This window comes from Vulpes lagopus, chromosome 8 (genome assembly GCF_018345385.1).
Source record: "Vulpes lagopus strain Blue_001 chromosome 8, ASM1834538v1, whole genome shotgun sequence".
NCBI lineage: Eukaryota > Metazoa > Chordata > Mammalia > Carnivora > Canidae > Vulpes > Vulpes lagopus.
In genome coordinates, this window is record NC_054831.1 from 67,123,757 (window position 1) to 67,242,521 (window position 118,765).

The window sequence follows — 118,765 nt, forward strand, 5'->3', positions numbered from 1 at the left end:
TGCAGGGACACATGGGTGGCTCAGTGGTTGAGCACCTGCCTTTGGCTCAGGGCATGATCCCCAAGTTACAGGATCAATTCCCACATTGGGCTTCTTGCACAGAGCCTGCTTCTCCCTCTTGCCTATGTCTCTGCCTCTTCTCTCTCTGCCTATGTCATGTGTCTATCATGAATAAATAAATAAAATCTTTAAAAAATATATTAATTTGCTGTCTCCCAACTAGAAAGTACCATCCAGGAGAGCAGGGAATTGTTTTCTCCATAACTATTTCCATTGTCCCTAGATGAGTAGGTGTTTAATAGTTTTTCATTAAGGGATGCCTGGGTGGCTACGCAGTTGAGTGTCTGCCTTGGGACCAGGCCATGATCCTGCGACGAGTCCCACATCAGGCTCCCTGCATGGAGCCTGCTTCTTCCTCTGCCTAGGTCTCTGCCTCTCTCTCTCTCTTTCTCTGTCTCTCATGAATAAATAAAACACTTAAAAAATTTTTTATTCATTAAATGTTTGAACTATCTTAATTTACCTACTTTGTGCCTCGCACATGTCTTTGTCTTCTCCACCCCCTTCCCCACACATGAGCCCTAAAAGACACAGCTGTATAGGGGAAGAGGAGCTGGGTCCAACCACATTTACAAACCCTGTTTTTAACTTCTATATTTTCAGATCTCCCCTCCCTATCCGGTTACTTCCAGTCAGGACTGCGCTGTTACAAATCATGCGGCCAAGAATGGGCGTGGGTACATATGCAAGCTCGGCGTCACCACTCGTATCACCCTAATACATTCCTAGAAGTGGGATTTCTGGATCCAAGGATAAGTGCACATGTGAGCGGAGTAGCTGTTGCTGAGTCCGCCTCCGCGGGGACCTAGGATTCTTGGGTTTCCACCCGCAGCAATGTGCGCCAGAGAGTGCCTGTATCTTCACGGCCTCGCCGGCCAACTCACGTCCTTAAGCTTCAGGCGGGTTTGCCAATCCGACAGTTGAGAAATGGCCTGAACCGAGCGCGCCCTTCCCCACCCGATCGCTGACCTCGGACCGCACCCAGCCCCGCGCCCGCCGGCGGACAGCGGCGCCGCGTCACCCGGGCCGGAGCGCTCCCCGCGGCCCCGCGAGCCAGCCGGCTGCGCGCATGCGCGGGGTCCGCGCTCGGCACGCGGGCGCCGAGGCCGCCACGGGTGGGCTGCGCTCGGCGGGGCTCCGGCTTTGCTCAACCCTCGCGAAAGAGGAAGCGAGCGCGGAAGGGCTTGAGGTAAACACTGGGGCCGACCGTTGCAACAGAGCCCAGGGCGTCGGGCTTCTGCGGAGCCGTCATGTGGCCCCACGTCGAGTGACAAAGCAGGATCGCTGAGCGAGGGACGCTCCTGAGAGGAGGGGCGCGCGGAGGGGACGGCTCAGACGGGAGGGCGCAACTCCTCCCAGAACGTAGAAAGCCAGAAACTTTCTTTCCCCCGTCTCTCAAGGGGTGGCGTGGAGCGGGAGGGCCGGGGGACAGGAGGCTCGGCGCCGAGCCGCTGGGAAAGCAGCCGCCGCGGCGCAGGAGCCCTCCTCCGCACGGCCGCCCGCGGGGGCGCCACACGCCGGCCGCCGCGCGGGGAGGGCAGGGCCCACACCACTTCCTCCCGCGCGGCCGACCTGAGCCGGCGCCGCCCAGTGTGCGCTTCGCCTGCCCCGCGGCTGCCGCGCCGCGCCCGCCCGCCCCAGCCGAGCCCCGGGAGCCGTCAAGGTAAGCGGCCCGGCCGGGCCCCCCAGGGCCCGTGTGTCGCCCCGGGTCCGACCCAGCTCCCGGCCGTGGCCCGGAGGACTCGCGCCCCGCCCCCCGCCCGGCCCTCGGGGGGACGCGCGGCCCCGGGATGCCCACTGCGCCCAAAGCTGCTTCGGAGGTGGATGGACAAGTGGCCGAACCCTCGCCTGTCTGGCGGCCCAGGAGCCCCGACTGACCCCTCCGGAGGAATTCCGGGGGGCGCTCTAGGGCACTGTACATCCAGGGCCAGCCGTGTGAGGATTTGAGATCGACGATCGCAGTCTGGCGATCTTAGGGTGTTTCCTGAGTTTAAAACTTTTGGACAACCGAATCTTCTTTTTCTTTAAAAAAAAAAAAAGTCTTTACTAGTGATACTCCTTTTCGTTTTAAAATAAGATAGAGGGGGAGGACGCCTGGGTGGCTCAGTGGTTGAGCATCTGTCTGCCTTTGGCTCAGGTGGTGACCCCGGGGTCCTGGCATCGAGTCCCCCATCGGGCTCCCTGCAGGGAGCCTGCTTCTCCCTCTGCCTGTGTCTGCCTCTCTCTGTGTGTCTTGAATGAATGAATGAATGAATGAATGAACCTTAAAAAAAATAATAAGATAGAAGAACGATTTGGACACCAGGAGTTAGTCTCCTAATTTGGCTTGGAGTGAATGGCCAGAGTGCCATTTTGTAGCACGAAAGAAACTAACGAGGATGTCCTGATATCCAGGAGTCGCCCTGAACCCTTGACCCCCTGCACCTCTTACTTTTCTTCTGGGAAGGTATTTCTTGTACATACCCTTGTGGAACGCTAAACGTGTAGTTTCCTGGAGGCGTTCTAAATTCTCGGCCTCTGAACAGAAATTTCAGAAAAGAGAGCTTTTGTCCCTTGGAATAAACCGCCACTGACAATTTTCCCTCTGGCCTCACTGAAATAGTCTTATCGTTAAGACTAGCTGACAAAATTCACAGAAAATGTGCTAAGAAATCTTCCATAACCTCTTCCGGGTAGTATTTCCTGTCTGTTCAGTATGTTGTGAAAGGTCTAAGAAATATAATGTCATCTTTGGGTTATTAGTACTTAATAATTTTCACAGTGATACTAATATTTGTGTTTTTTCTTGGTATTTGGGATATTTGGATCTGTTGAAAAGCTGAGATGGGGCATTGATGTGCCCAGGCTTGGGCAGATCAACATTAGATTTCAAAATTCTTCAATTATTATCTCTCAAGAAATATATCTTTATAATATGGATTATATTATGATTTAGTTACTTTAAATCTTAAACATGATACTCATTAGGCTATACAGTGTCCATTAATTTTTTATATTTTTATATCCTAGGGATGAATACCAAATACCTAATTTTTTAATGTTTATTAACTTATTGTAGAAAAGTTCTAGATATTTTCATATTATTATTAGAATGAATCACTTATAAAATTTATTGCCATAAATGTCTATGTTTGATATGCCGCTCTGACTTTCTTTTTTTTTTTTTTTTTTTTCGCTCTGACTTTCTTTAAACCATACTACTTTCTTCTTTTTTTTTCTTTTTTTTTTTTTTTTTTGAGAGAGAGAGAGACAGAAATAGAGCAGGAGCAGGGAGGAGAGGGAGAAGCACATTCCCTGCTGAGCAGGGAGCCTGACATGGGGCTTGATCCCAGAACCCTGGGGTCAGGACCTGAGCCAAAGGCAGACACTTAGCTGACTGAGCCACCAAGGCAGCCATAAGCCATACTACTTTCAAAAGCATTATTATTTTTATTTACTTTTAATTAAAATATTGTTTTAATTATTTTTATATCCAAAACCTTGTAGTGAGTCCACAGATCTTATAATAAATTAAGTTGGCATATCATAGCTTGCCACACCAAAATATTTTCCATTTTAAAGACCTCATGAGGGGATCCCTGGGTGGCGCAGCGGTTTGGTGCCTACCTTTGGCCCAGGGCGCGATCCTGGAGACCCGGGATCGAATCCCACATCGGGCTCCCGGTGCATGGAGCCTGCTTCTCCCTCTGCCTGTGTCTCTGCCTCTCTCTCTCTCTCTCTGTGACTATCATAAATAAATAAATAAATAATTTTAAAAAATAAAAATAAAAAATAAAGACCTCATGAGTTTATTTTATAGGCCATAGAATGATCTTAGTAATTCTCACCTCAAAATAGAACAATTCTTATTAACATATTTTTAGTATGTAAATATGTCTATCTTTTAAAGATTTTATTTATTTATTCATGAGAGACACACAGAGAGAGGCAGAGACATAGGCAGAGGGAGAAGCAGGCTCCCTGCAGGGACCCCCATGTGGGAGTCCATCCCAGGACCCCAGGATCATGACCTGAGCTGAAGGGAGACACTCAACCACTGAGCCACCCAGGTGTCTCAATATGTCTATGTTTTATGTCAGTTCTGTCATTCTATGTGACAAGTAGCTTAAAGTTTAAGCAATTATTATAAATTTAAGTAATTCATTATGAATTCAATAAATGCCAGGATTTGAGGTATTAGATTGGTACACTGGTTGTGTAGTCATGTTTATCTGTATTACAGTTATAATTGTCGTGAGAAACATGATTTGTAGGGGAAACTGCTATATATTTGGAAAAGTTAACAGATGTCTCTTGAGAAGCAACAATAGCAGCACTAAGGAATAGCATTGAATAAGCTATATTCTATTAAAGGGGCTAGATTATAGGTGCAGCATGACAAGGCGGGGCCTGTGGATAGGGACCAGAGATGTGACCTATCACCACCACGTCTCCATTATCTTGCCAAATTCCTGGCACCATAGTTAGGACTCAAAAAATATTTTCTAAGTGTCCGGATACATCAGTTCCACTTCTGGGTTGTACCATCAAAATGTCACAAGCCCCTGACCCAGGCAGCCCTGTTGGTCCTAACCCTGAGGCATGAACAGGCAGAGATGTAGCCCCACTCCAAGGAACCACACCTTCTCAGCATGCACTCTGAAGCTTGAATTCATGACACAGTTTCCATACATTTCCTGAAGATTGACTAGGCACTTGATTCTTGAAAAATCATATTGTAAGAACTATTCTCTCTCAACTCGGTTTCTTCTTCATCACCAAATGGTGATCGTAAATAATTATTCTATTGACTTAGCTTAGATTTTGGACCAGACTCTTGTGCTAATTAATATAGATGTGTCATTGCATTAATTCTCACATCCTGGGCTTATGCCATGATTATTATCTTTGAAGAAATGAAAGCACAGAGAGGTTAAGAAGGTTACACAGAGAGTAAGAAGAGCTGACCTTTGAACTGAGCTAGTCTCATACCAACACCCTAGCAGCTGTACTGGGGACAGGGCTCAAATGGTGAAAAAACATGGAGCCTTTCTTCAGTGAACTTGTAGTCTGTTTGCGGCGAGGTGGTGGTGGAGGGGGGAGGGAAAGGGGACATAAATGGGCAGTGAACAGTTCTACACATGACCAGAATTGTGTGCTGTAGAAGTAAATATCAAATCCCTGTACTACAGTGGGGTCAGGGAAGGGAGGATGAAATAAAGGTAACCAAGGAACTTGCCTTGCTGTAGTGGGAAGATAAGGTATTATAATCAATTGTGAAGTTATTATCTTTATATATGTCTTTTGAAAAAATAATCTGCTTTGGCAGCCATCACATGTTTTCATTTTTATATTTATTCTCATCCCTCTTGATAGCTTCTAGGTTGACTAAATCAATAAAGCCATGAGTATCATATTCTTTTTATTTCTGTTGGGGATCTTTTCTGATTTCATCTCACATCACAGACTCATCAGTGAGATGGTTGTGGGCTGGGAGAAGGTATAAATGCTAAATCAACAAACGTTAGTTTCCACACACTGGCTAGAAGATTTATGTCCAGAGAGGTATATCAAACTAGAAGGAAAATAAAGAGTGGTAGTAGAACAAGTAAATACTAGTCTAGATTTATTTTTGTCCTTCCTTTTTTATTATGAAATGTTTCATATACAAAAGATGGTGTATAATGTATATGTAAATTATAATGAATAATAATAAAGCCAACATCTGGATACCTATACCCAAACTGAAGAAGTAAAATATTACCAATATATCTTCTGACTTCCTCCCAATAGCATTCCCCTTTTTTCTCAACAGACGTCATCACTATTGCGAATGTGCTGATTTTTTTGAAAGCGTGTAGAAAGCATGTACATGCATTTGCAAAGACGTCAAACTAAGAGAGTACACCGGCACTTGGGAAACAGATTAGAATCTCCACCAACTGTAGGCATGATTGTAAAGTGAAGTGTTCACTGTTAAGTGAAGACAACTTATTTTAAACAGCATAAAAGCAAAGTGGGCTATAAATGATTAAGAGTAAGTACCATGGAAATAGTTAGAGGTATCTTACTCATTACTGAAGTGACCAAGATTCACCAGTGGATAACCATAACTTTTAAGGGTAATAAAAAATATATAACTTAGGAACTGCTCATTTTTTTATGTTACTTAAATTTCTACTTTACATACGACTCAGCCATTTAAAAAATATTTGCTGAGCACTATTCCAGGTGCTTGAGACATGATGGCAAACAGGAGAGGCAAAGATCTCTGCATTTATGGAGTTTATATTCTAATGGGGAGATACAGATAATAGTCAATAAAAATAATAAGTAAATAATTTCAGTAGTAATAAGTGAAAAGTGTCATTAAAAAAAAAGACAAAGTTGAGCAAAGTAAAGTTGTAATACTTAATAAGGTGGTCAGGCTTGGCCTCACTGGGTAGGATAGGATCTGAGCAAAGTTTTGAAGGAATTAACTAAGAGACTATCTGAGGGAAGGGTGTTCCCAGAAGAGGGAACAGCCAGGGCCAAAGCTGTAAGGCAGGGATCTGCCTGGTATATTCAAGAAACAAGAAGACCCACGTGGGTAGAAAGTATATGACCAGGAAGAGAGTAGCAGGAGATGTGGTTGGAGAGGAGCATGAAGAGGTGGAAGATCATGTAGGGTCTCATAGGCCATTGTAAGAATTTTTGCTTTTATTGAGTGAAATCGAGGGGCAGTTGTGGGATTATGAGGAAAGGAGTATCATGATCTGACTTATATTTGAAAGGTTTGCCCTCACTGCTTGAGAATAAACTGAACAGAGTAAGAATGAAAGCTAGGAGCCCAGGGCAGTCCGGGGGGCTCAGCAGTTTAGCACCACCTTCAGCCCAGGGTGTGATCCTGGAGACCTGGGATTGAGTCCCACGTCAGGCTCCCTGCATGGAGCCTGCTTCTCCCTCTTCCTGTGTCTCTGCCTCTCTTTCTCTTTGTGTCTCTCATGAATAAATAAATAAAATCTTAAAAAAAAAAAAAGCTAGGAGCCCATTAGGAAGCTTTGGGAATCACCATGCATTTTGAAGGTAGGGCCAACAGAATGTGGGGTTTGATGACTCCAAAGTCCTGGCCTGAACAACTTGGAAGATGGAACTGCCATCAATTGACAGGGGGAGGTTGGAGAGGAGGTGGTCAGAAGTTCAGCTTTGGATGTGAATATGAAGTATCAAGTGGTAAATATGTGCTTATTATATATAAGGGTAAGGTCCTTCAAGCTAAGTAACTTTTTGGGTAGATACTATTATTCTCATTTTACAAACTTAGAAATGATAGTTTGAGAGTTAAAGAAATGGAAAATAAAACCAGATCTTTTATATCCTATGGTTTTAAACATTCTTTCAAAATTTGTTGAAAGGAAAAAAAAAAAAACCCTCTCTGAAAGGGTTGTTGACCTGTACTCTTTATTATACAGATAAAAATTAAGAATATAGTCAAACCCTCAGTAATATTCCACCTCCATGAGACTCTAGACAATGAAAATTATTTTTAATGAGTGGAAAGACAAGAAATACTAAAGATACACTAAGTGCTAACCAGTGACATGGGCATTCTGCAATACAAGATTTCCGTGATTGTGTTTAATAATGGATTCTGAGGGATGGAGAACAAAGGCCTTTTCCCCAAAGGAGATTTTTTTATCTCAACCAGAGGTTAAGATACTTATATTTACAAAATCTAGGACCAGATTTGGAAGAGAGGGGAGCTTCATTTTGGCACTGCTGGATATCCAGATAGATGCAAGTGTTTGAACAGGGCTAAAGGGCCACTAACAGCTGTTGGAGAATGTTAGATGACACTGTTACAGTATTTGGAAAGCTGAAAGTACTTTCTACTTCATTAGGAAGTATACTGAAATGGTGATAATTGATATTTCACTTGTTCTGGTTACTATAGGCATCAAAACAGCATAGTTATGGAATGGTAGTATTTAGTGGAATGCTGCTTAAGTGGTTGATTACCATTTAATAGATTGTGTTTTTCACCAGGCAAAACTCCAGTCTTTAATTAAGTACATTTTCAAAATCTGGAAGCATGTATTTAATAAAGAAATAGTTTCAATTGAATGCTTTAAGAGTTCATCTCAAAAATAAAAGAATTAGGGGAGGGAGGGAAATACCATGAAATCTTTTGCAGGAGATTTACAACATATTAATTACATTACTAATTAAGTAAATTTATCTTAAGGCTACTCTATTTATAGTAACAACATTAACGAACTCATTCATGTCTGCTAATAATGTAAAATTCACAACTGACAGGTCAGTGAACTGAGTAGCTTCTGGATATAGTATTGGTTTGTTTGTTTTGTTCTTTTAAGAGGAAGGTTTCCTTCTGGTTAAATTCCATAAATGATATGGCTTAGCAAATGAAGACTATTCCTTAACATGCTTACTAATTCAGTATATTTACCCTATTGTAAGCAACAAGCAGAAATGAAGTCGCTTGGGCCATGAATGTGAGCAAACGCAGTGCAACGCTATGCTGTAAACACGTGGCTCATAAGACCACTACTGAATAGAGAAGTTGAAACCCCCAAGATAGTCACCCCACTGTCAGAACAGAGAAGCATCCCTCAAAGTGAGACTTACGGAGGGAGTATGGTTCTTATATGTATGCTTGAGTTGCATGAAACTGCTAAACATGCTGTAATCAGAACTATTTTTTTTCAGTTTCAGCACATCTGTAGAAGGCCAACCATGTGCCCAATGTGGAAGGTGTAAAGTAGAATAAGATATAAGATATAGCTCCTAACCTAAAGAAGCTTCTAGTTGAATGGGAAAGACAGGCCTGTAAATAAACACATTCAAGTGTGTGATATTCAATGATAGGTGTGGAAATAATATGGTGAACAGAGTGACTATAGGGAAGACCTTCTATGAGGGTGACCAAGAGGCACTTTGAAGGATAAAAGTATTTCCAGGTGGCCACTGGAAGGCCACCCCAGGTACCACATATATGAAAGAGTTTGTCAGTTCTACTGGAGGATAAAGTACAGTGGGAAAGGAAATGGGGCAATTCTAATTTAACTCTTGATGACTCATATTCAAATTACATTCATATGTTACAGTTACCACCATCTATCACCTTTGAGTCAACGTTTAGGCACTTGTAATAATGGAACTGTAGTACTCTAAACCAGCCCTGTTCAATAGAAATATAAAGCAAACCATATATATAACTTCAAATTTTCAAGAAGCCACTTGAAACACAGTAAAATAGTGAATATAAATATAAAAATAATATAAAATATTAATAAAATAAATAAATATACATATAAATGTATATATAAATAAAATATATAAAACATATAAAATAATGCTAGTTTTAGTAATACATTAAATTTCATTTATGTCCCGAATGGTCATTTAATTACTTAATAGTAATTATACTAAATAGCATTAAGTTTAAGTAATATTAAAATTATTGGTGAAATCTTTAATTCTTTTTTTTCATACCAAATCTTTTAAAACAAGCATTTTTACCCTTATAGCACACCTCTATTTGGACTAGCCACATTTGAAGTCCTCATGAACTAGTGGCTACCCAACTGAACAGCGCAACTCTAGATAATGGCAAAATTATTGTGTCCTAACTATACGCTGACTCTTCAGGTGCATGGAGGATATTGGATGAATTATGAAGTAAGGTAAAGGGAAAAAGCAGGGAATAGCATTCCTATAAGTATAAGGTCTGTCCCTGGAACTTGATTTTAATTCATACTTAAATCTGCTCTCAATACTTTCTTAGTCCTCTAGCAACAAAAACAAACAAACTCAAATTATCATTGCTTACCTGCCTTTTTATTCTTTCTCTTCCCTTCCCACTTTAATTTTTGGATTCTGCCTAATAGTAACAGAAACTGAAAAAAAAAAAAAAAAAAGAAAGAAAGAAATGGTGGAGCAGTGTGCCCTACACCCGCCCACATCCGGCAAAATGTGAACTGTTGGTCTAGGCAACAGTGGTTGCCACCTCTCTCTCTGTGTCTGTCTCTGTCACTCTTTCTCTCTCTGATTACACCTACTAGTCATATGCATCAACAACAGCTCTCTTTACTGTGGTTCTCAACTCCAGAAATATACTTCCTTTGTGGAGGTAGAGACAGTAGTGATAGGATTTGGAAGATGGAGTTGTTTTGATTCATGGGTTTGGTTTGAAAAAGCCTCAGGGGTGTTCTGATGTCCTGTCTTATTCAGAATGGCTAAGAATCTCTGTCAAAGAAACAATATTTATAGATGTCCTTCCCAGTGGCTTGGTCTTTTTAAAATGCCTGGTCTACAAAAGTGGCAGTCCAGCTCAGTTTCTAGGTACACAGAAATGCAACAAAGAAAAGTACCCATCCAGCTGTAAACATGGGAATGTGTGTATGAATATGTGACTGAAGTTTGTCTCCACGACTGGTTTTAGATGGAGAGTATAGTAATAAAAATGATGATAATAAAAAAAAAAAATGATGATAATAATAGCTGATATTAGTATCACTAATACCCCTTTATATGTGCCTGTCACTTTACTAAGCACTTTATAAACACCATTTCACCCCCATGAGAGAGGGACTGTTTTGTTTTATTTTGTTTTGTTTTGTTTTGAGGGACTGTTTTCATTGCCATCTTTTAGCTGAAGAAACTAAGCCAACAGGGAGGTTAAGTAACTTGCCCAAGATTACCCAGCCGCTGAGTATATTTACTAAGTAAATGGTATATGTCAACACTTAATGAAAATACAGCGTTCCATATCTGAACTCATAATTGAGTATGAAAGACATATAAACACTGTAACAGAGGTATGAGCAAAGCAGTTGCCAATTTTCACCTCTTAACAATCACAGTCTTTCCTTTTGGAAAGCAGCATGACATGCTGATTTTGAACATGAACTTTTGAGTTAGACCCAGGTACAGTCCAGTTCACCACTCGCTGGCTGCATGAGCACACACAAATCATTTAATTTCTCTAGGCTTGATTTTTATAGCCTATAAAATTAGAATAATGTCACCACATCAGGGAATTGTTTTGAAAATTAAACTAGACACTCTAGGTGTATGACCTATAGTGACTGCTCCACATTTATAACTCCTCCTATCATTATTTTAAAGTCAGTGTTAAAAACAAAAAAAAAGTCGGTGACTTATATGAATGTGAGCTAGCTTATACTGAGTTCTAAGTACCAGCCATGGCACTATGCCAGGTCCCAACAAAGTTAATGTGTAAATTTTGCCTCTGCAACATAGTTGAGAAGATAACAATACATACCTTAAGGGAACTGATGAACTATCAAATTAGTGATCCTCACAACTGCTGCTACAGGATATAAGATGAGGGTAGATCACCAGGATCCAGCAGTGAGCCATGAGCTGGCCTTGCATGGTGGGTAAGGATGAATAAAAGAGAAAAAGAGGAGGAACAGCACAGAGGTATAGTGTGTATGGAAGAAGAGAAATAAACTACTTTTACTGTAAGCAGAGGTTTAATGGAAGATGTTGATGAGTTTGGAGTGATGTATTTGATGGATTGTTGATGAGCTCATCCTAGAAGGTGTTTTCTCTGATCAGCTTTTCCAGCTCCCTGGAAACATGCAAGGATGGCCTGCACACAGGCAGCAAGGAGGGCTGTAGACCAACCATCTAGTCTCTGCTTCCTGACTAAAAGCACTGGCTTCTCTGCCACCTGCTCCTTCAACCTTCTGTTTGTCTTTCTCTGATTGACATGGACTTTCCAGATTTGGTCTTTGTACCTTTTGGGACAAGAGTGCTCAGATAGCCTACTGATTTAATCTTGGAGACTGCTGCAGTACAAACCCTGATCACTCCTGGGAAGGGCATTGGGGGAGTTGCCCCTGGTGCATATTGACAGAGGAGGGCGTTGAATGACCCTCCACAATTTGACATAAAGGGATGAGAGAATAATTTCATTTTTGACAGGTTATCTCTGCTGCAGAACTAGATTTGTGTTACTCAGGACCCTGCTGGGACAATGAGCCAAATGGTATAAGGAGTTCAGACTTTTTACCAAGAGGCAAATAAATGATAGAGATGCCCCCCAAAAAACAATACATTGCTTAGCTAGTTGAAATATAAATGTGAGCCATGAATTAAGGACTGGGAATATCATTTAAAAAAGTGTTTAAGGATTTGTAGTCTGACATAAGAAAGTTCCATGGTAACTGTTAGGTGAAACAAATCTAAAATACATAGGCTTTTAGAAGTTGAATTTCACTCCATATCTGCTAATTCAGATGTTTGAGGTTCTTGAGGTCTTGAGGTATTTTGTTTTGTTTTGCTGGTATCTATGTATTTTAAAACAAGGATTAATTTCTATGCCAGGTTATTCAGTAATCTTTCTGTGGTTGGACTCAATTTAAGCCAGTGTTGCTGGAGTCTGGTTCTTTGCAGGAGCAATCAGAAATTTACCCTAAATCCATTTGGATTGGTCCTGGATTATAGCAGTATAGTGCTTGCTGTTATAGTTCCCTTTTATTTTTATCACAGTGGCTGGTTCACTGCTGCCTACATTTCACAAATGACTCAATGAGTATGTTCTGATTGAATGTGCAAAGAACTGTAAGTTATTAAATCACAGAAAGAGAAAAAGACCTTTCTGGGAGGTCTTTAAGGTATTAAAAAACATTCTGCTCTCAGTAGCATCTATTTAAAAATAATGACTCACACTACACACAAAAATTAACTCAAAATGGATCATAGACCTAAATGAAAAACTCCTGGGAAAAACATAAGATTAGATCTTTATAAACTTGGGTGAAGTAATAGTTTCTTAGATATAACACCAAACACACACACACACACACACACACACAAATAGATAAATTGTACTACTTCCAGATTTAAAACTTTTGTGCTGCAAACAGTGCCATCAAGAAAGTACAAAGACAATGCACAGAATAGAAGAAAATATTTTGTTTGCAAGTGATATACAAAGAGTCCCCAGCTTATGATGGCTCAACTTAGAAGTTTTTGACTTATCATGATGTGAAAGCATTGCTCATTCAGTAGAAACTACACTTTTAGAATTTTGGATGTGGATCTTTTCCCAGGCTAGCAATATATGGTACAATACTCCCTCATAATGCTGAGCAGCAGCCCCCAGCCTTAACCCTGTCAGCCACAGGATCACAAGGCTCAACAAGTAATATGCCTATAACCATTCTGCACCGGCATAGCCATTGTGTTTTTCACTTTCAGTGCAATACTCAATAAATTACGTAAGATACTCAACACTTTATTATAAAATAGGCTTTGTGTTAGATGATTTTGCCCAACAGTAGGCTAATGTAAGTATTCTGAGCATGTTTAAATTTGGCTAGGCAAAAGCTATGCTGTCTAGGTGTATTAAATGCATTTTTTACTTAGGATATTTTCACCTTACAATGAGTTTATTGAAACATAACCCATCTGTATCTATTAAGGGACTTATATCTAGAATATTTATAGAAGTCTTATGACAACATAATAATATATATAAAATCCATTTTAATACTAGAAAGAAGATCTGAGTAGACTTTTCTCCAAAGAAGATATAGAAATGACCAGGTAGTTAACACATGAAAACTGCTCAGCATCATTAGACATATGGGAAATGCAAATCAAAACTGCAATGAGAACTTTATACTCACTAGGAGGGCTATAATCAAAATGACAGATACATGTATTGATGAGGATGTGGAGAAATTCAAACCTTCATACATTGCCAGTGGAATGTAAAATCACACCACAGATTTGGAAAAAGGGTTCAGCAGTTCCTCAAAAAGTTAAAGTTATCATATAACCCAGCAGTTTCATTCCTCGGAATCCTAAGAGAAATGAAAACATATTTTATGCAAAATCTTACATACAAATATTCATAGCAACATAATTAATAATAGCTGAAAAGTGGAAACAACCCAAATTTTCATTAACTAATGAATGGATAATCAAAATATGGTGTTTTAATATGATGAAATATTCAGCAATAAAAAGAAACAGTGCTGATATGCATTACAATGTGGCTAAACTTTGAAAACATTATCCTAAGTGAAAGCAGCCAAACACAAAAGAATACATTAAAAAAATTTATTTATTTATTTATTTATTTATTTATTTATTGCTTTCAAAGTACATTTTATTTATTTTTTTTAATTGGAGTTCAATTTGCCAACATATAGCATATCACCCAGTGCTCATCCCGTCAAGTGCCCCCCACAGTGTAAAAAAATTTTTTTTAATTTAAATTTTGCTTAGTTAACAGTGAAATATTGGTTTCTGGAGTAGAATTCAGTGATCTGTCACTTACATACAACACCCAGTGCTCATCACAAGTACCCTCTTTGATACCCATCACCTATCCAGCCTTTTCCCCACTCACCTCCCTCCATCAGCCCTCAGTTTGTTCTCTATCATTAAGCATCTCCTATGGTTTGTTTTGTTTCCCTCTCTCCTTCCCCCCCCCCCGACTTCCCATATGTCCATCAAAGTGAAATCATATGGTATTTGTCTTGCTCTGACCAATTTATTTCACTTAGCATAATATACTCTAGTTCCAACCACATCATTGCAAATGGCAAGATCTCATTCTTTTTAATGGCTGATATATAGAGAGCCTATAGGCTCTCTCCATAGTTCAGCTATTTTGATAATTCTACTGTACGCATCAGGGTGCATGTACACCTTTAGATCTGTATTTTTGTATCCTTTGAGTAAACATCTAGTACTGCAATGGCTGGGTTGTAGGATAGTTCTGTTTTTAACTTTTTGAGGAACCTCCGTACTGTTCTTCATAGCGGCTGCACCAACTTGCATTCCCATTAACAATGTGTAAGAGGGTTCCCCTTTCTCCACATCCTGCCAATACCTGTTGTTTCTTATGTTGTTAATTTGAGCCATTTTGACAGGTATAGAGTAGTATTTCATCACGGTTTTTTTTTTAATTTTATTTTATTTATTTATGATAGGCACACAGTGAGAGAGAGAGAAAGGCAGAGACACAGGCAGAGGGAGAAGCAGGCTCCATGCACCGGGAGCCTGATGTGGGATTCGATCCCGAGTCTCCAGGATCGCGCCTTGGGCCAAAGGCAGGCGCCAAACTGCTGCGCCACCCAGGGATCCCTTCATCACGGTTTTGATATGTATTTCCCTGATAATGAGTGTCGTTCAGCATCTTTTCAGGTGTCTATTAGTCATCTGGATGTCTTTGGGAAAATGTCTATTCATGTCTTCTGCCCATTTCTTAATGGGGTTATATGTCTTTTGGGTGTCAAGTTTGAAAGTTCTATAGATTTTGGAGGGGGATCCCTGGGTGGCTCAGTGGTTTAGCGCCTGCCTTCAGCCCAGGGTGTGATCCTAGAGTCCTAGGATCAAGTCCCACATCAGGCTCCCTGCATGGAGCCTGCTTCTCCCTCTACCTGTGTCTCTGCCTCTCTCTCTCTCTCTCTCTCTCTCTCTCTCTCTCTCTCTCAAATAAATAAATAAAAATCTTTTTAAAAAAGATTTTGAATATTAATCCTTTCAGATATGTTGTTTTCAAATATCTTCTCCATTTCATAGTTTCATTGATTGTTTCATTTTAGTTTCATTGATTGTTTCCTTCACTGTACAGAAGTTTTTTATCTTGATGAAATCCCAATAGTTCATTTTTACTTTCTGTTTCCCTTGCCTCCAGCAATGTGTCTCGTAAGCAGTTGCTACAACCAAGGTCAAAGAGGTTTTTTGCCTGTGTTCTCCTCTTGGATTTTGATGGTTTCCATCTCATATTTACATCTTTCAGTCATTTTGAATTTATTTTTGTGTACAGTGTAAGAAAGCGATCCAATTTCATTCTTGGGCGCATGTTGCTGTCCAGTTTTTCCAACACCATTTGTTGAAGAGACTCTTTTTTCCACTGGATATTCTTTCCTGTTTTGTTGATGATCAGTTGACCATATAGTTGTGGATCCAATTCTGGGGTCTCTATTCTGTTCCATTAATCAGTGGGTCTGTTTTTGTGCCAGCACCATACTGTCTGGATGATTACCGCTTTGTAATATAGTTTGAAATACAGAATCATGATGCCTCCAGTTTTGTTTTTCTTTTTTAGGATTGCTTTGGCTATTTGGAGTCTTTTGTGGTTCCATACAAATTTTAGGATTGTCTCTTCTAGCCCTGTGAAAAATTCTGGTGGTATTTTGATAAGGATGCATTAAATGTGCAGATTGCTTTGGGTAATATAGACATTTTAACAATGTTTGTTTTTCCAATCCATGGGCATGGAATGCTTTTCCATTTCTTTGTGTCCTCTTCAATTTCTTTTGAGTATAGTTTTCAGAGTACAGATCTCTTTTTTTATTAGGGGGTGGAGGAGGGGCAAAGAGAGAGAGACAGAGAATCTTAAGCAGGCTCCACATTTAGCACAGAGCCCAACACAGCTCTAACTCACAACCCTAAGATCATGACCTAAGCCAAAATCAAGACTCAGATGCTTAACTAGCCTGGGTGCCCCATAGTATAGATCTTTTATCTCTTTAATTAGGTTTATTCCTAGATATCTTATTGTTTTTGGTGCAGTTGCAAATAAGATAAATTCCTTGATTCTTTTTTCTGCTGCTTCATTATCGGTCTATAGAAATGCAACAGATTTCTAGATACTGATTTTATATCCTACAACTTTACTGAATTCATATGTTAGTTCTATCAGTTTTTTGGTGGAGTCTTTTGGGTTTTCTACATAGAGTATCATGTCAAAAAGAGCACGTATAGTATGGCTTCATTTCAATGAAATGCTCCCAATAGATAAATTTATATAGAGAGAGACTAGATTGGTGATTGCTTAGGGTGGAGGAGGGGGAGAGAAATGGTGACTGCTAATGGCTATGGAGTTTCTTTTAGGAGAGAAGAAAATATTCTAAAATCATATTTTAGTGATGGTTGCACAACTCTGTGGAAATACCAAAAACTATTGAATTATAAACTTTAAATGTTATGTGAATTATATCTTAATAAAACTATTTTCAAAATATGGAGTTCAGGGCCTGTGTTCAAGGCTGCTCTAACTACTGGGAAGATGAATAGATGCATTAGAAGCAATCTGTGCTTTGACTCCAGTACATTAAATAAAGTATCTGGCATGCCAGGGATTATAAAGAAAACAGTACTTATAGCAGTAGAGGAGATTTATGGGAAGAACACAATGATATCTGGAAGGTGAAGTTGGAGAAGTTGATGGGAGTTGGATTGTGAAAGAATATAAAACCCACATTAAAGAATATAAATTATATCCTGCAGACAGGAGAGAACCACTGAAGTTTTGCTAACTGAAAGGATATGAAGAAAACTGGGGGGCAGCCCAGGTGGCTCAGCGGTTTAGCGCTGCCTTCAGTCCAGGGCCTGATCCTGGGGACCCAGGATCAAGTCCCATGTCGGGCTCCCTGCGTGGGGCCTGCTTCTCCCTCTGCCTGTGTCTCTGCCTCTCTCTCTCTCTCTCTCTCTCTCTCTCTCTTTCTCTCTGTGTCTCTCATGAATAAATAAGTAAAATAATTTTTTTAAAAAAGAAAACTGGGTTTTGATAAGAAAGCCCTAGTGGCATTTTAGAGACTGGATTAAAGGAGAAACTAGAGGTAGGGAGATAAATAGTAAGCAGATGGCAGAGTCCCGGTAAGACCTGTTGAGGAGCTGAACTAGGGTGGTAGTTGTAGAAAAAATGGGACAAATTCAAGGGCATTAGGAAGGGTTCATTGATCGGACACACTGGCTGTTCCAGTTGGGGGCCTCAGGAACAGGAAGCTAACAAGATGCTCCTGAAGTTCTTGAGAATGGCTAAGGGGAGATAATTGAATTATAGGTAAAGACAAATGTAGACTCGTTTTTGGCGTGGGAGGGAGTAAGGGTTTGGGAGTATAATGTGGACAGAGGCCTAGTCATGTCTAGATGGCTCCTTTTAGCCACGAGTCTGAATCTGGTCGTCGCAAACACCAGTAGCTATTAGGTTAGCCCAACCTATACTTCTTCGCTGAGCCTGCTCTTGCCTTTGTCTCATCTGCTGTTCCACTTCCTAACGTTCCTGTTTCAGTTCCACAATTCTTGTGACTCCCACATTTGACTTGGGTGTCTTCTGCCCAGACATCCAGTCTCAGCCTTACTTCACTGCACTGATCTTCCCTGGGATCTGATTTGCACTCAGAGCTATGCTGACTTTCTCCCAGGTCCCATAATAACCTCTAACTTGGATCTTGCTGCACCATGACCTATGTTGGCAAGCCAGGGGGTATTGAGGGGCAGAGTGGAGCAAAGAGGCAGCTGGAAGGGGCCATGTGGTGGTCTAACCACTACCCTCTGTAGAAATGCCTTGTGGACAATAAAAGTATAAATGCAGGGCTCAGTGTGAGGAGAAAATGGTGACTTGGATAAGTAAGCTGTTTTTGTGTCACTCAGCAGTATATCTACAGAGAATAGATAATAGAGGTGAAGATAATAGAAAACAAAGATGAGGGAGCATCTACCCCAAAGATAGTCCTGATTCACAGCTAAAATGACTAAATCATTTTTCTGAAGTGGTAACTTTGTTGCCACCTTTGCTTCAAAAAGTAGTTACGGCTGCATCTTTATTCATATTTATGAAATCTGGATATTTTTATAGTCATACCTTTGCCAAGACAGGTGCCTAGGCAACAGGAAGATGAGTGGAATGGAAAGTGTGAGGACATGATGTGTGGTTTCTTGGAAATTTTACTGAGACCTCTATCTGGGAAAGTCCATGAAACACCCAATCAAAGACTAACCAACACAGTATCCCATTTTTCTTTTAGTGTCCATAACAAAATGAACCTAAATTATCTCTTAATATATTATGTTCTTTATATCAGGACATCACTGGACTGTTGCAATGTTCTAAAACAAGTTATTAGAGGTAAAGTTGGTGCAAAATAAAGACTATAGTATGCAATCCAAAAATATTAAGACCGTATTTCATTGTATGTTTCCCATTCTGGTAAGATTATAAAGCAGTGAATTCTTTAATATACTTTGGTATATTTTTATGTTCCATTATGTTCCATCATTGTCTATTTTATTCTTACAATATTATTGTTCTGCTTTAATTAATAACTGTCATTTTGAAAGTCTTTCGTTCTTTTTTTTTTTTTTTTCCTCTAAATTTGACCCTGGTTAAATTGAGTATGTGTGTGTATACTTTTTCCTATGGCTATTTTCTTTGTAGTTTGAAATTGTCCTTTTGAAATTTTCTCCTCTGATCCATAGTTGTTAAAGAAAATACTTTTTTCTTAAGGATTTCTTTTATTTACTTAATATTTTATTAGTAGTTTCTGTTTTATTATATTTAATCAGAAAATACAGCCTGTACAAATTCTCCTTTGGGGAATTTATTGAGATTTTCTGGTATATGACTAGTTTTCAATAAATATTATAAACTAAGCCTAATTTTTTTAAAGCAAAGTCTGATTTTTACTCAAATCTGTTCTAGTAGCTTTTTTTTTTCCATTAATCAGTCATAAATAGAGAAGAAATGTGTTCCATTGTTAAGGTCATGGTTTTATAAGCCAAATCTTTAGTATTATTTCTATATAACAATGATATAGTTTTCAAAATAATTTGAATATGTAAACGGATATATTTTTGGCTGGAAAGCTTAGTAATGATTCAGTTCTGAACCTGGACAAGTAATGCTAAAATCTTAATTGCAGTTGTTGCTCCTGAGAAATAATGAAAATAATTAGATTCTGATAAGAAAAACACTTCTTCAAAAGTTACTAAGCATAGTGACAATAAGTAAATAAAATATCTTTTATAAAAATAATCATAAAATTCACCAACCAGAAACAACACCAGAAAGATACATTTTCGTTTGAATTTTCTTTTCCCTAAGACTCTAGGCCAGGAAGACAAGGAAGTATTTTTTTTTTAAGATTTTATTTATTTATTCATGAGAGACACACAGAGAGGCAGAGACACAGGCAGAGGGAGAAGCAGGCTCCCTGTGAGGAGGGACTCAATCCCAGGGCCCCAGGATACCTGCCTTAGCCAAAGTCAGACACCCAACCACTGAGCCACCCGGGTGCCCCAAGACAAGGAACTTGCAGTACACGTTCCAACTCAAATTGATCCTGGCAGTATTTTAGAGAGGAAAGTCACAATCATATGAGGTAGAGAAGAGTCTCTTTTCCCTTTTTTGTGAGCAGCTTTCACAGTGGAATTTAATGAAAAGGCAGCCTATGGAATGGAATAAATTATTTGCAAACTGTGTATCAGATAAGAAGTTAACATCAGAAATATGTAAAGAACTGATACAATTCCATATAGCAACAACAAGACAAACAACCCAGTTATAAAAAAATAAGCAGAGGACTTAAATAGACATTTTTCCAAAAAAGGCATACAAATGGCCAGTGGGTACTTGAATAAGTGCTTAACATCTCTGATCATCAGGGGTGCAAATCAGAACCCCAATGAGGTATCATCTCACACCTGTCAGAATGGCTGTAATCAAGAAGACAGGAGATAACAAGTGTTGGCAGAGATGTGGAGAAGAGGGAACCCCTTATACATTGTTGGGAATGTAAATTGGTTCAGGAACTGTGGAAAACAATATTGAAGTTCCTCAAAATATTAAAAGTAGAACTGTCTTATGGTTCAGCAATCTCTCTTCTGAGTATATATCCAAAGGGAATGAAGACAGGATCTCAAAAGGATACCTGCACTCTCACGCCTATTGCAGCATTATTTACAATAGCCAAGATATGGAAACAACATAAGTGTCCATCAGTAGATGAATGGATAAAGAAGATGTGTATATATACAAAATGGAATATTATTCAGTCTTCAGAAAGAAGGAAATCCTGCCATTTGTAACAACATGGATGACCTTGAGAGTGCTGTGCTAAGTGAGATAAGTCAGACAGAAAAAGACAAATACTATATTATCTCACTTACATGTAGACTCTAAAAAAACAAGCTCATAAAAACAGTAGAATGCTGGCTTCCAGGAGCTGGAGGATGGGAGAACTGGGGAGATGCTGAAGGGTATAAACTCGCAACTAGTGGATAAATGGAGGTCTGATCCACAGCATGATGATTATACTCAGCAAAGCTGTATTATAAACTTCAGAGTTGCTAAGGACTAGATCTTAATTGTTTAACCAAAAAAAGAAATGATAATCATGTGACATTATAGAAATGTTAGCTAACATGTGGTGATCATGCTGCAGTATATAAATGTATCAAATCAACACAGTGCACACCTTAAATATATATAATGTTATATTTTCAACTATGTCTCAGTTTAAAAATAAAAGCTTGAAAAAGATAAGATAAAACAAAAGGGACAGGACAGATGCCTCTAGAAGATTGTCCACATGTGGCTTTCAGTTATGTTGCTCATTTCCACCTAGCAGATCTCATGTCATTGTGAATCCTTGACTTGATCACAGGTAGAATTCTAACTGCAAAGGAGTCTGGGAAACATCATTTTTAGATTTCCAGCTTCAGTGTTACAGCAGCACATCATACAGGGCACTAGGAGAGAGTGTTTCAGAAAGCCAGTTAGTAGTATCTGCCATAGAATTATGAAGAAGGAAAAGGAGGGAGGTGGAGAGGAAGGGGAGAAAGAAAAACTTTTTTTTTCTACGACTCTTATAGTTTTGCTGTTACACTTAGATTCTTGACCCAATTTGAATTTATTATGTGTATAGTCATGGAATAGGGATCTGATCTTATTTTTTTCCAAGTGGATAGCAATTTATCAAATTTCTTATTTCTGCTGATTATTAATTGCCAACTTATTCATATATCAAATTTAAGTTCTGTGATCTCTCTGTTCTTTTCTATTGACTTATTTGTGTAAATTTTAAAGTACCAAATTTTTTTCTTTAAATTACATTTTTTGTATTCCTAACCATATTAAAATAATCTTTTATATCTTAATTAAAGTTAATAATACAAAAAAAAAATAAAGTTAATAATACGTTTGTCAGCTTTTATTTATTTCTTTTAATCCATCTGGAGGTTTAATTGAAATTGCAAAAAGTTTTATACTCATTTAGGAAAAATGATATCTTTACCATATTGACTGTTCCTTTCTAGTAACATGTTCTGTCCATTTGGTCAAGTCTTCTTTTATATCATATAGATTTCTCTGTCTAGAATTGGGAAATTGCTTGTTACTTATTTCTGTATTTTTCATAGCTTTTGTTGCTGTTATAAATTTGATATTTTATCATAGCATTTTCTAACATTTATTGCTAAAAATGTTGTTTTGTATGTATTTACATCACATCCACTATCTAATTAATTGTACTTTTTGCTTGTATTCCTGTGTAGACAATCATGTCACCTATGTATTATACCAACTTCATCTTTTCCCTGTTGCCTCTTTGACAAATCTATTTTGGGGTTTTTGTAAATAAAGTTTGAGATTAGAGATCATGGCAGAGTAGGAGGACCCTAGGCTCTTCTTGTTGCGTGAACACAACTCGACAACCATCATATTATCCTAAATACCCCTAAAAACTGGCCTGAAGACTGACAGAACCAACTCCACAGCTAAAGGTAGAGAAGAGGCCACATTGAAGAAGATGTGAAGTTTGTCCCAAATGAAAGTACAAGGTAAGGCCACAGCCAGAGTTCTTGGTGAAACAGATATAAGTAACATGCCTGATGGAGAATTTAAAGCAACAATCATAAGTTGCTTTAAGATATTCACTGGCTTGAGAAAAGAATAGAAGACATCAGTGAGACCCTTACTACAGAGATAAGAATTAAAAAAAAAAAAAAGAATTAGTGATGAAGAATACCATAAACAAGTTGGCAACAGGCTTGATTAAATGAACAGCAGGGTGAAGAAACAGGAATAAATTAGTGACCTAGAATATAAAATAATGGGCAATAATTAAAATGAAGAAAAGAGGGCAGCCCCGGTGGCGCAGCGGTTTAGCGCCACCTGCAGCCTGGGGCATGGTCCTGGAGACCCGGGATCGAGTCCCACGTCAGGCTCTCTGTGTGGTGCCTGCTTCTCCCTCTGCCTGTGTCTCTGCCTCTCTCTCTCTCTCTGTCTCTAAGAATAAATAAAATAAAATCTTTTAAAAAAATAAAATAAAATGAAGAAAAGAAAGAAAGAAAACAATATGCAATATGAGAATAGACTTAGGGAACGCAGTGACTCCCATCAAGTATAATAACATTTATACTATAGGAGACCCAGGAGAAGAAGGAGAAGAAGAGAGGAAAAAGAGGACAGAAAATTTATCTCAAGAAATAATAACTGCTCTAATATGGAGAAGGAAACAGATATCCAGATCTAGGAAGCACATAGAGAACACCCATCCAAATCAACAAAAGCAGGCCAACATCAAGACATATTGTAATTAAATTTGCAAAATACAGTGAGTGATAAAAGAAAAATCTTTTAAGGCAACAAGACGAAGGAAGTCCTTGACCTCCAAGGAAAAACCCTATGGCTAGCTGGAGATTTCTCAACAGAAACTTGACAAGCCAGAAGCATGATCTATTCAAAGTACTGAAAATCTGCAGCCAAGAATGCTGTATCCAATAAGGCTATCTCATTCAGAATAGTAGAAATAAGAGTTTCCCAGATAAAAGCTAAAGGAGTTTGTGACTACTAAACCGGCCCTACAAGAAATATTAAAGGGGACTCTTTGAATGCAAAGGAGAGACCAATAGTGACAAAGACAAGATCAGAGAAAATCTCCAGAAACAATAACAAAACAAGTAATAAAATGGCAATAAATACATATCTATCAATAATTTCTTTGAATGTAAATGGAAGAAATGCTCCAATCAAAAGACATGGGGTGTCAAATTGTGTTTAAAAAAAAACAAACAAAAAAACAAAAAACAAAAGACCAAGACCCATCTATGCTGCCTACAAGAGACTCATTTGAGACGTAAAGACTTCTACAGATTGAAAGTGAGGGGTTAGAGAAACATCACACAAATAGATGTCAAAAGAAAGTTAAGAGTAGCAATACTTACATCAGACAAACTAGATAAACTTTGTTGTTCCTGTCTTGTTGTTATCCTTCTGGTAGCAGGGTAGTACTGGACTCATGGAATGATTTTGAATGTGTTCCCTCTATTCCATTATTTGTAAGATTTTTATAATGATTGTCATTAATTATTTTCTTAAATGTTTGATAGAATTCACCAATGAAACCATGTGGTCTTGGGCTTTTCTGTGCGGGGAGATTTTGATTCCTGATTCAACTTTCATTCTTGTTATTGGTCTAAGAAAATTTCTTCTATTTCTTGGATTCAAGATTTATGATTCAATCATAATAACTTGCATATTTTTAGGATTTGTCTGGGTTTTTTTCTAAGTTATCTGACTTGTTAGTATAAAATTGTTTATAGTAATCTGTTACCACACTGTATTTCTGTGGTTTTCTGTTGTATGTTTTCTCTTACATTTCTCATTTTGGTTTTTGAATATTCTCTTTTTTTTTCTTAGTTATAAACCAAGACTTAGTTTTTTCAAAAAAGTGGCCATTACTTTCAATGTTATGTTACTGTTTATTCTGGTCTCTATTTTAATTTATTTCTGATTTTTCTTTGTTATTTCCTTCCTCTACTATGTTTGAGCTATAGTTTCTTCTTTTTCTAGTTCCTTGTGGTGTAGTGTTGTTTGAACTTTTTTTCTTAATATAAGTGTTTATAGTAAATTTCATTCTAACCTCTTCTTTTGCTATATCCCATAGGCTTTGGAATATTGTGTTTTTTCTTTTGTTTTGAGCCATATTTTGACGTACTGTTTGATTCCTTATTTGGCCCATTGCTTGTATAGTAGTGTGTTGTTTAATATTTATATATTAAATATTTAATATTTTAAGTAAATAAAGTTTTATTACCACTAGCCATGGCTTGTCATCTACAGCACCTTTTTCCCTTTGACAGCAGACTTGAGTAGTTATGACAGAGACCATATGACCTGCAAAACCTCAAATATTTACTGTCTGACCCTTTATAGAAAAAGTTTGCAGATCCTGCCATAAAAGATCTATAAATTTGAAACCTTTGTTCTATTGTTTCAGACCACCAGAACAAACAAGTAGTAGCAATAATGATGATACTCTTTGACTTGTATCTGGCTTTAACAGAAGCAATTTCTGTTTTTTACAATTAGAATCATGGTTACCAGGAGCACTGAGTGGTTCAGTTGGTAAAGCTTCTTGATCTCAGCTCAGGTCTTGATCTCAGGCTCATGAGTGCAAGCCCCACATTGGGCTCCATACTGGCCATGGAGCCTACCTTAAAAAAAGAAAAAAGAAAAGAAGAGAAGAGAGAAAAGAGAAAAGAAAAAAAGAAAAAGAAAAGAAAGATTAATGGTTGCTATTGGTTTCTGGTAGATACCCTTATCAAGTTAAGGAAAGTACCAACTATTTCAGCCTTACTAAGAGGTTTTAATTCGATTTTTATTGAACTACCTATTCACCATGCATTAAGATGATCATATGGTCTATCATTTAATATTTAAGTTAGTGAATTACTGCAATGTATTTCCTACTGGTGACCTCTTCTTGCGTTCCTGGTTATTATGTATTATTCTTTTAATATATTCCTGGAATCATTTTTTAAATTTTATTTGGGATGCATTTTTCTCTTTTAATTTCTTTTCCATTTCTCTCATCGACTCTGTCTCCTCAGGGGTCAATGTTCTGGTCTTTAGTCTTGAGGCTTTCATGTCTTGCTTATCCTCAAATATTTTATAACCCTTAGTTATTGATTTATAATTTTAATGAAAGGGCTCAAATAATATAGGAAAATGGCATGAATTTACTTGGCAACTGTTACAACCCTCTTTTTCGGCTAGAAAGCTCCTGTAGGTTTCTTTCAAAAATGAATGTGGGGATTAATAGGCAGCTTTCCCCTTTGGTTTGTCTTATAACAATAAGACATGTAAGTTTCAGCCCTCTTTAAATGCTATTTACCAAGGCCAGCAAAGCTTTGTGCTGGAGGTGGAGCACATGAGAGTTTTTAGTGCTTTTTACTGAATGTGAATCTTTCTCTTCCCACTCCCTTCTGATTGATTGGTTGATTGAATTGTTAGCTGGGGGATGCCTGGGTGGCTCAGTGGTTGAGCATCTGCCTTTGGCTCAGGGTATGATCCTGGGGTCCTGGGATTGAGTCCCACATCAGGCTTCCCTGTCTCTGCCTCTCTCTTTGTGTCTCTCATGAATAAATAAATACACCTTATATTAAAAAAAAAAAAAAGAATTGTTAGCTGGTTGGATTGGAAACTGCCTATGTGTCAGGCAACCCCAACTTTCAAGGCACTGCTCCAGTGGTTTTGGGAGACTTAATACTCAGCTTAGGAACCAATGAGACACTTTTCCCATCTTACTTAAGGCAAAGATGCTTGCTGATTTTAGACTGGGGCAATTGTGACAGCTCATTTTTCCCTGTGACACGGAAATTCAATGGCCTAAAGCACTCAGTCCTTTAAATAATTACTTTTCCAGTTGGGAGTCTCCGGATTCCCTCTGCTGACCCTGAGTGTGGGTGTTTTCCTTGGCTCTATCTTAAGCAGCCCTCTTCTAGCTTCATATTGAACTGCTCTTTCCTTAGCTTTTGTTGTTTAGTCCATACAGTCCTTTCTCTTTAACATCTTCCAGAAATTCCTCAAAATTTTTGGTATAATGATGCTATTCTTCCTTGCTTTCCAGACTAAATTTCCTTAGAATTTTAGTAGAGTGTGTATTCACTGTCCAATATTTGGAACTAGAAGTTGTTTTTTGTTTTGTTTATTTTATTTTATATAAACCTGAGTTTAAGGGATGGATATGATAAATATCTTTATCCCTTGTGCCCCTTTGCACTTAATCCTTTCCCTCCAACTCCTGGCTCCAACAACCTGCTTTCAGACATTATAGCTATTCCTTTTCTATAATTTAATATAAATGGAATTATACACTATACAGTATTTATGTTTGACTTCTTTCAGCCTAGTATCTTTGAGATTCATCCATATTATTCTGTGCATTACTGTTTCTTCCTTTTTTATTGATAGTAGCATTCTGTGAAGTGAGTATACCACAATTTGTTTATTCACTCATCAGTTTTTGGTTTTTATGAATAATACTATCATGAACATTTAAACATATTTCTGAGTGAGCATGCATTTTCACTTTGCTTGGGCCTTAAAGTGGAATTGCTGAGTGGTGAATGTGTGTTTAATTTTATATGGTACCTCTATATTGTTTTTCAAAGTGGCTATACCATTTTGCATTTCCACTAGCAAGGTATGAGATTTCCTGTTGCTCTACAACCTCATCAACACATGGCATTTTTTTTGAGATATAACTGACATACAGCTTTATATTAGTTTCAGGTGTACAGCATAATTATTCCATATTTATTTATATTGTGAAATGATCAACACAGTTCTAGTTAACATCTGTCATCATGCATAGTTTATAAAATTTTTTTCTTATGATGAGAACTTTTAAGATCTATTCTCTTAGCTTTTAAGTATACAATACAGTATTGTTAATTATAGTTACCATGCTGGTCATTACACACCTGCAACTTATATATCTTATAACTGGATATTTCTACCTTTTGACCTCTTCACCCATTTCACTCAGCCCCCAACCCCTGCCTCTGGCAACTACCAATCTGTTCTCTGTATCTATGAGCTTGGGGTTTTGTTGTGTTTTTTTAATTCTACATATAACTGAGATCATACAGTATTTGTCTTTCTCTGTCAGTGCATTTTAAATTTACCTACCTACATACAAGCACCACTGTGTGCCAGTTACTGTGCCAGGGCCTTGACTATGCTAATTTAACTCTCAAAGTAATTTGATGAATTAGGTTTTTTTACTCCCATTTTACAGATGAAAAACCTGGAATTCACCAATTAAGTTGCTCAAAGTCACGCGGTAGTTAGGATTGAATTCAGGTTTGACTCACGTTCACACCTAATAAATTTTCTGATGATAGAACAAGCCCCCCCAATATATGCCATTTGAACGATGATCAAGGGTAATTCCAAGTTCCATATTCACTGTGTTTTTTTTTTTCTTGATACATGAATTAAATAGAGAACTGGCTTAGTAGTCTAACCAAAACTGACAGAGAACTCTGGAGCATTCTGTGTTTTCAAGTACATTATTTTCATTTTCCATTTGTGCTTTCTCACAACTGTAAGAGAAAACTTTAAATGCTGTTGTTATAGAGTGGGTGTGATACCATGTAGACTGTATAGAGAAAAATATAATTAAATTAAAAGGCTCTCATTTGCCATATGTAAAAATAACACCAGTAGGAAATTATATGTAAATAGCCTTCACAAATTGAAAAAACTCACATAGAGCCATTAAATATTCTCATATATCCACAACACTGGTAGGTGTCCTGCTTTCTTTATAAATGTGCTCAGATCTTAACTAGTTTGCTATTTGTGATGCTCTGTAGTTGGGTTAATTTCTATCTAGTTGGCTCATTCAGGGACACACATTGCTGTATTTTTCATGACAAACATATCATAATTATGGCAAAATAAATTATTAATGCTGACATTGTTATGTTGTAATGATATAATTACTAATTGTAATTAATACTAAGTTAATGATCTTTGTACCTCACAATGACTAGGTACAATGATTAAATTCTCGAAAGAAAAAGCATTAATTTTTAAAAGTTTTTTTAACAAAATAATTGTATTATTATCAATATTTAATTTGCCATTTCCTAGTTAACATCTTTAGGTGGCTGCAGACTAGCATTTTGGTATTTCTGTGCATTGAATTTTGACATAAACTAGTTATTTACCAGATGTCTGCCCCTGCATATTTCTGAGCTTCCATTCCTTCACTTGCAAATGGGGATAATGTATTTTGCAGAGAAAAATAATATATATATTATATATGTTATATATATATAAGTATATATAAATAAGTAAATAAAGTATATATTATAAAATACATATATATTTATATACATTTAGACATAAATGTATATAACTTTATATATAAAATATATATAATTTATAAACATTTATATAGATATATAAATATATAGATATAATTTATAAATATATATTTATAATAAATTTTATTTATCATAATAAATGACATACTGCATAACATATTGCTACATAACAAACCACTGCAAACTTTGTGCTGTAAAATATACAGTTTTATTATGGTTATGGATTCTGTGAGTCAGAAATTCAGACAAGTCACAGCAGGGCTAGCTTCTCAGCTCTATGAGATCTGTGACCTCAGCTGGGAAGCCCTGAACATCTGGGGGTGACTCAAACATCGGGACACTGTGCTCATCTGGAGGGTTTTTCACTCACCTGCTTAGCCTGGGATTGGTGATTAGAGTCCTTCAGTAGGCCCCTCCAGGTGGCCCACACTTCTCACAGTGTAGCAGTTGGACTTCTAGAAAGAATGTCTAGAGGGAGTCCTGAGAGGCCCAGGGAGGTGGCTTTTATCCTGCATTTATCAAAGCAGTGATAAGCCTGCTCAGATTGAGGGGAAGGAGACATAGATTCCACATCTCAATGGAAGATGTCTCTACATCCACACCTCATCGGCTTTTCCTGGCTAATTGCTGGAGTCCTGGGCATGGCTCCTGTGAGCTCTTGGACATAACTATCCTGTGCCTGGGAATACAGTCATTTCTGCAGGGCTGTCTTTGCAGGCTACATATTCTTCCTATGATGGCTTTCCCCCTTCTTTTGACCACTGTGCAATTAGTGTGGCCTTAGCTCTTAGTCTGGGCAGTTCCAGCATACTCCACAAAACAGAGACCTGTGTTCTGAGTTCCCACTAAGGTCTCATAAGACACAGTCTTTTCATTTTTTCAACTCTCTCCCTCTTTCAGTTCATGACCTCTCCTCCCCCACCAGCTACAACCAAGAACATCCCTAGGCCAAGTCGTTTTCTCTGATGGGAAAGGATGGGACAAAAGGGAGGACCCTGGTCTGGAGACAGTTGACCCTAACAATATGCCATGCCCCCATCATCCTCCTCTCCAAAATCATGATCAGAGTGTCTGACCGCAGCCTGTGCCCTTGCACATCGGCCTTCCAGGCTTCTGGGAGATTCTGATTACTTAATAGCATGAGGATGTCCACTTCCTGAACAATTCCATCCAAGCTAGGCCTATTCTATGCACTTTAGATGTACTAATTTATAGAATTCTCACTTTGACCCTGGGAGGTAGTTTTTTTTCACATCTTTTTCAAAGATAAAACTAACACATTGAGATGTTAAGTAACTTGCCAAGGTTACACAGCAGTAAGTGGTTCAAGACTCTAGTCTTATTCCTGGGGAAAAGGTCTTGTCTGCTCCCTGTTGTTCTGTGGACCCCCCAGACTGAGGCCCACCTAGGTGGGCCCACATATCATGGTGGGGGAGATAAATGCACACAAAACAGAAGCCCACACACACTGAACCCTAGCTGCCTATAGAAGATGGTTTAGGAGAACAATATTAGATGGGTTTTGTTTTATTTAAGGGACGAATCACCTTAAATGTGGAGGAGTAAAGATTCAGTTCCTTTCTTTAAAATAGAGTGAAAGTATTGTCAGTAGCATCTTTGAAGAAGAAGAAAGAAATTTTACTAAGAGACCCAGGAAAAGAATGAAAACTGGGCTGTCACTGAAAAATCTCAGATGTACCTTAGATTTTTCTGATGTAATTTTTTTTCCATGGCATGTATCACCATAATAGGTTTTGCACATACCAGCAGTCACAGAAAGGGCTGCAAATAGTTCCAAACAGAGAGAAATAAACAGCACAGTGGGACACACAGTGCTTGAGCTCATTAATGCAAGTGTTTACAACACTTGACCCTCATTGTTACCAAGAGCCCCAATCTTTGGGGGTTTCTAGGGACAGGCACAGAATATTGACCAACGTACAGAAACAGAAAACTCTTCACCCCACAGAAAGTCAAGAATTGGTTGATATTTCCAGTGTTATCCTTAAGTGCATATAATTTTTTTTTGCATATAATTAATTTTTTTGCAAATGCAAACATCTGGCTCTTGGCATCATATCTTGAAAAGAAGAGCAAACCATAAATTTCCAACAATAGAGACTTGATTAGATGATGGTGCAGCACATCCACACGAAAGATGCTTGGAGCCATGAAAGTGACTTTGGAAGAATTCTAAGAAAGAAAGCACGTAAAATTGCCGTGGCCCCGGAGAAGTTGTCTGTGTTGTTATCTTGGTTTCCCACTCACTTCTGAAAGCCCTGTGTTGACTCCCACCCTCAATGCTCCAGAGATAATCAGTGACTTTTGTGCAGTTAAGTCAAAGGTCATTTTTCAGTTCTCATCTTGAGAACATTGTATGTTACTATAATATTTCATTGAATAATTCATTAGTATTTTCTTTTTTGGAGGTGGGAGAATGCTGCATTAAATAGAAAGATTTTAAGACCTAAGAGCACAAAGTGATTCCTAGAATTACATACCATTTCTTGTTAGTATTTACAAATAAAACAGAGTTTTCACAAATTGAGAATCTAAAGACATTCATTAAGACATGCAAAGCATGCCAGGACACCCAGCCATTCGTTGCCCAAGGCCATAAAGTCTTGTTCCTTAAAACCTCTACAGTTCACAGTATAATTTTTAGGCTTATCAAAGAAAGTTGTGAATTTTTCTATGCTTCTTACTTGTTTAAATACAAAGTTTTATTTTTCTTTATTCTCTTAAGTACTCTTGGAAGTTAAATAACCTCTCTTGAATTCTAATAGAAGCTTTTGATAGGCATTTGGTATCTAAAAGGCAGTCCTTCATGATGCAGAATCTGCCATTTCAATTTCTTTTCACTTTGAAAATGGCAATCTGAGAGCTTTGGCAATTAATTGTATAAATAGCTCATCCTAACAATAATATGAAAATTATTGGGATTCTAGAACGCTTTATTTGTAAGTCAAAGGTAAAAAATAGTAGTGGGTGATTGTTACACATTCTTAGGATATAAAATACAAAACTTTACAGACCCTATATAACCTAGTAAGTATTGTGTTTAACCTGTAAGGTAACTGACTCACAAAGTAATCCTCATTACAGACTTCTATTTCTCTGTGTGCGTTTGGGTGTCATCTCTAGGCAGATGCCTCGTGTGACTCCGAGTGTATTTTCCATCTGTGCTTCTGTGTGATCATGGGGCCATCACTCAAACTCTGGAGCACATGCTCCTCATCTGTGAAAATGGGAGAAATATTCATCCCCACATGGTTTTTGTGAGAGTCAGATGATAGAACATATCAGTAGGTCACAAGATAGATGTTTTGTTTTGTTTTTTTCAAAGATTTTATTTATTTATTCATGACAGAGAGAGGCAGAGACACAGGCAGAGGGAGAAGCAGGCCCCATGCAGGGAGCCCGAGGTGGGACTCAATCCCAGGTCCCCAGGATCATGCCCTGGGCTAAGGTGGCCCTAAACCGCTGCCCCCAATCCCCCGCCCCTGGGCTGCCCAGGATAGATGTTTTTTCTCTAACATTGTCTTTGCCTGCCTCTACTTCTTATTCTGCCCGTTCCTCTTTCTTTTTTTTGTTTTATTTTGTTTTACCTTGCTTTTTTAAACTCAGGTCTGTCTGGCTCAAAAGATTGATTCTTTTTTCCCCCAGCTTTTCATTTTGAAAAGCTTCAAAACTTCAACAACAACAAAAGCAAAAGTAGTGCAATGGACATTCATTTTCCCTTCATTCATATTCACTAATTATTTACGTTTTTTTGTATGTCCTCTATTTTTTCACTATCTCTTAAGAACAAAAACCTCTTATACAATCATGCTATCACACTCAGGAAATTTAATTGATTTAATGCATTGTCTGGTAGATAGTCCATATTCAAATTTTCCAAATTATGCCTATAATATCTTTTTTTTTTATTTGAAGAGTCCAAAACAGTTACTTTGTTGTTTTGCAGAACATGCCTCAATTTGGATTTGTCTGATTGATTCCTCTTGACTAGACTCAGGTTAAACATTTTGGCTGCAGCATTGTAATGGTGACATATGTCCTCAGTGCATCACATGAGGGACAGTGGTGTCAGGTTGTCCCATCAATGATGATCCTAAATTTGATCATTTGGTTAAAGTTGGACACCCCCCCCCCCCCCGGTTTCTACATTTAAAAGTATAGCCTTTGAAATAGTTAACTAACATCTGTGTTCCTTACTATCTTGCTTCCGAGTTGAGCATTTGGGGATCTTACTCAGGCATCTCACCTAGCCTGGAGCTTGACTTAACAGAGTAGAGAGTTACTCTGAGTCAATATTGTTTCTCAGTCATCTTTCATCCATTGGTGTCAACATCCACCATTTATTCTTACTATTCACTAGAGAGGTTGTAGAATCATTTTCCTTTTTTTAATCTGTCTTTCCCTAGCTTCATTTCTCCTCATTCATTTATTTAGCAAATATTTTTGAAGGTCTTCCATGACAAAGGCAAGCACTAGAAATATAAAGGTGAACTCTACCCTCATGAAGCCTAAAGGAATATATTACATTTTAATTTTTTAAAGCTTATTATTATTCATCCACTCACTGAACAGATATTCACTGTCATGTATCTACATTGCCCTACTTACTGGAATCTAACAGTAAGCAAAAACAATCGAATCTGTGGCCTCATGTAGCTTAAGTTCTAGTTGGTAAGTGGAGAGAGAATATAAGCAGGGAAAATGGATGCTGTGGGAAAGACTTGAATTTGAAATAGGTCAGGGAAGGCCTCAGCAATGAGGGAACATTCAAGCAAAGACCTAATGGCAGTAGAGAGCAAGCCTCTTAAGTAAGTGGGGAACAGGTGTTCCAGACAGAGAAAAGCATGTGCAAATGCTTGCTCACAGTGTTCAAGGAACTGCGTGAGCGGAGAGTTAAAGGAGATAAAATCAGAGAAGTGGGGGCGGGGGGGCTGTGCTAAGTACTGGTTGAATGTGTGAAATAAGAGAGAAATTTGGGTTGGAGATACACTTTGAGAATTGGCAGCATGTATGTGGTATTTAAAGCCTAAGGCGGCATGATGTCTCTAGGGAATGGGTGTAGATAGAGGCAGGAGGAAAACTAGATCAGGGAAAAGAGCAGGAACCAGTGGAGGAGGCTCTAATGAGAAGCCAGTAAGGTAGGCAGGGATGGTTCCAGGATCTCTGGGGATCTAAATATTATATACAATTTGGGGGAGACTTTCTTTTTATTTTATTTTTTTAAGATTTTATTTATTCATGAGAGACACAGAGAGAGGCAGAGACATAGGCAGAGGGAGAGGCAGGCTCCCTGCGGGGAACCTGACATGGGACTTGATTCTAGGACCCCAGGATTATGACCTGAGCTGAAGGCAGATGCTCAACCATGGGCTACCCAGGTATCCCAGGGAGACTCTCTTTAAAAACAGAATACAAGATTATGAATTTAAAAATTAAGAACAGAAGAAAATATTTATTTAGAGAAAGGAAATCTCAACAAATTACCAACTTTTTAAAAACACATGCCACAAACATCACAAAATACAAAATGTAACACTTTTATTATTACTAATTACTTGCCTGATGTATTTTTCCTCTACATTTTGGTTGCATATTCTTCTATCACTTCTCTTTATGAGGACGAATTTGAAATACAGTTTTCTATAGAGGTAATAGATAACTTAGTCTTTCCTCCAGCATGGTTGCTCAAAATTAATTTTATTATCGATAGTTTAAAAAAAGTTTATTTCAGCTCTCCGTGGTAAGGCCTCATCTGTAACTTCCTCTGTGGTTTCTTTACTCTGGCAGTGTGTCTTGCCAGGAGAGAGACCTCAGAAAACTGAGGTATTTTTTCTCACTAGTTGTGGCATGGCAGTCCATGGCTACCAATGGCCCAGGAAGTAGCTGGTCCCACTCAGCCAGGACCATATAGATATCAGTTTTTGCTACATCCCGACAGCTAGGCTGGTTCTGGGGACAATTTAAGGTGACCATGAAGTCTCCTCAGTCAGGGTGAACCCATGCAAGGAGCAGAGCAGAACAATGTCTCCATCAGATCTTCTCCTTGGAATAGAAGGTGGATTGCACAGTCCATGAGATCTACTGGGGATCCAGCTCTTGCTAGAGTCCAGGTGAAGTGGAGGTAGTGCTAGCACCCCACTGGTCCCACTCTAAGCCCTGGAACCACCACCAGGATCATCTCCCAACATGAGAACTTTGTTCCACACTGCTGCTCGGTTGCTAGAAGAGACATGCAGTCTCAGAGAAGACTTAGAAATGAGGAGCCTAGAAGCTGAAGCTTTATTAGCTTCAAGTCAGTTGGCCTCTGTCAGGAGGCAAAGCAGAAAGGAAAATTTTGATGGAGGCCAAGTTAAAAAAAGTATTTCCAATAGAGAGTGATCAATGAGTGGTGATAAATGTTGTTTAAGATGCTAAGTATTAATCATTGGATTTGGCAACATCCAAGTCATTGGCAGTATTGACACAGTTTGGTAACATGGGGGAACTAGAGTCCAATTGGGGTATGTCTTAGTCTGGGCTGCTATAACAAAAGTAGCAACTGGATGGCTGATATAACAACCATTTGTTTCTCACAGTTCTAGAAACTGGGAAGTTCAGGATAAAGGCATGAGCAGATCTGGAGTTTGGGGAGAGCCCTCTTTCTGGTTTGCTCATGGCCATCTTGTATCCTCACATGGCAGAGAGCAGAGAGAGGAATCAGCTCTCTTGTGTCTTTTCTTATAAGGGTCGCTAATCCCACTTTCATGACCTAATTACCTCCCCAAATCCTCACCTCCAAGTATTATCACTGGGGATTATATTTCAACATATAAATTTTGGGAGGACACAAACATTCAGCCATGGCAGGATAGGATGAGGGAAAAATAGAGATGGGTAGGTAGGAGATGGTGAATATAGACAGATATTCATAAGAGTTTTCTGAATAATTAATGTCCATAGGGGATCCCTGGGTGGCGCAGCAGTTTAGCGCCTGCCTTTAGCCCAGGGCGCGATCCTGGAGACCCGGGATCGAATCCCACGTCGGGCTTCCGGTGCATGGAGCCTGCTTCTCCCTCCGCCTGTGTCACTGCCTCTCTCTCTCTCTCTGTGACTATCATAAATAAATAATTAAAAAAAATGTCCATAGTTTCTTTTTACAAATGAGTGAACAATATATTTTCTGTTTTTGTCTCTTAAAAAAAAACCCTAAATTATGTTGTCATTTTAGTTCAATGTCACAGTGGATCCCAAACACAAAAGCAACCCCCCAATTCCTGATACGGATGCTCAAATTAAATTTAAAAGGCAACTTGAGGAAATCTCAAGATTTAAAAATTCTCTCCTCTATGCATATCCAAAGGAAAATAGTCTACAGCTTGTCTCCCCAAGATACAGAAAGCCATCTGGACAGATGGAAGTGAGAATATTGAGTTCATGTGAGTTCGTTTCCCTGTGTCACATGCTTGTGTGCTTCTTTATCCTGTTGAACATTTCTGGGTCTTTCAGCCATCACTTTTCACTACCCTGGGACTTGATCTAGCATAATGATGCACTCAGCCCTACTCCACCCTGCATTCATTCAAAAGCAAAGTAGTTTGGAAGTAAATACATTTACAAATCATACCTTAAAAAATATAGTAGCCCATCTCCTGTTCTGTGTGTCTTGATTCTACCCTGTGACAAATTCTAAGGCCTTTGAAAGCGCTGCCATAGTGGTTTTTAAGTTATTGAAATAAACCATGTCATTTCACAATTCCTTTTTCATGTACAAATGTTTTTTCCATCTAATTCTTGCCATCACAATATTGCTTACTGAAGAACCCTACTGTTTTGATGGTTCCTTTTGCATGACCATGCATATCCCAGTGTCCACACAAATTTCCTTTGTGAATGGTTGTTGTGTTTTGTCTGTATTGTTTGTGTGATCATAGTGATTATCCTACTAATATGACAACTGTTTGCTAGCTTATTTCTTAAAATTTTCACTTACCTCAGATGTACTGTATAAAGCCTGTTAAGTTCGCCCAAGAGATTTCTTCATCTTACTTCTTTGTTGAGTATTATTTGATTTATATGTAAGTTTAGAGATGCTTATATTTCCTGTTCTATGTTACACAGACGCTTTAACTTACCCCACCCCCAAACATTGCAAGAAGCTTTAACCATATGCTGTTGTTCTGTGAACCACTTCCTCTTGATAAGTGCTTTCATTGCATTTTGAAAAAAAAAAAAATATATATATATATCGAAGGAATCAAGTAAAATTTAATATTGTCAGTTATTTTCCAATCATATTGTACACTATCTACATCATAGTTTCCACCATCATTTGTGATCTTCTGGATTCTACATTTCCTATCTCATACTAAGTGTGATTCCTATAATGAACAGATTTTTTTTTTTAATTTTCTCTTCTTTGGTATTTGTGGTTGTAATGTGTGGGCTGACGTTTTTTACTTGAAAAAAAAAATGAACATGACCTGCTATTTTTTTTAATTTAAAAATAATAAAAATACCAAAGCAAATTCATATGGATAGAGCCTCACATTTTTCAACCTGTTTTCTTATTATTTCTATTTATATTTAGACTTTGACAATCTAGCTGTAGACTCAAAACTTTGATTACCTTCACTAAGAAATACATGATAGAATGAAAAGTTAAAAAGTTACAGTCCCAGTGCAAAGATGCAAACATTTTTAACTGCCTTCAAAATAAGACATACAGTGTGTAAATAAAGCCTAGGTATTTAACCCTTGACACATTGATGAAATGAAATACCTGAAAGAGGTTTGTTAACAGTGTCTGGGATCAATAAATATTTGTTGATTTACTTAAATTGCGTAGCCTTGGGCAAGTTACTTAACCTCTAGGTGCCTTAGTTTCCTCATCTGTGAAATGGGGAAAATAAAAATGTCCATTGAAGGTGGTTATAAGGATGGACTCAGTCAGTATATGTAAAGCATGAGCATAATGCATGGCACAGAGTGAGAACACCTAACAGTGTGTTAATAGTTACTTGTATTGTTATCAGGCAGGTGCTGGAATGGGGAGATTCTTCTCTCTTTCAACCCACAGCCATGCACAGAAGTAACAAAGAGAGGGGTAACATCTTTTCTGGTGAAATTTTGAAAAGCAGTTCTAACTTGTCTGAACTTAATTGACTGACTCATTTTAATGATCAGGAAGTCATTTTTTTTATACATTTCTTGTTATTTTATTATTTTAATTTTACTAAAAGATATTCTTTCATTCTGTAATTGGTACCAGTACCTCAATTCATGTGAATATTGTGCATATCTAAGAACACAGCCAAAAAGATGAGCTTTGCAAACGTTCAAATTAGACCATCCACAAACCTGGTACTACAAGAAAGCAGGTATTTGACAAAAAGCTCCTTATAAAAATGTATATTGGGCAGCGGGGGTGGCTTAGCGGTTTAGCGCCGCCTTCAGCCAGGGGCATGATCCTGGAGACCCAGGATCGAGTCCCACGTCAGGCTGCCTGTATGGAGCCTGCTTCTCCCTCTGCCTGTGTCTCTGCCTCTTTCTCTCCCTCTGTGTCTCTTGTGAATAAATAAATAAAATCTTTAAAAAATAAAAAATAGTAAAATTAAAATGTATATAACACAAGGTTCTTCATGGCATGGATGTTGACTGCCACTAGTATATCATAAAAATCTTAGATTTTATGCAGAAGTTGTTAGTACTTTTTAAAAAAACCTATATGAAAAGTAGTCTTTTTAATTGTTTTTTGTTTTACGAAAAGTGCTTATAAATGTATTATTATCTATTGTGTTTAACATCGAAAATTGTGTGTTTAATGAATAAATATTTTAGTTTTAAATACATCAAATAACCCCTTTACTCTAATACTTTTATGCCCAAAATTCAGTTCATAGCAAAAAAGTATAACATATATGTTATGAGAGGGGTACTTGAACATGTTCATATGTGTGTTCACTTTTTTTACAGCAAATTCAAACACATGAAAAATAAAAATGCAGCATCATCAAATGCACACACACATACATATAATTATTCTCTATTTGAAACCCAGTGCAAGCCAGAAGCAGATAATTCTATGTAAATAGCAAAATACATACTGTTATATATTAAAGTGATACAGATAACCTGATATATTACTATATAATTAAACTGTTACATTTTCATTCAAAATTATGGTATAAATCTATGTTTATAGGGTTAAAATTTGTTAGATATATGATGTGAATAAAGGAATAATTAAGATGGAAGACACAACTTGTTTCTATTTATTAAATAATAGTTAATTAATGCACTATCTGAAACATTAACTGACTTCAAATTGAATTAGACAGAAAGAAATCTGTTGATTTCTTTGTTGGTCTTTCCAAGACCCAAAGGTTGCTTAGAAATTACATATTTGCAAAAAGCTGTTAATCCCACCCAATCGTGATTTGCACATTGCTTGTTTTGCAATGCATTGCTTGACTAAGGCAGCCTCCACCCTTGCTCTTTTGAACTGCTAACCCGAATAGCACTCAGGGCTGGGTGTTCTATTTCTCTGTTTGGCTCTCTTTTTCATCTTGATTTTGACATTTGAATACCACACATACAAACAGACACAACCCTATTTTTTCATGCTTGGGTGTGTGTCTATGTGTATTTGTGTACACTATATATATCCCTGTAACTCTTGTTCTGTCCATTCCAAAAATAAGGGGTTTTTTTGGGGGGGGGGATAAATATGTAAAATTTATAGGTTAATCTACATTTATGTTAATAAAGGCCCTCAACTCAAATGTCTTATTATTTTCGCCAAGGTTACAACTCTTTTAAACTAAATGAATGCAATTCATTCAGTGGCAGATTACTTACGCCTGTAGATTTACAGCACAATTCTCATGTTGACTCCTTTTAATAATTCAATACCAACAGAATGGTTAGAAAAAGGAATGAAAGGGCAGGGGGCAAGATTTTACCAGATGAACACAGGAAGAGTTTCAGCAGAGGTCATGAGAATGCTGCTGTTTTTGAGTTATTTCCATCTTCCTTAGGTGTGTGATTCACTCTGGCATGTCCTTAGCCCACTGTGTATGAGTGGTGTGTGCAAGCCGAGAAACTAAGATCTTTGCGCTCAATAGGTTTTTCTGACTTATCAGTGTCATATTGCTTTTCTAGACGTTATTCTTCATCATGTTAGTGGTTTTCTAAATTTAATGATTTAAGAGAAAGGTTTAAGGGCAAGATTCTTATTATTAACATCTTCTTTGGTTTCTGTGAGTTCTTTGGGACATAGGCTGGCACTTTTGAGGTCAGCAAAAAATTTATTCTTTCCACTCTGGATGGATTATTTTTCTCCTATGAAAAATTAAAAATGTGTTAACACTAACTATTTTTTAAAAGTGAAATACAATTAATATATCATATTAGTTTCAGGTGTACAAGATAGGGATTTGACAGGTTATGTATTTAATGAAATGTTCACCATGATACACTAACACTTAACTTTCTCTGTTAATAATAATTCATCTGAAGGATTTCTTTTTTTGTCACATTGTACTGCATAATATTCTAATAAAAATAAACTCCCATAGGTATTTCTGGAATTTTATTGTTTATCTTGCTAGTTTCCTCTTATCAAAGTGACAAATGAATCATCCATAACGAGATTTTGAATACCAGATGAAGTGTTTGAGGGGACAGTGTGTGAAACCATGAGTACTTTGTTGACTTAAATACTTTCTTTTCTCCATTTTGTAGATAATTTAAAGAAGGGAGGGTATGACTCAGATGCTTTGTAAGCAACTGGGAGGGAATAAAATCACATGTGAGTGGCTTCCCTCCCAACGAGAAGCAGGACCTACCTGCAGCAGTCTCTCCTTCTCTGACTGATCAACATCAAGCCCAAAAACCTTCACAGAATGGAATCTTCCTTCTTTATTATTCCATCTTTGCTCACTGATGCTGTGCTTGCATCATCTCTGACTCAGACTTTCACACACAGACACCTGCAGTGTCTGCCTTGTCACTTACATCCCTGAGTGCTCACCTGCTGACCTGGTGTGGTCTGTCCCTGAGCAGTCACTGAATGGCTACCTAAGATTCAAGTACCTGTCTCCGTGCCCACGTGCACATACACTGATTCTTTCAGATGTGCCTGCTACTTAGGAACGTGCTTGTCCCATGATCTCACAGGCTTCTTTTGTTTTAACTGAAATCCCCATGTCCACTTGGCTCTACAGAAAGTAGTTTAGTCTGGGAAAGTAGAGTCCAGTTGTGGCTCTGAGACAGGTCCTAAGGTTTGGTTCAGTCTTGGACCAAGCAAATTGGAGAGAGGGCAGGCATGGAATTCTAGGCTGAACGTTTCTCTCCATAGCCTTCTCTTTTCGACTTGTCAATGGATGAGGTTCTTGAGGAAAATAAAGAGGTAGGACAATTTTCCAGGGACTAGGCTTTTATTAGACTGTTTATATCTGGGTTGTTTTTTTTTTCCTTTTTCAGATGGGTGAGTCCAGCGACGACATAGACCAAATGTTCAGCAATTTGCTGGGAGAGATGGATCTTCTGACCCAGGTAAATACTCCTTCTTAACTTTCAAATTAGTAAAAGACAGATTTACAGAATTTGGCTTTAATAGGATGAAAGAGCTATCTTTAAAAAAACATCGACTGGAGATTAACAATATCATTTCTTCCTGAGGTAACTATAACAGTGGCAGGTAAAAAAACAAAGCTGTTTTTCTGATTCTACCCTCTGAGTTCAGTTCATGGAATACATTGGTCACACATACATTCTGTTCTGGCAGTTCCCATGCTTATCATGTTCAGATATTTAGCCAATGGAGAAATTTTCCCCAGGCAAACCCTCACAACTACCACCACTGAACAATTTCCCCTGCAGTTACCTTTATACAAAGACTAGCCAAGAAAATCACATTATTGTTAGTAAAGGTTCTTTCCCAATCTTTGAGGAAACTGCTGCATTTTTAAAGGATAATGGGAGTTATTGTGGCTTCTGATTAGTCTGTAAGAACTTAGTCCTCTCAAGGATCACAAAGACCACTGAGACAGGCTTCATGTCTAGGAAAGAGCTACTGGCCCCAGAACTAGATTAACTCAGATCACCCCATTGTTGGGCTGATGGGGCCCCAGGACTGCTGACCTGAGAACCCCGACCCAGGTAACAGAGTCAAGTGAGCATTAGTGTGTCTTGTATTGTTCTCATAAATGCTTCTTTGATTCAGAGCATAGTCAGCTCATCACTGTCTGCATAAAATATTAAAATGAGAATAATCTGGTATTCCTAAATAAGACAAAGATCTTAAAAGCTTTCTAAAAAATAATTGAAGAATAGTTTATGTTTTTTAAAGTACTTGTTTCAGGAAAAATAAATCAATTTTAGTTAGCTTCTGCTCTATAGTTCATATAAAATTCAAGAATGTTTAGCCTCTGTGAAGGAAGAAACAAAATATGAGATGGTAGGCTTAGATAAAAGGGGTGCTAATTAACACTGAGTGTTAGGATGGTCACTTCATTCTTCTAGAGGAGAGGAACTTCTTACACCACCCATAAAAGGGAAGGATTTGAATGAACAACTGTGGTCTCCATCCCTTCACTCACTTTTCCAAGTGGGAGAATGCTCCTTTTTTTATTTTTTTACAAATTTATTTACTTAGAGAAAGTAAGGGTAGGGGGGCAGTGGGAGAAGAAGAGAAAGGAACCCAAGCAAGGTCCAAAAAAGGACCCCTTAGGGCGGAGTCCATCTCCAGGCTCCACCTATGACCCTGAGATCAAACCTGAGCCAAAACCAAGAGTTAGACGCTTAACCCACTGAGCCACCCAGGTGCCCCATGACTATTCTGATTGGTCACAGTCTAGGATTTTCATAGGATCGCAACAGTGTTGTTACTCTAACTCAAGAGTGGGAAGGGGGCCGGCATAGTGTCTTGGACCTTCCTCCCCTCAAGGTCCTTTTGCTATTTGCTCTTTCTTTATTGTGCTTAAGTGGATGTAGTCACAGGGTTTCCTTGACTAATGCACCTCTCCCAACAGGTAGGCCTCAAGAGTTCATGGTAAAGAGCAGGCCCCACTTTGTCCTTGAGTTTAAAGTCTAAGCTTCAATTCAACCACTATCAAGTGCCCTTTGAGATTATTGAGTATTCTCTGAGTCATTAGAAAAGCTGTATTTTGATCTTCATTTGTGAATTTTGTGCATATTCAGTTCTTTGAAGCTACAGTGTGGTTGGTTGGCTTCCTAATTTCCCAAAAGAAGCAAAACTAAAAGAAACGAAAATGTAATAATGTGATTTTAACTTTTTTATCTTGAAATAATTTCCAGCTTAGAGAAGTCAGAATAATAATATAAAGCACTCCCATTCACTTTTCTCCCAGATTTCTCATCAATTAACTTGTTAAGTCTATTTGCATTATCATTTCCTATTTCTGTCTCTTTGTCTCTGTCTCTCTCTCCATTATATATGTGTTTGTGTTGTGTGTGTTATATGCATGTGTATGTATATATTTCTGCACACATATATGTACGTACATATATGTATGTCATGCATTTAGAAACTATGTATATGTATATACATTTCTGCATAGAGAGACATAAAGGCTAAAAACCAGTACATATGTTAGCTGGATTTTTTGTGCAAAAAGGAAACCAAGCCATTGCCACTATTTATATGAGAAAGATTTAAATACACAAATATCCATGAATATATATATATTTTATTTTTTATTTTTTATTGGAGTTCAATTTGCCAACATATAGCATAACACCCAGTGCCCATTCCATCAAGTGCCCCCCCAGTGCCCATCACCCAGTCACCCCATCCCCCCGCCCACCTCCCATTTCACTACCCCTTGTTCGTTTCCCAGAGTTAGGTGTCTCTCATGTTCAGTCTCCCTCTCTGATATTTCCCACTCATTTTCTCTCCTTTCCCCTTGAATCTCTTTCACTATTTTTTATATTCCCCAAATGAACAAGATCATATAATGTTTGTCCTTCTCCAGTTGACTTACTTCACTCAGCATAATACCCTCCAGTTCCATCCATGTTGAAGCAAATGGTCGGTATTTGTCGTTTCTAATGGCTGAGTAATATTCCATTGTATACATAGACCACATCTTCTTTATCCATTCATCTTTCGATGGACATTGAGGCCCCTTCCACAGTTTGGCTGTTGTGGACATTGCTGCTATAAACATTACACATGAAAATATGAAAAAGAAGAGGTAATACTACATTAAGACAGATTCATGAGAGAGAATTAGATCCCAAAACATGCAAGAATTTAAAATATGATAAAAATAGCATTTTAATTAAGTAGGAAAAAAGAAAATTGTTTAATAAATTGCGTTGGAAAATCAAAAGCTGAATTTCTACCTCAGACCTTATACCAGAATGAGTTCCGTGAGTCAAAGATCTAAATATATGATACATATAAGAAGAAAAAATAAGGAAAATCTTTATCCAATCTTAAGATGTGGGTAGCTTTCCTAAGCAAGATATGACACCCACAAGCCATGAAAGAAAGAAGGAAATGTATAAATATAAAAATTTTAAATATCCAAAATGGCAAAAAACAAATAAGTAAACTATGAGTTCATTTTGATACCAAGAATAAACAAAAATAACAAAAACAAAACTATCAGTCACTGTGAGAGATTGACAGAGCATTAACTTGATACTCTAAAAATTGATAAATAGAAAGAACTGAGCATTTATCTTAGTCTTTGTATGGTCCCAGTCAAACTGTATTTGAGACCAAACAAATAATTAATGAGAGAAAGTTCTTTATTTTTTTAAGATTTTATTTTTAAGTAATCTTCACACCCAACATGGGGCTTGAACTAACAACCCTGAGATCAAGAGTCACATGCCCCACAGACTGAGTCAACCAGGTGCCCCAAGGAAGTTTTTCTTTATAGTAGAATTCCAATTAAACATTTAAAAGGAATGAAGAGTTAGAAAATCACCATTATGCAACTTCTGATGAAATAAATTTTCAAGCATATGATGTTAAAGGAGATTAGTGCATACAGAGCAGTGTTCTTCTCAATCTTTAGTCACATATTACCTCTATGATTTTTGCCATGTTGCAATCCATCTGTCCTATGATTTTTTGTAATATTTGTCTTTAATTGATTTTTAAAATTAAACTTTATTTAAACCTCAAGTAGGTTAGATGTTCTAACTTAATTTTTTCACAGACATCCAAAGAGACCCACAATCATTGTAAATAAACTCTTTAAAAGAAAACTTTTAAAAGTTTCAAAACTTTTTAAAAGGAAAAAAAAATTTAGATTGTATATGTAATATAGCTTTTATATCATATAGGAAGTCATTTTTCAATTAAAACCCATTATTTACAAAATTAATAACTTCCATCCTAATTTCTTTTTAACAAGAATTTTATTAGATAAGAGTAACATACTACCTAATGGCAGATTCATCCTGAAACAACTTTTATCTTCCAAGTGAACATTCCTTTTCTTTGATGTCATTACTTAATTTCTTATAGAATTGCATACAGTGTATGTGCCACAAATGCACCATTACAGGAGCTATTTTTCTGTTATTTATAAAAATTGACTGTCTCATGCTCATCATTTTCAGTTGACCTGCCTTGTTTCAAAGATGTACCTTGTAGAATAATTTTTAAGTTGTAATTTTCTGTAGGGAAAAACAAACACAAAACATTTTCATGTAAGAACACAGTTTTTAAAGAGCATATTTAGAAAGAAAATATGTAAACAATAAATGATTTTTACTAAATGATTAACATACACTGTCCAGCATGTTCATGTGGTGAATAACTTTGGGGGAACGGGGATCTATTTTCACAGAGTTTAGGAGTGGACACTCTTCCTCCTCCTGAATCCAAACCGCCCAGAGCTGAATTTAACTACAGTGTGGGTTTTAAGGACTTAAATGGTAAGTATAATAATGTATATTCTTAAGTAACTTGAGATGGTAATGATGACTAAAATCTGTACAGAACGGGGAGGAGGGCGGGGGGTGGGGGTGAATGGGTGACGGGCACTGAGGGGGGCACTTGACGGGATGAGCACTGGGTGTTATTCTGTATGTTGGTAAATTGAACACCAATAAAAAATAAATTTATAAAAAAAATAAAAATAAATAAAATCTGTACAGAACTACCATTTAAAAATAAAAATGTAAGGAAACGTCCAGGTTCCGAGATCATCACATTATTTTATTAACAAAAATCTCTCTTCTTATTCAGTGTGGAGATAGTAGCCCATATGCTATTCAAATTATAATGAATCTTGAAGTAATTGCTTCAAAGTTAATAAGAATTCACTGCAACTCTTCAAAAAGATTTTCCAAAGACTGGCTGGCAGTACCCACCAAAAAAATGAAAAACAAAATAATAGAGAAGCCCAGTTACAGAAATCCAAAACTTCCAGATTTTTTTTCTGTCAGTCACTGGATTTGTTTGTTATTTTCAATATTTTTTTTATAAACCCTTAGGTGCCAATGCCTGCCCCTGGATTGGTTACAATACATCTCTTCTGACTACTTCTCCCACTACCTTTTCTGTTTGCCATATAAATTTACTATTCATATCAGTCATTTTCATCATACAATTGAATGATAGTAGCATTCATGATGTTTCAAAAAAGCAATACACTTGAGTAAAATGTATGATATTAATAAATAACATAGACTTGCACCTATAAACAATGCCGAGTTGCCGCCTCTTGTTCACAATGGCTAAATGCTTTAATCAATTCAGTTAAAATTAAGAATTAATACTGCAATTATAATCAAGTCAACTGATGCTTTCTAAGCACTCAGTACTAGTATCCAAAAATTACTGAAAATGACAGAAACAAAGAAATCCAGCAATATATCAACATAGTAATGTTGAAGTGCAGTAACAAGAAACTCATGTCATTGAGATAAGATATATACATGTGGCACAATTTGGGTATAGGACCAAACTATTAAAAAGTATTGATATGTGCTGAAAATTAAGTGTGTTGGGAATCAGAAAAGAAATAAGTTTCTTACTGTCTTCACATTGCTAAAATGAGTTAAAAATATCTTTCCCAAAGTCATTCAGAGAATTAGTGACAGAGTTCTGAACAGAATCCACTTCATTCTTATTCCCCAATTTTATAAAGATACAGTTAGGATTATGATTTGCTTTGGAAGTTGTTAATATGAGAATTATTATGGGAAATTTGTCCCTAAGATTTTAATAAAAGATTAAAATCATTTGCTTAGATGGCAGCAGTCACATGTGAATGTGCCTTATTTGTTCTACATATATTTTCTCTGAAAATTTTTAAATTAATTTAATTTTATGAAGAAGTTATTTGCAAAAATGGCTTAGAAGATGATGAATCCTTCTTACGCAGATAGGAGATCCAGACCTTAGTCCAAGTGCTGTGCACTAGAACTGTTAGCAGGAGTACAATATGCTACATGGTGTTTATTGTGATGCTGTTTGGCAATAAATCTTTCACAAAGCCTCATGCTTCTTGCTCATTAGGCTGCATTTCCTTGTTCTAGTACATCCTACACACAGCAGGTGAATCCTTTTCTTCGTGGATCCCTTCCGTCCTGCCCATGTTGTGTTCATTACCTTTGCCATCCAGGGAATGCCTGATCACCAGAGCACTCTGCTGACACCATTCACTGACATCACTTCCCTTAGGCCTCATCTCTGTCAGCTTTCAGGATCACATGTCCAATGGCCTATCACACGTGGAAGAAATTCCAATGAGAATTGTCCTCCCCACCCCCCCCCACCGAAAGTCTACATCTGCCCTTTTTTTTAAAGTCAACTCTTAGCTCACCATCTTACAAAGTCTTTACCACTTAACCCCAATTTTTAAAAATTATATTTTGCTTCAGCCTCCTTAGTGCTTTATTTCCTGCTGTTTATCATTAATTTCCCTCTTCTCTGAATGTAAGAGTTTCTGTAGTTGGAGGTATGCCTACAGAAGCTCTATCCTTACCATAAGTCTCAAAGCATATTAAACTCCAGTTGATTGAAACCTACTTTCTCCCAAGTATATTTATCAGTGGTGCTTCTGGAAGAAACTCCCTTTCCATCTGTTTCCAACATCTCCCCTCCCCTGCTTTTCTAAATCTCTCAGATCTTGCACCAGAATATACAAGAATTCCTACTTAGGCAGTTAATGATGTGCTTGGATCTGACTTTATAGCTAAACTGTGAGGGTACACATTTTTCTCCTTTTATTTTTTTTGGGGGGTGAGGGATTCAGCTTTGTTGAGATATAATTGACAAATAAAATTAAGACATTTCAAGTGTACAGCGTGATGACTTGATATGTATATCCCAGGTGAAAGGATTTCCTCCATCGAGTTAATTAACACATCCATCACCTCACATATTTACCCTCTTTGGTATTGTTGAGAACGTTTAAGTTCTACTCCCTGGGCAAATTTCAATTATACAATAATGTTATCAACCATAATCACCATGTTAGATAAATTAGATCCTCAGACCTTATTCATCTTTATCACTGAAAGTTTATACCCTTTCACCAACCTCTCCCTATTTCCCCACCCCTTCCCTAGCCCCTGACAACCACCACCCAAATATCACTCTTAAAAATGACCTTATTTTAGTTTTTCCAAGTATAAATTATTGTTTTGATCATTAACATGATTTTCCCCATCAGAGTCCTTAAATGCACTGGAAGATCAAGATTTAGATGCTCTTATGGCAGATCTGGTGGCAGACATAAGCGAAGCTGAGCAGAGGACAATCCAAGCACAGAAAGAGTCCTCTCAGAATCAGCATCATCCAGCATCCGTAGAGGTACCAGATTTCAGTGGAGCAACTGCTCTTAATTATGGAGCAAATGTCACTGCAATTAGTGTTAGCCAATATGAGGATGACTTACCACCTCCGCCAGCTGATCCCATGTTAAACCTTCCTCTGCCACCACCGCCTCCTGAACCTCTATCTCAGGTAAGTGAGTAGGGCAAAGATGGCAGGATCTTAAAAAAAATAAGGATACCGAGTACATTCATTGCAAAGCCAGAGTCCTCCATAAAAAGACACATTGGTGTGTATAAAGAACATACTGGGGCCATATTCAGGAGTTATTATACCTTGGCTAAAATTTATGCAATGCTCCCTAATAATACTCAACCTTTTGGGGTAATGTTTTATTAACTTGACATGAACTGTGGAACCAATATATACATGTGTGTTTCCCTGGTGCTAGCCCAGTGCATAAAGTATTGAAAGCATTCTTTTTTTTTTTTTTTTTTGAAAGCATTCTTTATGTAATTCTGAATTGAATTAAATGGAATTTTGTTGAATATGTCAACTCTGTTCAGTAGGGCAAAGATACTATGAATCATTTGTAGTGTAGTAGTTGAGTGGGGCAGGAGTAGGAGTGTTCTAGAGCAAGCAGGTGATGAGTGCTCAGTATTCATGAATTTCTGAACCCTGGGAAGATACACATCTGGGAAATTCATATCACCATTATTTGGAACATTAACCTATAATGTGTCTCTCATAAAAGTAAAAGGAGCACTTTTAAGGATTTTTCTTACAGTAAGGCACTTGAAAAATATTTTAAAGTAAAAACCCAGCTCTATTTCCTGTAGCTTCCTCATTTGTTGTACTGTGTGATGATGATCAGTATTCATAAATATGGCCCTAGTAACCCTAAAAGTTCCTACAATGCCTTTTGAATGAATGAATATTAAATATATCAAGTGTTAAGTCATACTCTATCATGCTCATTGTTCTAGTGTGTATTTATTGTAGAAATATTATTTGAAAATTAGTGACCCATGTAGAGCAGAGGCTTTTACTCCCCAGCTTTATTTTATAATTGACATATAACACTATGTAAGTTTAGGGTGTATCATGTTATGATTCGGTACAGATATATACTGCAATATGATTACCCTAATATGATTAGTCACACCTCTATCACTTCACACTACCTTTGTGTGTATATGCATGCACACATGCACATGTATATGGTGAGAACACTTAAAATCTACTCTCTTAGCAACTTTCAAGTACACAATATAGTACTGTTAACTATAGTAACCGTGCTGTACATCATTAGATTCCCAGAACCTACTTGTCTTATAACTAGAAGTTTGTACCCTTTGACCAACATCCCCCCATTTCCTCACCTACTCCCAAATTCTGGCAACCACCATTCTACTCTTTCTATTTCTATGAGTTCAACTTTTTTAGATTCCATATACAAGTGCAATCATATGGCATCTGTCTTTCCCTGACTTATTTCACTTAGCATAAATCCTTTGGGTCCACCCATGTTGTTGCACACAGCAAGATTTCATTCTTTTTTATGGCAAATAATATTCCATTGTATATATACCACATTTTCTTTATCTATTCATCCATCAGCAATACTTAGTCTGTTTCCATGTCTTGGCTATTATGAATAATGCTGCAGTGAACATAGGAATGCCAATCTCTTCAAAATAATGATTTCATTTTCTTTGGATATATACCCAGAAGTGGAATTTTTAGATCATAGGCTGTTTCTATTTTTAGTTTTTTGAGGCACATTCATACTGTTTTCCATAACAACTCCACCAATTTACAGTCCTACCAACAGTGCACAGGGGTTCTCTTTTCTCCACTTCCTCCCCAACACTCGTTCTCTCTTGTCTCTGACAACAGACATTCTAAAGAGCAAAGGCTCTTAACATAATGTCCATGAAGATTTCAAGGAGGCCATTATTTCCTGAAAGTATATGCAAAGTTGAATACACATGTAAAGCTTTATGGGCTTCATGGCTTTCGACATATTCCTAAAGGGGTTTGTGCCTCAAAAAAAAAAAATTAACAATTACTAGTGTGAGAGGATATATGTCTGCTTTCAGGTAATTAGCATGTAACCAGAACAGCTCATTTCCTCATCATTGTAAATTGGTATGAAGGCCTTAATAATCTTATTCTTGGAATATTTACTTACAAGTATCAAAGGACTTTTGGGCTTATAAAATATTTCACTCTCTTTTCTGCCTACTCATATGTTTGTCAGTGTTTTCTTGGTGAATTATAAGTTTAAGTTTGAGTCTAAGTCTTAACTTTTGGGAAGTACCCCCTTAGGACTCAAATAAAAAGCTAAGAAAAATTCCAGAAAACACTAGCTGATCCAGAAGAATGTGTATAATTTCTTAGAGTATTTAAATCCCTTGAGACCCACCAACAGATTCCTCAGGTTAGACCCCACTCAGAGATTTTTGTGGACTCCATATGTGAGGCTTGTTTAGAGTCATCATTTTATCTTAGAAATTAGCGCTTCTAAAATACAAAAGATGACTGCCTTCTACATCTCTGGGCTGAAGATTTTTATTACAGTCATTTAAATTCTGAAAATCAAACGTGAAATTTGGTGCCTCTGAACCCAGCCTTTTGTCAACATAAAGCAACTAAGATGTTTGCCATGGCTTGGGTACTTTCTCACTGCTCTTCTCTAGTGGACTGTGTCGAATGTCTTGCTGTTTTACAGGAAGAAGAAGCAGCTCAAGCCAAGGCTGATAAAATTAAGCTAGCATTGGAAAAACTGAAAGAGGCCAAGGTCAAGAAGGTAAACCGTGAATCATTTTTATGTGGGACAGTTAAATTAATAACATGGTATTATACTTAATGATAAAAAAAATAAAATAAAATTTTGAGTAGTGTTTTCCAAATAGTTGTAATTTTTTTTAAATTTTAGGACAAAGATAATTACATAGTTATTCTTTCTGTGACATCAGTTAGCTTATTTCTGACTAATTAATCAGAACCTATGTTGATGTAAATGTGGAAGCTTCCAAGTTTCTGCTCCCAGGGCTCCTTCCCCTGGGGGCACCCTCTTGGGTTCTGCTCAGCTGCATTGTAATCACCACAAGTGGCACTACCTCCTGGACCCGCCTTAACTGGGTCAGAGCTCAGCCTCCATTGACCTTGCTAATAAGCATGTCCATGATTGCTTTTGTGCCATTTTCTTACCCCTGAGGCAGCTTTCAGCCCTGCTGCCCGCCCTAGATGTCCTGGTCATCTCCAGAGATCCCAATGTTTGGGCTAGTGCTCTGGGTTCAACGTTGCATAAATTTTGAGTTACCTGCCTAATCCTATTTTTCCAATAATCCTGCAATTTTACTGAGTTGTTTTCTGTAGACTTTCCAGAAACACATATTATAACAGAAACACATGTATTTAACCTTAGTAGAATAGAAGCACTTACCTTATAGCAATTAGGTGTTGATAATAGTTAATTTGGTTACTTAGGAGAAAGACGAAATAGTCTTATTTCAGTTCCTGAAGCATATGCTATGTCTGAGACCACTTAAGAACTTTTTACTTCTAGTTAGGGGAAAAACATTAGACTCTATGTTCCTACAGCACCTCCCATGATTCCTTGAATGAAGGTGTTCAATACATGTTGAATGATATTCAGTAAATAGTCCTCAACTGTCCCTGGATCCAGACTTTCAAGGTTCATCTGTGAGAGTCTTCCTAGATCAGTTTGATCCTGTTCATTCTAAACATGCATGAAGTTTTTTTTACCATTATCCTCCCCTGTTCTCTACATGCAAGAACATGTCCCCCACCACCTACCGCATTCTCACTATCTGGTGTCACCACTGCTCTTCCAACACTCCAGGTATGCCCTGACCTCAAGACCTTTGCACTTTATGGTACCCAGTCTCAAAAGTCCTTTCCCAGATTCCAGTGGGTTTTCTCTGTTTCTCCCCTAGGTCTGGTCACCTGCTCAATAAAGCCTTCTCTATCTGACATTATGCACACACCCACAATACCCCTCCTTCTTCCCTACTTTCTTTTTTCCCTCAGTACTCATCACCAGCCAACATAATATCCACTCTACTGTTTATCATGTTTATGTTTATTGCCTACATCCCCTCTCTACCCCCACAGAAGTTCTTCCAGGGATTTTTGAGTTTTCATCTCTGGTGCAACCCCAGTTCAAAGAGCTGGATTTACAGAGATAAACCAGGTCAGGTCCCTGCCTATGTAGAATTAAATTCTAGCAGGGGAGCAAGTGTTAGGAAGAAAATAAAGCTGAAAAAAGTGATGGAGAGTGCCCAAGTCACTTCTAGTTGGACCTCATGATGGGGGAAGCCTCCCTGAGGAGGCAGTACCCTGAGCAGGACTGTGTGGCCATTGCTCAGAGAGCCATTGAGTAGGAGGGAGAGTAAAGAGGACTTGAGGTCAGAGAGGCAGGCCAGGCCACTCAGCCTCACAGGCCCAAGAAAGAGTCTGGAATTTAAGTTCATTGGGAAGCCACTTGAGGGTTTTTAAATCGGGGATAATATCTGGTTTTTAAAGATCATCTCAGCTGCTGTGTGGGAAATGGATTGTAGGGGGAAGGATCACAATCAGAGTGGCCCATTCTACAGCCCACTCTGGCACAGCAGCTCACTGTCCATCATTGTGGGCTGCACTGGGTCAATGACTTTACCTGTCAGATAAAAACACAAAGAGAAATGAGTAAAAAGAAAATTCATAGTTACTTAAACTATTTTAAACCACTGTATTGTTTATAAAAAGGGGGCCACACTGGCTGTATTTTCAGAGGGGAAGTGAAAAGAGAAGTTGATTGTTAAATAAAAAGGTAGGACAACTAGCTGAGTTGATCTGCTTCAACTAGAGGTTAAGAGGCGGGTAGGAGAATGGCAGCTGTTTCCTGCAATGTATCAGAAAGCCAGAGAACTTCTCCATAACTTAGGTGGGTGAATTGTAGCAGTAAACACTAAGCAGAGCCTGTATTGACTCAACAAAGAAGATGTAAAACAGAAGACACCCTGATCAGTGGGAAAGGAGAGAAAATTAAGAAGCCATGTTGTATATTTGGTCTGATTTCAGACACTCCAAACATATCCCTTAAAACAAAAGCCTTTAAGCACAGAACATTAAGAGAATAACTAAGATGTGCTCATACATAATCTGCAACGTGGAAATCAAGTCTCTTTGAAGTACTTTGACCTCAAGTACTCTGTGGGGCATTGACATCATTTTGGATTGCAAGTGATGAACACAGCTTAATGTGACAAAGCTTTTGGAACTGGAAACTTGTTAATTTCATATGTTCATTTGCTTTAAAGCTCTGTGACACAGGAGAACAATCTCATAACTGAATTTTAGCACGGAAGCAAAAAATATATATTATAAAGGATTTAGGGCTAGAATATTTTTTGTTTAACAACTTGTAAAAAAAAAAGAAGAAATTTTAAAAACCATACAGTCTTTACTGTAACAGATTAAGAAGGGGAGGTTTTTTCCATGCTGAAATCATTCTACCCTCTATCAAACAGTGTAAATATGAAAAGCACTCTGCTTGCTAAATCACATAACTGGGATCTAGCAATATTATGTGTTGGTGTAGCTACTCCTCAGCTTGTAAATGTTATAGAAGCTGTGAAGAATAGTAAATATAATTTCTTCTTGCTAAAAGTCACCAGCCTTCTCTTGCTTTTTTAATTTTCTAAGTTCTATAATTGTAGACATTCATAACTACATGTGGATTAAATTTAGTTTGCAGTTTCTGCCAAAAAAATAAAAGAACAACTTTCATCACTGTCAAATTATGTGGTTTTTTTCCTCTATGTAAAAACAAAACAAAACAAAAACAAAATATGTTTTATTTTCTCAGGATCCCTATGCAGAAATGAAATGTGGTCAAACATTGTTACATTTTTGCATCAGGGAGATTGTCTTCTCAATCCTAACATTGGCAGTGTTTCTTAGGACACGTAGTCTCTCTACAGCAGTAATTCTCAGCAGAGAACAGTGACTATGCCTTCCACACACAGAAAATAAATCCTAGGAAAGCATCCTATTCAAGGGATTTTCTGTTTTTCTGGCAACCCTCCATGCTTCATTTCTCAGGTCAGATGAGTGTATCTTTGACATTGTGGCACATTTTAAATACATGAAAAGACAAACCTATAAAAAACAACAATCCAACAAGAGGTTTCTGGGGTATAGATTTTACAGGTTTTCAAGGGAGAAAAAAGTATTCTACAGACAAGGCTGGAATGAAGGTCTAATTTGAATGATCCTGGGGAGAAGAAATGCACTTTTACTGCCCTGATGTCTGTGTTTTGACTCTCAGTGTGCAGGTGTTGAGAAGAGAAGGCATATAGAGTGCTTCAATTTGTGGTTCCTGCAGGCCCCTCACCCAGATTTCTATCTACACCCGCACCCTCAGTCTGTCTTCCATATCTCTGTGTAACAATCCACAGAAACTGCACTCTTCATTCTGTTCACTACAGAATGTTTTCTTTTTTTTTTTTTAACATTTTATTTATTTATTCATGAGAGACACAGAGAGAGAGAGAGAGAGGCACAGACACAGACAGAGGAGAAGCAGGCTCCATGCAGGGAAACCGATGTGGGACTCTGTCTCGAGACTCCAGGATCAGGCCCTGGGCCGAAGGCAGGTGCCAAACCGCTGAGCCACCCAGGTGTCCCCCAGAATATTTCCAAAAGTGTGCGTTAGGTTCTGAGCCCCTAAGAAAGTGCCCCTCCTGTCCCACTTCCACATAATCTGATCTTGAAAACATTCTGATTACGTGGGAGTGGGACAGGAGGGGCACTTTCTCAGGGGCTAAGAACCTAATGCACACTTTTGGGGAGGAAGAAATATCAGTAGTCTAGCCTCTCCAGGCCTTTGTCCCCTTGTTTGATAATGGTAAGTCTCACGTGTGAGTAACCAGCACCAACCATGGGCCAACAGGATAGGCAGAACTTGTCTTTAGCTGTTTCACACTTCTCTTTTCAAGTTAGAATAGAAATTTAAGCAAGAGTATTATCAAGTGGTTCTGGTTGGCGACGTTTCCAGGCATTCTCTGCTGGTGTGTGTAGTGTGTTGAGTTTGCAGGCACCGCAGGCTGATGGTCAGTGAGGGCAGTGTTGTCTGGAAAGGGAAAGGCCTTGCATTCAAAGATAGACTCTTAATTTGATTGACTCTAACTAAAGCTACTTCCCACTTAATTAGGTAGGATCAGTGATCTTAGTAAAGAATAAGAGCACAAGTCTTCCCAGAAGGAGTCGTAGAAAATCTTCCCTTAACATACATGTGTAGTAAATTGAGACTTAGTGGGCACATTTCCAGTGTTCCTTTTAAAGACTAAATAGATGGCCCCATTATAACCCGTAGCACTCATAAATAACAACTACTATAATCAGAAATGCACTACAAATACACAGGTGTCAAAGAAAATCCAAACTCTGGCTGTATTATTTCATGAATTAATTCTATTGTATTACATCAAAATCATGGTCTCTCTGGGGAGGGAGGAGTCAGAAGGTGTAATAACTTTGCCAAATTGCCCAGAAGAAAACAGTAAAGTCCTATGTCCTTACTGAATATGAGTAAATTCTGCTCCCATCAAACCCTGCAGATCTGTATTGGGATAAATACCAATTTGATGGTAAAATCAGTGCTGGAGAATATTTTTTTAATGAAATGAAAAGTAAGCTTGATCACTGATTTGCCTACGTGCCTTCATAATAGCTAGTTTCTCTGTCTTCTTTCATTTTGCCTAATCCACCTCTAATCTCAAACATATTCTGCTGTGACACAGCCTATTTGCCCCCGTAAGCATGCTGTGTCACTTGCACTGCTGACCTTCAAGAGAATTGTAGATTAACCAGCATTGTTAATCTAAGTGTATCTTAGAACCCTTGGGTTGCATGAAATATGACTCAACTTCAGCTAAGCAAAAGAGAAGAATCTATTATAGATACACTTTCAATCAAATGCTTCTGGGCTCCGGTATAAATCTGAATAAGTAAGTGCCAGGAAGATGTTATGAAAGCAGGAAGCCATCACTTTGATTCTGTTTTCTCTTTCACCAGAACGTGGAGTGCCTGAAGGCTGGCAAGGACTTGATTATGTGTGGTTTGTTTTGTTCTGTTTTTGTTTTTATGAATTGGTTTCTCTGCCTCTGTATTCTTAATGCCTTAGACAAGTACTGAGCATATCAGTTCATATTGAGTGACTTTGCAGGACACACTCTTACTTATTCACAGAAACAATAGCAGCTTTGAAATCTTCATCTTCGTGACCTTCTCCAGTTACTGAAATTTACTGGCTGCTCTGTGGCTTTATCCTCAGCTTGTTGTCAAGGTACATATGAATGATAACAGCACTAAGTCATTAATGGTGGATGAGCGGCAATCAGCCCGAGATGTTCTAGACAACCTTTTTGAGAAAACCCATTGTGACTGCAACGTAGACTGGTGTCTTTATGAAATCTACCCAGAACTACAAATTGGTAAGTCCCATCCCTAGTGATAAACTACTCCAAAAACCTGTGGGTTTCCTTTAAGATGGGTTTGTTTCTTATTAAGAAGAATTTGGTTCAAGGCTCTCAAGACTTCCCATAAATCACTCTCCTCTTATGTCACATTCAGTGCTTGCCTCCTCATTTCTCTGTGAAGAAACTTGGATTGTAGCAAGTAACCACACCTTGGGGCATGTCAGCATTATTACTGCCACTTCTCTAGTGGTCCCATAAGGAAGAGAAAGTGACAGGATGATACCTCTTACTGCATGCTTAGTAAACTGTGCAAACCGGGGTGGGGGGTGGGGTGGGGGGGGCTTGGATATCTGTCAGCTAATATATATTTAGAGTTTCCTTCTTTAAACTATACTGTAACTCTGTCATACATCAATGTTTCCCCTTCTACCATCCCCACTCATTTTATCTAGTTGAAGAGGCTCAGTCCCAAAGAGCAAAGGACAGTTGGTAGAAATTGATGGAGAGGGAAAAAAAAGTAAAAAAGCAATTAAAGAAATATTCTTTTTACTTCTCATTGTCAAAATCACTTGGAACAGTTTTTTTTCTCTCAGGAGAGCTTGATGGAATCCAGAATTGCCTGCCTTAGAAGCTTTCAGTGAATTTTTTTTTCTGGAGGAAAAGGTCTATATTGAAACAACCTCTTGAAGGATTTTTTTTTAACTCCCTGAGTCAAAGAGAGAGATGAAAAGCCTTCCTTTATGTTTACGTTTGGCTCAGATATGCATATATTGTTTTTAGAGTCTTTGGGGTAATATTTTAGAGAATATGTCACATGTCTCACAGCTTCATTCAGAGTTGTTTAGTCAATTATTGCTTCATGGTCCTTTTTATGAATAAGATGTCTACCTCCATCTGGACTATTTAAAGTAAAAAATGCTAAGAGAAAAGTGAAGTGACTGGCTATTGTCACAATATTGTATGTTCATCTGCTGTACTCTTTTATGGAAAATAAGTTGAAGACCTGGCACTGAAGAAGAAACATAATAGGAGTGTTACAGTGTGGCATTATGTAAGAATGAAGAATTTCTGAAAACCAATGAGAGGTAGAAAGCATTGTGTTTAATTCAATACTAGCTTATTTCTCTGTTGGAAACCCTAATGTCTTGAGTCCGAAAGAATGCTTTCTTGTTTCATCAGAAAGGATTTTTGAAGACCATGAAAATGTTATTGAGGTCTTGTCAGACTGGACAAGAGACACAGAAAATAAAGTGCTGTTTTTGGAGAAAGAGGAAAAATATGCTGTATTTAAGAACCCCCAGGTAAGATAACTTGTATATAGTTAAACCACATAAAGTATGGAGGATATTTTTTTAGTCTTACCTGTGTACTAACAAACATCATTCATTGTCTCACAAAATAATGCAAATTTATTCCTTTCAGAAAACACAAACCCAATTCTTATATCATATGTAAACTAATAGATCCTTGAAAGATTTAAACAGAAAAGAAACCAATTTGTTTCTTTGGATTCAGTGTCCAAAGCATATCTGTCTGTTGACTAATCCTCTTCTTCTGTCCTTATTTCCATTTGGCTACATTAATTCAGTATACCGTGTTGCATTAAGAGTCATTAATGCTTCATGTTTTAAAGACATTGCTTTTTGTTGTTGCTAATATTTGGTGCTTATTGATGCTGGAATAATTAAAGAGAGCACCTAGAAAATGTCTGGTTTATTATGATATAATTCTACAAACAGGCCACATAATAAAAAACATTATTCTCCATATTTGAAAAGGCTTCCTTCAAGTCATATGTACAAGGATGTTACAGAAGTGTAGACCTTTTCCCACGGTGGCCTCTAGCCAACTGTAATTACATGAGGGTCATTAAGACTTTTTTGGAAAAAAAAAAAAAAAGACTTTTTTGGAAGTCAAAGAATGTTAGACACAGATGAGATTGTTGGGGACATCCAGACACCTTTATATTTTACAGGTTAAAAAAAAACAAGTCCTGGGGTGCCTGGGTGACTGTCAGTTAAGCATCCAACTGTTGATTTCAGCTTCAGGTCATGATCTCAGGGTCCTGGGACCGAGCCCCGCTTTGGGCTCTGTGCTCAGCAGGGTGTCTGCTTGAGAATTCTCTCTCCCTCTCTCTTGGCTTCTCCCCCTGCTGCTGCTCACTCTCTAAAATAAATAATTTTAAAAAAAGACCCATATCACTAGAGGCAAAAATAGAAGGATACTCTTAGCTTTCTCATGAGAAAAATACTCTTTCCTCTACACTGTGCTTTTTTGTAGAGTCTTCTCTAGGTTTTGTGGTGGCACACTACAACAAAGAAATTAAATACTATTGTCTTTGACAAATATTGAACAGTAAAAGTATGGTTGGCCCTGAACACTTAGTGGGGTGGGGAGGGAATTTAAGGGTGCCAACCACCCATGCATTGAAAATCTGTGTATGCGGGGATCCCTGGGTGGCTCAGCGGTTTAGCACCTGCCTTCAGCTCAGGGCATGATCCTAGAGTCCCAGGATCGAGTCCCACATCGGGCTTCTGGCATGGAGCCTGCTTCTCCCTCTGCCTGTGTCTCTGCCTCTCTCTCTCTCTCTCTCTCTCTCTTTCATGAATGAGTAAATAAAATCTTTTTTAAAAAAAGAAAAGAATCTTTAAAAAAAAAAAGAAAATCCGTGTATAACTTCTCACTCCTCAGAAACTTAATTACTAATAGCTTACTCTTGACTGAGAAGCCTTACCAATAACATAAACAGTCAATTAACACATATTTTGTATGTTATGTATTATATAGTGTGTTCTGACAATAAAAAAGGTAGAGAAAAAACATTATTAAGAAAATCATAAGGAAGAGAAAATATATTTATAGTACTGTATTTTTTAAAAAATCTGTATATAAATGGACTATGCAGTTCAAACCTGAGTTGTTCAGGGATCAACTGTACAAAATTTTCAAAGCATAACTACCTTCAGTGGCATGATTTAATGCCTATATTAGTTAGGGTACCATCTCAGCTTCTGTAACAAGGAGACTTCCCACAATCAGTGGCTCGAACCACCTAGAAGATTGATTCTTCCTCACATACCAGTCCAGGCATAAGTGGATAAATGTAGTAGGAGGCCATGCCATCCTCAACAGGTGGCTTCTATCTCAGTGCCCAAGGCAGCTTTTCTGCTTGGCCATCTTCCAGTCCTTAGGGAGAGAAGAAAGAGCCAGGGAAGTATACAACCAGACTTCTTATTGGAAAGACCTAGAAATGACACTTTTATTTCTGCCTCCATCCCATTGGTTAGAACTTAGTCACATGGTAATATTGAGCTGCACAAGGAGCTGACAAATGCTATCTCTATCTGAACAACCATACACATAACTAAATTTGGTAGTTACATCCAGAGTTACCACTTTGTATGATTCCTCCACAAAGAACCTTTCACATTGAGTCTATAAAAAATGGTGCCCAGGAGTTATGTCACATGGCTATAGTATTGTATTAACCAAGAGGAGGAAGAGGAGAATGAATATCAGTGAATCTGCAGGTTGCTGTGGCATCTAATGAATCAGTGCACAAAACACAACTATATGCTTTGAATTTTTACAAAGTGCACATCCCATTTAACCACCACCCATGTCGAGGAGTGGTATGCCAGCAGACTCACTTATGCCCGTGATCCCCATTACCAAGAGAATCATGATTTGGACCTCTCTGGCCTTGGTTTTTCCTGCTTTTGAACTTTATATAAAACAGAATCATACCATAATACTCTTTGGTGTTTACCTTCATTCATGTTGTTGCATACGGCAGTGCATAGTTTGTTCTTTTCCTTTGGCATTTAGTATTCCATTGTGTGATTGTATCAAAATAAGTTTATCTGTTGTATTATTGATGGACATTTGTTTCTAGTTCAGGGCTTTAAAAGTAATGCTATTGAAGACATTCTTGTACCTGTCTTTTGTTGAATATATGTAGACTTTTTTCTTGTATATATGCCTACAAATACCATTGCTGGATCATAGGTGATGCACATATTTAACCTTAGGAGAAAGTGCCAAGCAGTTTTCCAAAGTGATTGCATGATTTGCCTTTGTTAGTATTGTATGAGAATTTCTGTCATTCCAAATCATTGCCAGCCCTTGGTGTTGCCATTAAAAAAAAAAAAAAAAAGTTATACTGTATGAATGTGTAGTGGTATCTCCTTTGGTTTTAAGTAGAATTTTTTATTGCCAATGATTTGAGTACCTTTTTAAATGTCTATTATCCATGTAAATATTTCCATTTCTATGAGGTACCCGTTCAGATCCTCTCCCATGATTCTCAGCCTCTCACCAGGGAGAAAATATGGCTCTCAGAATGTCTCAGCACCTCTTTGTGGTTCCTTTCTCTCTTGGATTTTGGCCCTTTGAGTCCTGGTTGCCTTCATAGCTCTCCAAAGCCTTCGCACAGATGGCTTTTGTGGAGCTTTGGTCTAACTACAAGCTACTCTATCATAGGAGGAAGCAGAAATCCTCCTGCTGAATTTTTCTGAATAATAATATGTTCTTAAAAACCAAATAAGTGGATTGTTCTAATTTACAATCACATTTAAAGACCATAATGGAAGTGGAAGCATTTTTGAAGCTGCTAATTTTAGGTATTTCCATTTTCTCAGTGTTTGGTTGGATAATCTATCTTCTGATTAGTGCTCTGTGTGAATAACTACTACTACTTCAGCATGCTAACCTTGAGAACCTAGCATGAGAACCTAGGGCTCTCTCCTTGTTCTTGAAGTAGACTGTGACCTTTCCTATGTTGATATCATGGCTCCTAAAAAGGGAAGCCTCGTAATTTTGAAATATCTGCAGTCCCTTTGTAAAAGCTACATATTGAGACCCTTTGATAGTTTTTAAGAGAAACAACTTTTTATGTTTACACCAAAAGAATAACAAATTGTAGTAGGGAAGAGTATTTCTGGAGAAACTTTCTTCTGGAAACACAGCCTGTAGATTCTTTTGCTTAATTGTCTTAGATTTTGTCCTCAAGCAGTGTCTCAAGCAGTTGATTCAAAAATCCAAATACATCCTGTATTTCGCTTGGGTTGTTAGTTATTTTTCAAATGTAATTGTCAACACTTACATGTGGTGGCAAATCCCAGAACAGAGTAGTACGTAATGGATACCTGCTTCCACTCACTAGTCAGAGCAACATCTGTGAGCCTACAGCATGATCATCAGGCCCAGCTGGATTAGGGTGCTGACTAGGAACTATTTCAAGAGTTAGAGTGGCACCTGGGTGGCTCAGTCAGTCAAGCATCTGCCTTCAGCTTAGGTTATGATCCTAGGGTGCTGGGATCAAGCCCTGCATCAGGCTCCCTGTTCAGCGAGCATCTGCTTCTGCCTTTCTCTCTCCCTCTGCCTCTCCCCTTGCTTGTGCTCACACACATATATTCTCTTTCTCAAATAAATGAAATCCTTAAAAAAAGAGTTAGTTAGAAACTGTGTGTGAAGAAAGATATTTAACCAGAAATTATAAAAGGAAAAGACAGACTGTTCTTCCCAAAAGGTTTCAGAATATTGAGTATCTTTCTCATGTTGACTTATATGATGAGGCTTTAGTAGAATTCACTCCATTTGCTTAGATTTAGCAAACGTTGTAGAGTATCTGTTTACATGTATAACCTGTGCTATTTATGGAGGATACAAAAATGAAGATAATCTTTGCTCTTCCAGCTTTAACATGAGAGTGGCATAGGACAGAGACTGTGGCATGGTGCTGTCTTAAGATTAAGTCCTAGTGCACAAGGTGCTACTGATAGTGCAGAAGAGCTTTCGTGAAGATATATGCTGAGAGTTTTAGTTTTGAAATTACTTTATTAGTTCATAATACCTAATGTTAGAAGAGCAATGAAACTAGGAACTGGGGAGTCCGTTAATCCCTCAGTCCCACCTCTAAGGAAAAAATGCCCTCTGCACAGATGCAAAGAGAGTGCAGCTCAAGGCAAACCACAGATTTTTGCCTGCTGACAGATACTGACTAAAGAGCAATCTTGCCCTGATTTAGGGTGAATTAAAAGGAAAAACCAACATTGTGTTTATGACAGAATACTGTAGGACCTGTCAGAAAATAGCATGTAAAAGACCTTCTAGACAATAAATCAATACAATTAATAAACTTAGGATTCAGAAAAAAATTGTGGAAAATTGTTATCTTCAGTAGAAGGTGGTGATATATGGTCCAAATAAACCAGAAGAAAAGGCAACAAAATAAGTGTTAAAGAAAAGAGGATGGGAGGGCAAAGAAGGGAAGTGGGAAGTGAGAATCGGATCTGGAAAGCTGTGAGATGAGATGGAGCACCAGCTTCTGTGGAGCATAGGGAGGGCAGGGAAATTTACCTGGAGAAACTGATGCCCAAGCAATCACCTGGTAAACTTGTAGGAATTAGTCAGGGGAAGAGTAGAGTGGAAGCAACAACTCTAAGCAATAGGTGTGTGAAGAGTCCAGGAAGAAAAAAGGATGTGCATTTAGGTCACGGGAAATAGTTATATGGCTGGACCATGGAGAGTGAGGGTAGAGACAGAGAGTGACGGGGCATTCAGATAAACTGGTGGGAAAGAAACTTGTCAAAATACTATATTGATTAAAATAAAAAACAAGTCAGAAATGAATGTTTCCAGTCACAGTTCATGCAGTCATAATTGTATGGGATTCATTTAAAATGCATTTTCGGGAAAGTTAGTTTTCAGCATTTGGTTATTTTTAAAAATCCAATTGCAACCACCACTGCCTACTTTTCTTTTATATTAGACTGCATTTCCTTGCCACAGTGTGATCCAACTTTGCTATCATGACTGAAGCTGTTGCATGGAGTGTGCCCTACTCTTTACAGGTGCACAAAGCTGATGTTTAAGCTTCAATCTTGCAGATAAATGATTCGTGGAAGTAGAGATGATGAGTGAAATGCCATCTGCAGAAGGTTATGATATGACAGAAGGTTCTACAATCACTGATAATAATCATGGGTACTATTCATTATATTCAGAGTCTGGAGTGTTTTATTCCTGCCATCTCAGTGCTTGACAGAGCTGGTGGAAGCCTGACCCCAGAGGCACCTACCATTCCTCAACTAGGTCCTTGTCTTCCTGGCTGGGAGCAGGGAAGTGGCCAGGGGCATCAAGCAACAGCTTTACATACATACACTTCACTCATCCATATTTCACCCAAACCCAGAACTTTAGGAATAGATGCCAAATAAGCAAAATTGGCTGGGAATGAAATAAAGAGAAGAAACTTGGAAAAGTCTGACAAATGGCCCCACAGTCTTAAAGGTAGATAAAAACCTAAGCACTACTAAATACTGAGAGTGCATTAGAACCAGTAAAACCTATTGTTGACATCCAGGATCTTTTTTAAGATTTTATTTTATTTGAGAGACTATGTGCACGAGCAGAGGTGGAGGGGGAATCATACTCCCCACTGAGCAGGGAGCGCAATGTGGGGCTGGATCCCAGAACCCTGGGATCATGACCTGAGAAGAATGAAGGCAGATGCTTAACTGACTGAGCCACCCAGGCACCCCACATCCAGAGTTTTTCAACACTAGTTCAAGTAGATGCAAATAATGCAATGAGCAATATATTATGAATTTTGACATTTTAAAAAATATCCAATGGAGTCTAAATACAGTTTCAGGGGATGCCTGAGTGGCTCAGTGGTTTAGTGCCTGCATTTGGCTCAGGGCGTGGTCCTGGAGTCCTGGGATCAAGTCCCACATCGGGCTCCCTGCATGGAGCCTGCTTCTCCCTCTGCCTGTGTCTCTGCCTCTCTCTCTCATGAATAAATAAATAAAATCTTAAAAAAAAATACAGTTTCAGGCAATTTGATTTCCCACCAGCATCTGTGTAAGCAGCACATGAATAGCTTTTTTTTTTTTTTAATAGACTTTATTTTCTGGAACAGTTTTCAGTTCATGGTAAAATTGAGAAAATTCTTATACGCTCTCTACACATAGATGGCCTCCCCCACTATTAACATCCCCCACCACAGTGATGTATTTGTTACAGTCATTGAACCTTCATTGATACACCATTATCATCCAAGTCCATAGTTTACATTAAGGTGTGGTGTTGTACAATAAGCTTTTTTTTAACATTAGGGAAATTTTAATTGTTCCTTGTTTTTCCCCTTGAACTATTCCCATTCCATTTTCTCCACAACGGTTTCTCCTACTGTAATGTATTTTTATGTTTATAATTCTCTAATTGATCTCTCTCATACTTCTTTTCGACAAACTGTTTATAAATTGATATGTACTCTTTTTTAAAAAGATTATATTTATTTATTCATGAGAGACACAGAGAGAGGCAGAGACATAGGCTGAGGGAGAAGCAGGCTTTCTGCCAGGAGCCCAATGTGGGACTCCATCCCAGGACCCTGGGATCACAACCCGAGCTGAAGGCAGATGCTCAACCACTGAGCCACGCATCCCGATACGTAATCTTTTATATCCTGTCATTGTAAGGCACATAAGTGTTAAAAAATTACACAGTTGGTTAAAACAATTTCAAAACATTAAAGTTATAAATATTGATGTTAAGCCTAAAAAGGAAAAATCTGGGGGGAAAGATCTCTTAATGAGATAAATAGATGAAACGTTTTTCCCCTCTGATTAGTCCTAGGATAAAGGGATGAATGTTCAGCATCAATTATATTGCTGTTTTTTATTTCTATAGAAGTTAAGTACTTTTTATAGATATCAGTGGTGAGAAACCTTGTTCACATAAATGAGTGGATGAGTACAGAAGAGTTTTGTGAGAGCAATCCCATCCTGTTTCTTGAATTCCTTCCAAGTTATCTGTCGCTGAAGAATCAAGGATGATTCTTTTCATACACCACCTGACAGGATGATTGGGTGCTTTCCATTGTGTAGAAGCAGGGTTAGAAAGCATTTGACTTCCAAAAAAGATTTGTTTTCAGTGGTGAGTCTTTCCCTCTCACAACACTCGTGTTTCAAGTTATCCCTTTGCTTAGAGCCTTTGAGCTTCCCACGCAGGGCAGTGAGATTCTGTGTAGCTGTGAGGTGTACCTTTCTTGTGTGTGAAGTAAGGAAGGGGCCTTCCATTCACAGGCAGATCCACTTTGGAGAAGAGTACACATTGAAGTTTAGGATGTGAAGACCGATGCCCGAGTACCCTTAGAGGAGCTTCAGTACATTCCCCAAGGGGGACACAGTTTAAAGGTCCCCGGTCTTGAGTGATGGCTCAGGCTCCCCCACAGTTAACTGTCTCCCTGCTTCTGAATCTGTCACAACTCTTATAAAATAACAATCTGTGTCATTTTCATCTTCAACTTTTAGGAGGCTCAAGGAGGGTGGGTACCATTGAACTTCTTGTCAACCAGTAGGGACACTTAGCTAATGATAGCCATTGAAGCATATATTCATAACTGGGTGTCTCCAGCAGGAGGGTCTTCCAGTTCTTGGATCAGAGACAGCCTCCCTAAGGAAGCAATGTTTCTCATGTTCACCAAGGGAATCAAGATGAGGGAGAGAGAGGCAGGAGGGGAGATTCTAAGCCATAGTGTAGGATTATTGAGGCCCAGAATCAAGCCCTGTTCAAGGAGTAGAAAGGCCCACTGAGGCTGCTGTGGAGAATGGGGACAACAGTGTGCAAGGCCAAGTTGATGGACCTGCCACACCGTGCTGAGGGTTTTCAGTTTCATGAACATGGCATTTTCTGTTCAAACTTGTCTTCTACAAAACTGCCTCTTTCTGGAAGGCAGTCTCATGTTGTGGCCAGACCGTGGATCCTAAAATCAGACAGGTGGGATTTGAATCCTGACTCCATTGCTTGTTAGCTGTGGGCCCTGGAGCAAATCATATAACTTCACCAAGTCTCTATTTTTTTGTCTGAAAATGGAGATAATTTGTTTTTATAAGTGCGTGGTGAGAATTAAAGGCTATCATCCACACAAGGTTAATAATTATCATTATTTTAGTTTGCTTCATTGTAGAGAATAGTCTAGAGAAAAAAAAGAAATGGAGGCAATTGGGAGGATGGTAGCAACTCTCCAGAAGGCATCTGCAGTGCTCTTGGATTAGGGTGATCACAGTGCAGCCAGGCCAGACTTGGTGTGGGACAGTGGTGCTCTATCTCAGAAGTTTGGAGCAGGAACTCAAAGAAGTGTGAATAGGAGTCTAACCTCAGGCTACCTAAAGTTGTTCAGGACACATTAAGGGGATAAGGATTTAATCCCTAACTTCCCCAGGATGCCAAGCATTTGTTCAAGAATGACCAGCAAATATTTCTTGAGCATCCCTGGAATAAAGCCAGGGAAGGAGACAGTAGGTGAGATGCAAGGCCAGGAGCTATCTGCTGGATGTAATAGGCAGAAGGAACAGAAGTATCTAGGAACTACTGTGAAAATAATAGTAGTAACCAGCATTCTTAAGAAAGTGAAGTCCATGCAGAGGACAAATGAATGACCTGGGGACATTCTGCTTGGCTGGGTGCCTGGGGGCATGAGGTCAGTAGTCAGTGAAGTACAGCCAGGATACTGTAGGCTGTGGAAGGGTGTTTAGCCCTGTATCCTAAGGACTGAGACAGAGTTTCCAAGATGGGCACCTGTTCTAGCCCAGGGCCCAGGGTGTGTAGCTCATGGGCAGGAAAATCCAGGATGAGGAAAAGAAGAGATTATGTTCTACTCATTAACAACTGTGGCTGCCCTATAGCTGAGAAAGTTTCCCAGGGCTTTAAGTATCCCAGAAAATTAAGCACCTTGTCAAAGAAGGTCTAAAGAAATTCTTTTATATTTCTATTTTGCATTTCAAGTAGCCCTGATGACTAGAAGAGAATAAAAGGATGGGTTGGTAATGTGGAATCCCACAGGGAGTGGAGGACAGGCCTCTGTGCAAACCCACTCCCAATATTTATTAGGGCCTGGGGCAATTGTAGATTGAAGGCTTATATACCGTATATCTGTATATTTAAAGTTCTAAATCAAATTAATAAGCAGTTAAATGTGTTCTGTCCTCCCACCTTATTGCCTTCATAATGACCTAAGAGTTTAGACTTAGTATTCTTAGATTTCTTTGATTTCTGTGCAAGATGGTGTCTTGGAACTGCTCGTGACCAACCCCTAGACTTCCCCCCTCCATCTATCCCATCCATCCTAAGCCATGGTAGCCTTGCATGCATGGTGTGGATGTTCCAGCCCAGAGAGCAGGCTCCATACAACCCATCACTCCCTTGCAAAAAGCTGCCCCTTGGCCACCCTCTGGCCTAGGATGCACATGCTAGCAGTGCCATAAACCTGCAGGAGAATGAATATAGGGCAGAGTCTCTGGGCCATTTAGTCAGGGAATTCCAAGGTCCTGGGTGTGTGGAGTGTGGACTGAAATGTAGGGGGTCATTGGCTCCAGGTGGGCATATCCCATTGGCCCTATAGACTTGTCACCCTGTGAGTAGGGGAGTGGCTGGGTGAGTGTCAGAGCAGAGACCTTCTAAAGAGTGGAGTCAGGGCAGGGACCCCTCTTGCCCAAGGTGGTACTGCTTATTTTGGGTAAAGTAGTTTGGGACACCTACTATCCTTTTTTTAAGATTTTTAAAATTTACTTATTGGTGAGAAAGAGCACGCAAGAGGGAGGAGTAGAGGGAGAGGGAGAAACACTCCACGCCAAGTGGGGAATCCAACATGGACCTCAGCCTCAGGACCCTGGGATCATGACCTGAGCCAAAGTATATCGCTTCACCAACTTCACTGACTGAGCCATCCAGAAGCCTGAGGACACTTGCTATGCTAATAAAAGCAACTTTATTTAAAAAGCAGCTTAGTTTCTCAGTCTGGTTGTCATTAGAAAAGTTCCTCTTCTCAGTTGATTGGAAGAACAGGGTGGTCTGCTATTCCTAAATAAGTGCCAGCTGTTGAAATGGGAGTCAGCTCTTCAAGAGTTCTGTTTTCCCAGAGTGATGCTGAAACTTAAGTCCCACTATGCAAAGACCAGTGATGTTGCCTGAAACGAAAAGAGAGGTATAAGGACTGAGGAATATGTCTAGAGGTAGAGAAGCTCTCCAGTATTAACATTAGGCATTCTTGGGGCACCTGGGTGGCTCAGTGGTTGAGTTTCTGCCTTCGGCTCAGGTTGTGATCCTAGGGTCCTGGTATCGAATCCCCCATCAGCCCCCTTGTGGGGAGCCTGCTTCTTCCTCTGCCTATGCCTCTGCCTCTCTCTGTGTCTCTGTGTGTCTCTCATGAATACATAAGTAAAATCTTAAAAAAAAAAATTAGCCATTCTTCTTGCTGGGAGCCTGAAAAATCTGTTTTTCAAAGAAGGTACTGGCAAATCAGTTAATATAAGGTTGCTTGCTTATTTAATTGCTTTGTATTTCTTTTAATGACATACTTTATTTTGCTGACTTCAAAAATAACATTGACTTACTGTAAAGAAAAAAAGTTGAAAAACAGAAGAAATGAAATTTAAACTATCTGTAATCCTGCAACTCCAACAATAATCATTGCTGATATTTTAGGCAGTTTTCATCCCATCCTTTGTTGTGTTCCTTAACTGACATTTAGTAGTGATTGTGGCTCAGTGTGGCTGTAGGAGTGAGGAACACAGAGAGAAACACAACCTCATTTTGCTTCTCAGGTGAAGAAGGGTACCGGCCACTGAGGGAGAAAATGATCTCATGGCATCTTTCTGCCATTCTTTTCCAATCTGCCTCTCCCACCAAGGTTTGTCTTTGACCATCCAGGACCAGGCCTACAGGAGGAAGTCTTACAGTAATCACATTTTTGGTTTCCAATATGGCTTCCTATTTTAAAAGAAAGTCTAGCCTCGGCTTCAGTGCCCTAGATCTAATCACCAGCCAGTGTGGGCATGTGCATCTGTCAGCCTTGGATGCATTAAACCACCTCTGAATCCTCATGGCTTACAGCCACAGACATTTCCTCTCTCCTGGGTCTGCAGGTCATCATCCTTGACCCCAGAATGTGAGTCAGACTCAGCTAGTTCACTTGTCTCTTACCATCCTCAGACCAGCAGCTCCCTGTGACACACTCTTCTCCTGGTGAACTCACAGCAAAGAATACAGGAGGATGGCATGGAAACACATGACACAACCTCTCAGGTCCTCTGCACAGAGTCAGTGCCCTATCTCTTCCACCCACGTTCTGTTCACCAAAGCAAGTCATGTGGCTAAATCCAACATAAGTGGGGCAGGGACATGAGTCCCACCCATTGTGAGGGGGAGGCATTGCTCAGTCACCTGATGACAGGCCTTGGAGTATATTTGGACAATTTTTCAAACTTGGACCTCCTCTGGAAAGTCTTCCTTGACCATTCCAGCCTACAGAGATTTGTTTTCCTCTTTGAAAAGCTATAGAAATGGCTCATTTTGAGTTTGTGTGCTGTCTATGTATCTTCCCATCTACAGACCCAAAGCCATATGTTTATACATATCTTCTCGACATGACAGAAGAATATTCTCAGGAACCAGGGGTATTTTACGTCTATAAGATAATTTATTCATGGGCTGGTAACTGCTTGGTTTACTCTTTATTCCAAGAAGGTGATATTTAAAAAGTAATGTGTTTGCTTTGTTCCTTTCCTCTCCAGCTGCCCCCAAATCTTGTATTTTCAGCGGTGAGAAAAGGGAGCAAGCTGTAAGTGAAAGTTTCATTTCCCATTTTAAAGTTCTCTTATTGTTCAGCTCAGATCATCCAGTTTCCGTGGGTAACAGCTACTGAGTTAACTCTTGAGCTCTGCCTTTTGCTACAGAGCAGCCCAAATTGAGTTGGCTGACCTCACGACTGATAAAATCATGATAAAGTTGTGATGAAGTTCTGACCCAAGGGCAGCCTGTGCATTCTAAGGACTACCCTCCCTGAACTCCCTGAACTCCAGCTTAGGTTTACTTTGTGGGTTTTTTTCCCCATTTCCCCCCACCCCATTTTCTTTAAAACAATAACAGTATAGCACCATCACTTGGAGGGGGGAAAAACTGATTCTGAGGCTGAAAAAGTGAGAGGGGTCTCAGAGAAAATCTCAGAAGAAGACACAGCTACAGATCCCGACCCTTTGGGAAATCCTTATAAAAAGAGGCCCTTCCTAGCCTCCAGTACTGGGCATGTGTTCTAGACAATGGAATTTAACAACTAAATGGTGTCCTTTGCTAGTGTTTTCTGTCTCATGTTTATTTCCTCATTGATTGTGCATTAGGGGAAGAAGGGAAGAAGATTTTTCATCTGCCTCAGTGACACCATAGGACTTGGTAAACCCTTAGTAGGCACTTGGTTGCCAGATGCCATATGCTATGGTTCCCACTTTATTTCCTATAGGTGTATATTCTGTCTCCAGCAAGACCATGATGGTTCCCTGCAGTGGCTAGCGTGGTGAAGAACATTTATTGATCTGCTCTTTTAATATTTTATTTAGAATTTTTACTTGAATAACAAAGGAAGAAAAGAAGGAAAGGAAACAAATGAGAAAATGAATGCTAAGAACAAGGAATCCTTACTTGAGGTAGGTTTAATTTTGCAGAGTAGAAGAAAAGAGAAAGCTGTTAACTGTATCTATTTTTAAATTATTTGCTTCTTGGAACAATGGGAGATTCTTAGACACACTGAAATTTTACCTTGGGGTTTTAAAATCAAATTATTACTAAATTATAGCTATTTAGATAATTAAACTGGTTCTTTGAGTCAGTTTAAAATATGGCTTTAGACTGTATTTTACTCTCATGAAGTTGGATTAGTAATTCTTGACTAAAACACTTTTAAACCCACATAAAATTAATCTCTTAACATTCTATATTTTTCATTACTTAAGTAATGAAAAAGCTCCATACAAGTCAGATGTAAGGATTTCCAAACCTACTTTACAGTGAATTCTAAGATGCTCTTCTGGAAGCCACGTGTGGTAGGAAGTATGAGCTTTGGAGATAGGAAACCTGACACAAGGTCTGGGTCTGCCATTGAGGTTCATAATTATTGGAGAGGTCCAGGAACCTCAGCCTCCTGGATTGTGCTGAATTATTACAACTATCCAGGGAGGTCATGGAAGCCCTGTGTCGATTACTGTGCACATGTTTGTGATTATCATTCTAGGGACATGTTCAGTTGATGGTTGATTATTTTTGAAACTCTTAGTGGGTTTTCACAATAGTATGCTAAAAATCAGGACTCTGTTCCCAGCACATAATGCAGAAGAGTGCAGAGATCACAGGTCACAGGTGGCCATGCTGGAGCCCTGGACAGGTTTTCTTCACCCCCAACAGTGTGTTGACCTTTTCTAGAGTTAGTAGATTTGAGGCTTCTTCTGAAAACTTAGAAGACCTGGGGACACCTGGGCCTACAGTCACACCTGGAGCCAGTTTGCTGACATTGAAGAGCACCCTCTCTCATTCACCAAGGTCTGGCCAGGCTCCCACACAGGTTTCTCTCCCCACCACATTCTCCCAGCCCTATACCAGAGGGAGTAGGTGCCAGAACCTCCTGCCCCTCCCAAGGTCCTGAAAAAATGTTACAAATTCTGCTTTCTGGGACCAAGAGCACAGTGTGTATTTCCCGTGGAGGCCCAACAGTGGGAATGGGGACATTCTCTGCATTTACCAGACTCCAAGTTCAGTTGAGGAAGAGAAAGTACCAGGTGTCCGCAGCAGCAAGGAGATTCAGGTTCTGAGCGAACTTAGTAGCGATAGGGACTGACAGACATGGAAAGGGAGGGTGAAGTTTCCTAATACAGCCATTTGTTTATAATCAGTGCTTATATATCAGCTGTCTATACTGCCTGTTCCTTGATTTATACAATTGCCTGAATAGTTCTTGATATAGGACTTCAGCAGGGTATTAAAAGCTGGATGTGAAAGAAAAATACAAAGCATGTTATGCTATGAAAAATTGACATTAGCCTGCTTTCTAATTTGGACCAAAAATCTGAGTGAAGGGATTATATACAAGGCAGCTAGTGCTAGCTAAATTGGAGGGAAATGTGAACAAAAATGTATCCCATATCCACTATATATATACATTTGCTTGCAGGGTACAAAATTAAAAGTTATTCTACATTTATGAGATGGAATGAAAGGAGGTTGAGAGTTATAAAAAAAGAAGCCCAAAATAAATGAGTATTTGAACTGGGAGACAAAAATGATGTATAATTATGCTACATTGCTTTTTAAAGGAAATTTACTAAGAATTATATAATTGTATGCCTGTTGTGAGATTTGAAAATCTACACCTAGAAATTTTACCTTGTCCCCTACCTTTTCTGATACCATAGTATTAATAATTGCCTTCTTTATTCTTCAGTAAGAAAACTATCCAAAGAATAAATTAACTTACACATATTTATGTATGTATAGGATTATATATTCTATTTTTTTCTATTTACTAGTAGTGAAATAGTAATTTTTTTTACTTATAGAAAAAGGAATAATGTTTCTATTTAGCAATTTATAATAGCAGAAATAACCTTTATGGAATGCTTACTTTTATAGTATACCAAGATTATACTCATAACCTTTCTTATGAAGCTAAAGCTATTGTGACTCCATTTTTACAAGTAAAGGAGCTGAGATTTAGGATTTGCCCACAGTTGTTGCAAAGCTTAGTGATCAAGAAGCCTTGAAGTCTAACTCAAGAGCTGAGATTTAGCCACCATAATATCCTTCCTCTCTTTTGACAGGTAGCATGTGATGTAAGTGTGTGCATTCAGAGTTATAGACAAATGACTTTTAGCTTAAAGGCTAGTTTGCCACAGTCTGTTTAGATATCAACAAAAATGTGGTTTTTTTTCTTTAATGTGCTCTCTATAATCGGATTTTCAATTTTCAGGAAAGTTTCTGCGGGACATCCATCATTGTGCCAGAACTTGAAGGAGCTCTTTCTTTGAAAGAAGATGGAAAGAAAACCTGGAAAAGGCGCTATTTTCTTTTACGGGCTTCTGGAATTTATTATGTACCCAAAGGAAAGACTAAGGTCAGAAAGAAAAATAAAATGCTTGTCAAAAAATCATTTTATGAAAATTAACCTAAGGAAATCTTCAGATCACAATCTAAATGTACTTTTTTGCTCTGAAATTCATGTTACTACAATGTTTGTGCAAATACATACCCTATTTGGACAGAATTACAGAAGTCCTTTTGAATTTTTCCAAAGCTTTTCTCCTGTAGGTGAAGAATTTTATCTGTTTTAAAGTTAGATTTCAAAAATTATAGCAGAAGCACCACTTTTCTAGAGATAATTTGTTACTTCATATATCTTTTTCTGAGGGTTTTTTTTCCCCTGTATTTACTCTCTTGTTCTGTGGTAATCATAATAAAAATATAAGTGTTGACAGAGCTACATTAAGATTGTAGCCCTTATACTCTGAACATTTAAGTTGTTCTTTGAAGTGTGCTGTTTGCATTACCCTGCCTATTTTAGGACAGTATCTTAGATATCATTAAACTTCTACTTGGTGATTTAGGATTATTGCCTCTGATCTATAAGCATACCTTAAATTATTCATCTTTGAAATGAATTTTAACTCTCATTCTGACCATTAGCTTTTTTTTCTAAGAGCTTTTTTTAGAGGCTTTGGGCATTTGCATCTTGTTTACCTTTAAAAGCTTTAGAATACCTCCCTCATCTATATTATCTGAGGTACGCTGAAGCATTTTGCCTTCACTGCTGAATCCAGGGCACCACCAAATGGCATATGTACAAATTGCAGCCTGCTTCCTTTTATTTATTTATTTTTTAAGATTTCATTTATTTATTCTTGAGAGACAGAGAGGCAGAGACATAGGCAGAGGAAGATACAGGCTCCCTGCGGAGAGCCCGATGCAGGACTCAATCTCAGGACCCCGGGATTATGACCCGAGCCGAAGGCAGACACTCAACCTCTGAGCATCCCCTCAGGCTGTTTCTAATAAGGCTTAACCCCACATTCCCAAGCAGGTGAAGTCCTGGGAAATATCCAGGTCTCTTCCTCTAGTGAGAAGACTTTCTTACCCATCAGAATGCAGGAGAGGCATAACCAGTACTGCGTGGTTTATGTCAGCCTACTGCCCCTACTTAGTGTGAATCACAGAAAACTGACACAGTGTTTCGGAAAAAAAAACAAAAAACAATAAAAAAACACATACACAAATAAAAGTCTTTGACATTTACATGTAAATGAGATGATAAACCTATCCCAACACATTTAGTGATAAAATTATAACTGTTCACACTAGCTTTGGACAAGAGTACTTTACTCACTGCTACAGTTAACCTTGGAATAGAGGAACAAGCCAGGAGTCAAGAAAAAGAATAAGAAGTAGAATTTTTTAAAAGAAGAGGCAAAACTCGCTTTATTCACACTTGATGTGATCGTCTACCACACAATATAAGACACTCAACTGAAAGACTATTAGGACCAAATAAATTTACCAAATAAATTGTTTTCTTTTGTACAAACAATATACAAATGAAAACATAGTGCCAAATATTTCATGCATAGTAGGGAACAAAAAATACAAAATACCTAACAATAAACAGGAAATGTTCAAGACCAATGTGGTATAAAATATAAAATGCAATAAAAGAAGTGAACTAGAACTGAATAAATAAAAATTTACCATGCTGGTGGATGAAAAAATATTAATTCTCTCCCAAACTTGCTGTATGTTAAATCCCCCCAAAAATCTCAATAGGATAGTTTTTACTTGAAATTCACAGACTGATTCTAAAATTCCTCAGAGGGGTGGTATTTAATAAATAGCATTGAAATAATTGTCTGTCCATTGGAGAAAGTAGTTTCCTACCTCATACCATGTTTCAAATTATTTTTTTAAGATTTTATTTATTTATTCATGAGAGATACAGAGACATAGACAGAGGGGAGAAGTTGGCTCCTTCCAGGGAGCCCAATGTGGAACTCAATCCTGGGATCACAACCTGAGCTGAAGGCAGATACTCAACCACTGAGCTACCCAGGTATCCTCCCATGTGCCAAATTAAATCCTACATTGATTAGATATATTTACAAAAAGTATGAAATCTCCTTTTATCTATATATTTTTAAATTCTCTAAGAAAATATAGGTTAATATTTTAATAATTCAGGGGTTGAAAAACCTTCAACAAGGCTAAAAACTCAAAATTATAATGGAGAAAATTGATAAATTTGACTGCGTGAAGTGTCTTTTAACTCTTAAGGCCAAAGATACCAAACAAGAAGTTAAAGACTATCTCTGGTATTAGAGAGTACATTCCAGCATGTATAGCCCAGTACAAATATCCATAAAATATAAAGACTTCAACAAGTCAATAAGAAAAAAAAAAAACATGCTCATAGAAAAACGGCAATGCTTATTGAGAATTTAATACTAAAAGAAATATCAGTAGCCAGTGAATAGTTAAAAGGTTGCCCTTTCTTACCAGTAATCAGGGAAATGTAAATTAAAAAGTGAAATAGGGGATCCCTGGGTGGCTCAGTGGTTTAGCACCTGCCTTTGGCCCAGGGCGCAATCCCGGAGTCCCAGGATCAAGTCCCGCTTCGGGCTCCCGGCATGGAGCCCGCTTCTCCCTCTGCCTGTGTCTCTGCCTCTCTCTCCTCTCTCTATGACTATCATGAATAAATAATAAATTTTAAAAATTTTAAAAAAAATAAATACAAAGTGAAATATTTCTTCCTACAAGATTGATAAAATGAACAATGTTGATAATATCCAGCTTTCAGCAGGAGTAAGAAAAATGGGCAATGTCAACACAAAATGTTGGAATGTAAGCTGGTACAGCTGATTTAACAAGATCTATTAATATAAAGGAGAATGCCCTTTCAAATGGCAGGTTCCACATTTCACAATCTACCCCCACGGAAATATTTGCTCATATGTACAGTATTTTTGCAAGAGCAAAATATTGCAATAACCTCTAGTCATCTTTGGTAGGAATGGTTAAATAAATCATTACGCCCACAGAGTGGAGTGCTCTGCAGCCATTACATGACTGTCCTGTATCCATCCATATGTCTGACATAGGGAGACCAAGATACTATGTTAAGAAAATAACAAGTTTCTGGAACACTATTTATAGTAAAATCTCATTCATATTTTTAAAATGGTATGTGGGTATGTATGTATGTGGGTATGTCTACACATACATATGTATACAAATGTTCACCCAAAAACATTTGGAAGAATACTTCAAAACAATGGTACTTTCAGAGAAAAGAGTAGAATTAGAAAAAAGGAGTGTGGAAGAAATTTTCATTTTATTATATGTGTGTGTGTGTAAGCATAATTTTATAAGCAATGTAGTATATAAAGTTTATATAAATCATTAATTTTTATATATAAAATTATGGTTTATACGTTCCATTTTTTCAATTTGAAAAAAAAAACCAAGACTTTGAAAATCCAGAAGAAAATATCTTCAAAGATAAAAACTGTGCAACCATCAATAAAGGAGGCATTGTGCACTGAGAGGTAGTGTTTGCCCTCTCTCCTTTATTCACTCACCTGCTAAAGAGTTAAAGAATGTAAAGGCAAAAAAAAAAAAAGAGTAATAGGGCGAATTTGTAATTGAAATGTAACCAAATATGTAGATTACAGGTTGGAATCCTCACAAGGAGCATGAGACATGGAGGAGAGGTTCTGTCTCCATAGCAACACTGCCAGCCCTAATGGGAAAGCATGAAAGGAGTCTTTTTTTCTCAGAGAGAAGTGCATGAAGTGTGTGCTGATTTCCTGAGCATCATATTTACCTCTTATTGTTCATCCTGAGGATGACTTTTTTCTCTTCTAATGCTCAATTAGGAAAATCACTGACTTGGAATGGCAAAAGCCAACATGAAATTTCTGACTAGGTGGTCAGTCCTCTCGTCCCCACTGCATCTGTAACGATGTCTCAAGGTCAGCCAGTCAGTTCTGGCCCCAGGAGTCCACGTGCAGGTGCCAGAACAGCAGTACAATATTCCACTCCATCTCTGGGTGTGTGGCACACTGTTGTCTTCGGTGTGCTCTTCTACCTCTGAAAATGCCAGCCTGACTTTTTAGAAAATGTATAATATGATAGATGCTTAAATAGGTTAATCTAAAATTCAATATTGTTCTGCTAATATGTAACCCTTAGTTGTGCCATCAAGGACAACCTTGAAAAATTATTAAGCTGTCAACGCAGTGAAATTTATTTTTTTCCTTCTTTTACAGACATCTCGAGATCTGGCATGTTTTATACAGTTTGAAAATGTCAACATTTACTATGGGATTCAGTGTAAAATGAAATACAAAGCACCCACTGACTACTGCTTTGTTTTAAAGGTATGTCATAAGAAGTTCTTGATTTAGACTGGTGAGCAATTCGAGTTAATATTTCCTTTTAAGGAAAAAAATGTTAAAATGTAATATCATTAACCACAAGTGTGTATCATAATAATTTTTTTCATTTCAAACCAAAATAGGAAAGGTGGAAGCATTTCTACCCTCAGTTCCTGTTTCTGAATTTAAAACTTTATCATGAATTTATCCAGTCTTCTTCATCACTTATAAAAATGAAAGCTCTCCATCTTGAACAAATCTGAGACAGTTTCTCAGTTCTTTATTGGACCGTTATTCCACTGTAAGAAGTTTTTAGAAATTAGGAACTTGACAAGATTTCCTAGAAAAATACAGAAAATACAAAAAAATGGGGGGGGGACCCTTTGTCTAAAAATAGCCTTACTAGATCTTGAAGTTTTTTAAGGAGTATATTATCAAAAGGCAATTATCAAGTGTTTGGTCAGGTTTACATTTGCACCACATTTTGGAAGGTTGGGTAGAAGTAACTGTCTTCTGCCAAATTAACAACTGACTCCTAGAAATGGATTCAGGGAGTTTATGTAGCTATTCCGACCATACTTTGATTCAAACACCATAAATTCCTTTTCCTTCTCAGCCCCTCAATCACATTTCATGCCAGAGAGTGCCGATTATCTAAATCCATAGGTATGGCCCAAGGCAATGTGCAGAGCTTCTCTTGAGAGTCAGGTTCCTCATTCTCCATCTGAGATGGAAGTCTGTGGAGCAGGTAGGTGTTAATAAAATCAGGTTCCTGGTGAGATTGTTCGGTAGCTCAGTCACCCATTCCCCCTGAGGAAGAACCCATCACCACGGTTGTAGAAATGTATCCTTGCCAGACTGCACGTGTGTACTCATGTACTCCTTGGCAAAGCTGTCACCTCTCCTTCTAAAGTGGTTCAAAGTCTATACTATAGGTTTATATCACCTTCATAAGTGGAGAACAACACTTAACATCTACGTGTGTGGCAAATATAACCTTTGTCAAGGACCACATCATTAGAGATGACCATGTACCCACTCTGCCATTTCAGAGGTGCCGACACTAGTGTGGTATTGTCACTCACATTACTGCAAGAGTTGGGTGTTCCCTAGACCCAACATTCCCAAAACTCTGATTGAGCACAGGCAGTCTGGGCATTCATTCATTCATTTATTCGAATATTCATCATATACTCAATATCAATTGAATGCCAGCTACCTGCTAGGTACTAGGTACTGTCCCAGGGGCTCAGAATACAGAGGTGACCCAAACGTACAATAATCCGTGTTCTCATAGAGTTTAGAGTGAGGAAAATGGCAATAAACAACAAAAAAAATGTGATTATCAGGCAATGCTAAGGCTCCAGATAAATATGAAGCAGGGTAGGGAACACTGTGTGCAAGGACCAGGGCTTCTTTAAGTGGGTTGGTCAGGGAAAGGGTCTCTGAAGGAATGACATGTAACAAAAGATGTGAGTAAAGTGAGGGAGGAAGAATTACCCAGAGAAGAGCATTCCAGAAACAGGACCAGCAAGTGCAAAGGCCCTGAGGTGGGGTCCCATTTGGGTCAGTAGGAAAAGAGATGAGAATGTCCTGCCTGCTTCAGGTTCCTGCCTCTCCTTTTCTGCTCCTGGTATAGACGGGGTTGTGAGAATAATGACAGACACATAGCATCTATAATGCAACCTCTTAAAAACTTTACATACATTAACACATTTAATCATCTTACCAACATTTTGAGGTAAGAGCCATAATTCTCCCTAAAATATAGATGTGGCACCTGAGCACAGAGACTCTTCAACCAGTAAGCGGCCGGACAAGGTTAAGACTAGGTGGTGGGGAGCCTGGGTGGTTCAGTTGGTTAAGCGTCCAACTTTTGATTTCAGCTCAAGTCATGAATTGAAGCCCTACATTGGAGATTGATCTCCACCCAGTGTGGAGCCTACTTTTTAAAAAAAAAATGAGAGAGATAGAGAAACCAGGTAGTGGCTGAGAGGCCACTCTCTCAGACTGCTGTTTGATAGGATGCAGGATCTCTGCCCTGCCTCACCCCTGCTGCCAGCTGGCCTGAACTGTGCATTCATTGTGTTCCTGTCTGACCCCATGGCCCTTGTTTGGAATTCTGAGACCTGGGGGTGGGGGTGGGGGGCACGAGAAAAAAAAAAAGAAAAAAAAAGGAATTCTGAGACCCTGAGATACTACCATACTGGAGGCCCTCATTTCCCTGTGTACATTCCAATGCCCACATCTGTTAAGCTGGGAGAAGGCTTTGAAAGAGGTTCTGAAATGCTACTCAGTAACTGGCTGACTTAAACTCATGGTAGAAATACACATTCCAAGGCCCTGGACTCACTGACTCAGAACGTTTAAGGATGGGGCCAAGGAATCTTTGCTTTCCCAGAGCATAGCCAAGTTTTACACTCAGTGTTAGAATGCATCCTACTTCTAAACATCAACAGTCAGGGCTTAGCTGGTAATGGAATGCACTTTACAGTGGAAAAATTGAATGACAGGTGTCAGGAGGAAGTAAAGGCTGCCCCAATCGCAGGGCTGGGTACCAGAGGCTGGAGCACCTGGTGAGAGAAAGACAAGGCCCCAGACCCAGAGGTCCCAGGATGATGTTTAGACACAGTGAGCAGGACAAGAGCTTGGTTTCTTGTGCCAACTCACAAGTTTGGAAGTAGATCCTGGAATCATGGTATCAATGATCTGACCTGGGATGCAGGTTACCCTGGGCTGCACGAAGAATGGCCATGCTGAGGCCTGGAGTATTGGACTAGGGTATCAAAAACCCACATATCCAAGGCCTAAGCCTTCACGAGAGGGTTGGGGGCCTTCCTGAAGAGTGTGTGTGTGTTGTGGAGGCGGAGGTACAGGGCTCCAAGACAGAGAAGAAAGCAGGCCTGATGGATATAGAAATGGACAGGAGTCATGAGCAATCCTCATAGAACATTTCCCTTTTTCTCAGGACATGATCAGTTTTGTTCTCGAACCAATTTTATGAGCAATCACTCTGCTTATTCTGCTCTTAAGCATGCTGAGTCCTCAGTTCCTTCCCAGAATACTGGGAATTGTTATTAATTTGCTGAGTAAAAGGGTCTCTCACAGTTTGAAGAACTTAATTTGTTTATGAACATTTGGTCACTTATTTCCCTTTCTGTCCATATTGGGGGGAAAAATCCTCTTGATATTAAAATATTTGATCAGGGCAAACAGATGTACAGAATTCAAAGAATACGCATATACATTACAAAAGGGTTTCAGGATATGGAGAAGCATGTTAAGAGATTGTGTGATTCCATAGCCATGTACTGATTGAGAAATCCAGTCCAGAAGTTTCTTATTTAGTGTGAGCTTACTGATTATGACAGTCCATTGGGGGGTGCCGTCAGGAAGATGGGAGAGTTGAGTCCTGGCCTGTCCCCTGGCACATTATCAACACTCTACGCCCCATTGCCCACTTCTACAAAGTGAGGATGATTACACCCAACCCTTCTTATGTGGATTAAATAATGTATGTTCAAAACACCCTGAGTTCCATGTCTAGAAACACAGCACTCATTAATTGGGTCATTATTACAACACTTTATCATTAAGTAATATTTCTATTGACCAGTGGTTCTCAAATTTTTCTGTGCATGAGAATCACCAAGAGAGATGCTAAAACACAGATTTCTGGGGCTCCAGAGTTTCTGATTCAGTGTCTGAGGTCACGCCCAGGAATCAGCTCTTCACCTGTCCTTGAGAGGTTGTGCATACTCATGGGAAAGAGATTAGAATCCAAAGGAAGGATTTAGTACTCAAGAATCATTCCTTCCCTTGCACTCTTTCTTTGATGCACACTCCCATCCTGAGCCTGTGATGAAGTCCCTCCTTTGTGAATTCTTGCTTGCTCCATTCTGAGGCTAAATGAGATGATGGAGCAGTGGAAGTAAATATCTTCCAGGAGAAACGAGGGTTTATCAAGGTCTATTCAGAAGTGGTGGAATATCTTGGAAAGAGCATTGGAATTCGGCTCTCTACCCATCTTCTCTCCACCCCTTACTCTGCTACATTTTCTTCACAGAAGTTTTCACAATCTGAAATTATATTACTTAGTGTTTTCTGTTTTTATTGGATTTCTACCCTAGTGGAATAAAAACACCTTGAGGGCAGGGACTTTTTCTGTTGTGTTTACTATTATGTTCCAGAGCCTGAATAGGTATTAAATGCTTAACTCACATCTGTTGAATCAAAGAACAAAAATGCATGTCAAGCCCCCTGCCCCATTGTGCTCTTCAAAACCTGGTTCTGAAAAAAAAAAAAAAAAAAAAAAAAAAAAAAAAAAAACCTGGTTCTGTTTTTTTGTTTGTTTGTTTGTTTTTGGTTCTGTTATTAATAGTCACATGCCCTCTCATGTTATGGGCTCTGTGTTGGGTTCTTCTCATACGTTATTTCACTTAACCTTTCAACAGCCCTTTAAGGGAGGTATTATCATCTCTACATTATAAATGTGGAAGCAGAAACTCACAGAGGTTCATGAACTTAGGTGAGGTCACCTCACGCTTATCGTTAAAAATGAAATGTGTTCTCTTGAGAACAAACTCTTCTCACTCCTATCTTGAATTTCTTGGAGCTAGGATTTGGGGTCAACATTCTCTTGCTACTGTACTTCCTTTCCCTAGCCTACTCAAGAGCCATGTCATAATGTGGGGCTCACACAGTTGAGCTAAGTCACTCACTTTTGGCTCTTGAGTCTGCTTTTTGCTGACTGGGTCAGCCTCTGCACTCACAGATTTTAGCAGCTTTTCCCCTGCTTTCCACACAGCTCAGTCTTCGACTTCATCCCCTGACATCATCTATAGTTTCTCCAGTATCTCACCTGCGGACCTCTCAGTCAGCACACCTTGCCTTCTACTTGGAGAAGACAGGGAAAGAGAGGCTTGAGTTGCCCTGGTCTACTTCCTCTTTACCTCTGAACTTAACTTGATACAATCATCATCCTTCCAACTTTGTGTCTCAGAAGAAAAGGCTCCCTCTTCCAAGCTCAGTGCCTCCAACATTAGCCCTTCCCTAGGACCACACCATCAGGGACTCCCTTTTGCTTCAGCATCTTCAACGTCTCTCCAGAGAATTCTTCTCTTGGGCTACAACACATTCAGGTATTCCCTGGGTGGGTAGGGGAGGTTCTATAATCACTTCCCTCAGTTTGATCTGCCCCATGCCTTGGGCTTCTGCGTTCCCTTTTACTCAGACTTCCTAAGAAAGCAATATGTCCTCCTTGTCTTCAACTGTTATTCTGCAAATAAAACTCATTCGTTCCAAAATATTTCTCTCCAGCCTACTGCTATCCAGTACCTTAGGATACATGGTGAACAAAACAAAGAACTTGGCTTTGTGGAACTTGCACTCTAGCAGGCTTCTCCTCCCTCCTGTGCTGAAACTGTTGTTAAAGTTTCTGGTGAACAGTCAGGAGTTTCAGTCAATCCTCGGGTGTCTGATCTTCCTGGCATCATTTGCATTGGTGATAACTGCCTCACCCTCAGCCCAGACCCCTCTATCCACCTGCTCCTCCATTTCTGTGAGTTCTTCCTCTTCCCACACACCCTTGAATGTTCTCTGGGGTTCTATATTCAGTTCTCACCAGATTCCTGCTCTTTCTGAGAAATCATCTTCACAGCCACAGCTCCAGCTTTTGTCTGTACACTAAGAATTCCCAGTCTATAGTGAATTGTTTCACTTTCTTCCGTCTTACACCTGAGACAAGCACGTGTCCAAAGACACTTCAGTCATAACCTGTCAGGTAGTAATTTCAGCACTTTCTCCACCCTCATGAACTACTCCTTTCTGCAGTCCCTATCAAGATGATGGTACCACCACCCACTGTATTACTTTTGGGGGGCTACCATAAGAAAGTTCCACTAACTGGCTGACTTAAAACAACAGAAATTTATGCTCTCACAATTCCAGGAATCCAGAAGTTTAAAATCACGGTGTCAGTAGGGTTGGCTCCTTTTGGAGGGCTCTGAGGGAAAATCTGTTCCATGCCTCTCTCCTGGCTTCTGCCATTTTCCAGCAATCCTTGGCACTCCTTGGCTTACAGCTTTATAACGCCAATCCCTGCCTCTGTATTCACATGGCCCTCCACTCTCTGCATGCTTGTTTGTTCTCTTCCTACAAGGACACCAGTTATTTTGGATTAAGGCCCACCCTAATCAAGCATGACCTCATCTCATCTAGATTATATCTACAAAGATCCTATTTACAAATAAGGTCACATTCATAGGTATCAGCAGTTAGGACTGCAACATAAAGGGGAAACAGTTAAACCCGTAATAACCACCTACTTTTCCAAGTTAGAAATAGAAAAATCATCCTAGAGGTCCCTTCTCTTCCCTTTCTTGTCCAATCCATCATCAAGCTCTGATTTTCCATCAGAGATGTCTCTAATCCAGCCCTCTCTGTTGGTCCCTCCTCCCCATTCCAGGCCCATCTTCCACGTAACTGCCATTGCCGTTTGTATCACTGTGCTCTCCTAAAATGTCTGATGCCTACAGGGCAGTGTCCACAAGGCTTGTTTGACACAAGGCTCTTGACTCTGGCTTCCGCTCATTTGCTGCCTCTTCTTTCCATGGCTCCCAGGTCTTAGTCACACAGAGAATTTCTAGATGTTCCTCAGATGTGACAGAGTATTAGCATACACTTCTTCCAAAGAGCCTTTTCATTCTCTGTTTCAAGTTTTTACTATGAAATTCACCATATCATAGGGTAATCATAAATTTGTTTACATATGTCTCCTCCAGCAACATTCCCCAGCCACCATGTCCTAATTATGGTGTGAGTGCCTTACTCATCTTTATTAATGAGTGCTATATTTCTTAGTACTTAGTATATTTCTTAGTTCAGACACTCCTTTGGCCTTAAACAAATGGCTTAACCTCTCTAGCACAGTCTTCTCATTTGTAACACATCGGTTACCTCAGTTTAGAGATCTGTTAAGATCCTTTTTAACAGTAATGTTCTACAATTGCCCTGACACTTGTGTACTGTGTTGTACATACTACAAGAGCTTCTCTTGTAGTATGTACAGCACAATTAAATTAAATCTATTGCACAAGAGTCTGGCCAGTGGTACTGAACCAGTGTTTTGTTTTTGTTTTTTTTCTTAAACCCCTTTGCAAATGATTTTTCAGTAAAAGGCTCAGTTAGGGAGCAAACCCCCGGCAAAGTCCTAAGCCATGACTGGAAAACAAACACGCTGACTTTGCTATATGACATCCTGGGAGTGAGAAAGGAGCCTCGTGTCCACTAGATAGCTCACTTTAGAACCATAACATCTGAGGATTGCAAGCAACTTTTGAGGTCATCTGATGTTAACTCTCCTGTATACATTTGTGGTGTATGTGTGTAGTGTAAGGAAGTCAGTGAGAATGTGGGAGAGAATGAACCAAGGTCTGTACATCTACCTCACCATCATAGGAGAAGCCACTGTTAGAATTCAAGTCTCAAGAGTTCTTGTCTCTGTTTTATCCTCAAAACCCATTTTATTTAATGGAATATCCACATTTTACTCTATTTGGATAAATAACATACTTAAGAATTTATTAATTGTGCTGTATAAGTGGATACCTCTACACAGAGAGCTGATGTGTACACCTCATTGCAAGCACAATATGATATATGGTCTATTATTAGGAACCTGGCTCTCATGTGGTGTGAAAACCAAAAAACAAATGAAAAATATTTTAATAGGGCAGCCTGGGTGGCTCAGCGGTTCAGTGCCGCCTTCGGCCCAGGGTGTAGTCCTGGAGACCCAGGATCAAGTCCCACATCGGGCTCCCTACATGGAGCCTGCTTCTCCCTCTGCCTGTGCCTGTGTGCCTCTCTCTCTCTCTCTCTGTCTCTCTCTCTCTCTGTCTCTCATGAATAAATAAATAAAATCTTTTAAAAAAATATTTTTTTTAATCTTTATTTATTTATGATAGTCACAGAGAGAGAGAGAGAGAGGCAGAGACACAGGCAGAGGGAGAAGAAGGCTCCATGCACCGAGAGCCCGATGTGGGATTCGATCCCCGGTCTCCAGGATCGCGCCCTGGGCCAAAGGCAGGCGCCAAACCGCTGCGCCACCCAGGGATCCCTAAAAAAATATTTTAATATACCAAGCCAAGTTAACCAAGTTAACGGTGTTAACTTTTAAAATTTCTCAGGAAAAAAAAAATTTCTCAGGAAAAAAAAAAAAAGAGTTGCTTTCTAAGAAAAATTACAAACATTAATTGCTCTTGCTGAAGAGACCCATTCACCCCCTTGCATGACTGTCAACAAGAATGCTGTTGTAAGTTAGGGAGCTGGGTTTCTGGTGCTGAAAAACAAGAACTTTGGTTTGGCTTTGTGGATTTTATTACGGGAGGGCGTGCTGCAGGCATCTCTGGAACGTCACATTCCATCCAGGAAATAAGTCACTTGTCATCAGCATGACCTTCTAGTTCATTAATGTTACAAATCTATTTTTGCTGTGGGGCCACATTATCTGAGTTGATAGAGAGTTTTGATTTTAAAGGCCTCCACAGATGATGATCGTTGGCGTGACAGTTATAAAGCTAAAATCTCACATTCAGAATGAATGAGGAAACACTGAACCCCAACAACAGGGAAATGTGCAGCGGCCATTCAGAAGTGTCTGCCACCATCTGCTGGCCAGAATGGAAAACTACAGGCCACCCTGGGGAGCCCAGGGCTATCACCCTCAGGAAAACCTAAGACCATCCTGCAAGTGATGCAGAAGCAGATTCTCAGAGCCGAGGGACCTAAACAAAGAGAATGGTTCATTTACAGACAGACGTATGAAGGTGAACTTTCCACAACTGGTCAAAAGGCCCCAGGGAAGAATTCTTTACAACTTCTTAATTTTTCTGTGGTATCCTTAAAGTTTGGAATTTTGGCCTAAGAGCTTCATAAAAATACAGAAATTCTAGGTAGCAGGACAAGAGACCCCCCCAAAGTTCTAGTGGACCATAGCATAAAATATATAATAACTTCTCTCGGCCTTGTTTTCTCATTTGTAAAACTGAAATTTACTAACCTCTCATCAATCTCTTAGAGTCTGTAACGGGAATTGTTCTCCTTTTTGGGCAATGACAGCAATGCCACCAAGTTGTGAGAAACATCAGCAGGGTGACTAGCTGAGATGCTGTTTCTCAGACTCAAACTGATGTTCAGAGACACAATGCCCTTGACCTAGATCAATTTTGAAAATAGCTATTTCCTTGACGGTCAGTAACGAAGCCAAAAGCAAAAGCGAAGGAGAGAGATCTGTGCGATAACTCTTTAAGAGAGGAGCCAGCAGCTCCACTCCTTTCCTGCCCCTGAAAATGGCTTCCCACTCTCTTGGCATTCCATTTCATGCTCAGCACCACCACCGGTTTCTCCCCATTCCAGCAGGATTAACAAGCTTCTCTGGGGGTTGGAGGCAGAAGAGGTGGTCTTATGCACACAGCTTCACCCACAATGGTTATAGTTGTAACTTTTCTATATAATAAAACTTACTAAAAATGATAATGAGTCCATTTAAATGTACTCTGGTTCCTCATGAGGCTGAACCCAGTGTTGGATTCCACGCTCAGCGGGGAGCGGGGAGTCTGCTTGAGATTAGATTCTCTCCCTCTGCCCTCACCCCACTTGTGTGCTCTCTCTCTCTTAAAATAAATAAATAAAATCTTTTAAAAATAGTAAGATAAAAGTACTCCTATTCCTAATCCTAAAAGTACTACCAGCAGTTTTCTACTATCTCAGGAATCACATACGTTGTTTTTTTAAAATTTTTTGAAAGATGCCAATAAATAAGGAGTTTATAAATGGTCTTTGAAATTACTTTTTTCTAGCATCCCCAAATTCAGAAGGAGTCCCAGTATATCAAATATCTCTGCTGTGATGATGCAAGGACCCTAAACCAGTGGGTCATGGGAATAAGGATTGCCAAGGTAAGAGACCATTTGGACACAGCCTGTCTTGGATTGCACACCCGCACCCCAACCTGACTGCAGTCTCTGTACTACTTCAAATAGCTGACCCATCCTTAATGGGTCAGCATTCCTGATGCCATTTTATTTTCTGGCCCTTGGGGCTTTTTTAATAGGAGAGAGTGATGGAAACACAGACCTTTCCAATGACCTGAGAATCAAGGGCTTATTCTCCCGTGAGACTTCGAAGGTCTTTATATTTACTCAGGGAGAGCTTTGCACATATAGTATGTAATTAAAAAGTACAACACGTAACCTGTAGTAGATTTACATGAAGACCTATGTAATCAGAACTGAGAGGCAAAAGCTCTCCTCTAACATCTAGGTAAAAGTATTAACTGACTCTGCTAATCTGGAAAATCACTTAACACATGAAAACAATCTATGAATTTTTTAAATTGAAATATACTAAAAAAAATCTCAAGAAAGAAGTAAAAAGAGGAGCTATAAGGTGCTTTTTACTCGATATGTATATTGCAATTGAGTGCCGGATTTGGGATAAACGGATTCCTTTCTTCTTTTGTGTTCTCTCCCCAGTATGGAAAGACTCTCTATGATAACTATCAACGGGCGATGGCAAGGGCCGGGCTCGCCTCTCGGTGGACAAACCAGAGCACAGTCAGCACAGCTCCACCAGCAACGTCAGCTGCACCGTCAACAGGTACTGTGCTAAGAAGAAATTCTGACACCTGTTCAAAGCTTACCTGTTCAGAGCTCATGTTCAAACTACCTAATGCACCTTATAAAAACAGAACTTTGTTGGCACTGTGTATGTTTGTTTCCCTTCTGATGGTCAGGCTCAAGATCTCCCACACACACCTGTACCTGTTTCTTTATAAGTGATTCTTAGTAAAGCTTCGACTGCTTTTCTCATGATATGCTTGTGGATCAGATGGTGATCACAGTGGAGGGTGAGCTGATAGAGTACTGTGTCACATCAGAGTATAAAGAGCTGTCCCAAGCTCCATGAGCACCAACAGACAGCCCACATAAATGACAAGATCATTCCCTGGCGTTTTGCCTCAGTGATCCCATGACCAGAGCCTTGAAGCTGATCCTGGACATTACATTCTACGGTAACATAACAGCTTCTTGTTTGTATTTGTAAGGAGGCCAGACACAGAGAGATGAAGTGGGTACCAAGCATTGCTTTACATACACTGTTTCTGATTCTTAAACCAACTCTGCAAAGTATAGATTACTATCTGCACTCCACAGTTGAGGAAATTCTGAAGCTCAGATAATCAAGTATCTAGCTGTCTTCATGATAAACAACAGTTGAAAGAACTGGAACTATTTATGACAGAAAAGTCCTGATCATCCTCAGTGTTAAAGAATGGTCATATCAAAGGCCAGTATTGGGATGTCTGGCTGGCTCAGCGGTTGAGCATATGCCTTCAGCTCAGGGCATGATCCTGGGATCCTGGATCAAGTCCCGCATCAGGCTTCTTGTGGGCAACCTGCTTCTCCCTCTGCCTATGTCTCTGCCTCTCTCTCTCCGTGTCTCTCATGAATAAATAAATAATTTTTTTAGAAAGGCCAGTATATATATTCTTTGCTCCTCAAAGGTAAAAGCAGCTTGAAAATGGAGAAGGTGCAGTAACAGTAGATTTGACCCAACATTTAAAGATATTTTCACTAGATAAGTCTGGTCTGCCTGCCATGTGTACAGGGAATTTCTGAAAGTGTTTGTCTCGAATAAAACTATTTTCTGCAGAGCACTTACCATGATTTGTAATAATTTTATGTGTCCATTACTGTGCTTGGTGCCTGTTTTCTCCACTGCACTCTAAGTCTTGAAAGGACAAAGGACCATTTCACCATGTTGCACACTGTGTTCCCAGAGTTTACAAGCCTGGCATATAGTAAATATTTATTGAGTAAATAAATTTACTAAATTTACTTAATTTACTAAATAAAGGGTTGCTGAGGTTGGTTGGGAGTTGGGTTTCTTAATCCTCTCAGTCTTCAGCTTGGGAGGGAAACACCACTTGGAGTTCTTGGCTGGCAAGTTTCTCCTTCCCAAGATGGGGTCACTCTTTGGGATGAGGGATCCTGAGGCCATCTCCGGCATCTCTCCCCGGAGTACCAGCCTCCTTTCCAGTAAAGGCTCTTGGGCTATTTCTAAGGCAGATCATCCTATGGCCTCAGCTCTTACTCACTGAGGGTGAGCCCATAAGGTTCTCCTTAGTCTTTTGATTCAAGGGAATGCTAGGATGCCTTTCCTTTCCAGACAGCCAAAGAATTTTTCTTCTGAGCATTTTTCTTGAAATCGGGATCACTTGCTTTAGCAAATAGCTCTATTTCTTACCAACTAGTGGCTCTAGTTATTTTTCACAAGCATAACCATACCTCTTATTGAGCTGACACATCAGCTGAACTGTTTTAGAACAATTGGGATACCCTGATTGGCATATCAGCCATTTCCCAGAATGGAGCAACTAGTGTATTGTACCAACAATCATCCTGTCACCCAGACAGGTTTCTTAGCCTGGATCTGGCTCAGTGAGGTATCAGTCAGGAAGTTTGGGTTTTGTGGTCAGCAGCCAGGAAGAGCCATATCCAGTCAGGTGCTCAGGGGATCATCTTTGGCATCAGCTGTATTCATTCAGGTCACTCAGATCACAAACTGTCTCTGTGATTCAGTAAGAAATATATTTGGTCTTTGACATCAGTTCCTGACACAGCCTCAATAGCCCAAGGTAAGCTGAGTTATGGTGTCTTTGTTATGCTAATGAGGCGCCTCATGGTGAATCCCTTAGTGGCTTTAGGATGGGGGCTGGTCACCAAAAGGACCAAGCAAGTGATTCTACCACAGAGCTTTGGACATCACTTTCAATTGGGCCCTTAATACTACCTATTGTTCTTACTACAGTTTTCTAGACTAGCAGTTCTCAGAGCCAAGGGTGACTTTGACCCCCAGGGAAGATTTGGCAATGTCTGGGAACAATTTTGGTTGTCACACCTTGAGGGAAATGCTGTGACATCTAACGGATGGAGGCTAGGGATGCCCCCTTTCCTAAAAGGTATAGGACAGCGCCCCATACACCAAAAAAATTTCCAGTCCCAAATGTCAATAATGTTGAGAAAACCTGTTGCTGTCAATGTAATCTCCTAGTTTCTCTAATTGTTTCATGTGTTCTTTACTCTCCTCAGATATCTAATCGCCAAATCCTTTACTTTCAGGAGAGAAAATAAAACCATCAAATGGGAACTCCTTTGACTTCCCACCACCAAACCCAACACCTTCCCTGTATGTGCACCTGTCCTAGACTGCATCCATTATGTTACCTCCTAATAAGGGCTAGTACTTCCATGTAGCCTCTGGTCCCCAATTCAGATACCAGTTGATTTACTGCAGTATTGACTCTGATGCCCACCACTGGAGTTAGCTCAGACCCTACAGGTCAAGGGCACCAACCCTAACAAGGCTGCCTTTCTTCACACTTCTGCCACACTTCTTATCTAGTGGCTACAATTTTGGAGGTTCCCACTACCCCTTCAGCTTCCACAGTTCTCTAGAAGGACTCACAGAACTCAGGAGAGTACTGTCCTTATTATTACAGTTTTTTAAATAAAGGATACATATCAGGACCAGCCAAATAAAGAGAAACACCAGGCAAGGTCTAGGAGGGTCCTGGCTGCAGAGCTTGTCCTCTCATTGACCATGTGATGGATTTCATTGTCCTCCCCAGAGGCTGGGTCAGCACAGAGCCCCAACCCTCTAATCACTTGGTTGATGTTTCTGATAACAAGCCCACCTCCCAAGCCATCTTGTTAGCATAAAGTCAGATGTGATCCTAGGGGTTCACTGAATAGCGAAAACATTCCAATCACTTTGGAAATACCAAGGGTATTAAAAGTTCTGTGCCAGGAACCCAGGACAAAGACTAGACACATGCTTTATTATACCATTCTCTTCTACTTTCTCTTCTGCTCTACTGGGTCCTTCTCCTCAACATTGCTTCCTTCTTCAAACAAACAAGTTTTAAAACCATCCTATGACTCCCCATCTCCCTCTAGCTACTACCCCACAGGACAACCAAACTATTCTTTTTTTTTTTTTTAAGATTTTATTTATTTATTCATGAGAGACACACAGAGAAAGGCAGAGACATAGGTAGAGGGAGAAGCAGGCTTCCTGCCAGGAGCCCAATGTGGGACTCCATTCCAGACCCCGGGATCATGCCCTGAGCCAAAGGCAGACATTCAACTGCTGAGCCACCCGTGCATCCCCAACCAAACTATTCTAAAGGGTTGACCACATGTGCTGCCTCCACTTCCTACCCTCATTCACTCTTGCACCCATTTCAATCAAGCTGCTTCTTCTAATACCCCATGGAGGATGCTCTTGCTAAGCCCACCAGTGGCCTCTATGTTGCTAAATGCAACTATTATAAACCTGTCTTCATATCTGACCTTTCAGCACCATCAACACAATTGTCCACTCCTCCCTGAAACAGTCTCCTCTGTTGGCTTTCCAGATAGCACACACTCCAAATCTTCTATCCCACTCCCAACTTCTAACCTCCTCTGCTAACTCTTCTTCTACCGCACCTAATCAGCCTCGGCCCAGTCAATCCTAACTCTGTTCTCATGTTATACGACCTCTTTACGTGGTCTGAATCCACTCCTGTCACCATATATGTGCTGACCACCCACAAATATATAAATCCAACCCAGACTTCTCTGTTGATCTCCAAAACCATGTAACCAGTGATTTGCTCAATGGCTCCACTTGGATACATCAGTAAAACTGATGCATCATCTTATCCTCCAGACTTGATCTTCTATTGTTTTTCTCAGTTTCTGTAAATCATCATCATCTGCCCAGGTGCTCATGCAGGATACAGGCAAGGAAAGCTCACTCATGCCCAAATCCAATCACATCCAAATCCTGTTGACTCTACCTTCTAAATTGGTCAAATCTGTCCAGATCTGTTCATCTCCATTCCCGTCAAACCCAAGCTGCCATGATATTTCACTTGGCCTCCAGTGGTGGTGGTGTACCAGCTCAACTCCCTACATTTGAAGACTTCTCTCCCTCCCTAAGTCAACTTTCTAAACTAAAATGTGATTTCTTCCCTATGGGTAGCTTTTCAGAAGCTTCTCACTGCTCTTAATGTCCCAAATCCTTAGCAAGGCCAACCAAGTCTGCATAATATGAGGCTTGCCCAGCTCTGAGGCCTCTTTTCCCCACCTGTGTCTTCCCATTCTTGTCACATGGGCCACTTGTTTTTTCCTAGTTTTTAAAGCCCCAAACACCATCATCTCTTAGGGACTTTACAGATGCTGTTCCCTCTGTTTATGACATGTTTTCCTTCATGTGGCTAATTCCTTCCTATCCTCAGGTCTACAATGAATTGTCCCTTTTACTTTTTTTTTAAGATTTTATTTATCTATTCATGAGAGACAGAGAGAGAGAGGCAAAGACATAGGCAGAGGGAGAAGCAGGCTCCATGCAGGGAGCCCAACATGGGACTCGATCCCGGATCTCCAGGATCATGCCCTGGGCCAAAGGTGATGCTAAACCGCTGAACCACCTGGGCGGCCCTGAATTGTCCTTTTTAAACCAGTCATAATTAATAATCTGTTTGATTAGTTTAGAACTGTTCTCTCCTCTAGACACTGAATGAAATCATGAGGTGTTTCTGCTATGATTTTCCAACTGAAAAAGCCTGGAGGCATTGTTCACTTATCCAAAGTGCTTTAACAAGGAATTTATTCTAGATAAATGGCAGCTTTTTTTTTTTTTCCATGTTAGAGAACAGTCATAGAGGGTTTTTTTCTTAGTACTTATTAAATCACTTTGACTTTAGTGACTATTTTTAGTCAGGACTTTTCACATGGCAGCTGACAGAAATACAACTTGGTCTGGTTTAAGCAATAAAAAGCGAGGGGAATAGATTTATTAATGCGCAAAACTAGGAGGTCCAGGGGTAGGCTTCCTTCATGCACAGCAAGATCCAGGGGTGATGTCATCAAGTGATGTCATCAAGATATGGCTTCTTAGGCACCGTCCCCATAAGGTGGCAAGGACTGCCACTGATTCTCTAGGCTTACATTTTTCATACAGCTGGAAATATTAGTACAAATAGAATGTCTCATCTCTGAAAAAGCTCTGGGCACGCTCCTTCATGCCCATTCCTTTTTTAGTCTTTTTTTTTTTATATATAAATTTTTATTTATTTATGATAGTCACACAGAGAGAGAGAGAGAGAGGCAGAGACACAGGCAGAGGGAGAAGCAGGCTCCATGCACTGGAAGCCCGACGTGGGACTCAATCCCAGGTCTCCAGGATCGCGCCCTGGGCCAAAGGCAGGCGCCAAACCGCTGCGCCACCCAGGGATCCCTCATGCCCATTCCTAACGAGCTTACTATGCCCAGGAGGTTGCTGCCCTCTGATTTGCCAGGTCAAGTGGGAGGATTGGCCTTTCACAAACCATGTGGGTTAAGAATGAGGGGTTGGGGTTTGGCTCCCTTTTCAGAATGTACTTGAGTCCTGTAAAGCATGTGAGGCTCATACTTGTTTAGTCAACTTACAACCCCTAGTTCCGCCAAAGATTCCTATAGAGACAGTGGGAAAGGCTATATTGCTACTTGACAGCTGGGACTGTTAATCAGTGAACCCATACGACCTAGATCCCAAGTCAGTGGACCTACAGAATATATGGGTTATGTGGGTGCCCACGGGTTACAGGTTGTGAGGATGGGGCAGAGAGCCCGTGGAGAAGATTGGATTTCCTGGTGCATGGGAAGACAGCAGCTTGGAGCATTTGGGGTATCATTATTATTTGTTTGTTCTCACAAACAGATTAAAGAGCAGGACATCCTAGTTCATGAAAATATATGCTGTGTTGGTCAGAAATCAGCCTGTGTATGTGTTTGGGCAAAAGAAGCAAAAAGAAAATACAATTTGTGTCCTTCAAAGGAATTCCCCCCAGTGGTCTTAAGGATTCAGCTTCAGTTTCTGCTTGCTTTGTACGAAGGTGTTTATATATAAAGAAAGGACTTGAATATGTATAAGAAGGGGAAGAGAAGAAAGAAAATAGACCAGAGGAGACAAGGAGATGGAGCACTTCGGAATCTAAGAGGTTTAAATCTCCCAGGAGCAGCTGGTACCATGCACAAGGCCTTATGAAAACCTTAAGTGTAAACATCGTAAGGCTTTGAGATGTTTAGACTTGTTACTTCCTGACCTCCAGAACAAAGCTGTGGCTAATTAGAGACGTTTAATAAGCCTTAGAGCTAGAGAAATGCACATTTATGTGACACATCATGTACCCTCTAACAGCCCTGCACGGGTGTGCTGAAGAGGGCAAGTGAAGGTCCGCTCAGAACAATGAGGTGGCTGTCCTTGCTGAATGAGGAACATGGATTTTATAATAAAAAACTGGCAGTAGAGAAAGTGGTTATAGCCTGTTCTAAGATTTCACCTGCATAAATGGACACAGATACCTTTTTTTGTTCTGAAATCAAACACAAAGAAAAGTTGCAAGACTACAAAGAACCCTTTCCACAGACCACCAGTATTGAGCATTTGTCATATATGTGTTATCATTTCTATCTCCTCTCGCTTCTCTATATGTTATCCACAGTCATGTTATTTTCCAAACCACTTGAGAGTAGATTGGATACCTCATACTCCCTTCCCTTGCAGTCTTTGTGGTTCCTAAAATCATGGCTACTCTTACTAACCAGAGTACAGTTATCAAATGTAGGAAATTTAATATTATGTAAATCACAATCCGTATTCCAGTTTTTCCAGCTATCTCAGCAGTGCCTTTGACAGCAGCATGTTTTCCTGGCACAGGCTCTGCCCAGGATAGTGTATGGCATTTATTTATCATGTCCCCTTAGTTCTCTTTCATCTGGAACATTCTTCTAGCCTTTCCCTGTCAGGATGTTAACAGTTTTTTAAGAATAAGGGCCATTTAATTTATAGAACATCCCTCAATTTGGATGTGTCTGATGTCTCCATGTGATTCATTTGAGATAGTAGTGTATTTTTTGCAGCAATCCTGCATAAGGGCTGTGTGTCCTTCTCAGGGTATCGCGATCAGAGGCTTATGATATCTGTTTGCCGCTCATTAGAAACATTCATTTTGACCACTTGGTTAGTGTGTTGTCCAATTTCTCTCCTATACAGATTTTTCATTGGGTACTTAATAATGTGTAGAGAGACACTTTGAGGCCCTGTAAATATCCTGTTCCCCATCAAACACTCTGTACTTCCCAGTCTCAAGTCCCTAATAGCCTTCTTTGAGTTATGTAGATGAATGGGTTTCTCAAACTATTGGAAAAATATCTGAAGAAGCAAGAAAATGGTCATTTCATAAATACTTGATAGAAGAGCTGGCACTGAGCAGAGCTAAAGCAATCTCTGAGTTCACTCAGTGAGAAGACCTGTTGTCATAGTGGGCTGGGTGGCAGTGTAGTCGCTGGAGAGAGGGCTTTCATGTGTGGCAAGGTGGCCATCCTTCCCCAGGATGTTCTCTAAGGAGCCAGAGAGATCCACATATATCTGAGGAAATCTATCAGATTCCCTCTAAACTGAGACCTCAGTTAATCTCACTTTTGTGACAAAGGGTAAATTAAAAGGTAGGAAAATAAGTGCTTATTCAGAACTTCCTGGCAGAAGGTCTATTCCAGGGTACCTCAGAGGTCTCCATATTTTGCTTCGTCCTCTATGTTTGCTATTTTTGTGCTCATAGTACTTGCTGATGAGAATAATGTTCAAAAGTTATTCCTGTACACAGCACAGTATGAAACTAGAAACACACATTTCAGAAAAATCTTCAACAACAGGAGTTTTTAAAAGTTTTTCAGAGTTTATTCTCCAGTTATCAAAAGGCTTTTGAGGTGTGCCTGGGTGGCTCAGTCAGTCAAGTGTCTGATTTTTTATTTCAGCTCAGGTCATGACCTCAGGGTTGTTGAGATTGAGCCCTGTGTAGGCACTATGCTACGTCTGGAGCCTGCTTAAGATCCTCTCTCTGTCCCTCCTCCTCTCCTCTCTAAACAAAAACAGAACAAACCCCAAAAACAAAGGCTTTTGAAAACAGAACAAATGGGGCACTTGGGTAGCTTGGCCGGTTCAGCATCTGCCTTTGGCTCAGGTCCTGATCCCGGAGTCCTGGGATCGAGCCCCATATCAGGGCTCTCTACTCAGTGGGGATCCTGCTTCTCCCTCTGCCTCTGCTCCTCCCCTCTCCTGATGCTCTCACTCTCTCTCTCTCTCTCTTAGATAAATAAATAAAATTGTTAAAAAAAAAAAAAAAAGAACATACTCTTCTCTAAGTTAATCCAGATGTTGTAATCTATATAAAGGATTCACTTTCCCAAACCTTTGCTGAATCTCACGCAGTATTGCCATAGAACTTCAGGTTTTCTGTTAAGGCCTGTTTACCTATATAAAGTACTTGATATTTTTAGATGAACTTGCAAGAATGTTGAATATCCCTTGCCCACTCTTCTTGTCTTTCTTCCCCCTCCTCAGGACTTAAAACAAGCACCCCTCAGGCCAATGGTCAGATCCCCCAGGCTGCCCATTCTATAAGCACCGTTCTTGAAGAAGCCCATAGGCATGCAGAAACAACTAAGGTAAGGCAGAAACTGACCTCATGTTCAACCTGTCTCTGGTAAGCCCATATTCTAAACCATTAGCAAGGGTCCAATAACTGCTCTTCTAAAGGGAGAAAATCTAGTTCCAACAACTGAGAAGTCACTATAATTTCATTTAGATCATTGCCCTTTTTTTATAATCTTAAAGTTATACAGGCTAGAATGGAAAGTTAAAACCAGCTATTACCACATTGCTCCAGGAAAATATAAGAATTTTTTTTTTAATGCTGAGGCTTGGTAAATATTTTTAATTTAGCTACATTGATTTTGACTGAAGGGATTTTCTTGGTTTAGGCAAGGTTTTAGCACTCTGAGAGTGGCTCCTGAGATTTAAGCCCTTGGGATTTTTACTTATGTTTTTCTGAATAAATTAGAGCAACCAGTTAGTCAGAAGCCCTATATTAAATGCTAAGCCCCAAAACCAGATTATAAGACTACTAATAGGGTTCTTTTAGAAAAAGTGTGCATTTTAGATTTTTCTATTAATGTTCTACATACATCCTCAGGGTGATAGAGAAGAAAACACATTTTAAAATAATAGCCAAATCGATAGAACATTCTCTATAAATAATTTTTTTTCAGTAGAGTAAATTAATGAAGATTCATTTAACCTGAAAGTTGCAGCTGAAAGTTGTGATCTAGTTACTAGTCTAATTGGTAACATCTCAACTGACTATTCTGTTGACTGTTTTCCGCATATGATTCAAACAATCTTGAATAACTGTACTTTCCATAATTTTTCACTTCATTCCTCCCTTTCATTTTGTCCATCAACCAGTGGTGGGAGCAATTAAATCTTGTATTTATTGAACTTGTTATAGCTTTTGAAAACCATTATAAACCATTAAAATTGTGTTTCTCTAATATTCTTATGAGCTTCTCAAGTCTGACATCATGCACTGTACCTTCAGCTCTTATTATTTCTATGGTTCCTGCAATGTCAGCTGAAGAGAAACACTCAAAAATCCTGAAAGCAAGAAAAAGATCCCAGAATAGAAATTGCTTCCTTGTTGTGAACATCAGTTTTCAAGCTGCCTGTTCAGAAATTTTTTTAAGTATATCACTAGCCAATTAGCTTATCATGCTAAGCAAATAAACTAAATAAAATAGGCACTTTGTTAGGAAAAAAAACCTTCTAAATTCTAAATTGAATCATCTGGTAAGAGGTTGTTAAGCAAAAAATGAAAGCCTGATATATTGTAAATTGCAATGATAATTATTAAAACAGAGGGATTCAGCTAAGCTGCCTGAAATTCCTGGGGAAGTTGTATGATGTAATTTACTATTATTATCTGTTCCACTGTTGGCAGAAGGACTGTGCCTCTATGAGCACAGTCCTCTGTGAGTTTGGCCAAGTCTCCTGCTCTGGTTTCCACCAGTAGTATGTGCAGCATGATTTTACTCTACAGAACCCAGCCACACATTTAGCTCCTTTGATATCAGAACTTTGAGGCACAGATAATAACAAAGCCTATGATGTTCCTTTTATCCCTAGTTAGCCAGCCGACTTCCCCACAGTTAAGAAAAAGTAAATGGACCTTTGGACTATGGACCAAGTGTGTGGATTCCAGATCCACCCACCACCTTCCTTGAAGCTGTTATGTATGCCCTGGGAGTAAAGCATATAATTGGCTTCTCCCTGGTAGTCCACAGTCCTGGGACAAGGTGTCTTTGTTCTCAGCATGCCGGCAATCACTGATGCAAGAGAGGCAGAACAGTTCTTTGCTAGGAGAGTTCTTTATGTCCAGATTTGAACAAAAGGTCACCGGTAGCCTAGAGAGAACTCTTTTATTTCTCCCTTCCATCTTCCTTGTGCTAATCAAAGGAGGACATCTGAGCCAGGAGATTTGGGGAAGGTTTGGGGAAGCTTCTTAATCACCTCTCTACCACTGGAAGTATGATACAGAAGCAAAACAATTTTACAGACTCCTGCTTCTGACAACTGAGCTTTACAACCGGCTCAACTCAGACAAAGAAAAATGTCATGGCTGCATATGCTTTGGACCTGGGAGGCTTGTGTTGGGAGCCAGGCCATGAGTGGGAATTCCCGGAGAGCCATTTTGCTGCCATTTTGAGTTCCTTAGCCTGAGCTTAGGGTAGGTAAAGACTGAAGTAAGCCCATAACTAGCTAAACTCTGTATCACTAAAGAGGCATGGGTAAGTCCTCTATAAGGTGGTTGGGAGGAGATACTTCTATAATCTAAATGTAATAAACACCTCGTGGAATAGTACTAAATCTAGCATTCACTGAAGAAGACATGATTAGCATTAAATAATGTTATTATTGGTAATAATGTGAAGGGCCATTTGAAGTCACTGTAATGCAGAGCCAAGAGGAGCTAGCTAATGAACAGCCTCCTGAGCTGTAGTCCCAGGGCCTGTGGAATGGAGGCTCCCCGACCCCTCGACCCCTCGGGAGGCAGACCTCACCTTTCAATGGAAATTTCACGCTGTGGTTGTTCTGTTGAAGGACAAGAAGCCAGCCCTGGGTAACCAGGGCCCCGGAGTGCCCGAGGCCCACCAGCTCCCTAAGTCCAGCCTGCCGCCACCCCCTCCCGTGCGACGGTCGTCGGATGTCTGCAGCAGTCCGGCCACAGCCCCCAGGGCCAGGGGCCTGGGTGGGGGCTTCCCTGCCCCTGCCCCTCCGGAGGACTCTCTGCCGCCGCCGCCGCCCCCGCCGCCCCTGGACGAGGACGAGCTCCCTCCGCCTCCCCCTGATTTTCACGATGCGCCCCCGGACTTCGTGCCTCCCCCACCGCCGTCGTTCGCAGGGGATGTGGGCTCCGCGTTACCTCCCCCGCCCCCGCCCCCACCGGCCCCCGAGGCCGCAGGGCCACCCCGCGTTGCCCTTAAAAGACCTCCCGCTCCCCCAAAGAGGAAAGAGAGCCCGGGGCCGGCCGTCGGGGGAGGCAGCGGAGAGCAGGATTTCATGTCAGATCTCATGAAGGCTTTGCAAAAGAAAAGAGGCAACATGTCCTAAGGGGACAGATAAAGCTCTCTGTGCAATGGGCATAATCGTTTCTAACCTCAAGTGCATTTTTGCTACTTTACCTTCATGACACCTTGTTCATTTTCCATAAAATATTGACACATTCAGACTAGAAAGGATGTAAAATGTCTCACTCTAGCTCAAATGCATTCATAACCATTCACCTAACACAGACATTAGAGCATCTGCCTAAATGTACATATCTTTCCTATGTGTTTCCATTTCCATAAATTTATCTTCCCTTCCGAGTTCACTGAAGTGTTTTATGTTCATTTATTTTATTATGTTCAGATGCATCAAATTAATAAAAGTTCATTTTTTCTTAAAGATGGTATTTCTAAAAATATCAGTGTATTTATAAATCTAGTGCAATATTAACACAGTTATAACATACTTGACCTTTTAATACCTTTCAAAGTCGGCCTTCTAACGGTGTTGTTAATCTTCGATATATTTTCCATCTCCACCTCCGTGACTGTCAGAATTTTCTGAAAAATTAAAAGAGAAAAAGGGAAGAAACAGGAGAGGCAGAGTGAATTCAGTTTCTTTGAGACTCATGGCAGTCCTGGACATACTGGATTTTGGTTTTGGTTTTCTGATGGTCAAATACCATAGTAATGAAAAAAATAGATATGTAGAGTTTGGGGATTCTCTGTTATTACACTGCTATAAGTATCCTATAAATTAAAATTTAGAGATAAGAACAGGCAATCATTTATATTCTTTAACCTGGAATGTTTTCTCTCAGGTAAATTTGATGTTCAATTTTAATAGCCAATTTATCTTGAGTTCCTGTTACCCTCTCTCTTCTCTTTCTTATTGGCTTCTAAAAGGGAGTCCTTTTAGATTTTCTTAGTTTTATTTTTCTTTTTAATTGTGAAACACATACGGGCAGCTGGGTGGCTCAGTTAGTTGAGTGTATGCCTTCTGTTGGGGTCACAAACCAGGGTCCTGGGATCCCTGCATCGGCCCTTGCTTAGTAGGGGAGTCTGCTTCTCCCTCTCCCTTTGCCCCTGTTCATGTAAGCTCTCTCTCTCTCTCAAATAAATAAAATAGGTTCTTCAAAAAATTGTGGAACATCTCAAAATCTTTTTTTATTGAAATAAAATACACTGAAGTATAATACACAACATTATGTTAGTTGCAGGTGTGCAACACTGCAACAACTCTGTGTGTGATGTTGTGCTCACCACAAGCTATTACAATATCATTGACTATATTCCTTATGCTGTGCCTTTTAATCTTGTGACTTATTCATCCCATAGCTGGAGGCCTGTGTCTCCCACGCCCCGTCACCCATTGTGCCCAGCCCCCCACACCCCCTCACCTCTGGCAACTATCAGTTTGTTCTCTGTCCCTGCTTTTTATTTGCTTATTTGTGGGGTTTTTTTTTTTAGATTGCACATATGAGTGAAAATATGGTATTTGTATTTCTCTGACTTACTTCACTTAGTATAATATCCTCTAGGTCTATCCATGTTGCTGCAAATGGCAAGCTCTCATTCTTTTTTATGGCTGAATAATATTCCAATGGGTATATATAGCACATCATCTTTGTCGATTCATCTATCTACGACCACTTAAGTTACTTCCATATCTTGGCTATTGTAAATAATGCTGCAATAAACATAGGGGTGCACATATCTTTTAGAATTAGTGTTTTCTTTGGATAAATAGCCATTTGAGGAATTACTGGATCACATGATGTTTCTGTTTTTGTTTTTTTTTTAAGATTTTATTCACTTATTCATGAGAGACAGAGAGAGAGAGAGAGGCAGAGACACAGGCAGAGACAGAAGCAGGCTCTATTTAGGGAGCCCAATGTGGGACTCGATCCCAGGACTGCAGGATCACACCCTGGACTGAAGGCAGGCGCTAAACCGCTGAGCCACCCAGGGGTCCCTGGTGTTTCTGTTTTTGTTTGAGGAAACTTCGTACCGTTTTCCATAGTGGCTGCACCACTGTACCTTCCTATCAACAGCGTGCAAGGTTTCCTTTTCTCCACATTTCAAAAGCTTAAAGTGGGTAGAAAATAAATAAAAACTAATATGCTAATTTCTACTTAAGGAAGATGATTAATCTTATGTTCTAATATTTTGTGGGGAAGTAAGCCCTAAATTAACATTTAAAACAAAAAAAGCAAATTCCGATTTTTAAAACCAAAGTATTTAGTAATTAAAACTGATGAAATGCTCTACATTTTTCCTAATCTTGTTCCTAAAATAGGATAGAAGGTGAATGCTTTACATTAAATGTCTATTCATGAATAATTTAGAATTTAGTGCCTCTACAATAAAAAAAATAATAACCCTTTGCTGAGTATAAAAACCTTTGATGGCAACTTCCCAGGTATGTCCAGAGCAGGAAGCAAAAGCATTCCCCATCCCACAGCCACAGAATCAGGAAGATGAAGGGACCCTGGAAACAACCCACTACATGAATTAGGATTCTGACCTTACATGACAAAACCCTTGGAGCAATATTAAGCCAAAAATAGTATTGATTACACAGTTCAGAGCAGAATGCCAGTACCCGAGGCTACAGATGTACCTGGGCTATCGGGCAGGGCCTGGAAATTCATAGTTTTCCCCTCTCCTTATCTCTGCTCCTGTCTCTACGCTTGCCTCATTGTCACTCTTCGCAAATAGTGTTATTCTCTGTGTTGTCACTCCACCTTTCAGTTCCTATGTTAAAAGACAGTCTCACACTCCAGCTTCCCAATTTCTACAGCATATATCTAGAGGCCAGGACGGATTGGCGGTCTACCTGCTAGCCCCGACTGGGAGAATTCTCTAAAAGAGAACCTCATTGGCCTGAGTAGAATAAAGGGTCATTCCTTGGCCAAATCGTGTGTACCTGGAACCTAACACAGAGGGACGTGGGACCCCTCGCTGTGGATCAAGAAGGCTCAGAGTTGGAGCCAGGGCACTCAAGAAGGGAAGGGGAGAGCTGTGATTGTTATGGGCTTCACAGAAGACCCAGAAAGTGTCACCCCAAAGGTATTCCTAATTTAAGAGAGAAACCAGGCCTGACAATGCACTTGCCCTAGATCCCATAGAGCTGGGTCACAGCCCATCTCCTGACTCCCAACCACACCATACCTTTCCTTTACGGGGGAAAAACTATAAAAATTCAAATATTAAAATGTTTGTGACTTTTTACATATGGTAATATGTATTTTAGGAAAGCTCCTAAAGAGAATTAACTGATTTTGTAGCCAAAATGTGGATAGTTTTAGTGAACCAAAGGGTTGAATGCACTGTGTCTCTCCATTGCTTGTTTGCCTGTGTGGTGGGCCCTTTGATCTCTGTTGTATGAGTATCCAAGAAAGAATCCAGTGTTAAGGTCCAGTCAGGAATCTTAGAAATCAGGGCTGTTTTGCCTCATCTTGGGGCAGAAGTTTGCAGACCTTCAGTAGGCTCAGGCACCACCAGCTCAGGAGCTCTGTGTGATTTTCACTCAAGTGGAACAGAATCTCTGGTGTCTTGCAGAAAGGTCTTCACCAACAATTACTTATACATGAGTCTGCTTGGGTCAGCCTTGAAAATGCCCTGAAATTTGTTCCCCTTTTTTGAACAGCTGAGCCACAAATTTGGGCATGACAGAAGTACCAACATTGGGGTGGAGCCAGTGGGGGAAAAAAACTATGGGATCAAGACAGTAATGCTATATGACAACTTATGATAACTATAGAATTCCATGCATAATGTTGCCAACAGGACAAAGACCCAGGTAGTAGCATAACTGTAAAGCAAAATAGAACAAAACAAAACACAGGGTGTGATCAAGCTTACAACAGACAAGATTTACCACGCCGGGAGACAGTATCTCCTGCTTCCAGCAGGTCTCAGAGAGGAAGTGAACAGTTAAGCTCCTGTGTTTTACGTATTTTATTTAGCAAAAAAACAATGGCTGGTATGATACTGAAATTATCAGACTCAATGATAACTGAGCCTTTTAAGTTAGAGATTTGTGTTTTTTTTACGGCTTGATACATTATCAGTTTTTATAAACGACCCATGTGTGTTTAGGTACAGCGTACTGTACATGTGCTTAGAACAACTCGCTGGCTAACCATGTGGCTCAGGTCTTCCATAGCCTACTATCTAGTCTGCTTGACCTATCGATTACTCAGAAGATGTGTTAAAATACCGTTCGAGAAAGGTGAATTTGTTAATAACTTCTATTTGCTCTGGTAAATTTCTGCCTTAACATGTTCTGACACCTCAGTAAATATAGACAAAGTTTATTTGTATATTATCCTAGTGAATTGAATGATATACCTCCGTGTATGCTTTGTTGCTTGTTATCTCATATTCATACAGCTGTTCCATCTCTTTTCAATTATGAAAACTCTATTTTTCAGCCTGAAAAATCTATTCATTTACTGTCAAACTTTTTACATCGTGATGTTCTAGGTTTGCCACCTGTAAATGGCATGTAAGTGGATTTTGTTGGATTTATATCTAGTCCAGCCACCACTGTCTTAACTGGAAAATTTATTTTTTAAACTCTTACTGTGATGATTTTATATTTGCTGCTGCTTTTAATATTTTATTTTATACTTTCTATTTTCTGGATTTTTCTGGGGCCTTTTTCTATCTGTCTTCATGGAATTAAGGATTTTTCTCTTACTCCATTTTTAATCTTATTGGAACGTATACATACTGTTTCTATTCTTTCAGTTGCTACTTATAAGTGACAACATCATGCTTAATAAAGTCTAAAGTTAAACAACTTTTAACTAGAACAATACAAGACTTGAGAATACTTTAATTTCAGTCACACACACACACACACACACACAAAATATTGTTGCCCAGTGTTTTGAGTTCTGTCTCAGGGTTTTTTTTCCTAGAATGTTTATATTATACATTCTTGAAAGATGGTTTCACTGTATACAAAATTCTGGGTTGCCTGTAAATAAATTTTAGTAAATACTAAGGAACAGTGAGTTCTTAAAGAAGGTTCCTATCTCCTAGCTTCCGCTGATGCTGTTGAGAAGTTGGCTGTCAAATCATTTCATTTGGCCATCTTTTTGTTCCCCCCACCCCCGGATGATTTTAAGACTTTTCTTTGTTGGGATCCAAGTGTAGATTTCTTTTTAGTTGAATGCTTGGGAATCTATTGAGGCTCCTAATTTTACAAATATGTGGATTTCACTATTCTGGAAAATTCTCATATATTTTATTTTCAAATTTGTTTCTCTTTATCCAGTTTTGGAGCTCCAGCGAAATGTATGTCAGGCCTTCTAGTTATCCTTCATATCTCTTAATTTTGTATACTTTCCGTGTTGTACCTAGGCATTTCATTTTTTGAGGTACTAATAAAAATTGTATTTTTAATTTCAGATTTTAGTTGTTCATTGCAGATATATAAGAATGCAATTGCAATTGACTTTTGCATATAACCTTGAATTCTGTAACCTTACTATAATTGCTAATTAGTTCAATTTTTTTTTGTCAACTGTTTTTGAATTTTCTACACAATCATGTCGTCTGTAAACAAAGGCAGTTTACTTTCTTCCTCCCGAATCTATATACCTTCTAGTAACTTTTCTTATTAAATTAGCTAGGATTTCCTAGCTAGTGAACCTATGCTGTAAAGCAGCGATGAGAGGGGAGTATTCTTGCCTTGTTCCTGACCTTACTGGGAAATTTTACCATTTAGTGCTTAATTTTACCATTAAGTAAAATGTTAGCTGTAGTTTTTTTGTACATGTTCTTTAGCAAGTTGAGAAAATTCCCCTCTATTCCTAGTTTGTTCAGAATGTTTATCATGAATGGCTGTTGAATTTTGTCAAATGCTTTTTACTCCATCTATTGATGTGATCATATGATTTTGGCATTGTTGATGCTTTCTATTGATTTCCTGTTTTCAATTTCATTGATTTCTGTATTAATTTTCATTTTGTTCCTTCTGCTTATTTTGGATTTAATTTATACTTCGTTTTTTTAACTTCCCAAGAAGGAAGATTAGGTTATTGATTTTAGATCATTCTTCTTTTCTACTCTATGCATTCAGTGCTATAAATTTCTCTTTAAGCACTTCATCCCACATTTTTTGGTAAGTTGTATTTTCATTTTCATAAAATACTATTTCATTCCTCTTGAGATTCCTTCTTGGACCCATATGTTACTTTAAAATGTGTGTTTACTCTCCAAGTTTTGGGAGATTTTCTAAGTATCTCTCTGTTATTGATTTATAATTTTAATTCCATCACGATCTGAGAGCAGATACTGTGTGATTTATATTCTTTTAAATTTGTTAAGGTGTGTTTTATGGCTTGAAATATGGTCTGTCTTGGTGAATGTTCCATGTAAGCTTGAGAAGATTGTGTATTCTGCTGTTACAAGATAAAATAACCAATAAATGTTAATTATATCCAGTTGATTGATGGTGCTGATGAGTTCAACTGTGTCCTTACTAATTTTCTGCATGCTGGATCTGTCCATTTCTAATATAAGGGTGTTGAAGTCTCCAGCTATAATAATGAATTCATTTATTTTCCCTTGCAGTTCTATTAGTTTTTGCCTCATGTGTTTTGACACTCCCTTGTTAGGCACATACACATTAAAGACTGTTATGTCTTCCTGAAGAATAAACCCTTTTATCAATCTGTAATGCCTTTATGTATCTCTGATAGTTTTCCTCACTTGGATGTCTGCTCTGAAATTGATATAGCTATCCCAGCTTTCTTTTGTTTGTGTTAGCTTAGTATATCTTTTTTCCATCCTTTTAATTTTAATCTGTATGTGTCCCTGTATTTAAAGTGGACTTCTTGTAGCCAGAATACAACTGGGTCTTGCTTTATGACCCACTTTGATAATCTCTGTCTTTTAATTGGTGCATTTAGACCACTGATGTTTAAAACGATTATTCATATAGTTGGATTACTATCTACCATATTTGTTACTGTTTTCTACTAGTTGTCCTTGTTATTTGTTTCTCTTTATGCCTTCACTCATTTTCTGCCTTTTGTGGTTTTACTGAGCATTTATAGGAGTCATTTTTCTCAGCATATCAATTATATTCCTTTTTTTTTTTACATTGTTAGTGGTTGCTCTGGAGTTTGCAATATATATTTACAAGTAATCTAAATCCACTTTCAAGTAACTGCAATGCTTTATGGGCAGTGCAACTACCTTATATCAAAATATTTTTTATTCCTCCTTTCTGTTTCCATATATCATTACTGTTATTGATTTCACTTACACATAAGGCATAATCATCTGATACACTGTTGCTAGTGTTGCTTTTAACAAACTGTTTTCTATTACATTAAGAATAAGAAACATAAAACTTTCATTTATTCCTTCTCTAGTTCTCTTTCTTTCTTTATGTAGATTTGAATTTCTGACGAATATCATTTTCCTTTTCTCTGAAGAATTTCTTTCAGCATTTCTTGTGGGGCAGTTTTGCTAGCAACAAATTTCTTTTCTTTTTCTTCCTTTTTTTTTTTTTTTTTTTTGGTCTAAGAAAGTCTTTATGTGTCCTTCACTTTTGAAGGATACTTTTGCATGATACAGAATTCTAGATTGGTGGTGGTTTTTCTCTCAACACTTTAAATATTTCACTCTATTCTCTTCTTGCTTACATGGTTTCTGAGAAGTCAAATGCAATTCTTATCTTTTTTCCTCCATTTACAAGATGTTATATTCTTCTGGAAACTTCTGGGATTTTTTCTTTATCTTTGATTTTCTAGAGTTTGAATATGATATACTTAGGTACTGGTGGTGTTTTGGGGGTGTTTATCCTACTTGGTATTCTCTGAGCTCCATGGATCTGTGGTTTGGTGTCTGATATTAATTTGGGAAAATTTTCAGTCATTACTTCTTTCTTTCTAGTATTTGTATAATATACCTTTTGTAGTTGTCCCATAGTTCTTGGATATTGTTTTCTTTTGTTTTCAGTCTTTCTTCTCTATGCTCTTCAATTTTAGAAGTTTACATTAACATATCCTCAAGCTAGAGATTTCTTTAGCTGTGTTTGGTCTACTAATGACACCATCAAAGGCATTCTTCTTGATGTTAGTCTATGACACTGGGCAATGCACTTCACAAATGCTTCTTAGTTTTTTTCCTCCTTAGGTGGGACAAGATGGTTATAGAGGGTTAGAGTTGAGTATTTCCTTTCCCCCACATGAAAGGCTAGAGAAGGCTGAAGTTGGGCATTTCCCTTTCCCCTGGTCAGTTAGGCTGTGATAAAATCTCACTAGGTAACTCTCTGGTAAAATATTTTTTTCCCAAGGGCAGGTCTTGTTAAGAAGAATAGAATTCTCTGGCCTATTTCTTCCTTTCTTTTTTTTTAAGATTTTATTTATTTATTCATTCATTCATTCATGAGAGATACAGAGAGAGAAAGAGGCAGAGATACAGCAGAAGGAGAAGTAGGCTTCATGCAGGGAGTCCAATGTGAAACTCAATCCAAGGACCTTGGGGTCATGCCCTGAGCTGAAGGCAGATGCTCAACTGCTGAGCCACCCAGGGATTCCTCTCTGGCATATTTCAGAATGGCTACTTTCCCTCTTTCCATGCTGGAAACATGAGGGGATTTTTCTCATATCTTCACTTTGAGAACCTGGTATAACTCCTAAAGATAGAATTCACGAAAGTGTAGTAATGGCTCCTGAGACTGAACCTCCTTGGAGTTCCTAACTCTTAGACAATGTAACACATCTCTCTCAAAAGTCCAATAATTAAAGTAGACCAAAAATAAGTAGTAATGTGTGGCACAACTGAAAAAATTTCCTCCAATAAAATACATAGTATTTATATTAACTTAGAGAATACACAATCTTATCAAATATGCACAAAACAATTATATTTCTCTATGTGTTAGGACACACAGAAAAAATCAAATTCCCCCAAACTGGTATAATGTATATCATAGTCTCTGACCACAAAGTGAAATAAGACAAATAACTACAAAAGAATAGCCAAAACACAAAACAAAAAAACCCAACCCATTTGGAATATTAAAGCAACTTCCATAGAACTCTTAGGTTAAAAATAAAATCAATATGAAAAATGCAGGTTACTTAGGAACAATGACAATGGGAACTGGCAAAGGGGTACTCACTAGAAATTGTGTAGTCTTAATTTCATGTATGAGAAAACAAGATTAAAAATAAATGAACTGTGTACTAAGGCAAGAAAGCCAAAAGGATAAAAAAAATTAACCTAAAGAAATTAGAAATATTTCATTTATAAAGAGAAAAATAAAAATTAATGAAACAGGAGACCAAAAAAAAAAAAAAAAGCAAACAGATGACTTGAAAAGACTAACATAAGACTAAGGTTTAGCAAATTTAATCAAGGATAAAAGATTGAGAACATAAATTAAGAAATTTAGAAACAAGTATAGGGAGAAAATTACAGACATGGAAGAAATTAAATATAAGATATTAATAGCACATATAGTATAGGTCAACAAAATTAAGCATCATGATGAATTAGATTAATTTTTTAAGAAATATATGAATTACCAAATTGAATGCAAGAAGATATAGAAAACCTGTAGTCTCATAATCACAGGAAGAAATGAAAAGACACTTTCATCTACATAGTGTCCAAGTTTCCTTTCTTCTTAACAGAAGATATAGTTGGAATGGCAACATAACTGACTAAAAATAGCTTCCTGGACTCCCTTTCCAGCCAAAACAGTCATGTGGCCTAGTAAAACACAAAAATAAAAATGAGATGTAAGTAAGAGACTGTTGGAGATTTCTAGGAAGGATTTTTGTTTCGCTGTTACAGGCACCGTCCCCTCTTCCCTCCCTTCTCCTGCATCCTAACTGGACTAAGGATCAAAGCTTGGAGGTCATCAGTTATTTACTGACTGTGAGGCAACAAGCAGAGTACCAACTCAATGCCAGACGGAGATGGGGGAATGTAAAGGAAAGTCTGGGCACCTCAGGGCATTGCTGAGCTGCTGAATCAGCCCTTAGAATGCTTGGTCATACACTTCCCTTTATGTGACTCAAACAAACCTCTGTGTGGTTAAGACAGTGTTAGTCAACTTCCAGTTATTTGCAGCTGAACAAAAATAATTTTCATTTCTCAAATGATGTGAATATCTACTTAAAAACTAAAAAGACTAAAGCAATCCACTGAAAGCTGTAAGAACAGGAGTTCAACAACATGGCTAGATCCAAAATAGAAACCAAAAATTGTCCTATGTACCAGTGATGCCTATTAGAAAATGTAATACAAGAGTGATCTCATTCACAGTAACAACAAAAACTACAATATATCTAAGAATTGATATAAGAGGGCAGCCCGAGGGGCTCAGCGGTTTAGTGCTGCCTTCAGCCCAGAGCCTGATCCTGGAGACCCAGGATCAAATCCCACATCGGGCTCCCTGCATGGAGCCTGCTTCTCCCTCTGCCTGTGTCTCTGCCTCTCTCTCTCTCTCTGTCTCTCCTGAATAAATAAAATCTTTAAAAAAATAAAATAAAATAAGATTTAAAAAAAAAGAATTGATATAAGAAATCTTCAAAGCCTATATGAAGAAAACTATGAATCTTTATTATAGAACATAAAATGTTTAGGAAACAAGTACAGAAAGCCCTTGTTTTGCATAGTTCCAACATGCACAAGTTCCAAGTACCACAATTTAGTTAAATAACACTAGTTATCCCCAACATTTGCTACCATGGTATTATAAAGTACAAACTTTACTATTAGCATTACAGTCCACAAATCATTACATAAAAAAACAGATGAGTATCATGATAAGTGACCAATCACATCACTTCTCTCAAAGTCTGTTAGTGATTGATCACTGCATATTTGTTATTCAGTTTATTCATAGACAGCAAAGTGTGTCATTGCATTGGCTCCTTATCGCCAGTGGTAAACCCACATGACATAAAAGTGACCATTGAAAGAGGGGAATTGGCCATTATATGTGAAACTGCAGTACATAAGTGAAAAATGGTAATACTGAAAGTGAAATTCAAATTGAAAATAAATGGAATTATAGAAAAAATAGTGTCAATTCACTAAGGCATAGAAAACATCCTTGCTCTGTATTATGAGTTACATGACAAGACAGAAGGCAAGCATTATTGAAGCCAATCTTGATAAATTTCTTAGAAAAAAAAACACTTTCTCAATGTTTCTAATATTTTTTTAAGATTTTATTTATTTATTCATTAGAAAGAGAGAGAGAGAGAGAGAGAGAGAGAGAGGCGGGGACACAGGCAGAGGGAAAAGCAAGTTCCATGCAAAAGCCTGATGTGGGACTCGATCCCAGGACTCCAGGATCACACCCTGGGCCAAAGGCAGGCACTAAACCCCTGAGCCACCCAGGGATCCCCTGTTTCTAATATTTTAAATTACAGTGCACTAAATACTAGTTTTACTATTTTATTTCTGTATATATCTACAGCCAACAGTGGAAGAGTTTTTAAGGGTTTGACAAAAATGTTTGAAGATCACAAAACAAACATAATTTTTCCCACTGATTATTGAGATCACTTTGCATGGTTTTAGTTTGCATGGCCATTTTTACAGTCCTGTAGTACCACACAAAGTGAAGACTGCCTATAGTATGTTACTAGCTGGGAAGATTCAATGTTGTAAAGATGTCAATTCTTTCTAGGTGACTCTATAACTTTAATATAAACCCAATCAAAATACCAACAAGATTTTTTTTTGAAAGCTGATACACATAAAAATTCATCTAAAAGGGCAGCCCCAGTGGTGCAGTGGCTTGGCGCCACCTGCAGCCCGAGGTGTGATCCTGGAGACCCAGGATCGAGTCCCACGTCGGGCTCCCTGCATGGTACCTGCTTCTCCCTCTGCCTGTGTCTCTGCCTCTCTCTCTCTCTATGAATAAATAAAATCTTTAAAATTTTTTCATCTAAAATAATTAAATAGTAGGGATGCCTGAGAGGCTTAGCAGTTGAGCATCTGCCTTCTGCTCAGGGCGTGATCCTGGGGTCTGGGGATCAAGCCCCTCATTGGTTTCCCTGCAGGGAGCCTGCTTCTCCCTCTGCCTATGTCTCTGCCTCTCTCTGTGTGTCTTTCATGAACAAATAAAATATTTTTAAAAAATTAAATAGCAAAGAAAACATTTATTTTATGTACAGAGAAAGAGAACATATGCACACGCAAGTGGTAGGGAGGGGCAGAGGGAGAGAGAAAGAGAGAATCTTAAGTGGACTCCACACCTGGTGCAGAGCCGGATCTCACCATCCTGAGATCATGACCTGAGCAGAAATCAAGGGGCACCTTGGTGGCTCAGTCAGTTGAGCGGCTGACTCTTGATTTCTGCTCAGGTCATGATCTCAGGGTCCTGGGATGGAGTTCCACATTCAGCAGGGAGTCTGCTTCAGGACTCTCTCTCTCCCTCTGGCCCTCCCCCTGCTCACTCTCTCTAAAATAAATAATCTTAAAAAAAATTAATGATAGCAGAATAACTATTGAAATATACTATATATACTATACTAACTGCTGATACTATATGACCAAAATAATTAAGAATTGCATTGCTAGAAGAGTTGAAAAATAAAGTCTAGCAGTGAGCTCAAAAATACGAGAACGTAATATATGATAAAAGTGTTTCAAACGTATGAAAAGGATAAACCATGTGCAAATAGTATTGGAACATTATCTGTCAATGTGGCAAAAACAATCAACAAATTTCAAGGGGATTAAAAGCACACATTCTAAAAGATATTAGAAATATGAGGAAATACTTTTACAAAATTTAAGCAATACTAAACAAGCCATAAAGTCTAAAAATACTTTTTTAAATTGCCAAATTCAAATATATGAAAATTAAAAACCTGTTTAAAAAGATACCATTAAAGAGTAAAATACTGATTTTTAGAAAAGAAACACTATTTACTACATACATGAAAAACAAAAATTATCTGCCACATAATTACAATTAATATTAAAATAATAAATCAGATTTTCTCATATCAGAATGGGAAAAATATACAATAATTCATCTAATGCTGAAGGTATGAAGAAACTGGTATTTTGCTACACCATTGGGAATATTAACTGGTGAAGCCTTATGGGGGTTCAACTTGGCAGTATATATAAACATTTTAAATGCATATACCTTTTGACCTAATTAATTCTATTTGTAGGACTCTACATACAAAGATAAACAGAAAAGGATGCTGTATTTATAATGGAAAAAATCTGAAAACAAATGGGCACCAAATTTGTAAATTTCACAAAAATATGGTATATCTATACTATGGAATATTTTTATTTTTTTTTAAATTGTTTTATAGTTTTTATTTATTTATTTATTTATTTATTTATTTATTTTTTATTTATGATAGTCACAGAGAGAGAGAGAGAGAGAGGCAGAGACACAGGCCGAGGGAGAAGCAGGCTCCATGCACCGGGAGCCTGATGTGGGATTCGATCCCGGGTCTCCAGGATCGCACCCTGGGCCAAAGGCAGGCGCCAAACCGCTGCGCCACCCAGGGATCCCCTATACTATGGAATATTTTTAAACCATTAAAGCAAATTAAGGAGATCAGCACATATTCATATTGAACATTAATATATATAATATATATAACTAAATAAAGCAATATATCAAATATCCTAGTCACATAAACATGTGCACTTATATATATCTATGTTGGTATATAAGTATGTACAGCAAAGTCTGGAAAGATACAAGACTCATAAAGCATATTTACCTCTGGGATACAGAATGGGTATAGTTAAAAGAGGGGAAAGTAGAGTACAAAAGATGACTCCCACATTTATTCTACATACTTTATGTAAAAGGGTGGGTGAGGCACCTGGGTGCCTCAGTGGTTGAGCATCTGCCTTTGGCTCGGGTCGTGGTCCTGGGGACCTGGGATGGAATCCTGCATCAGGTTCCCCGCAGGGACCCTGCTTCCCCCTCTGCCTATATCTCTTCTCTCTCTGTGTCTCCCATGAATAAATAAAATATTTTTAAATAAATAAATAATAAATAAATATTTACATGAGCATATATCACTTGACATGAGCAAGTATTACTTTAATAATTAATAAATAATAAATGATCACCTTAAAATTTTGTGAAGTTAGGGCTTTAGTGTTAATAATGCATTTTTATGCTTTTGGGGGTTTCTTGTTCTTAATGCATGTCTTCAATTTTAGGGAAGGTTTTTAACTCAGATATTTGCTGTAATTTAACAAAACATTAAGCATCTAAACTGTGATCTCTAACATCATTTCCCTGAATGGGGCTTCCTTAGAAAAATGACTGGTTTTAGGCCTAAGGCAAGAAATATACACGATGACCCTGAAACATCTTACAACATCAGAAAACAAAGAAGCTATCAAAAACTTCTAGAATGAGGTACACAAAGAGCCATTATGAATAAAACTTTACTGGCTATACATGGGACAATTTGTACATCAGTAAGGATAATAATTGCAATAGCATAAAACATAAAATATGCTTAAATTCAAGAGTTCATAATGATTCTAAGATAATTAAACAAGCCCACTGGTTGTCTTTGGCACATGCTTGGGAACCAGTTCTTTGCCTTTCTCTATCTCAGGATAACCAAATAATTAATTATAGAAAGTTTTTCCTTTATAGAAGGATTCCAGCTAACAAGTAAATGATAGGATTAGATTATCATTTTTCAACCTCATTGAATCAATGGGTCAAGGTGATGATTGTCAGGGGATACTGATATCACAAAAGGAAACAGCCAATATGTACTTGTTGGTGGAAATGCACAACACTTGCCTTCTGATAGCAAGTATTTCCTCAAATAAATTGAAGGCTTATAGAAATACAGCTGACAGAGCAACATGTTAAACAATACCACAGAGATGTGATTAGCAAAATGCAGACTCTGGGACACACTATGGGATAAATGATCTGGTTTCTTCAACCAAAACAAAACAAAAAATTTCAAGGGGAAAAAAAGATGCAGGTAGTTGTACCCAAAGATACCAAAAGAAACTCAATTTGTCATCTAATTTGAATGTATAATCCTTACTTGGATCACAATTCAAATAAACAACTATAAAATAATAACAGAGGTGATAAAACAATAGGAAAAATCCAAAAACTAGTTATTTGATTGGATGAATTAGGGAGTTGTTCATTTGTCTTAAGGTGATAATGGTATTATATGCATTTTAAGTCATTAACATTTGGAGATGTATACAGAAATATTTGTAAATTAAATGATACACATAAGGGAACTTACGGGGGATACAGAAATTATACCTCAATTAAAACAATAACTAGAAATGAGGGAAAGTGTGTAGGGATGTAGATGAAATAACATTGATCACTCATTGATAATTAAGCTAATAAATCAGATTCATTAAACTATTCTCTTTACTTTGGTTAATGTTGAAAAATTACAATAGACAAAAAAGCTCTAGCAGTACAACTTAAAGTATAGACTTATCTGATGTGGCCCACAACACTGGGTACATAGCATGTCTTAGATGAATACTTACAAATTCATTAAAAGATTGCCATAAGACTTTTCAGTTATTGAGAAAAACTCATGCAACTTGCCAAACATATTTTATTATCCCACTAAAGTTATTCATTAGAACAAAAATGATCACAAAGTTGTTCCAAAGAATAGGTCGTTTATTTGATTAAAAATATTTGCATACATAATTTTTTTATGAAACAGGGTGCTGTCATCAAAATGTAGATGCTCATTAAGAATCTATCAAATAGGGGATCCCTGGGTGGCGCAGCGGTTTGGCGCCTGCCTTTGGCCCAGGGCGTGATCCTGGAGCCCCGGGATCGAATCCCACGTCGGGCTCCCGGTGCATGGAGCCTGCTTCTCCCTCTGCCTGTGTCTCTGCCTCTCTCTCTCTCTGTGACTATCATAAATAAAAAAAAAAAAAAAAAAAAATTAAAAAAAAAAAAAAAAAGAATCTATCAAATAGATTATTCTATGTCTAATTCAATAGCAGAAGTGTTCCTTAATTTATTTGCCCTAAATTAAGATGAGCAGCTAACTCTGAGGTCTTTAGCCCAAGAAGGAGTAGGTGAGGAGTAGCTTGCTTTCTCAGCTGCAGAATGCCTCTGGAAAGGATGAAGAACGTGCTGGAGAAGATGAACCTGCCAAACAATTGAAGAGCATAGATAAAGGAAACAAGTACAGAAAGCCCTTCAAGACTCTTAATTTTCTAAATTCCCAGAATGACAAGGTTAAATTTAAATTTCTTTAAAAATGTTTAAACATGGGGACGCCTGGGTGGCTCAGCAATTGAGCATCTGCCTTTGGCTCAGGGTGTGATCCTGGGATCCTGGCTGGAGTACTGCATCGGGCTTCCTGTAGGGAGCCTGTTTCTCCCTCTGCCTATGTCTCTGCCTCTCTCTGTCTCTCTCTCTCTGTCTCTCATGAATAAATAAATAAACCATTTCTTTAAAGTTTAAACATTTTATGTTTTATTAAAATCTCAACAATAGGGGATCCCTGGGTGGCTCAGCGGTTTGGTGCCTGCCTTCGGCCCAGGGCGTGATCCTTGGAGACCCGGGATCGAGTCCCACGTCAGGCCCCCATGGGGCCTGCCTCTCCCTCTGCCTGTGTCTCTGCCTCTTTCTGTGTGTGTTTCTCATGAATAAATAAATAAAATCTTTAAAAAAAGAAATTTCAACAATAGTTGTTACTAACGAACTAGGGGTGGTGGAAGGGGAGGAGGGCGGGGGGGTGGGGGTGAATGGGTGATGGGCACTAAGGGGGGCACTTGATGGGATGAGCACTGGGTGTTATTCTGTATGTTGGCAAATTGAACATCAATAAAAAATAAATTTATTTTAAAAAAATTTCTATCATTCCATAGAAAGTTACTTTAAGTACTAGTTTTGTGCTAAAACAGGAGAGCAAATACATACTCTGTCACAAAGACTACATATATATGTCCCAATAATTCTGAAGTTCTTTTACAGCATTGAGAATTATAATTTTCTAAAATATTTACAAAAACAAAAGAATGTCCATGGTATGCAGTCCTTCCAAATCAAGGGCATGCATTCCAATTCAAATGTTTCCTCATTTGCAATTTGATCCATCAAAGAACATATCTCTTCCAACAATAATTCTAGGATCAAAATGAATATTGTCATCCAGCTATAAAATAAGTCATGAGAATGTAATGTACAGCATGGTGACTATACATAGTCAAATATGTATAGCATATTTGAAAGTTGCTAAGAAAGCAGATCTTAAAACAACTCATGACAAGAAAAAAAATTTGTAACCATGTGTAGTGATGGGTATTAACTAGACTTATTGTGGTCATAGTTTCACAATATATACAAATACTGAATCATCATGTCATACACCTGAAAGTAATATAATGTTTTATATCAAGTATACTGCAATTAAAATATACTTTTTGGTGGTTTTGTCATTTCCTTGGATATTAATAGAGGAGTGCGTGGTTCTTATAGAAAAAGATCCATGATTATCTATACTAAGAAAGTATCAAGATATCCATTAGAGGGTAGTACTGTATTACTAATTTTTTAAATAGGAAGCCTCAACATCATCAATATGCTCTTCCTAGAGTCCCTCTACACTTCCCCCAGGTGCTTTCTACATATTCTTTTATTGAATTCGTTTTATACCCATCTAATCTCACTTACTAGCTAAAAATTTCCCTGAATACATTTTTATACTTCTTCATAGCACC

General features: G+C 38.8%; 2 protein-coding genes across 3 annotated transcripts in view; one reads left to right on the forward strand and one right to left on the reverse strand.

Moving 5' to 3' along the window:
- The first annotated feature begins 1,153 nt into the window (after positions 1-1,153).
- LOC121496473 (amyloid beta precursor protein binding family B member 1 interacting protein) lies at positions 1,154-101,435 on the forward strand. Of its 2 annotated transcripts, none has more exons than XM_041764801.1 (14): positions 1,154-1,249; positions 41,479-41,550; positions 45,828-45,915; positions 48,663-48,955; positions 51,498-51,575; positions 57,111-57,270; positions 58,435-58,556; positions 71,655-71,741; positions 74,054-74,197; positions 78,396-78,506; positions 88,361-88,459; positions 89,036-89,159; positions 97,995-98,098; positions 100,590-101,435. In XM_041764801.1, the coding sequence occupies exons 2-14, from the start codon at positions 41,479-41,481 to the stop codon at positions 101,097-101,099; spliced, it is 1,992 nt and encodes a 663-aa protein (XP_041620735.1). In that variant the 5' UTR covers positions 1,154-1,249; the 3' UTR covers positions 101,100-101,435. The 2 variants fall into 2 exon arrangements, with proteins under 2 accessions (XP_041620735.1, XP_041620734.1); XM_041764800.1 differs by lacking the exon at positions 1,154-1,249 and adding an exon at positions 1,350-1,723.
- Positions 101,436-116,993: 15,558 nt separating this feature from the next.
- Positions 116,994-118,765, reverse strand: part of LOC121497492 (protein adenylyltransferase SelO-like) — a 9,893-nt gene continuing 8,121 nt past the window's right edge. Inside the window, exon 3 of the mRNA XM_041767181.1 lies at positions 116,994-117,188. Within this exon, the coding sequence (XP_041623115.1) occupies positions 117,069-117,188 (120 nt within the window). The 3' untranslated portion in view covers positions 116,994-117,068. The remainder of the gene's footprint in view (positions 117,189-118,765) is intronic.

Bases quoted from the DNA above. Each gene is read 5' to 3' on its own strand.
- LOC121496473 (XM_041764801.1), top strand. From the start codon at position 41,479: ATGGGTGAGTCCAGCGACGACATAGACCAAATGTTCAGCAATTTGCTG. The intron at 45,916-48,662 runs GTAAGTATAATA...TTTCCCCATCAG, and splicing joins GGGTTTTAAGGACTTAAATG to AGTCCTTAAATGCACTGGAA. The intron at 89,160-97,994 runs GTACTGTGCTAA...CCCCCTCCTCAG, and splicing joins GTCAGCTGCACCGTCAACAG to GACTTAAAACAAGCACCCCT.